At 38.9% G+C, this 144,179-nt stretch overlaps 2 protein-coding genes across 7 annotated transcripts; both read left to right on the forward strand.

Moving 5' to 3' along the window:
* Positions 1 to 3,775: 3,775 nt before the first annotated feature.
* On the forward strand, positions 3,776 to 121,315 carry LOC126262369 (peptidylprolyl isomerase domain and WD repeat-containing protein 1). Of its 6 annotated transcripts, none has more exons than XM_049958955.1 (16): positions 3,776 to 3,960; positions 9,636 to 9,762; positions 20,934 to 21,059; positions 22,905 to 23,007; positions 23,456 to 23,652; positions 35,339 to 35,426; positions 71,252 to 71,357; positions 71,467 to 71,685; positions 71,820 to 71,938; positions 75,767 to 75,959; positions 98,886 to 99,022; positions 108,396 to 108,493; positions 112,702 to 112,890; positions 114,839 to 114,990; positions 115,851 to 116,009; positions 121,052 to 121,313. In XM_049958955.1, the coding sequence occupies exons 2-15, from the start codon at positions 9,639 to 9,641 to the stop codon at positions 115,992 to 115,994; spliced, it is 1,995 nt and encodes a 664-aa protein (XP_049814912.1). In that variant the 5' UTR covers positions 3,776 to 3,960; positions 9,636 to 9,638; the 3' UTR covers positions 115,995 to 116,009; positions 121,052 to 121,313. The 6 variants fall into 6 exon arrangements, with proteins under 6 accessions (XP_049814912.1, XP_049814917.1, XP_049814914.1 ...); XM_049958956.1 differs by lacking the exon at positions 3,776 to 3,960 and adding an exon at positions 4,061 to 4,087; XM_049958960.1 differs by lacking the exon at positions 112,702 to 112,890 and having other exon boundaries at positions 121,052 to 121,315.
* A 9,400-nt stretch (positions 121,316 to 130,715) lies between these two features.
* On the forward strand, positions 130,716 to 132,855 carry LOC126262862 (transcription factor Jun). The gene has a single exon (XM_049959727.1). The coding sequence runs from the start codon at positions 130,898 to 130,900 to the stop codon at positions 131,774 to 131,776; it is 879 nt and encodes a 292-aa protein (XP_049815684.1). The 5' UTR covers positions 130,716 to 130,897; the 3' UTR covers positions 131,777 to 132,855.
* The last annotated feature ends 11,324 nt before the right edge of the window (positions 132,856 to 144,179 follow it).

Here is a 144,179-nt window from a genome sequence, read left to right on the forward strand (position 1 = left end):
GTTCATACAACTACTTGTCACTGTCCTGTCTCACGCAATCCATGGGCTAATTGTGCCACGATGACAATAACATCTGTACATGCCCTGCAATAAAATGTGTGCCCAGCAGCGTTGCCACTATCAGACAATGCTTCAATGTACAGGTAAGTGATTCAAGAAAAATTACATATAAATTCACTGAGAGCAGGCAACTCTGATTGACTGATTGCGAATTTGACAGGGAGCCCACTACGCATCCATTAACCAGCACTTTTGGTGCTGCACCATAGAGAAGTCGCAGAACGACACCGATGAAGTCCAGGGGGAAAGCCATCCAGGCCATCACCGCTGCAAGAAAATCGTAGCCCACCCTGTCAATAGCATGGTCAAAGTCCACCATGATTGTGACATCTCGAAGATGACCAGCCACTGCGAGGGTATTTACATCCTGATATTCGCTAAGAACCATCTGCATATTATTAGTTCCTCCCATGGACATTTGTTATGTAGAAAGTGTTTGGGGCAAGATGCTCTTGAGGCATACCTCCAGAAGCCTTGTGAAGATCTTAAAGTCACTGTCGAACAACGACGCTGGGCGGTAATGCTCAACCATTTGGTGATCGAAACAAACAGGCCTTCAGCAAAGGACAGAGGCAGTGGGACAGTAGGTGTCATCAATATGTGATACATCAACGTCCATCTAAGAATTATCAAATCTTGAAACGCCTGGTAAAACTCCAAGGGAATACTGTCAGAACCAGAGGACATGTTGCTTGCACCTTTTACTATGGCTTCCTTGACATCTGCGCAGGTAATTGGCATCATAAGAGATTCTCCTGCTAGGCCGTTTAGCATACCTGAGGTCAACTGTGCCACTTCAGCAAAACCTGCAACATCATAATGCTCCTCATGGTAAAACAGTCAGTAGTGGTCAGTGAATGCATTCACAATGTCTGCTTGTGCAGTCAAACAGTGGTCTCTTGCATGTCAGAAACGTGGATCACTATTCATAATTTCTGTTGGCATTTGTGAAAAATGGGGTTCAACCCGATCTTGACACTATGCTCGCACCATGACATCTTCAAGATGATGCTGTGTATGTGAGATGATCTTTGCCTTGGTGCAACGAATCTATGCCTGTTGATCAGGGAATGTGGGCTTGCGATGAGTTCTAAGAGTAATGGAAGATATTATTCTGTCGTTTGGCGATATCAAACGGACTGTTCTTTACCGTGCTGCATCATCACACTCTTAAGTGCCAATTTGGCGCACTCGAGCCACAATTTCAGCAAGGAGGGATATCTCAACAGTCGATCTTCACAGGCAGTCCATGTGTCTATTGTGAGTTGACAACATTTCGGCACGTAAAGGTGCACTACATTTCTTTTCCAGCATCCACTTCCCCTTCATACCTTCTGATGATGGAGGGAGACAGTGAAAATGTATGCACTACGATCAGAAAATTCTAACAGCCATCTTTCTGCATCCAACATTGCTGCCACTGGATCAGGGGAGACGATGTGACTGAGATGACATGCTGACTGACTGGTGACGTAAGTGTAACTTGGGCAGACACCATGCAGCCTTTTCTAAGCGTCTAGAAGACTTGGTTCCTGCACCAAAGGACCAGGGCACATGGTGTAATTGGGGTGCTTATAGCTCGGATAACGGATATTTTTGCAGTCCCAACCAAGGATGCAGTCGTCATAGTGTTCCAAGAAGAGAGGTGTGATCGTCTCTGAATAGAAACACAACCAATTTTGTCTCTTATCAATGCGTCAATCTTTGTACCTTGTGTGATTATCGCCGACCCTCTGACCAACAGCAAATGGATTAGCTCATCAACCTCTGCACAATCTCACATCAATATGTCTCTGCCGCTACTGGTACCATCAGTCAGCAAGCACCATGCACGAAGCACAACTGTAGAAGTCTGGGAAGGTCTGCAACAAACTTCTTGCATGAGTAAAATGTCCACATCTGACATTTGCGTCATATCGTGCAGCAACCGAAGCATCACTTTCGAAATGATCGTGTTGAGATTGATGGAACCAGTCCAGTAGGCTGTCACATGTCATTGTAACAGTTGGATGCAGTGGTTCAACATCTTCTTCACTGTCCATGAGTGTATCTTCCTCCACTTCACCAGAAATTTATTGATCATAGGCCACAAAGGCCTCTGGCACCAGCATAACTTTTCACAAGATCTCTGTTGTCATAATTTGCCCACAGAGATGGGTGGGAGGTGGCATCAGCCACTAGCACTTCTGAAGGGCTCTATGTCGGCGTTAGTGCTTCAGCAGCAGGGGAGCATTGTTTATTTTGGGGATCATCATCAGATTCAACCACTTTTGACAAGGGTGCATCAGTGAATGGTCCAATGTGTGGGTTTAGGTTGCATGTTTCTGTAGCTTCTATTAGTGTGTTATCACCTTGGCAAAATGAAGCATAATCTGTCTGTGTCACATGTTCATCAGATGGTGTCCTCTGTATCCTCTTGTGCTTTTCCAGTGATTGTTGTTTATGTTAGTGGGCTTCCGCATTGGATGATGCCAAAGAATCCTGACAGTCTCACATGAATGGCACCATGGGCACTACCATGGCATCAAAATTTATGCCTACATCATCACTTTCATCATCTGTCAAGATAGCTATCAAGATAGGAGCAGGGGCTGCAATGGACATGGAGTCTCTTCTTTCGTCTGTAGTGCCTCAGCCATCTGCAGAGTGTTGCTAGGGCCCCATCAGAGGCGTCAATGTGCCAACATCGTTCTCGAGTGCTGCCACATCTGTCACAGGTAGGGATGTTGGCAATGGGAGAGAGATTGGGTCTATAGGTGACAGTCGTGCTATACTCCTCTGCATACATTCGAACCAGGCATGACCCTCTTTGCCACATCCTGAGTATGTCTTTGGTTATCTGTCGCAATTTATAATGGCTCTGCATCCTCGAGTTTATAAATAGGATAGGACTTGTTTATTCAAAGTAGTACAAACTTTATGTACTCCGTTAAGGGGGGAGAGGGTATGTGCTAAATTGAGCCTATTTCTATACAACATGTCCGTGCACCATGCTGTAAATGCAAAGGGCAGACACCATCTCATCCACATACATGTTGAAAGGGAGTTTGGAGATCCTGATCCTCCACAATCTCAATGCAGCATGATCGATCTCCACAACACTCATATTATCACCTGAGTGTCAGAATTTGAGTGCAATTCTAGTCTCTCGAAGGATACTGTCGCAGATTTAGTCGTTAAGAAGCTTGGGAAGGTGTATTCCCAATTACTTCATCACTCGGGATCTTTATTTCGTCTCAGATAAATGTTCTACTTCCAGAGCTTTTGGCCGAGGAAATTCACTCCTGAAACTGAATTTCAACGTCAATTTTCTATAAGAGTCGGCCATTTTAATCGTTGAAAACACTAGGACACGAAAAGCAGACAAGACACAGCACATCCACACCGCATGGCTCCTCGAGCGAAGTTGACTGCACCGGCTATCTGAGCACGCTTTCCATCCAACCGAAATTCTCAACTTACTGCACACTACGAAGTAGCGTCCCCGTCCATGTACCTCACCCGTAAATCCGGGTCGAGGCCCTGTTCAACACAAATTTTCAGCTTTTGACATTGAATTATCTCAATGCCCGGTTGCGGTTGACTTCGGTAGCTCCCCCGAAATATAGATGATATATACTTGAAATTGGTTTGTTTAAACAAAACACGTTTTGCAGCTGGTATACTGGTTCAGAGTATAATTTTTATCTTTGACTATAATTTGTATGTAAACAACTGTGATGTTTAGGTTTGAGCAAAGCATGATGTTGACATTAATAGAAATTTTTTTACATCCATAATATCGTATAGTTTTGTTTTGTTGGATTGGATTGTGTTGTGTTCCCGGAAAGTCATTATTTTAATACGCTAATTCGCAGAAATACTGTTATGAAAGAAATTAAAGACTTGAACGTATTGTAGGTTAGTTCATATTTCATTATATATTCTTGTAACGGAATTGTTTCCAGTGTAGCGGATTGAGCAGACACGTAGCGGTTCATCTCATTAAATTTACTGCTTAAGAACGATCCAGAAGAAAAAATAAAGAGTAGGTAATTTATACGTATTTTAAGTCTTGATATCTTGACATCTCAAAGTGTTTCACCATCCGATTTACCATATTGAAGATGTTTTTGTTATTTTCCAAAGAGTAAACGTGGTGTTCGAAGGTACAGAGTTCATTATTCATTAGATAATCACGTTACAGAGGTGGTTGTTGTGTTCTTCAGTCCAGAGACTGGTTTGATGTAGTTCTCCACGCTACTCTATCTTGTGCAAACTTCTTCATGTCTCAGTACCTACAGCAACCTACATCCTTCTGAATCTGCGTAGTGTATTCATCTGTTGGTCTCCCACTACCATTTTACCATTTACTGCATCTTTATATTTTCTCCTTTCATCAATTAAATTCAATATTTCTTCTGTTACCTAAGGATTTCTACCAGCACTCATCTTTTTACCTACTTTATCTTCTGCTGCCTTTACTATTTCATCTCTAAAAGCTACTGTATTTCTTTCCCCCATTCTTGGCAATCGTACCCTAATGCTCTTTCTGAAACTCTCTACAACCTCTCGTTCTGTCAGTTTATCAAAGTCCCATCTCCTAAAATTGCCACCTTTATTCAATCTCTTCAGTTTTAATCTACAGTTCATAACCAATAGATTGTGGTCAGAGTCCACATGTGCCCCTGGGTCATTCCATGTCAAGTCACCCAGGTCTTGACACCAACCATGTCAGATTTTGATGAAACTTGGTACAATTACTTCTTTTATCATCCTGAAAGCACTTGTAAAATTTTTTTGCTCTATCTCTTATAGTTTTTTTTTTTATAAATTTTTAAAGTTTTTAGATTTGGCGTTGTTTCAGCAGTCGGAAATTGTAACTTAACGTGTCCTCACAACTAAAAAAATTTGTATATTAAAGAATACTCAAGATATCAGTATGAAATTTTGGAATAAGTTTGTGTATTATATCTAAATGTTAAAAAAAATTACCATAAAGATATATTAAAATCTTCCAAATGAAAAAAAATTTACAAGTTTTTTATTTTTTTTTTAGCTAACGGATGTTTAGTTTTACAAAAACTGCAATATCTAGAGTCTCAGACCTGATAGAAAGCTCAAATTTGTTTTAAAATACTCTTAATTGTATAGGCTATTAGATAAAAGAAAAATTATGTTGGCTTTTTAACCTGTTTAATAGTTATCTAATTTTTAAAATAATATTAATTATATTTTAAAAACAAAAAATACCAAGTGACTTAGACACCAAAAATAAGTTTTTGTCTTCTTGGAGTAGCAATGTACACTTGGATTTTGTTTTGTTACTCCTGTGTTTTGAAGTAAAAAATTATTACAGTGTTAAATAGTGCTTGGATAGTATTTTATTAAGTTTATTCGAACTCTCAGTAAGTACTGTTACTTAGTTTACAGAGATTCTTTTCCAATATCCTATAAAAGTAACCAGAACAGTAATCAGACCAAAAGTGAAATCAGTATGTCAGATATTCAAACCTGTAGTGTAGGGTTATTTAAAAAATCTGACTGTTTCCAAACAACCTACACACCTTCAAAAAAGTTACAACCGGTATCAGAGGAGGAGGAGGAGGAGATTAGTGTTTAACGTCCCGTCGACAACGAGGTCATTAGAGACGGAGCACAAGCTCGGATTAGGGAAGGATGGGGAAGGTAATCGGCCGTGCCCTTTCGAAGGAACCATCCCGGCATTAGCCTGAAGTGATCTAGGGAAATCACGGAAAACCTAAATCAGGATGGCCGGGCGCGGGATTGAACCGTCGTCCTCCCGAATGCGAGTCCAGTGCGCTAACCACTGCGCCACCTCGCTCGGTCCGGTATCAGAATTGAGTGAGGAAGAAAAAGATTTGATCCACTTACGATCTGGAATTAATCTGTGTGAATTTAAGAATATATGTTCACACCACAGCTACTACTTTTTAAATGTTTTTGAAAAGTATCAAACAACATGTGTAGACCCACTAAAAAAACACAAAAAGCCCATCAAAAAATCGTTGAGAAGTGTAGGCTTGGATCTTTCTAAACAATTACTGACAAAAAATATTAGCATAAAACCCGGACAAAAGCTTTGCTCAACATGCCGTAACTTTTGTGAGGAAAAATTAAGAGTTGAAGTCAATGAAAGTGAAACAGCTGATGAAGTCATGGTTGAATTAGAATCATTGGAATCCAGAAATGAATCCCTCGTACAAACAAACATTGCTCTTGATTATTTAGGTTTAACACCGATAAAGCTTCATGGCTTGTCAGAACAAAGTAAAGGGTCTTATTTTAAAATGAAGGTTAGCAGTATTGAAAAGACTGCAAAAAAGGCGATTTCAAAAGCATTAAAATATGATGCACCAAGTTCTGATGATGATGAAGAAGATAAAAGTGTGGTTGAGAAAGCAAAGGATTTTGATGTAATGATTTCTCTTATGAAAGAGAAGATTTCATCTGTTGGGAGGTCTAGAAAAATCCAGATTCTGACCTTGGCTCCAGATTCTTGGAGTCGAAATAAAGTGATGAAAGAATTTAATGTAAGTGAGTACATGGTGCGACAATCTAGAAAGCTAAAATCTGAAAAGGGTATTTTGGAAACTCCTGGTCCAAAAAAAGGTAAAACTCTTTCTGAAAATACAGTAAGACTTGTAACAGATTTTTATGAAAAGGATGAAAGTTCCAGAGTGCTACCTGGAACGAAAGACTCATTTTTGTGTAACTTGAGAGAACTCTATTATTATTTCAAATAGGAGAATCCCGAGGTAGAAGTAGGATTTTCAAAATTTTGTTTGTTGAGACCTAAAAGGTGTATCCTTGCTGGTGCTGCAGGCACACACACTGTATGTGTATGCAGTATCCACCAGAATGTTAAACTATTACTGGATGCTGTGAAAATTGAAGAATCTTATAAAGACCTAATTAAGATGCTTGTGTGCAACACAGAAAACCAAAACTGCATGCAACAGCTGTCCTGCAAATACTGCACTAACAGAGTGCTTAACTGAAAAACTAAGTGAATATTATGATTTAGAAGAAGAAATTGTAATCAGTCAGTGGGTTAACACAGACAGGGCAGAAATGATCAAACAGTCTATCAGTGTTTAAGACTACATTTCTTTATTGGTTAGGTCATTGGAAAAGCTCACCCCGAACTCGTTTATAGCAAAATCCCAATCAGCAGCCTTTAAAAGATTGAAAGAAGACCCACCACCCAAAACAGCAATTATTGTGATGGATTTCAGTGAAAATTATTCCTTTGTTATACAAAATGAGATCCAAAGTTACCACTGGAATAGAGGTAGTTGTACTCTACACCCAGTTGGAGTTTTTCTAAGAAATGAGGAAAGCAATGTTTTTGTTTCCAACCACTGTTTTATTAGTGATGACGAAGAACATGACACTGGTTTTGTTAACTTTGTACAAAAAGAAATTACGAAGTCGCTGTCATTACATCATACTGACATTGACTCAGTTCACTACTTTACAGATGGTTGTGCTGGGCAGTACAAAAATAGAAACAGTTTTAAAAATTTGACTGAACACTTGAGAGACTAATTTGAAGGCCCAACACTCTTTTTTTGCAACAAGTCATGGGAAGTCAATTAGTGATGGCCTAGGAGGAACTATTAAAAGAATTTTAAGGAAAGCCAGTCTACAGCTTTCAGACAAAGAACAAATAATAACAGCAATCGATGTGTATAAGTTTTGTGAAAAAAATATTGAAAACATTCATTTTCACTTTATTGACAAAAAAGAAGCTGATTTGCTACGGTTAAAACTAGAAAAACGTTTTTCAGCAACCCGAACCATTCCTGGAACAAGAAGTTTTCATAACTTCAAACCACTTCCAACAAACAACCTTGAAATTAGAAGGACTACAGATAGTGTAAAACCCTCCTTAGTCTTTTCTTTCCATTCTTCTTCTGATTGGGTTCGTGTTGAACCATCCATAAATAGCTATGTGGCTGCAAATTATGATGGTAACTGGTACTTTGGACTGGTAAAAACAATATTCAATGATGAAGAAGATGCAGAAATTCTATTTCTACATCCTTCAGGACCTGCTGCATCATTTTATTGGCCTGAAAGAGAAGATTCCTGCATAGTGCCTTTGGAGCACATAGTCTGTGTAGTAGACGCACCCAATCAAGCGGCACTGGGAGAATGTATTACTTCAAAAAAGACTGTATCAAAAGAACTGAAAACTCTTGGATGAAGTGGAAAAACAGTTTGAATCAGCATTAATGTTTATTAAAAAGACAAAATTACTCAAAAAATTCAATGTTTCAAGCAATCAGTTGGGTTATACATAAGTGTCGTAAGTATCTTTGTACATAATTCTAATGTAATCTACTATAATTAATAAACATGTTAAAAAGCCATCATTATTTTTGTTTTATCAAGTAGCCTATATGTTTAAGAGTAAATTAAAACAAATTTGAGCATTCTATCAGGTCTGAGACTCTAGATATTGCAATTCTTATAAAACAAAACACCCGTTTAAAAAAAAAAAAAACATATATATTTTTTTTCCATAGAAAATATTAATATATTTTAATAGCATCATTTTTATCTTCAAATATGTATAATAAATAAACTTGCTGCAAAAATTCATGATGTTATCTAAAAGAGTTTTTAAGATAAGCAAATTTAAAGTTTTGAATACAAATTAAATTGACCATTTCCGAAGGTTCAGAAAACGCAAAACATAAAAACTTTAAAAATTTATAAAAAAAACTGTAAGAGATACAGCAAAAAAAAATTGCAGGTGTTGTCAGGAGGGTATTAGAACCATTTGAGCCAAATTTCATGAAAATCTCAGGAGGTGGGTGTAAAATTTATTTTTTATTGGGTGATTTGATATGGAATGACCCCCCTGCAAATGTCTTACGATTTAAAACATGGTTCCTAATTCTCTGTCTTACCATTATATAATCTATCTGAAACAATCCAGTTTCTCCAGGCGTCTTCCATGTATACAATCTTCTTTCATGATCCTTAAACCAAGTGTTAGCTGTGATTAAGCTATGCTCTGTGCAAAATTCTACCAGGCGGGTTCCTCTTTCATTTGTTACCCCCTTTCCATATTCACCTACTATGTTTCCTTCTCTTCCTTTTCCTACTCTCGAATTCCAGTCACTCATGAATATTAAATTTTTGTCTCCCTTCACTATCTGAATAATTTGTTTTATCTCATCACACATTTCATCAATCTTTTCATCGTCTGCGGAGCTATTTGGCATATAAACTTGTACTACTGTGGTAGGCGTGGGCTTCATGTTTATCTTGGCCACAATAATGCGTTCACTATGCTGTTTGTAGTAGCTTACCTGCACTCCTATTTTTTTTATTCATTATTAAACCTACTCCTACATTACCCCTATTTGATTTTGTATTCACAACCCTGTAGTCACCTGACCAGAAATCTTGTTCCTCCTGCCACCGAACTTCACTAATTGCTAACTGTATCTAACTTTAACCTATTTATTTCCCTTTTTAAATTTTCTAACCTACCTGCCCGATTAAGTGATCTGACATTCCATGCTCCAATCCTTAGAACACCAGTTTTCTTTCTCCAGATAATGACATCCCTGCGCGGAGATCCGAATGAGGGACTATTTTACCTCCAGAATATTTTACTCAAGAGGATGCCATCATCATTTTACTTCAGTGACAGATGCTGCAAGAAAGATATTCAGCATAACGGTATGGACTGCTGTTAAAGTTCCAGTAGTGTACGTTCCTAGAAGAGTCAACCAATATTTTGCTTCCTTTTATGTATATCTCGCAAAAAGACCATGAACAAAAAATTAAAGAGATTCGAACCCACATGGAGGCTTACCAGCAGTTGCTCTTTCCGTGAACCTTACAACACTGGAACAGAAAAAGGTGGAAGTGACAGTGGTACACAAAGTACTCTCTACCACACACTGTAAGGTGGCTTGTGGAGTGTAGATGTATAGTGCAACAGTTTAACAGAAGAAAAACAGTGAGATAAGCAAACACAGTAGCTATGCGCACAACAGAAAATACAAAGAAGATACAGAAGGAGTTGTCTCCACAGAATATTTAAATTTAAGCAGGAACTGATTATGTGCCAAAGTTTTGTGTTAACAGTTGTCTTCTGCGTAGGATATGAACTAGTCAACGGTTGGTTCGTATGTATGAAGAAATTAATCTTTGTAATGTGTTTGAAAGTAAGAAAGAACTGTTGAAGTATGGCATTGTTACCTCAGGATCTGGGCCTACATGAGGCTATTCTTCATTATATGCTTACAGATGGAGAGAAAACGAATAAAATACCACAAAAATGTTAGCTTTCAGGGCCAGATGTGTCCTTCATATGACAAAGGAGGAAATGTGGTTGTTCAGCAGTTTGCTGAGAGAGCCACCCAGCAATCAATGATGAGATTGCTCACTTATATCATTAGTACATATATACTTGAATTCTGCTTATTTTCTTATGGCAATATGATCTGGTATGTGATATTTGCAGAAGTGATTGCAGCATTGCTCTGTTTCTGTCTGTAAGTCTCTCCAATGGTATTGGCATACTGGATAACTCAGGTGACCCAGTGTTTCCCACTGCCTCAGAATTAGAGGTATTTTCAACAACAACTCACAATGTAAGTGACAGTGAGTATGGTTGCTTTGACAGCTTCTAATGGTATTCTCTATTGTTCTTCATCTGTTGATGTTCTGCTTTATGGCAGTGACTCATCATTTAACTGTTAAGTGTATAGTCTCTTAGTATGATATATGAGTAATTCAACTAAATGTTCTTGACCATGTAACAATTTCCTTACAGTGTAGTAGTTTGAGCTGCGCATTTGCTGCAGAAGCGATTCCACACAATTCCACTACACAAAAGTCACTATGTAAAGAGGGATACTAGTAAGGTTTGTTATACGAGCTCATTCACTTTACCTTCCCTAATTTTTTCCACTTTGCTCAGCGAATGTGTTTATCATTCAAAAATTATCCCCAAACCATTGACTATGTAGGTTTTCATGGCTTAATAATTATAGTAATCTCAGATTTGCTGCCAGATCCTAAAATCAAATTGAGATAATAATATAACAATAACAAGGAACTATCTTTTGATAGGCAATCATTACATGCATGAATACTTGCCTTACCTTGTAGAAAATATCCATTGTATCTTCTTGGCACATATGATTTTTCAGTCTTGCAAGTGCACCTTCAGCTTCAGAAATATACTTTTTGTTTTATGGCTTGTGCAGAAAATCATTGAAAGCCGTCAAAGCAACCATACTTACTTTCACTTATATTGTGTGGTGTTGTTGAAAATATCTCCAATTTCTAGGCAGTGGGAAATGCTGGGTCACATGTAATATCCAGTATGTCAATACCAGACCTGCTATGATATACTAGTTCAGAGTGCTGGATGAAACCAAGGAGAAAATGTTAAGTGAACATGGCCTCTGAAGCACATACTTTAAGAGCTATGAGCACTTATTCATCTGTGCTACTGTTAAACACATCTCTCCTACTGAGCAAGAGCTCATAGCTTTTAAGGTATGCAGTTTAGAGTCCTTGTTTACTAGACAATTTTTTTCTTGTTTTGGTCCATACCATATCCTCCCAAAATATGGAAAGCAAAGAGCTTTCAGGAGATTTGTTTCACAGTATCAAGTACTAAGAAGTGCTCGTTGCTATTAAGGTATGCATTTAAGAGTGCATGTTTACTAGATTTTTTGACTTTGAATGATTGTTCCTGTCATATTCCTGTATATATACAATTTCTCATGGGACACACTGTATACATATGCTTTCTATTGTTGTTGTATATACAAACTTCTTAGTTTCATTTGTAATCTTGTTGCTCCAAAGCACCAAGTTTGTAGAATAACATGCAATCCTCATAGAATAGAGCTAGAGTCCTCACTGTTTTTGACAGTTATCACCTGGTCATCAGCAGACTGGAGTAAGTATAATTTATAATCTCCCACTGTCCGCGGCTCGTGGTCTTGCTAGCGTTCTTGCTTCCCGCGCACGGGGTCCCGGGTTCTATTCCCGGCGGGGTCAGGGATTTTCTCTGCCTCGAGATGACTGGGTGTTGTGTGTCTTTCATCATCATTTCATCCTCATTCACTCGCAAGTCGCCGTAGTGGCGTTAAAGAATTTGTGGAGCGGCGGGCAAACCGCCCCGCAAGGGGTCTCCCGGCCACCAATGCCATATGCTTATTATTATTATAATCTCCCACTGACATTTCCACTGGGCTACATTTTCTTTTCCTTCTCCTTAATACTTCTTGTAGATAAATTTTAAACACAAGAGGAGACAGTGGGCAACCCAGTTGTAGTTGTCCATTGTTAATTTGGATTCTTCTGATCACTCATTACCCACTTTCACTGAAATGGTCAATCAACAGCATAAAACTAAATTAATTAATGTAGGTTATTGAAGACTCCATTGTTCCTTATGCTTGGCCACAACTTATTTAATTGCAGTATGTGTACACCTTTGGTATGTTTCTGAATGTGAAATGGACTGTTTATCCTCTTTCAGTGCAGCTTTCTGTTTATGTACGAAAATACCATTGACATATGACCAACCAGCTCCAAACCCATTTTGATAATTTTTTGCTGTAAAATATTTCACAAAATAATAGTAGTAGCGGTGGTAATAATAATAATAATAATAATAATAATAATGGTTCAACAATAACTTAATATTAACAAGCAAAATGTAACTAATAGAAGAAGTTATAAAATTAATTGGAATGCAAGTTATCAAGGCAAAAACTAATTAGTGCATAACTGCAGCGCTGATGGGCTGAAAGTCTGAATCATGAACAGTTTTATGACATTAAGGAATAAGTATATTTTCATGGAGTGAAGTGAACTGGTGATAGAACTTTCAGCAGTTCTGATTTTTGAATGGATTGGAATACATTATTAGGTTGCAGTCAGACTTACAGCAAGCTGGAGCATGTATTGGTTGACAAAACAAACTTAGATAGCTTACCTTTGGATTCGGTGATAAGCAATCTGTCATATTTCATTGTTGTGATTTCATTGCAACTTTCCATTGCTTGTTCAATTTATGTGCTTGTTAACTATTAGAGACTTATTTTTCTAACATATGGGCATCATGCAATAAATCAGTAAGGAGGTTAATGGGGGACTGCTAATGGCGTATAATTTTAGTTCCAATGGCTATATCTGGAGTTCCCTTTGTGCTTTAGAATAGCCACAGGATTTACATAAGTTGTGTAGAAGTCGTGCCAAATTAACCTTGCTTCGCAGATACAATGAGAGGCTGGCAACACGTTTCAAAACAATTGCTTAAGTATACAACAAAATTGCTTGTAGTGTATATTGTCTGAACAGCCTTGGTGATGGTAGCGGACATCCTTTTGATTGCACTGGAAGAGAAGAGGACATTATCACTCTGCCAGCTTTACATATACTGGTACAGAAACACTTTTTTAGATGAGTGGAATCATCTTTACCACTGTGTGAAGTAATATGAATCAATTGTGCTTCAGAATGCAACAGAGACAACATTTTTGGGTTATATTAACTGATCTCCTGATTATTTTGATTAGTGTATTAACAAAGCCAGATTTTATAATCAGAAATAATGTGATAACTTTAGATGTGTATGTTGGAACAACAGTGATTGTTTGTAATAAGACGTTCATTAAAAACAGTCCAAATAGATACAGCTATTTGAATAACTGTTTTTTTTTATTATAGAGATAATATGCTTCACATAGTAAAAAATACCAAATTTTTATTTTGAGATCATTTCTGTGCACATCATAACATAACTTGCTATATGCGCCTCCTGTGAAATTGGCTGAGGTGATGTAGAGATTAAAGGCTGAAATCTGGAATCTCATTCAGGAGCAGCTGGGTTGAAATCCCAATATGGCCATTCAGATATAAATATAGTGTCCATTTATCACCTCACATGGATACAAGGACACTTTCTTTTGAAAAGGTTACAGCCAGTGTCTTGCCCTGACACTGTCCAATCCATTGTTGCATTCTGTCTGTGATTTTTTAGTCTTTCTTCCTTGTAACATGTCTCACATGTGTTTGGTAATATACGTCCTCTAGGAGCTTCTTTATGACAGAGAGACTCTCTTTTATGATTTCTAAAGATCCACCATGGACCTTGCTGTTGGTGGGGAGGCTTGTGTGCCGCAGCAATACACATAGCTGTACCATAGGTGCAACCACAACGGAGGGGTATCTGTTGAAAGGCGAGACAAACACGTGATTCCTGAAATGGAGCAGCAGCCTTTTCAGTAGTTGCAAGGGAAACAGTGTGGGTGATTGACTAATCTGACCGTGTAACGTCAAGCAAAACGACCTAGCTGTGCTGGTACTGCGAGCAGCTGAAAGCAAGGCAAAACTACAGCCGTAATTTTTCCCGAGGTCATGCAGCTTTACTGTATGGGTAAATGATGATGGCATCCTTTTGGGTAAAATATTCTGGAGGTAAAATAGTCCCCCATTTGGATCTCCAGGTAGGGACTACTCAGGAGGACGTCGTCATCAGGAGAAACAAAACTGACATTCTGCAGATCGGAGTTTGGAATGTTATATCCATTAATCGGGCGGGTAGGGCAGAAAATTTAAAAAGGGAAATGGTTAGTTTAAAGTTAAATATAGTGGGAGTTAGTGAAGTTCGGTGGCAGAAGGAACAAGACTTGAATACAGGCTTATAAATACAAAATCAATAACTGTAAATCAATACCTGTAATGAAGGAGTGGGTTTAATCATGAATAAAAAATTTGGAACGTTGATAAGCTAGTACGAACAGCATAGTGAACGCATTATTGTAGCCAAAATAGGCACAAAGCCCACACCTACCACAGTAGTACAAGTTTATATGCCAACTAGTTCCACAGATGATGAAAAGATTGAAGAAATGTATGACATTATAAAAGAAGTTATTTAGAGAGTTAAGAGAGACGAAAAATTAGTAGTCATGGGGAATGGAATGTGATTGTAGGAAAAGGATGAGAAGGAAAAGTAATAGGTGAATATGGACTGTGGGTAAGGAATGAAAGGGAAAGCCACCTGGTAGAATTTTGCACAGAGCATAACTTAATCATAGCTAACACTTTGTTTAAGAGTCATGAAAGAAGATTGTATGCATGGAAGAGGTCTGGAGACCCTGGAAGGTTTCAGATAGATTATGTAATGGTAAGACAGGGATTTAGGAACCAGGGTTTAAATTGCAAGACACTTCCAGGGCCAGATGTGGACTCTGACCACAGTTAATTGATTATGAACTGTAGACGAAAACTGAAATTTAATGAGATGGAACCTGGATAAACTGAAAGAACCAGAGATTATAGAGAGTTTCAGACAGAGTATTAGCGAACGATTGACAAAAACAGAGGAAAGAAATACAGTAGAGAAGAAATAGTGAAGCCAGGACAGGTTCAAGTAGGTAAAAAGAAGAGGGCCAGCAAAATTCCTGGGTAACTGAAGAGATGTTGAATTTCTTTGATGAAGGGAGAAAATATAAAAATGCAGTAAATGTAGCAACTGAAAAGGAATACAAGCGCCTCAAAAATGAGATCAACAGGAAGTGCAAAATGGCAAAGCAGGGATAGCTAGAGGACAAATGTAAGAATGTAGAAGTATGTATCACTAGGGGTAAGACAGATACTGCCAACAGGAAAATTAAAGAGACCTTTGGAGAAAGTAGAACCACCTGTACAAATATCAAGAACTCAGATAGAAAACCAGTCCTGAGCAAAGAAGAGAAAGCAGAAATCTGGAAGGAGTATATAGAGGGTCTACTATATAAGGGCGATGTTTTTGAGGGCAAATTATGGAAATGGAAGAGCACGTAGATGAAGATGAAATGGGAGATATGATACTGCATGACAAATTTGACAGAGCAGTGAAAGACATAAGTCGAAACAAGGCCAAGTAGATAGCATTCCATTAGAACTACTGATAGCCTTGGGAGAGCCAGTCATGACAAAACTCTTCTATCTGGTGAGCAAGATGTATGAGACAGGCAAAATACCCTCAGACTTCAGGAAGAATATAATAATTCCAATCCCAAAGAAAGCAAGTGTTGACAGGTGTGATAATTACCGAACTATCAGTTTAATAAGTCATGAGTGCAAAATACTAACACAAATTCTTTACAGACGAATGGAAAAATTGGTAGAAGATTAGTTTGTGTTCCGTAGAAATTTTGGAACACGCGAGGCAATACTGACCCTATGACTTACCTTAGAAGATAGGTTAAGGAAAGGCAAACCTATGTTTCCAGCATTTGTAGACTTAGAGAAAGCTTTTGACAATGTTGACTGGAATACTCTATTTTAAATTCTGAAGGTGGCAGGTGCAAAATACAGGTAGCAAAAGGCTATTTACAATTTGTACAGAAACCAGATGGCAGTCAAAAAAATTGAGAAGCAGTGGTTGAGCAGGGAGTGAGACATGGTTGTAGCCTGAACCTGAAGTTATTCAATCTGTATATTGAGCAAGGAGTAAAGGAGAAAAAAGAAAAATTGGAGTAGGAATTAAAATTCATAAAGAAGAAATAAAAACTTTGAGCTTTGCTGACAACATTGTTACTCTATCAGAAACTGCAAAGGACCTGAAAGAGCAGCTGACTGGAATGGACGGTCATGAATGGAGGATGTAAGATGAACATCAACAAAACCAAAAGGAGGATAATGGAATGTAGTCGAATTAAATCAGATGATGCTGAGGGTACTGAATTAAGAAATGAGACACTTAAAGTAGTAAATGAGTTTTGTTATTTGGGGACAAAATAACTAATGATGGTCGAAGTAGAGAGGATATAAAATGTAGACTGGCTATGGCAAGGAAAGCGTTTCTGAAGAAGAGAATTTTTTTAACATCGAGTGTAGAGTTAAGTGTCAGGAAGTCTTTTCTGAAAGTATATGTATGGAGTGTAGCCATGTATGGAACTGAAATATGGATGATAAACAGTGTAGACAAGAAGGTAATAGAAGCTTTTGAAATGTGGTGCTACAGAATAATGCTGCAGATTAGATGGGTAGATCATGTAACTAATGAGGAGGTACTGAATAGAATTGGGGAGAAGATGAATTTGTAGCACAACTTGACAAGAAGAAGGGATTGGTTGGTAGGACATGTTTTGAGGCATCAGGGGATCCCCAATTTAATACCGTAGGGAAGCTTGGAGGGTAAAAATCGTAGAGGGAGACCAATAGATGAATAAGCTAAATAGATTTAGAAGGATGTATGTGGGAGTAGTTATTCGGAGATGAAGAGGCTTGCACAGGATAAAGTGGCATGGAGAGCTGCATCAAACCAGTCTCTGGACTGAAGACATCAACAACAAAGATGATTGATATGAACTGGAAACGTTCTCAAGACACAATGTCCTAAACAATGTAGACGTAAATATGATAGAGGTATGTGAAAATCTCACACCAAACATTGGATATTTTTCTTTGAAACATTGATTTACAATCACTATTATTAGCTACACAGAACAAAATGCACATCTTTGGTTCCTCACAGTACTTCTCTGTAACCTGGAATCATCGAGGACTATTTTGAGAATGTTTCTGAAATAATTTGTCAAATGTAATATACTCTTCAGCGTAACAGTATGTTGAAAAGTATGATTGCTACATACCGTAGACCAGAGATGCTGAGCTACAGATAGGTACAGCAAAAAGACTGTCAGAAAGTGAGCTTTTATCCAACAAGGCCTTTGTCAGAAGTAAACAACATACACATGCATTCATGCAAATGCAACTCACACAGACATGGCCATAATCTGCAGCTGCTGAGGTTAGACTACGAGGAGCAGTGCATGATGGGAGAAGCAAGTGGATGGTGGAGGTGAGGAGGAGGCTTGGGTTGGGAGGGGGAGGAATAGCAGGGCAGGGGAAGTAGAGTATCCAGTGTGATCAGTAAGGCGATCAGTAAGGCGACAAGAGAAAGGATGGGCACTGAGTGTAGTAATGCATTAGAAAATAGTAACAAAGGAAACAGCACTGGGTTGTGGGAAGGAAGAAAAGCTGTCAGGAAAAATCAAATAGTGGAAACTCCTATATGAAATACAACAGTATTATGGAAAGAATAGTTGCTACCCAGCATATAGCAGAGATGCTGAGTCACAGACAGGCGCAACAAAAAGATTGTCAGAAAGTGAGCTTTTGACCAACAAGGCCTTCGTCAGAAATAGACAAAACACACACACACACACACACACACACACACACACACACACACACACACACACACACATGCAATTCACACAGACATGACCACAATCTCTGGCTGCTGAGGGCAGACTGCAAGCAGCAGTGCATGATGGAAGACACATCCAGATGGTGTACGAGGTGCTATCCAAAATTTTTGGGATTGGTGCTGCCGTCTGTTGATATCCTTACCTTTGGGCTAATGATCGCCATCACCCTCGAAGTAATTCTCATCCGCATGTACACACCAGTCCCAGCACTTCTGCCACTGGTCAAACATTTTCTGGAAGTCCTGTTCTTTGAGGGTGTTTATTACCACGAGTGATGCTTTTTGAATCCTCTCTTAGAGTGTTGAACTAATGGCCATTCAGCTTGAGTTTCAGTTTTGGGAATAGCGTGAAGTCCCGAGTTGCCAAATCTGGCGAGTATGGTGGGTGGGGTACAACCGCCATGTTGTGTTTTGCCAAAAAGGTCCTGGTGAGCAAGGACGTGTAACAGGGCGCATTGTTGTGGTGCAACAGCCAGTTCCCTTGACACCAAAGTTTGGGCCATCGTCGCCGCATGTTTTGATGGACCCATCGCAAAACGTCACAGTAGTATGCGGGATTCATTGTTTGGTTGGGTGGGATGAAACCTTTGTGCACAATTCCCTTGGTATCAAAGAAAACGAGGATCATGCTCTTCACTTTGCTCTTCACCTGTCTCGCTTTTTTGGGTCTTGAAGAGCCCGGGCTCTTCCATGTTGCTTTGTCTCTGGGTCATAACCGTAAATCCAGCTCTCGTCGCCGGTGATAACCCATGACAAGACGGTTGGATCATCAGATGCGGTCTGACGAAGATCCATGCACAGTTCAACACGCAGTGCCTTCTGATCGGCAGTCAAGATCCTTGGCACAAATTTTGTGGTGATATGATGCATGCCCAATTCATCAGTCAACATTTGTTGACATGTCCCATAACCAGTACCCACTTCATCCGCAAGGTCTTGAATGGTTTGACATTGATCCGTGCGAACCAATTGTTGAAGTTTGGCGACAATGTCTGGCATTGTGTGGCTAACAGGTCTTCCAGTGTGAGCATCATCTTCAACATATGTACGGCCGGCCCTAAACTAAGTATGCCACTCAAACACACGCTTATGGCTCATGCTCTGTCCCCCAAACACTTGTTGAACCATTGCAAGGGTCTCTGTAGCACTTTTCCCGAGATTCGCACAGAATTTGATACATATGCGCTGTTCTGTTCGCAGATTCATCTTAAAATCGACACACCAAACACAGAGTATTATGGAAATCATTGTGGGCACGCAACACGTCTTCCCAGCTGAATGCCACTCCGCACGTTGACTCACCAGATATGCAGCTCTTGCCACCTAGCGGTGCAAAGATCTACTACCCCTATTTTCCAGATGGCAGCACCATTCCCGAAAATTTTGGATTCCACCTTGTATGTAAGGAGGAGGTTGTGGTGGGGAGGGGGAGGGATAGTAGGGTTTACTGTTCAGTGTGTTTTTTTACACATGTATATTATTGTGGTTGTTATATAATCAGCCTGCAATATTACTCTCTCTTTTCCATTGCATATGCTTCTAAAGTTATACCAGATGGCACCCACTAATATGTTAGCGTCCAGTGACAATATTATAAAAGGTATAGTTTCTACTCATTGTATAGCGGAGATGCCGAGTTGCAGATAGGCACAACGGCATCTCTGCTATATGTTGAGTAGCAACTATCCTTTTTGTAATATTGTTAAATTCCATCCTAGATTTTCATTGTTTGATTAATATTCAACAAGATAAGTGAAATGATGCAATTTTAATATTCTGACAATTTTCTTATATCATTAAAGTGACATGTCAGTGGCTGGTAATTAATAAATATTTAAGTTGTTGCGCTGAAACCACTTGAAAGCATTACCTTACCATAGAAAATTTCATTTACCCTCCAAAAGACAATACTTTCGGAATCAGTAAGATGTAGTAAGCCAAAAACAGGGTGAAAATATTAATCTTGACAGTACATGAATCACTCAACTGCAATTTATGACTCCCTAATTATTACCCATTAATACACCTTACTGAAACAAAAGGGCAATGCAATTTTAAATATTAAGAACTGAAATAGAAGAAAGGACCAAAGCTAAACTTGTCTTACACATTTGGTAATAAAAATGTTGTTTGAGATATTTGGCTTTGGTCTTAGAAGAGAGTCTTTGACCACACTTAGGGGTTAAATACACCGTTCATTATGTCTATTAGTATGACATTTTTGCATGAGCACTGTCACTGTATTCAGTTCCAGAGCGATGTAGTTGCGGCTTGATACAAGGCAACTAACTGCTACCGGCAGTTACAGTTGCCAGCTTATGGTAATTGCAGCTATGGTCCACATCTGCCATCGGTTTGGAAGGTCAAGTTTTTTGTGGTTTTTGTAATAATACTCCTAAATGATGCTCCAGTTACTTCACAGTCTCTGTGGTTTTGAAATGTAGTTTGAGTGTGACAGTAATCTCCATAATAAGCTCATTGTATTTCAGGATGACGTCTCATCTTCTACCTACACTATGCTCTCAGTCTGACCTAAGCCATTTTCAAAAATGAAACAAATACTTCCAATACTTATTAATAACCTGAAACTTTTATAGAAATTTCTCTTTTCAAGGTGCCGTAAGGATGTCTAGTTCAAAGAAGCGGTCATTTGAAACTGACAGCAGCTCGGATGATGATGGCTGGGTTGGGCCACTTCCTTCTGAAGCTGCAGAATCATCAAAACCAAAGAAGGTCAAAGGTATCATTTGATTTTAGTCTCCGTATAGTTTTACGTCCATTTCTAACTTGAGAGTAGATGTATCAGAAAGTTTAAGGAAAAAAATCCAGTTCATCAAACATATATGTTGTAGCCTGATCTTTCTAGATTATGTACTATCAACCAAATTGAAATTAGTCCTGCTAGATAACTTTGTTCCACTCTGGATGATTTTAAATAGAATTATTTTCTGACAAAATCGGCAAGGACATTTTGATTTTTTGATTTCTCATGTGTTTTAGAACAAATGTAGATCATTTTGCAAAAAGAGTTTGAATTTCGTGATGATTAAATCAGTCACAGGTGCTGTATAATTCTTATTCTTAGTGCAAAGAGTAATGCTTACATATGTTAGTATGAAATATAAAGGGTGCCTTGAGATGTCACTTTTCTCCACACTGGAAAATGTACTGTCTATGCATAAAAAGTCCTCGATTTACTTGCCCCATCAGATTCATATAAAATCCCAAGGTTTTGGTGACTGCCTCCATCACCATCATCGTCAGGAGCTAAGACTGACTGTTGTGAACTGACGTAATGGATGGTTCTGCAAGCAACTCTGGATAGGGAACACAAACAAAATGTATGGACATAGAGGGGGCCACCTTAGTATGCAACAGTTACATGTTGTCAACATGAAGTAATCCAGACAATCAGATCCCATCCTCTGGGTATAAAAGTGCAAGCCACGCCAGTTCATGACAGTCAATCTTAGCCATTAATGACGGTAATGGACGTACTCATGAAAAGCTTGGAATTTTATCCGAATTTGACATGGTAAGTAAACCATACACCTTTTATGCAAGGAGTCCATCGCAAAAGATTTCATAGTCAGTGTAGTGTTAATGATTTGGGAACTGAGAATGTGCTCCTGACGCATCCTTTTCTTCTTTTTCAGCATTCAGTTACTATCTACATGTATCTTATCTAAGTTGATGTCCTAGTTTTTCTGGGAGCTACATTGCTAATATTTCTTCAGTGGTTCAGTGTGGCTCTTTGGCATTTAGGTGTAGCATCATATAGGACTAACTTTATTCATATTGCGGAAGGACTTCTGTTGAGGAATTGCCTTTTTGGTGCTCCTTTAACACACTGAGTTAGTTTGCAGTAATCAGATTTCTCTAATTGAGGAAGGATCTATTTTAGACTATCAGTTGTTGTTCTATTCATCTTTTTTTGTGGTGGATGGCTCAAGAATGAGTCTTCCACTAAACCTAGAAAAGTTATAGAAATTGGTAGGTAATCAACTCCGCCCCCCCCCCCCCCCCCGCCCCAAAAAAAAAATACTTTTATATCCCAAGTAAATATAAATGATGGTAATGGAAGTGCAAAGCATATCTCTGTTGCTGATCTTGTCTGTGACTTGGGGCTATGCCTGTAGGGGAGTCCCCATTCACTAGCACTTTAAAGACTGATTGCTATTAACAGGTCACCATTGTGATATTTGAAATGGAATTCCCAGGATGTGTGATGGACATCAAAGTCCCACTACAGGCAGTGGATGGCAAATGAATTAGAGACATTATATCTGCACTTGATAGAGGCATTTTAAGTGGGCAGTAGGTAGCCAATATGTTCAGGCCACATTTGTATACCCAGACTGTGGCCTGGTAGATACTGGTACAGCTAGTGTATGTGGGTTATGGCAATTCAGTTCAAGAATATCGCAAGAAACCTCTTTTACATAACTGTTGTTCCAGTTGCTCCTAAGTTGGGATTTTTTTTTTTTTTTTCCAACATGTTCAGCTGTGAGTTAAGTGTGTCTTTTGTAACTCTTTCTTATTTTGACATGAGACTGGTAACTAATTATACTCATTTTTCTTTCAGTTCTGAAATATGAGCAGCTGTATTTAGATAATTTACCTTGTTCAGAATCCTATGAGAGAAGCTACATGCATCGTGATGTTGTTACACATGTTGTTGTTACTAAGTATGTATATACAATTTTGGATATTTATAGTAGTATGTTGTAAGTTTACTTTAACATAATGTTCCTATACTTGATATATTATTCTTTATTGCTTAAGAAGACATACTGCATTAAATGAACATAATCAGCTAATTGTAGCACAGTATGGGTGTGTCCTGCTTTAATCTGAAAATCATTTATTTTTATAATGTCAGCTTTTGTGTGGTGCAACTAGGCCATTAATACAAGTTTGATGGTTACTATCAATGGACATGATATTATTTTAAATTATATAAAATTTTTTCACAACTGAAAGTTGTTTCTTTGACTAGATTGCATGATGGCTGAAATAGTGATGCGGACTATAACATATATATAATTTTCAGTTTGTTTATCTGTAGTGTTTCATGTTGTTTGCAAATGTGCCTTTGTTTGACTGCTTCTTGCTATAAATTTGCTCAATTTTCAGGACAGATTTCATCGTTACTGCAAGCTGTGATGGTCACATAAAGTTCTGGAAAAAGATTGAGGAACTTATAGAATTTGTTAAACATTTTCGTAGTCATCTAGGTCCTGTGCAGGATCTGGCGACCAATTGTAGTGGTTCCCTTCTGTGTTCAATTTCAACAGATAAATCATTGAAGGTGTTTGATGTTGTCAATTTTGGTAACTATATTTAATATTTGACCATTTTAGCTTTAATTTCATGCACTTACTCAAGAAAAGTTCCAAGTGAATTGACTTATCTGTACACATACACATATCTGTAATAGCCAATATTCATTTCTATATTAACCATGTCAAGAAATAAGTTTCAGCATCTATTCCACTTTTCGTGTGATGTTTCATTATGCATTGCCGTGGGCTTCCTTTTTTGTTGTGTTGATTACTGAACTTTTGCTAAAATGATTTAATTTACTGAGTGCTAAAGCTATAGTTTGTAATGTAATGATAGCCTTTGATAGCTCCTTGGATTCTGATTATTTGCAGTAGAATGAAAGTCAGTTCCACATTGCTTAGTTTAGGACGATAATTTAGGAACCAGCAACTCAGTCAAATAAGTGAGATAAAAATGTGGTGATGTATTTAAATTAATAGCGTGTGGATCCCAACATTATCAACACCATTAATGGCTGACAACTGCACAGAATCAACAGAAATATTAACGTGCGAAAATTGTGACAGTGCAGCCATTTTAATTCTTTATTTTGGTGAAATATTAAACTCAGTTATTGTCAGATGGTGTTCTCCGTCATAAACTGAAAAAAAGTTGGTCAGCACTAGATGAACAAATTCTTCATAGTATGACTTCATTCACTGTGTTTGCTTCTGTGATTAATCATCAATTTGGACCAGATGAGGTGTAATCCCATAGATTATAAGAGTAACAAGTGGAGATGCTGAGTCACAGATAGGCACAACAAAAAGACTGTCAGAAAGTGAGCTTTTGGCCAACAAGGCTTTCATCAAAAATAGAAAACACACACACACACACGTGTAAACACATCTCACACACACAACCACAGTCTCTTCTCTGGTTGCTGAGGACAGACTTCAAGCGACAATGCATGATGGGACAGGCAACCAGGTTAAGGGGGAGGCTGGGCTGGGAAAAGGGAGGGACAGCAGGTTAGGGGTGGAGACATTAAAGTGCAGCTTGTGGGAGTGTACAGGGACGAGGCGGAGAGAGGGTAGGGCAGCTAGGTGCAGTTGGGAGGTTTTATGGAGGGCAGGCAGGCGAGAGGCGAGGGGGAGGGAGGGTTAGCGGAAAAGGAGAGAAGTAAAAAGATTGAGGGTGTACTGGTGAAATAGAGTGCTGAGAAGGGCTGGAATGGGGACAGGGAAGGGGCTAGATGGGTAAGGACAATGAATAACGAAGGTTGAGGCCAGGAAGGTTACGGGAACGTAGGATATCATGCAGGGAGAATTCCTGCCTGTGCAGTTCAGATAAGCTGGTGTTCATGGGAAGGATCCAGATGGCAAAGACTGTGAAGCAGTCATTGAAATGAAGAACACTGTGTTGGGCGGCATGCTCAGTAACGGGGTGGACCAGCTGTTTCATGACCACAGTTTGTCAGTGGCCATTCATTCAGACAGATAGCTTGGTGGTTGTCACACCTATGTAAAGTGCAGCACGTGGCTGCAGCTTAGCTTGTAGATCACATGACCGGTTTCACAGGTAGCCCTGCCTTTGATGGGGTTGGTGATGCTTGTGACTGGACTGGGGTAGGTGGTGGTGGGAGGATGTTTGGGATATGTCTTGCATCTTGCTATAAGGCAAGGGGTTGTGCAAGGATGGACAAGGATACTGTGTAGGTTCAGTGAGCAGCAGAATACCACAGTGGGAGGGGAGGGAAGGATAGTGGGTATGACATTCCTCATTTCAAGGCCCAACGAGAGATGGTCAAAATCTAGGTGCAGAATGTGATTCAGTTGTATCAGTCCTACTTGCTACTGAGTCACGGGAATGCTCCTCTGTGGCCGAACAGTGAGACTTTGGAAGGTGGTGGGTGACTGGAGAGATAAGACATGGAAGATCTGTTTTCATACAAGCTGAGGGGGTAATTACAGCCCAGTCTGTGAAGGCCACAGTGAGACCCTCTGTACGTATTACAAGAGTAGATATTTGATGATAATTGCCTGGATCTGCCAGGGTAAGAGTTTACAGGGAATTAATATCAATGTCACCTTTTGACCACTGGCGCTATTGGGATGTGACAAGACAGTTGTTTTAAAATTTGTCACTTGTTATTATTATGGCTGGAACAACTCAGAGGTTTTCGAGTAGTTTGTTTACATTGAGTGTTTGAAGAAACTGCTGTTAACCCTTTGAGTGATGCACCGGCGCGTGCGGCTGGCCGTGTCAAGCTGCCCTTGGAGCTGCCTAATCCATGTACCTATGTACCTGCACTGGCAGCCACTTCTGCAGACTGTTTTGTGTGCCTGAGCTCTCTGCTCAGGCATCCTCGCCCTGGCCTGAGTATTTCTGGAACCACAGCGGTCGTGACAGTCTCGCAGTTAGTGTGATTGCCGATGTTACAAATAAACACAGGATATCTGCATACTTATTCCATAGCTTTGAATCTGGAGATGAATTGCTCTATAGACCTAATGTACACTGAAACTGCTTACGCTGCTAACATGTAACTCGTCATCAAAGGCTTTCTTTCATTTGCAATTAGTTCTCGAGAATCGTCATAAGGTCTCAGTATGCATCTGTGTTTTATTTGGTATTCTGATACTTAATTATCAGATTTTTGTATGCAACTTACGATGTAAATGCTGTAGAATCCGTAACGACCTAACGTTGATGTTCTTCTGTACTAGCACAGTAATTCGCCCACAAACAACCGTCTGGATGCCGAGATGCACTTTTGAAGCTAATCGCTATATTTTGAGAGCGTTAACCCAATAAATTATCCCCAAGGAAACTTCAAAATCAAAAATTGAACATTTCTGAATTCTTTTTATATGGGACACAATTGTTATTGTACAGTAGAAATAAACAAATTTGTTTAAGAATTAGATAAGGAGACACTCAAGTTTCTAAACTACCTACCTAAATGTCACCTTTAATTCCTAATTACCTTATGTGCTTCAGAAACGGGCGAGTGGTGCAACTGACCAACGTGTGCCGAGACGCCCTTTCCAAGTGTTGGCCTTGATTTTTCTCACAAATCCAGTGTCCTGGAAAAGATAGGACAGCAATCTGTTACTGAATATTAGTAGAAAATTGTAGCACGGGTTGCGGTAAAAGATATTTATTTAAGCGGCGACTAGTTTCGGGCAAAGCCCATTTTCAAACAACCATGTCACAAAGGAATGTGACACACACATTATAGATGTTAATAAAACCATAGAATATCAATAGTGATCCATCTGCTATGGTTTTATTAACAGCTATAATGTGGTTGTCACAATCTTTGTTTTACATGGTGGTTTGAAAACGGGCTTCGCATGAAACTAGTCGCCGCTTAAATAAATATCTTTTACTGCAACCCAGGCTACAATTTTGTAGTAATAATAATGCTAGAATTTTTTGTTTAATTAATGATATTTCCACTAAGTTTAAGGTTTAACTTCTACCAAGAAGTTATGGAAGAATACATAAATTTGTACTAAGTTTTTATTTTTGCACCTTATGTACGAACTTTTGAAGCATCCAGTCTGTGTTTGTCAGCACAGACTGGATGTTTAACATGTTCATACATAAGGTGTTTGTCAGCAAAATAATTCATCTGGAGAGGCTCTTCAAGTTCAGATAATTCGGTGAATTTTTCGCAGTTGTATTTCCCATCCTTTTTTCTCATCCAGGCTTTGGACTGTCAGTGGCGAAGTTAAAAATTTTTTTTTTTAATTTTTGTAATTATTTTTTTAAATTTTTAAGTAATTTTTTTCAGATGTAAGGACTTTATTTCATCTTCCAGCTGTAGCAACTTGGCTAAAAGTTCTTCTTTGTGTGGTATGTTTCAAAACGTGTCGACGCACAAAGGTACATTGTTCATATTTCATTTCTCAATGCACATTCTGTTTCGAGCAGACTGCACATCTATGCCATAGTCCGTGTTTCTTGGGCTGGTCACTTGGAATGGCATGTGGAAAGTGCCTCCCAGTAAAGCGAAGAGGATTCTCATCATCAGGGTGTCATCCTTTCCTATCTCTTCTCTGTTCTGTAGCAGATTTTTCCACAAGTTCTTGTACCAGACATAAATGAAAATCTGCTAATGATATTTTGCTCCCTGTCACCAATCTGTGAAGAGTGAGAGCATTTATATAAAAAAAAAAAAAATAAAAAAAACACTTTTTGTACCATTTAACAGATTTACTCACAGATGCAACAGAGCTTAACAGCATATCAGAGTGGTCTACTGCTCCCATATTTGTATTGTAATCAACAACACATTGCAGCTTCATTACTTTTTCGACAGTCATCCTGTTTGACGTTTGCATGTCACGCATTTCGTAAGTGTTGCAGGTAGTCAGTATGAACACTTATCTCTTGTTGCACCACTTGATGGCAAGCAGTGCGTCAGTTGACATAAACTCAACTTCTCCTTGTTTCAGTTTCTTTTGTAACTTTGGAAAGTTGCGCCTGTTCCTATGTACAGTACCGCATGCTGCTGTTCTCTGGTTGTGAAGCCAGAGGAACAAGGCTGGACTGGTATACCAATTGTCGACATACATGGTATGTCCACTTTCAAGGGATGGCTTCATTAATGTTGCCACAATATCACCAGATTTCCCCAAATTATGGACTTCAATTTCTGTTGTTGTGCATGTGTATACAATGAAATCCAAGACGTATCTAGTTTTACTCACAAAACATGAATGTTTTCATTCCAAATCTACTTCATTTCGAAGGAATGTATTGTTTAAAAGATAAGCGACCTTTGAACAATAATAGGCTTTCATCAACACAGAGTCTTCTGTATGGATTAAACGCACTGCGGAACGCTGCACGAACTGTATCAGTTATTTTCCTAATTTTAAACAAACTGTCATCTCCACGATTGGCAGAGTTGTCACTAAAATGCAGCATTCTCAAAAGTAACATAAAATGGTCACAGGACATAACTTCGCCAAAAATTGGAGTAATCAGAAGTACATCTCTGGACCAATATTCCTTTATTGTCAACTTTGTAACACGAGCTATGAGAAGTCAAATACCAATGAAGCTATACATTTCCTCAAAACCTGTACCTTTCCAGGTGGATAGTCTAGAACGAACTGATTCCGATGTATTTGCCATGGTGAAAGTGAAAAATTGGTTCGTTTCAAGTGCTATAAATTTCAACAGATCTTCTGACCGAAATAGCATGAAAAAGGATAGAACACTTGAATCAGGTGCTAGTTGGCAATTATGTCCTGAAGATGAGTAATCAAATGCATGAAGTGCTGGACTGAAATCACATTTTTGCTGATCAAATTTCTCATTCTCATTAAGGCGTGGCATTTTACAGATTGATGCGTCTTCACCTTCAGAATCTGAAGAAGAACTGTCCTGGCGAGCTCTACTAGGTGAAGTACGTGGAGGTGTATTACTATGAGATTCTTCTGATGAATCTTCATCATCACCACTACATTCTTTGAAGATGCCACACTCACTGTCACTGTCACTCCTTGTCAGTATCTCAAGTATCCCTTCGTCAGTGCAATGACTCCGTTGTGCCATGAAACGGCAGGTGGCTAAACTACGCCACAAAAGCAGAATGCAGAAGATCACATGAACCAGCTAGCACAAATGTCGAACAGAAACTGCGAAATCCGTAGCAGAGTGTTTCCCAGATAACAGGGACAGCAACACACGGCAATAAGTAGGTTACATCCATCCCAGGGAGTGCATGGCACAAAAGAATTTGCGACGGGGCCGGAATGCAGTGCTAAGCAGCTATTGACGTTCGCAGGCCCACATGAAGTAGAACTGGCTGCGTTAAAAGCCGTCATTAGGACTCAGGTACCAGCTAGGCTGCGCGACAAATGCCATCTGCAGGGCCCATGGGAAAGCCCACTTCATCGGCAAACAATGTCCACAGGCCCCGCGGCAAGTACTCAAAGGGTTAAAAATATCAAATGTTATGTGTAAGTTTATGTTGGATGTTCTTTTGTAAAAGACTAACTTGACGACAAGCTTAAAATTGTTTCATTAAATATTTGGTTATCATCATCTTCAGAAAAATTACTACTCACCATATAGCAGAGATGATGAGTCATAAATAGGCACAACAAAAAGACTGCCAAACAAAGCTTCCAGCAAAATAGGCCTTCATCAGAATAGACTTGTATCATGTGTCAATATTTTGAGAAGGAAATGTGTGTCGTGTGTGTGTGTGTGTGTGTGTGTGTGTGTGTGTGTGTTTTCTGATGAAGGCTGAAAACTTTGTTTCACAGTCTTTTTGTTGTGCCTAGCTGTGTAGCTGTGTCTCGGCATCTTCACTGTATATCCTTTTCATAATATTGTTATTATTTGATACTGGATTTGCCATTGTTTGATTTCATCTTCAGAAAAGACTATGTCAGAATTCCATTGTTGGCTTTCCATCAGCATTGGTTTCTTTTAAGTTCAACCAGCAGTTACCAAAAACTCTCTTAAATGGGCTATGTAGGGGAGATCTTAGAGCAAGTGATCAACTGCCACTCCTACTATGGCTTCATGAAGCATCAGTCTACCACCAGCAACCTAACCCTGCTCAAGGTGGTTTACAACAGCCTTTCCTACAAAAACAGTGTTTAATAGGCATATTTTTGCTGCCTAATTTTCTTTTTGAGTGAGTGGCATCATTCTGAGTTTTAAACATCCTGTGAGATATGTGGGCCCTGAAAGGTGATCCGTACTTTTCTTACACTTGATGCAAAGTGTTAACTTAATACAGCCTCTTCAGCTTATAAATTCTTTTGACCAGCATGTTTTTGTTTGTTCCCTTCCACTGTTAGTAAGGCACGAACACAGAAAAAAGCTGCACCTTTGCTTATCATGTGCAATACAGCTGCTTTTCCCCTTGCATAAGCTCACGACTACCCCTGCACAGGAAAGGCTTATGTTATAAAGTGTATCAAAATGTATTGATAATTTAAAATTTCAAGGAGGTATAGTGGCTGACCAGGAGGTGAAATGCCATCACTGGGGAAAAAACACTTAAAACAGATAAAAACCCATTCCTGGCTGTTGGAACTGTTAGTTCCTTTCTCAGGGAAGAAAGTGGAATAGACTGGGAAAATCCGACATGGAAGGGTAGCCGACTAAAACTAGTAGAACGAGAAGTACCCTCCAGTTTTGAGGACAAGGTGAGACAACCTTCAAATGCTAAGTCACCTATCTTGTAGAGAAGCCTAATGATGACATATTTTAGTCTGTCTACAAATGCACCTGTACTCTACAAATCACTGTCAAGTGCACGGGTGAAGGTGCTTCTCAACAAACCCCATGTTAGGGTTTCTTAACGTTCCTGTCACATATGAGGTGTGTGATGAATAGTTGCTTTAAATACCTCTGTGTGCACTTGTAATCTTGTTTTCGCAGCCCATATAGAAATGATATGTAGGTAGCTGAAGTATATTGCAGATTCTTCACGTAATATTGGTTCTTGAAACTTTGTAAGAATGCTTTCAAGTTGTAATTCGTGTTGTAGTATATATCCCTGTTTATTGGGCCACCACACTTGCAGTTATGCTTCGCAGGTCAGGTATAGCCCCTGCATTAACTCGGGCCTTTTTTGTCTATAGAAGAGTCACTGAGCTGTTTGCTGCCCTGCCTCCTGCAGCTGCCACAGCATCTGGAGGTGCAAGCCATATCAATTTGTGGCCTGCAGGTTGCCATAATCAACACTGCAGTCACAGGCACCTATTTGCACATGCTCGGGGCTCGTGTCCTTGTGACACCGTACTCGTATTCCTCCACTGGTGTACACTTAGGTTCTGACGGCATTTCGACCCCAGGCTTCAGACTTATCACCAGCTGCCTCGAGCCTATGCTTTACCACAATGCCTACTGGTGCTGTTACCCATCACACAGTGTTTTTCATGCCTTTGGCAGGAACGCAGCCACTGGATGCATGTCAGCCACTCTGAGTGGCCTTGCTTCACTGGATCTGCTCCTTGACTGCCCACAAGTTCGTGGCCTTGTGGGACAGTATCACTATGCCTCCTTAACACCTCCGTGCTTACTGCCACTACTGACAGTCAAGGATTTTGTCATAGTTGGCACTCACTACACATCATCTCCTGTTGTTCCAATGCGTGCATATCAGTCACAGCCTCGGTACGCCACTTGGTTGACATTACTTCTGGTGTCTGTCTTCAAGTGACTGCCAATTCATATTTTTGAGCCTTTCCATCGTGTTAAGTTAAAACGATTGTGTGAACATTCATGATATCCTTCTTTCTTCATGTTCAGTATCCCCTGTTAGTCCTATTTGGTATGGATCACACACTTAGCAAAATTCTAATATAAGATGCTCAAATTCAGTTTCACTTCTGAACTTGTTGCATACCAGTTTTCTCAACTACTTGAGATATCTCACATAACTGGTCTCGAATTGCGAGAAACACCAAGAAGGTAGCTAAGAAGACATTCTTTTCTGAAGGATTACAAGAGGAAGGGAGATCCTTTCTGACAGCTCCCTCACCAGTTCTGGGACTGAAGAAGAAGAAATCAGTGGTTTGAGAATAGCTTCAAATTGAACAAGAACAGGTGACCATTATGAATGAAAGGAAGTGCAGCTGAACAAATAATGTTGGAGCCGGAATGAGGAATGAATGACCACCCATAGAAGAATTAGAGTGAGGCTGGGATAAAGAATGAGAGCATATGGGGAAACAGATACAGCAGAAATGGAACAAGGACGAAACTGACCAAATGAAACTGCGGTAGGAATGAGACCGACCTGATGGAAATGGTGAATGGCCGTTCTTTAGAAGTCTTTCCAGAAGCTTTCAGAACACTTTAGGGAACTGTTCCTTTGGACCCATTCCTTTCTGAATGACTGACTTCTGCTGTCTGAGATTGATGAGAATATCCTCCATACAATATTAATTTTACATACATAATACCACGTATCCTTTACCAGATTTGCATAATGCTACTCTTAATTTGAAAATATGTGTCTTGACAGTCATTTCAATATGGAGAACACATTATGCTGAAGGTGTCTTTCTCCCTCATTTACTTGGCATATGTAGATCCCCGACATTGATTTCATAAGAGTGATATTGATTTTTCTCGCCTCTCTTGCCTTTTGTGATACAGACATGCAGCCAAATGTCTGATGATTGAAATATTGTATATCTTCATGAGGAAAAGTTTGTCTGAAATTAAACTGAAACTAAAATCAAATCCACTGGTGGAAAAGAATTTTAACACCAAGAAAGAGTTGTATGACGTAAATGAAAGCTGGTAGGCGTGTTTGTAAGTCTGAAAGATGATTATTAAAATTTTGCACCAATTGCATAAGAGTGCGCAAGTAGTACCACGAGGATTCAAATCATGTATGCTTTAAATACAGTCTGTAACAATTGTGAGCATTAGTTACCTTTTGAGATTGGACATGGTGAATTGATGTTCGTCAAGAATGCTTTTAAGCTGACAAAGATATCATTAGCAACAACCCACTGAGTTTGAACGAGGTCAGGGCCATGAGAAGCTGGATGTTCTTCCTTCCATGATATTGCAGAAAGTATTTGTGGGAATGTAACCACTGTACGTAACTGAAGGCAGCAGGGGTCATGAGAATGTATGGTCACAAGAAGACCGGGCTTCGGGCGGCCATGTGGCACTCAGCGTATCGTACCACATCTGCAGCAGCAATGTGAGCAGCAGTTGGCACCACAGTGACCCAAAAGACTGTTACAAATCAGTTATTTCAAGGACAGCTCTGAGCCAGATTCCCTGTAGCATGCATTGCACTGACCTTAAATTACCACCATTTGTGACTTCAGTGGTGTCAAGCAAGGGCAGTGTGGAGGTCTGTCGTGTTTTATGATGAAATCTGGTTCTCCCTTGATGCCAGTGATGGCCGTGTACTGGTTAGATGGAGGCCAATTGAGGGCCTGCAACCAGCCTGTCTGCATGCCTGACACACTGGATGTTCACTTGGAGTTACAGTCTGGGTGTGATTTTGTATGACAACAGGAGCACTCTTGTGGTTATCCAGTATACCTTGACTGAAAATTTGTACAACCGTCAGGTGGTTTGACCTGTTGCGGTGCCACTCACAAACAGCATTCCAGGGAGTGTTCGCCAACAGAGTAACGGCTGCCTGGATACTGCTATTGTAACCCAATGTGCTCTACTACAGAGTGTCAACATGTTGCCTTGGCCTGCTTGATCACCAGATCTGTCTACAGTGGAGCTCATACGGGACATTATCAGACAACAACTCCAGTCTCATCCTCAAACAGCATTAATCGTCTCTGTGTTGACCGACCAGTTGCAACAGGCATGGAACTCCGTCCCCCAAACTGACATCCGGCATCTGTACAAGCATGCACGTTTATATGCTTGCATTCAACATTCTGATGGTTACACCAGTTATTAATGTACCAGCATTTCACATTTGCAGTGGCCTATTTTGTGCTTACATTAACCAGTGATCTTGCAATGCTAATCTCTTACATATGTATTTATTTTTGCCCATAATGGCTAAATTTGTGAACCATGACTCTGTGGGATAATTATTTATTTGTAAAAGTAAATAAATAAAAAAGTGACTGGTAGCAGAAATTACAAATAAGTAATTATTCCTCACAGTCACTGTTCACAAACGTAGCTATTATGGGTGAAAATAATTATGATTCAACCATCCAAGTTGTAAAAATATTTCATACATATAGAAAAACAAAAAGTGACTGGTAGCAGAAATTACAAATAAATAAAGATTTTACATATGTTATCTAGACAAATGTATTCCCAAAATTTCATTACTTTGTGTTAATTATTTTTTGGTGTTGTGATTTTTTTTCCCATCAATGTAGACTGCAATTTATCATGTGACAGCAGCAGACTTTTAGGCCATAAAGGTGACATAAATGTTAAAATTTGGAACAAGAGCAGTCTGTTAACTTAGTGGAATGTGTTGTAAGAAACAAAACTATTTAGGTGCCTCTGTCTTTGCCTGCCCATCTACCTTTTTATAGTCTCATTCCCCACAATCTAATGTAAAAATCATTGCAACTGAAATATAAATTTTTGACATGTCTCCTGTACGCAAACCAAATGAATTGCAAATGTATGTCATGAGATGAATAAAACACAATTCACAATTATCATTTGCTAGCTGAAGGAACCAGAGTTTTAACGGATTAAGCATCTGTCTTTTTATTATTTGAACCATTGTTTTCTGTCAGTTTCTGAATATTTGTGTTATGTCTACATATAATTTTGTTTTTATTTTCAAGAGAAATTTCATCACTGTTTTGGTAATGCCCCTCAATAGACTTGTAAATCAGCAAGACTGGTCATTTTGACAAAGTATTATTGAGAGCATAGTTAAACCACCATTATATTTCCACTCATTAAGTGTGACTGTAAAAGGAGTTAAATTAGTGCTCTTTTTTTATTAGATTTGCAGTCAGCCTATAGCAGATTCGAGTTCTGCATTAGATTACTCTTATTAGGCATAGACATCATTTGTGTGAAAAAACTGCATCAAAGTTCAGTAATGTGCCATCTTTTTAAGGATAAATTAGATGATAAGCTGAATATTACAAAGGGGTCACTATCATGCAGTTTTTAGATTTCTGTCCACATTAAGACTTCTCTGTTTAGATTTTTCACTGTCTGTATACTGTACTCTCATAAGGCTTATTTCTGTCTTTGAAATGCAATATGTAGTATAACTGGTCATTCTTGTTGTTTTAGATATGATAAACATGATGCGTCTTGACTACACTCCACTGTGCTGTGAATGGATCCATTGCCCAGGTGATGCAATTTCAGCTCTTGCTGTGTGAGTGAATTCGTTTTTCTTCTTTTTTCTCATTTAGGACATGATGGTGTCTAGAAATGTTGAACTTTTATTGTTTCCTACTAGGTTAGTGATAATTTAGCCTGAAACAGGCAGTTTAGTATTTAGAGAATAACTGCATGACCTGTCATGTAGTCATCAGGAATTCATGCAATGCCTCTAGGTGCAACAAGTCAGAGAACACCAGAAACACACACACACACACACACACACACACACACACACACACACACAGAAACGAACAAACAAACAAATTGTATTGTATTCCATAAGTCACAAAGCTTTTAGGGACTTGGAATGAGTCAAGTTGTACATTAACAGAAGCAACCACTGCAAGCTATTTCATAAAGTACACTAACAACACATAACTAATGCTAATGCACCTCACATTTCTCTTTGTTTTTTGCTACTCAGCTACTGTTTTTCTCTAAGACATCAAACAAAACATTCATGTAACATCACACAGAATTCTGTTAGTTATCTATATAATTACATAGCCAAAATCTGTTTGGTACAAATGTTAAGAATTAATCAAAATTTACATTTGTGAGTCCATAGCAGGAAACATTTCTCCAACAAGCTTGTCGCCAGTTTGCAGTGGGCTACTTATTAACAGCAAGCCGTGTAATACACAGGTAGTCTCTGCCCTAAGAGCCAGTTATTTTGTATTTTAAATGTTTTTAATAGATGGCACATCAGGATACCCCACAATTTTTGATGAGATGACCATTTGCTATATGTGCCTGCATATTATATGCTGAATTTACCTTCTTGGTTAATTTACCTGTGTGTAGGCTTCATGTTAATCTGTTGTCCAGTTGGCTCCAAGGTATTTTATTACACAGGGTGTTTCATTTAGTGTATGGCCAATAATGTCTACTGTTGATAGCAGGCCATTTATTCTTGTTGCTTGTTTAAAATTGCATTGTATGAGTCTTTGTGAGGTCAAGACTTAAACTGTTAGCTGTGTACCAGTTGCAGGCCTGTTCAGCTGCCTCTTAGCTGTGTTTGGCAATACTGAGTGTTGACTCTTGGCTAGTATGCTTGTGTCGTCAGCAAACATTATAGCTTTTGAACCATCATTTGAAGTCATTGCAAGATCATTTATGTAGGTTAAGGACAAGAGTAGTCTGACCTTCCCCATTCTCTTATTGCTCAAAGTTGATGTATTAATTTTCAGAGTAAGTTAGTAATGTGGGTGGCTGGTCACATTTTCACAGCACTTGCCATGCTGAGATAGTGACACACTGCAGTGAGTGACAGGGGCAGTCAAATTGAAATAACCAGTTCTGTTACTAATAAAAGTATTCAAATTTTTTGTTGCTCTTTTTTGTTGTGTGTTGAAGGCTCATTAAACATTTGCTTTCTGTGGGTTATCTTTCTATAATCATCTAGAAGATGATCGCGTTGCTGTTTCAATAATAATGAGAAATCTGGTGGACTATTACACATAAATTTTCAGTCATTTCACTTCACACACAAATCAGTAAAACACACGTGACACGTTCTCTGTCCTCGCACTTCAAACTTGTCCAACCGACTGCACAAAAGAACAAAGATTTACTGCTAACAACATGTAGCAAAGAAATTACTACCACATATTGATCTGTTTATGCAAAACAATCTTTGGAACATACATTTTATAAATAACATACAATTAACTGTCTATCTTCTTTGAAAAGACCATAATCATCATTGTAATTACATTAAGTATTTATAAACATTGACATTTAAACATTTTCACATAGCTATGTAGCAGTGGGTATTTGGTTTCTATGTCTTCGGTGCGGTATCAGAATTAACATGGAGATGACACAGGTACTAATCCATTATATACCACAAAGAAAGTTATATTAAGAACTGAATAAATGCTCAAAAACTCTAAACATTGAAAAATAACAGTGTAAAAAAAATAAAGTAAGTACTTCTCACAAAAGAACATAATAAAATACAAATCATGATTTATTTTCAACCAATAGAGAAGTAACACAGCACAAGCAAAAATAAGAATTCACCACATTAAAAAAAGAAAAAAATGTCAAGAAGAACTGTAACTACAAAGTTCTTTACTTAAGGTAGAAATAATTTTGTTTCTACAATATTCCAGTAAGAATCCTTTTCATTAGCTATCTTTACTTTTTTGTTTGTGTGGTTTCAGTAGGTAACATTTCTTATCCCAAGAAGCTTATTAGATTTAGGATAAATCAATCAATAGGCATTGGGATGTGGGTTCTCAGTGACCTCAAATGGACCAATATAGATATCAAAAAACTTTTTTAAATCAGATATTAAAATTTTAGATTTCTCATGTGATTTAACAAGAACATAATCTCTGATGTTGAACTTAGCAATTTTGACCCTATTATCATGTCTTTTATTTTTTATCCCTCCCTGCTTTTTCATGGTTTCTCTCACATCTTCTTCACATTCTTGAGCAAACATGACAGTACATGGTGGATAATCTACTAATTCAGTGATAAGATTTGCTGGTTTACTGTGAAACATAATGTTGAAAGGTGAAAACCCTGTGGAGCTGTGTTGTAAACTATTCATTACATCTTCAAAATCACTGATTTATTCACACCAAGTAGAGTGTATGTGCAATGTAAATGATTAATTTCGTGCATATATCTCTCTCTGCTGGATTGGATGAAGGATTATAAACTGAAATTGAAATGTGTCTAATTCCATATATTACTGTGAATGACTTCCAACACTTTGATACAAACTGTGATCGATTGCCTGACATGATACTGTAGGTTTTCCTGCGTTTCTAAAGTAGTTTTTCTGTTTTTGCAATAATCTCTGTATTTGCAGCTTTTCTGACAAGATGTAATTTATATACTTGGAGAAAACATCAGCCATAACAAAAATACAACAATAACAATTTTTGCTTTTTGGTAAACTTCCATAAAAATCCACAGCAGGTAAGTGCATAGGTTTCTCAGGTGTTTTATTTTGCATCTCACCTTGATAAGTTCTGTTACTTACCTTGACTCTCTGGCACCTGTCACAAGTAGATAGTTCTTTCCTAACCTTTTTGAGCCATATTATAGAAATAAACATTTTCTTGTAGCTTTTGTATACATTTGAATCCCACTGTCCGTAACTCTCATATATATACCGGGTGATCAAAAAGTCAGCATAAATTTGAAAACTGAATAAATCACGGAATAATGTAGATAGAGAGGTAAAAATTGACACACATGCTTGGAATGACATGGGGTTTTATTAGAACCAAAAACATACAAACGTTCAAAAAATGTCCGACAGATGGCGCTTCATCTGATCAGAATAGCAATAATTAGCATAACACAGTAAGACAAAGCAAAGATGATGTTCTTTACAGGAAGTGCTCAATATGTCCACCATCATCCCTCAACAATAGCTGTAATCAAGGAATAATGTTGTGAACAGCACTGTAAAGCATGTCCGGAGTTATGGTGAGGCATTGGCATCGGATGTTGTCTTTCAGCATCTCTAGAGATGTCGATCGATCGCAATACACTTGCGACTTCAGGTAACCCCAAAGCCAATAATCACACGGACTGAGGTCTGGGGACCTGGGAGGCCAAGCATGATGAAAGTGGCGGCTGAGCACACGATCATCACCAAACGACGCGTGCAAGAGATCTTTCACACGTCTAGCAATACTTCGTTTTTTTTCGGTTCTAATAAAACCCCATGTCATTTCAAGCATGTGTGTCAATTTTTACCTCTCTATCTACATTACTCCATGGTTTATTAAGTTTTCAAATTTATACTGACTTTTTGATCACCCGGTACTTAACCAACTTTCCAGCTTCTTCCTCTGGCCAACATAACTCCCACTCATCAGAAGCCACATGAATTCTCCTGAAAAGTGTTCCTTTGTTATAATACCTGTCCAAGTTTTCATAACCTCTTTTGCCTAAACAACTCTTTACTAACCTCCAGTTTGAATCATGGTTTTGGTTCCTTCTAATTTTGTTACACATTGCCCTAATAATATTCTCATCATGTATACCCTTCATATATCTGATTTAAAACTCTTTTTCCTCATTTTGATCAACATTTTCATTACTGCCACCCAATGGCATCCTTGACAAGGCATCTGCAACATAATTGTCTGCACCTTTAATATATACAGGGTGAAGCAAAGTTTGCGCATTCGGGCTTCGCAGCGCGACTTCCCACATGCCAGTGATAAAAAATTTCTCTCCCAAAATTTCGTCTGGTGAGTACATTCGGCAGAAAAGGACGTTAAAGAGAGACAATCTGGCAACACTGTAACAACATGTATGGTGACTACCCCTATCAGCACATATTGGTTGTACTGTGCAGTTGGTCCAGTGTATAAAGTTTTGGGTTAGTATGCAGGAGGTCGAGGGTTCGATCCTGGGTTGGGGCGCATTTTTTTTTATTTGCTAATTGCATTCTGACGTTTTATTCTTTAATATACAACATTTCTTAGGTCACACGTTTCCTAAATTTACAGCATTTTTTAATGCTGAACATAACAAATACGTGGTTAGACAAATAAGAAATAGACAGTTGAAACAAATGACCTGTCATAGGAGAGAATAACTATAAAAACAATATCAGTTTTGAAATGCTAGAGATGCCAGCACAGTACAATAACACAGCTTCTACTTATCATTTATACTACATGTAATATGAGCACTCAGATGTCGCACATTAGCAACCAGTGACAACAATAATGTCCATGTTAATGACTGCATGACCTTCACAACAGAATAAGTTGTCCTCAGAACAACATATGTTCAAAGCGACCTCCCTCCATGTCCAAACATTGTGCAATTCGCTGGTTCATACAGCTGTGTGCCCTTCGCACCAAAGGTGCATCCACAGTAACAAGAGCAGCATGAATCCAGGGGTTTAGGTCAGCTGAAAGTGAGGGCCATACAACTGGACCTCCATGTCCGAGCCATTTCCCTGGAAATGTTCTGTCCAAATACTGTTGCACATTAATTCCAGAGTGTGGAGGTGCACCATCACGTTGGAACCATATCCTCTGCTGAACATGCAGTGGAAAATCTTCCAGCACATCAGGCAAATAGTTCGAGAGGAATGCGTGATACTTTCCTGCAGTCAACCTGTCAGGCAATATAGAGGGCCCAACCACCTGTCAAGATAGACTTGGACTTCCCAACTGTCCAGTCCAGAAGAAATGGGGCCGTACCCAATATTCTGGCCCAGACATTGATACCAAAGCGAACTCTGTACCCCGGTTGTGGGTGATGTGTGAGTTAACCTCACACCAATGGTGGGCATTGTGCATATTGAAGACACCCACACGAGTGAATCTTGATTCATCTGACCAAATTACGGTGTTCACAGAGTCATCGTTGGCTCCCTGTTGTTCTTGGAACCATTCACAGAATTTGCATTCTCTTATGACCATGTGCAGGATGCAGGTGTTGCGTGAAAGCATGATGATAGGCGTGCAGCCCATGCTCGTGCAGTATGTTAACGACGAAACACATTTTTTCTGGATGGCGTCGACGACGATATCTAGCAGCATATTTAAGAGCGGCAACACCAGCCCGGGTATCAGATGCACCAAGGACCAGAAGCATATCCACATATACATCGTTTGTCTATGCCATATGTCTGCCACACTGATTTAGAGCTTTACAATTAGAAAATACGATATGTGTACGCATGTACATTAGAGTCTGTCACGGGTGCGTTACTCCTCTCACAACTAGTCCCTGTCTGGTGGACAGCACATACAGATAAACATGCTGTCAATCCTGTGCACTGTTCCACCTAATGCACATTAATGTTCTGACAGATATTGTTCTGCATGATTCATCCCGACACCGGTAATTGTGAAATGTTGGGTTTCGAATTACACTGTTTCCCTAATGATAATAGACACAATGTTTCCATAATCCTATTGATAGAAAATAATAATAATAATAATGCATTGAGATATGTACTAAACAGCATGTGGTTACCAGACTTAATGTTGAAAGGCATAATTAGTGGGACCATGGTGATAACACATACAAATAGTATCCGAGTTTGGACATTATTCGCAAATCAAGTTGCTAGTCCTACTGGTAATGTAAGGCCCTAACAAAATGTAATGGACCTGAACGAGGCAAGAATAATAGTTGCTACTAGTCTATGAGACTATTGGAGGAAGGCACAAAGAAAACAGGTGTAGATGAAGTGGTGCAAATAAATTCATGCCCACGACGTGATTGTAGTATGTAAGTGCAAATGTTTTCTAGAGGACCAGCTGCAATCATTATTGACAATTAAGGTGCCAGATACCGTACCACCTGGACTACATTTACCTAACAAAAAACTTATGCTTAAACCCAGAATCGGACCCTCGACTTCCTGCATGCTAACCTGAAACTTTATACACTGCACCAACTTCACGGTACAACAAATATGTGCTGACAGAGGTAGTCACCATACATGTGGTTACAGTGTTCCAGATTGTCACTCTTTAACGTCCTTGTTCTGCCGGATGTCCTCGCCAGACAAAATTTTGGGACAGACATTTTTATATCGCTGGCATGTGAGGTGTCACACTGCAAAGCCCGAGTGCATGGATTTTGCTTCACCCTGTATAATTTCATAATCAAATTGTTGCAAATACATTTCCCATCTGGTAAGCCTCCTTTGATATAGTCTACATTCTTGTAGGTAGCTTAGTGCTTTCTGGTCTGAATATACAATTACTTTATGTCCTAACAAATAGGTTCTGAATTTAGTAAATGTCCATTGAAAAGCAAATAATTCCTTTTCTGTAACTGTGTAAGATTTCTCATGTTTTAACAGCATTCTACTTGCAGAGCCAATTGTGTCGTATGTTTTTCCCGTTAACTTCTTTTTCTTGAAATAGCTCTGCTCCCAAACCATAATCACTACTGTCTGTGTGTAAACAAAATGGTAGGCTAAAATATGGTCTGTTTAACAAATTTTGATTATTCAATTCTTTCTTAATGTTTTCAAATGCTTGCTTACGTTCTTGAGTCCAAACCAAATTAGAGTTCTTTTTAAGTAAATTGCTTACACAGGATGCTATCAAACTTTATCCAGTCACAAATTGTCAATAAAATCTATATAAACTGTAAAAAGACATAAATTGTTTCCTACTATGTGGTACTGGAAAATCTGAGATTGCTTTAATTTTAGCATGATCTGCCAATATTCCTTCCCCAGTAATCACATGACCTAAGAATTTTAGTTCAGGGACAGCAAATTTACAATTTTTGAGTTTCAGAACCATACCTCCTTGCCAAAATTTTTCACATGCCTGCTTCAACAACTCCAAACGCTCTTCCCAACTTTGTCAAGTTTTCCAAAATGTCATCCACATAAACAATAAGTTTTCCTACCAGATCTTGGCCAAGTACATAATCAAATGCTCTTATAAAGTCAGCTACAGGTGAGCTCAAGCCAAAAGGTGCTACACAGTATTGGTAACATCTGCTACTGTAAAGAAAGGCAATATATTTGCGAGATTCAGGAGCTAAAGGTACCTGATGAAATCCAGATGCTAAATTCGAACTCGTAATCTGAATATTTGTAAATTTGTGTAAAAGTTCATCATTGTTTTTAGGTTGATCTGCTTCTCTGTACAAACACTTGTTTAAATGCCTTGAATTGAGAACCAATCTCACTCTTCCATCTCTTTTGGAAACAATGACTAATGGGTTGTTACATGGGCTAACACTTCCCTCGATATCACACGTTTCCATCTTATGGAACTCTTTCTCAACTGCCGTTCTCTTAGTTATTGGTACACAATATGGCTTTATAAAAAATGGTTGATGTGGTTTTAGCTGCAAAGTACACTGATAACCTCTCACTCTACGTGGAATATTACTAAACACATTGCTATACTCCCATAACAAAGATTCCAATGCCTGTTTCTGATTATCAGTTAACCCTTTTGCTTCTGAAATCTTAGTTCTTTAAATTCTGGCATATCTTTGAGTACAAATCCACTGTATTTTAAACATTGTATACTATTCACTTTATTCTCCTCAAAAGATATAGTTCTTTCTTGGCTCTACAGCTCATGATGAGCCTTGGCCTCTTCTACAATTTCCTTCCATTTCTCTCGGTCCTTTGCCAATACTTTGCAGTTTCTATAGCCCATCTTCCTAAGATCTTCGATTACTCCATCTTCCCATCTAGCTCTTGGTCGACCACGTCCTCTTTGCCCTCCTGGCATTCCTTGTAATATTCTTTTCGGTACTTCTATATAATTCATGTGAGCCATATGACCTGCCCACCTCAGTCTGGATGATTTCACTATCCTTCTGATGGGTTGGTCTTTATATATTATATACAACTCATGGTTGTATCTCCTCCTCCATCTTCCTCTTTCACAGATTGGGCCTATAATTCATCTAAGTACCTTTCTTTCAAATACATTCGGTATTTCCATATCTTTAGTTGTTAATGTCCAGCTTTCAGAGGCATATGTAAGCACTCGTCATGTAAGTGATTTATACATAGTTAATTTAGTGGTACGGGTCAGGAGTGTTGAGGATAGAAATCTTGTTAGGGCGAAATAGGCTCTATTGGCTAGTATTAATCTCTGCTTAATTTCATAGGAGGTATCATTTAGATGGGTAACTGTCAAGACCAGGTAATTATAATGTTCAACTCTCTCAACTGTATAATTGCCCATTGTTAATACAATTGGCATATTTTCTCTAAGTGCTTTTCCAGTTGCCAAATATTTTGTTTTTTGTTCATTAATAATTAACCCTAGGTTCCTACTAGCCTGTTAGAGAGCCGTAAATGTCTTCCATTGCTTTTTGGGTTCTTGCTACGATATCTATGTCATCCACATAGGCCAGTATTTGCACTGATCTATAGAAGATCATTCCCCCATTCAGAAGGTTTGCATCCGCATCACCCTTTCCAAGGCGGCATTAAAGAGAAGACATGCCAGTGCATCCCCTTGTTGCACTCCATTTTTAATCCTCAATGTATATGACATCATTCCTCCTATTCTTATACTACCTTGTGTTTCGCTCATTGTCATTCTCACCAGCCTTACCAACTTTCTCGAGATTCCCAGTTCATCTAGAGCTTTATATAACTATCATAAGCTGCTTTGAAATCTATAAAGAGGTGATGCGTGCCAACTCCGTATTAGTTTTTTTTTTTTTTCCCAGGATTAGTCTTAAGGTGAATATTTGATCTATAGTTGACTTCCCGGGGAGAAATCCGCATTGGTACAGTCCCATCTCCCTATGTAAGATTGGGAGGATTCTGTCGAATAGTATATTAGAGAATATTTTACATCCCATATTAAGTAGTGTGATCCCTCTGTAATTGCCGCACTCCATCTGATCTCCTTTCTTATATATGGGACATATGATAACCTCTTTCCATTGTTGGGGCATTTTCTCCTCTTCTATTCTGGTGACCATTTTCAGAAGGCTTCGTTCCAGCTCTCTGCCTCCTTGCTTAAACAGTTCTGCTGGAATACCATCTGTCTCTGCTGCCTTGTTGTTTTTCAATTTCTTCGTGGCAGATTTTATTTCTTCTATATTTGGTGGGGGCAGTGTTGTCTGGGTCCTCTTCCCCATTAGTTTCTATTGGATTCCCTGGTATAGTTATTCTAGGGTTGAGGAGACTATCAAAATACCTGCACCATCTTTCACATATTCCCTTCTCTTCACTTATTATATTCCCTATCTCATCCTTTATTAAGCTTGTTTTACTACCAAAAGGCTTCCGTGCCGCATTCACCTCTCTATAGAATTTTCTTATTTCATTTTTGCTTCTCATGAGCTCCATTTCTTTGCCACTTGCTTTCATCCATTCTCTCTTTTTTCTTTGGCGAGTCCTCTTTTCAGTCCTCCATTTTTATTTGTATGATTCTACTATTCTCCTCGCACAGTGTGATCGCAGTCTCCTTCTGTATGCTTCGTTCTTTTCTTCAGTTGCTATTTCGCATTCAGTATAAATAAATAAATTAATTAAATAAATATCAAACCATGATGGTCGTACTTGTCTTGTCTCAATTCCAAGTATCTCTCTTGCCAATGTCTCCACCGTCTTTTTTATCGCTTCCCACTGATCTTTGATTATGTTATATTCTCCAATGTTTTCCAGAATCCGAGTTATCTTCTCCAGATACTGTTCTCTAACTTCCACTGATTCTAAAGTTGATATGTTATGTTTCTGTGCCCTGGGTTGGACTCCTTTCGTTGCATTAGATATCCTTGCCCTCACCCGTGCCCATACCAGAAAATGATCTGTATCTATGTTTGGGGCTCTGAGACTCCTCACATTCAAAAGGTCCAATTTGTGCGTCACATCTATCAACACATGCTCGATCTAGTTTACTGTGTTTCCATCCAGTGAGGTCCATGTTTCCTTATGTATTTCTTTATGTGGGAACAGTGTTGATCCTATTACCATATTTCTAGATGCTGTAAACAGTATAAGCCTTGTTCCGTTCTCATTACTTGTTGCATGTTTGCTTTGGGGGCCAATTATCAGTCTATAAATCTGTTCTTTCCCCACCTGAGTGTTTAGGTTTCCAGCTATTATTTTAATATCGTGCCCTTGGCACTCATCGTATGCTCTTTCCAAAGTTTCATTGAATACTTCATTCTCTTCTTCTTTGGATTCTTCTGGTGGTGCATGGGCATTAATTATGGAACAGTTAAAGAATTTCCCCTTTTTCCTGAGTGTTGATAATCTTGGACTAATGGGTGTAAACCCTATTACCAGATGCTTTAATTGACGATGTGCAACAAATCCTGTCCCCAGCTCATGATTTCTTTCACTGCAGCTATAGAATATATTTATTTTCTAAAACTCCATTTCCCATCCATCTAATTTCTTATAGTACTAGTATACTTTGCTTCAAATTCATTATTTGATCCATCATTTCTTTCAGTGCTCCTGGGCTATATATCTACATCTACATGGATACTCTGCAAATCACATTTAAGTGCCTGGCAGAGGGTTCATCGAACCACCTTCACAATTCTCTATTATTCCAATCCTGTATAGCGCAGGGAAAGAATGAACACCTATATCTTTCCGTACGAGCTCTGATTTCCCTTATTTTATCGTGGTGATCATTCCGCCCTATGTAGGTCGGTGTCAACAAAATATTTTCGCATTCGGAGGAGAAAGTTGGTGATTGGAATTTCGTGAGAAGATTCCGTCACAACGAAAAACGCCTTTCTTTTAATGATTTCCAGCTCAAATCCTGTATCATTTCTGTGACACTCTCTCCCATATTTTACGATAATACAAAACGTGCTGCCTTTCTTTGAACTTTTTCGATGTACCGTGTCAGTCCTACCTGGTAAGGTTACCACACCACGCAGCAGTGTTCTAAAAGAGGACGGACAAGTGTAATGTAGGCAGTCTCCTTAGTAGGTCTGTTACATTTTCTAAGTGCCTGCCAATAAAACACAGCCTTTGATTAGCCTTCCCCACAACATTTTCTATGTGTTCTTTCCAATTTAAGTTGTTTGTAATTGTAATATCTAGGTATTTAGTTGAATTTATGGCTTTTAGATTAGACTGATTTATCGTGTAACCGAAGTTTAACGAGTTCCTTTTAGTACTCATGTGGATGACCACACTTTTCGTTATTTAGTGTCAACTGCCACTTTTCGCACCATTCAGATATTTTTTCTAAATCGTTTTGCAGTTTGTTTTGATCTTCTGATGACTTTATTAGTCGATAAATGACAGCGTCATCTGCAAACAACCAAAGACGGCTGCTCAGATTGTCTCCCAAATCGTTTATATAGACAAGGAACAGCAAAGGGCCTATAACACTGCCTTGGGGAATGCCAGAAATCACTTCTGTTTTACTTGATGACTTTCCGTCAATTACTATGAACTGTGACCCCTCTGAGAGGAAATCGCAAATCCAGTCACATAACTGAGACGATATTCCATACGCACGCAGGTTTTACTATGAGCCGCTTGTGTGGTACAGTGTCAAAAGCCTTCTGGAAATCCAGGAATATGGAATTGATCTGAAATCCCTTGTCAATAGCACCCAGCACTTCATCTGAATAAAGAGCTAGTTGTGTTTCACAGGAACGATGTTTTCTAAACCCATGTTGACTGTGTGTCAATAGACCGTTTCCTTCGAGGTAATTCATAATGTTCGAACACAATATATGTTCTAAAATCCTGCCTGTAATTTAGTGGATTACTCCTACTACCTTCCTTGAATATCAGTGTGACCTGTGCAAATTTCCAGTCTTTGGGTACGGATCTTTCGTCGAGCAAACGGTTGTATATGATTGTTAAGTATGGAGCTAATGCATCAGCATACTCCGAATGGAACCTAATTGATATACAGTCTGGACCAGAAGACTTGCTTTTATTAAGTGATTTGAGTTGCTTCATTACGCCGAGGATATTTACTTCTACATTACTCATGTTAGCAGCTATTCTCAATTCAAATTCTATATAGGGATCTCACATTCTAGTACCAATATATAGATCTGGTCTACGCCCTATATTTCTCTTCTTCCTTATTTTCCTTTCTTCATTTACTTGTATTCCCTCCTCATTGTCCTTTTCCATGCCAGGTCCATCTTCCTTCATCTATCCGGCTTTACTTTGTAGAAGTTTCGCAACAATTGTTTTTTTTTTTTACAGAGCGGGCTGTCAACCCTGCATCCTATCCCTACTGGGGGATGGGTGATTTTTAATCAGGGTTTTCTCCCCTTAGCCTTTGGAAACCCAACTCCCAACTGCAATGCACCAGTTGTTGTTTTGCTAGTTTTGGTCCGCCCCGGGTATTTTATTTCCCCGGTGTCCACCATATCTGGTGAACATTCGTCAATCTGCTACCTGGGGAGGTGCCTGATGGGAGACTAGAAACTCCACACAAGATTTAACTACATGTCATATAAAAAAGATTCAATCTCATTCACAACATCAAGCAGCTTACTGTCACTGTCATAACTGGTAACTGAATTAGTATCACCTTCTTGATACTGTCATTAACGTCCCTAATCCTTTACATTAGTGCCACAAAATTTTATTTTGTGTGAATGAAAATTTGTAACAGGGCTGGGATTTGAGCTTGGGTCTCCTGCTCACTAAGCAGATGCACTAACCCCTGTGGTGTCCTGGCACAGGGGCTTTTCACAGCTGCACAGACTGCCTCAGCATGCCTCCCTCCTGTATCCAAATTCTCACTCATGCCTCAGCCCACTTGGTATTCCCCCTGCTCAAACAGCATTGCAGAAGTTCTCCAATTGTTTTGGGTAGCACCTCAGCATTGAACGGAAGGGGAATCCTGCCTGAAACCTGGGCACAGGTGCTTTAATCAAGTGAAACTGCAAAGCCACTGTGGCATAATGGTTAGTCCATCTACCTAGTGAGCAGGAGACCTGAGTTTTTAATGCTGGCCTCGGTACAAATTTTCGTTCATCTCTTCAGTCTGCTTATATACATCATAGATGTTATGGACTTGAAAAAATCTCTAAAACCATATAGTTTCATTTGATTATCACATTTTAGTTTGTAAAATAGAATTTTGTGATACGCACAATCACTTTGTCAGGATCACAAAATAGATCAACGGAATAATTTTTCTTCTTTAGCTTTTGTAGGACTTCATTTTTAGTGACCTGTGAATTTTAATGTCCTTGGGGTTTCCATTTTTGGAACTAATGTGTGTTGCTTGTGAATACAGTGTCCGCAGCAGTAAATCTAATCCATCTGTATTTGGTTGTTTGTGAATGCATTGTTTACAGTGACAGTGAGTATATTTTACGAGGTTAACATTTGACTGTCATGGCCAAATAAACTGTTGACTACTTATTTTACATCTAAATCATTGAAAATTGGTTGGACTACAAATATAAGTGACCACTGCATTACGTCCATTAATCATCATAGAAAATTTTATTGTGGAAAATAATTCAAAGCCGGACATCAAGAAATCTAGATGCCCTCAGTCAGTATTATGTGACAGAAAATAAACATTAAAATCTCCACAGACAATGATTCTTCATGCTGGTGACCTTGTAAACTGTAAGTACCACAATGTTGTGCATTTTCTGGTCCACTGTTGTGGCACAGTATTCAAAGAGCTGTTCAACATAGTATTCATTAACTTGAAGGGCCTGGGACTGAACTACATTTTTTTTGTATATAACCATTCTCCCTTTCTTCATACTGGTTCTACCAGAAAATGATATTAGTTTGTTGCCATGAAGATGAATCTGTTCAATTTTGCTGACTTCCACTTGAGTGATATGCTTACACATAACAATCCAGATGTACTGAATAGAAGTATGGTGGCAAATCCATTTGCAGGTCAATACCATGAGAGAGATTTCTGAGTGCAAAGCAGTCAGAAATGAGTTTTTTGTTAACTTATCCATATACTGGTGCCACCTGGCTAGAGAAACAAATAATTTTTGTGGGACAGAGTTGTGAAGATAGTTTTTCTAAACAGACATTGATTGCTTTTGTTCTTTGGGGTCCACATTGCAAAATGTGCCCTCCAGTGTCAAGGTAATTGTGAATCCCAGCCAGCTACACTGCTCTTTAAATGATTTTTATTTTATAATTTTCTGAAATGGACTCATCATGATTGACTTGTAAAATAAAAATCATTTAAAGAGCAGTGTACCTAGCTGATATTCATAATACGACATTGTTTGATCAATGCTCCCCATCCTCTTTATAACAGATGTTTTTCTCATTAGGGTGCCTACTGATCACAAAGGTCATGAAAAAGAAAAATGGTCATGAAAGAAACGAAATGAAAAGAGTGATCAGGAATTTTGTTTTGGGTCTCAGTCAGGCGAGGTTCTAGAAGGGATTGGCAACTTACTGCTACAGCCAGAAATGTTGTATCTAGAAGTCTGTTTAAAATATATATATATATATATATATATATATATATATATATATATATATATATATATATATATATATATGAATATAACAGAGGGAAACATTCCACGTGGAAAAAATATATCAAAAAAGAAAGATGATGAAACTTACCAAACAAAAGCGCTGGCAGGTCGATAGACACACAAACAAACACAAATATACACACAAAATTCAAGCTTTCGCAACAAACTGTTGCCTCATCAGGAAAGAGGGAAGGAGAGGGAAAGACGAAAGGATGTGGGTTTTAAGGGAGAGGGTAAGGAGTCATTCCAATCCCGGGAGCGGAAAGACTTACCTTAGGGGGAAAAAAGGACAGGTATACACTCGCACACACACACATATCCATCCACACATACAGACACAAGCAGACATCTTTAAATATGTCTGCTTGTGTCTGTATGTGTGGATGGATATGTGTGTGTGTGTGTGCGAGTGTATACCTGTCCTTTTTTCCCCCGAAGGTAAGTCTTTCCGCTCCCGGGATTGGAATGACTCCTTACCCTCTCCCTTAAAACCCACATCCTTTCGTCTTTCCCTCTCCTTCCCTCTTTCCTGATGAGGCAACAGTTTGTTGCGAAAGCTTGAATTTTGTGTGTATATTTGTGTTTGTTTGTGTGTCTATCGACCTGCTAGCGCTTTTGTTTGGTAAGTTTCATCATCTTTCTTTTTTGATATATATATATATATATATATATATATATATATATATATATATATATATATATATATATATATATATATATATAGAGGGAAACATTCCACGTGGGAAAAATATATCTAAAAACAAAGATGATGTGACTTACCAAACGAAAGCGCTGGCACGTCGATAGACACACAAACAAACACAAACATACACACAAAATTCAAGCTTTCGCAACAAACTGTTGCCTCATCAGGAAAGAGGGAAGGAGAGGGAAAGACGAAAGGATGTGGGTTTTAAGGGAGAGGGTAAGGAGTCATTCCAATCCCGGGAGCAGAAAGACTTACCTTAGGGGGAAAAAAGGACGGGTATACACTCGCACTCACACACATATCCATCCACACATATACAGACACAAGCAGACATCTGTATATGTGTGGATGGATATGTGTGTGTGTGCGAGTGTATACCTGTCCCTTTTTCCCCCTAAGGTAAGTCTTTCCGCTCCCGGGATTGGAATGACTCCTTACCCTCTCCCTTAAAACCCACATCCTTCCGTATTTCCCTCTCCTTCCCCTCTTTCCTGATGAGGCAACAGTTTGTTGCGAAAGCTTGAATTTTGTGTGTGTGTTTGTGTTTGTTTTTGTGTCTATCGACCTGCCGGCGCTTTCGTTCGGTAAGTCACATCATCTTTGTTTTATATATATATATCATAAAGATTCACCAGAACTCTTAAATACACTACTGGCCATTAAAATTGCTACACCACGAAGATGACGTGCTACAGACGCGGAATTTAACCTACAGGAAGAAGATGCTGTGATGTGCAAATGATTAGCTTTTCAGAGCATTCACACAAGGTTGGCGCCGGTGGCGACACCTACAACGTGCTGACATGAGGAAAGTTTCCAACTGATTTCTCATACACAAACAGCAGTTGACCGGCGTTGCCTGGTGAAACGTTGTTGTGAAGCCTCATGTAAGGAGGAGAAATGCGTACCATCATGTTTCCGACTTTGGTCGGATTGTGGCCTATCGCGATTGCGGTTTATCGTATCATGACATTGCTGCTCGCGTTGGTCGAGATCCAGTGACTGTTAGCAGAATATGGAATCGGTGGGTTCAGGAGGGTAATACGGAATGCCGTGCTGGATCCCAACGGCCTCGTATCACTAGCAGTCGAGATGACAGGCATCTTATCCTCATAGCTGTAACGTATCGTGCAGCCACGTCTCGATCCCTGAGTCAACAGATGGGGATGTTTGCAAGACAACAAGCATATGCACGAAGAGTTTGATGAAGTTGCAGCAGCATGGACTATCAGCTCGGAGACCATGGCTGCGGTTACCCTTGACGCTGCATCACAGACAGTAGCGCCTGCGATGGTGCACTCAACGACGAACCTGGGTGCACGAATGGCAAAACGTCATTTTTTCGGATGAATCCAGTTTCTGTTTACAGCATCATGATGGTCACATCAGTGTTCGGCGACATCGTGGTGAATGCACATTGGAAGCGTGTATTCGTCATTGCCATACTGGCGTATCACCTGGCGTGATAGTATGGGGTGCCATTGGTTACATGTCTCGGTCACCTCTTATTCGCATTGACGGCACTTTGAACAGTGGATGTTAGCACAACCTCTGGTACTGCAGCTGGGAACTTAAAGGGCAGGAACGGAGGTAGAAATTTAGAGGTGTGGTTTAACACAGAGCTGTGTAAGATTATACACCTAGTTCAAACGACATGTGAAGTGTGGTTCTGCCCAGACATGTTGCTGGAGAGAGGCAGAGGAGCGGGAGGAAAGGAGCAGAAGGTGGAGATGAGGAGGGAGAGAGGGAAGGGAGAGACTGAGGGTGGGCACCACCTCTCTCCTCCCTTCTCTCCCCTCTTTTTCCACCCCTCCCCTCTTTCCCTCCAACTCCCCCTTCCTTTATCCATCTCTCTGCCTTTCTCTCTTACCTCCCTGTCTCCCACCTCATCTCCACTTTCCTTTCATTTTGTTGTACAGCTGCTGAGTCATCTGTCAAAAAACCTGCCTCATGCTATCCCGCTGCTCCCCTCCTCACCTTGTGCATCCCCTCCTCGTCTCCACCTGCCCAGGCAACGGCTATCGATAATCAACAGTCAGTCTTGCTGTGGCTACCTGCTTGTGTGTTTGGGTGTCTGTTGGTTGTGCATGTGAATGTGTGTACTTTTATTAAAGATAGTACAAGAACTTGAAAGGTAGTAAAATATGTTACTTTTGCGTGTTTCTACGCACCACACCTCAGCGAGCTATAGGTGAGTTTTGCCTCTCCTTTATTTTACATAATGTAAAAGCATTGTAATTTTAATCTCATTTTAAAGGCATTAGGGTCAATCAGAGTAAAATCAGTGTCTCGCTAACCAAAAAATTTCTCATACTGTATTGGTACATGGTAGCTCATAGTTGTAGTCATTGTTAGTGTTTTTTTTTTTTTTTTTTTTTAAGTTTGAGTTATTCATGCCACAAGAGATTTTCATGTATTACACAAAACAAGCAGCATAATGATATTAATTTACTGTGAGTGAAATGAATGCTATAAGTAGTTTGATTCATAAGTGCCCCTGTAGCTTCATTAAAGAATGTTTTTGTCGTCGTACCATGTGCATTTTTGAGAGGTCATGAATATAACTAAAGAGGTTATGGAAAAGCCATGAATTGGAACCTCTGAAAAATCAGTATAAACCCTGTTCATATAGTTTGTTTGGGGAGTCCTTCCGCCCCCCTCCCCCTCCCCCCCCCCCCCCCCCCCACCACCACCACCACAAAAAAACTTTGGATGGTTCTGAAGGCAGTACTGCAGTACTGGGGTTTTGTCTTTCTGTCTCTTTGGCAATAAAACCGTTTTCTGGATTGAATTTGCTCTTTTAAACTACCATTGATTAAATCAGGCATGATAAGTTAGTTCATACATCAGTCATTCAATCTAGTTCAAAACAGAGGTCTAATAGAGTGATGATGAATCTAAAATTGACAGAAAGTGCTGGTACTGTAGCTAAAGATTGGCAACTGTTTGTAATATTCCTTGAAACTGAATAATTTGATGTATTCCATTTTTACGCACAAGAAAACTTGTTTATGTCAGCTGGGTAGGGGAGTAGGCTTTGGTTTAACCGGCAACCAGACCTGCGGACATTTGCATTTAACTTCGTGCCTCCCAAGCCACCATACGATATATATGTATCAATAGTGTTGTCTCATTTATATTCTGTTCAGAGACACTAAATAGAAAAATCATCTCATGTATATGATGTCACATTTTCGTCACTGCTGTCCTTATACAGAGTATGTTCGGAGGAAATAATATTTTCTTAGGTTTCTGTATCTTTAATGTTATGTTTTTTGCATACCAAATGATTTTTTTCTGAAAGCAGGTTGGTTTTATTCAGGATTCCAATACACCATATTATTCCCCACCCTTTTGGCTACAAAACCCTATTTTTGAACATAATCTCCATTCAGTGTGTTGGCCCTCTGCCATCTTATTGGGAGTGCCTGTACGCTTGCATGGTACCACTGTACTGGTTGATGTCAGAGCCAGTGTCTTCCCACATCAATAACTTCCCCATCATCCACATATAGCTTCCTGTGAAGTGCATACTTGATTTGGTCAAACCAATGGAAGTTGGAAGGTGCAAGAGCTGAGCTGTAGGTTGGATGAGGAAGAACTGTCCACTGAAGTTTTATGAGCTCCTCTTGTGTGCACAGACTTGTGTGAGGCCTTGCATTGTCATGAAGGAGGAGTTTTGTGGTGATGAACATGCTGAAAAAGTTGTTTCTTCAATTTCCTGTGGATAGCAGAATACACTTCTTAGTTGGTTGTTGCACCAAGAGGTAAGACATCGAACAGAATAACCATTCAGAATGCAGTTGTGCAGTGATGTGTTTGAATGTGATGACTCACTGTGCTTTTGTTCATAATCGGGTCCCTGTAGACATTTTGCAAGCGCCTATGAATGTCTATGCTCTGCTTTTCTGGCAAAAGAAACAGTGACTGCTCTCTGCTTGGAATGCACCTTCATTACAGATGCCATTTTGAAGGGTATGTGTAGTGCCATCACCTGTGGGAACTTCATGAAATTTTGGGGCTAAAATGGGAATGTTCCATGATATCCCACAACAAATTCTGCATTCTTTTCAAACAAATTTGACCAAGAAAGAAAAAAGTGTTGTGTCAGTTATTGAACGCCCCTCGTGGTAAGGCTCTCGTATATGTGAAAAATACTCCAGAGTGGATTGTGTAGTTATATTTTAACCTTATATAAACTACACGTACTCAGAACCCTTTTGTATGCACCTCTGTGGGGGAAAAAAAAAAGATATTCCGTTCTGCATTATCAGGGTTGCCACAATTTCTGTAAATCAGGGAATTTCAAACATGTCAGGGAAATCAGGGAAATTTGAATAAACACTGGAAAAATCTAGTTCCTGTCTCAGTATATGAAATGGTTTGTTTACTGAGATGTCAGGCATAGTCGCTGGCTGGGCGCAGCTGAGTATGTGAGCCGCTTCCCTACTCCCTCATTCTTATTGCTTCTTCCCTTTCTGCCACTCCCCTCAGCTTTCAGTCAGTGCTGCGACCACTTCTTGCTGCTAGCCTAGCAGCTGTCGACCAGAGGCAGGGAGGTATGAAGAGAGGTTTGTTAGGATCTGATTCCCAGAGACTCTTGTTGCAGCAGCCAAAGACAGTGATCATGTGTGCATGTGTTGTGTCTGAATGATAGTGTGAATGTGTGTGTGCTCTCATGTTCTGACAGAGGCTATGGCCAAAAATTTAGTTGTGAGAGTGTGATTGTCTTTTCTATGTGCCTGTCTGCAGCTCAGTGATCATTGGTACGCTGAGTTGCTACCTGTCCTCATTAGTATTGATTTTCTGAGTATTCACGCAAGTTATCTGTTGCATGAGTTGGTCACTGTGGTCCTGTGGTCTCATTTCACCGACATGGTGTCTATGACACGTAAATAGGTGGCCACACCACTGGACTTACATGGCGGACCAAAACTGCAGGCCATTTCTGTGGGTATCTCTAACAGATTGGGGCAGCCAATCTGAAGCCCATCATTTCTCACTAACGTGCAGGCCCTACCCGTCAGATCTAGTCTCACCGATCTGCCTGCAGGCCAGGTCTGTTTGTGTGTGGTGTAATGCGGCAGATTTTCATGGTTTATCCACAGACTCAGGACTGTGATGCTCCTCGGCAGGCCAGAGGCCACAGGCAATGGATTTTAGGAATTGTGACTGTCTCACCACCAGAACATTGTACAGTGTGGCATTTTATAGATGTTTTATTTATTCTGATACATTTTGACACTTTGAAAGTATTTAATATATTAGAAATCATGGTTGATAAGAGGAAGAAAATAGTGGCAGTCACTGGCAGTTTCTGCACTATGTATTGACATATTTCATGAAAGAAAAACCACACAATACCTTTAAAATAATATACAAAACACAGTGGGCAATAATTGACAATAACAACCATGATAGACCAACATTTTATTGGCAGTCACCTAAAGTGTTGGTTTACACACTTTTCCGTGCATTATACACTTCTTTCAAGATGCCTACTTTTTTCTGAGGTTATTTCTGAAATCAGTGAAGATATTTTATCTGTCTTGCGATTCCAATGAAATACGTATTTTTGTCACCAAATGTGTTTCACTTTATTGAAATAAAATATCATCTGTGGTCTTAATGAAACATATATAACATTTGACTTGCTTTCTCCATCTAAAAACAGTTCATTGCAAAAGAGGTTGATGTTAGTACTTAAGATTTTTGCTCCCATGTTTAGAAACGCAGAAGTCCTTGCATTTTTCATCAACTTAAGTCTTTACTTACCCTTGAGATCTCAAAATTTGTCCCCGCAGGAGCCAACGGCATACGTCTGTGGCACGCATGGGTCCCTGAGCTATTGCAGACTTTATTCTTCTCTGGGCTGCTTCCCCTTCCCCCTTCCTTCTCCTTCTCTGTCCTTCTTCCTTTCCCTTTGCCCCTTTCATTCCTTCTCTTGGGTTTCTTCTTTATGTCAGTCTGGGTATCATCATGACTTTGCTTCGTCTTGCAGTTTTGATTGGTTGCTTTTCCTCCTCCTTTTTGGCTTTTCTGTTTTCGTCCCCCCTCAGGCGTTTGACCTTCATCTATAAATCTTAAGTCTGTAGTGCGAGCCAGATGAGGGAGAACTCCTTCCCTAGCATCTTAGGTATGGATTCCTCTCCTCCTCCTCCTCCTCCTCCTCCTCCTCCTCCTCCTCTCCCTCACCCTTGTTCCCTTGTCCCCCTTCCCCTCCCTCGCTGCCAAAGCCCTTTCGCCTCCTTGCTAGGTCTCCAGCTCGGTAGGCCGGTAGGCAATTCATGTGGTGGGGCTTTTATGTACCCATCTGGCTAAGGCCCCCCCCCCCCCCCCCCGATACCACAGGGATCACAGTGCTGGTACCTCTCCTGTGAATGCCTTATGCAAGCCTAGGTATGGTTGCCGATCTTTTTGGGGCATCGGAACTCCCGGCAGTGACCATCCTGCCAGGTGGCCATTGCTGTGGCTGGGTGGTGCCCATGAGGCGAGCCCCTGTTCGGAGTGGGTGGTACCAAGGCGTACGTTTGGCACATGAAATGTGTTAAACTCTCTGGCTGCTCTACTGTGGCTGCATCTCTTCCTTAACATACTTCTGTATCAGTTCCTGTTTCTGCCTTTCCAGCCTTACCGTCCTTGGATACATGCTGGGAGGAGGGCCAGACCCTCCTTGGGGTGAGACCCTTTTCACAGTTCCTAGTGTGTACCAGGACCAACAGGGAGACCTTTGCCTCCACCAAACCCCTTTTCTTTGTGGAACATACTGAGGACAAGTTCGGCGAAGTCATTAAGCGAGATGATCTCTGGCTCTCTCCTTATAAAGACAACTTCTGCTAGTGAGCCAACCTCCCTCTGTGCATGTGACCATTTAGGAAACAATCCTGTGGCTATTGCTCCTCACAGGTCACTCAGTATGACACAGGAGTAATTTTCCATAGAGACCTTCTCCTCGAGTTTGATGAACTTATGGCTAATCTGGAACGGCATTGCGTTCATTTCATCTGGCATGTCCAGAAAGGCTCTAAGGACCATTGTGTAGACACCAGTGCTTTAATCATGGCATTTGAAGGGGATACCCTGCCCAAGAAGGTCAAGGTATGGCGTATGGATGTGATGTGAAACCGTACATTCCACATCCCATGCGTTGCTTCCATTGCCTCAAGTTTGGCCCCATGTCCTCACGATACTGGTTGAACTGGTTCTCAGTTCCCTCTGTGAAAGTAGTTATTGCCAGATATAAGGTTTTGCTTTACTTTTGGAGCAGAGGCTGGGTGGTTGTGGTTGGGACCTCTCTTCACGTTTTCTCAGCCTGGGACCCCATGACCACTCCCCCATCAAAAGATCACTCTTTTTTTTCCCCATTTTTAGATTTGGTCTAACCTTTTATGCCTTTTACTGTGTGTGTTTTAACTTCCTTGTTTTATTGTTTGACTCCCCTGACTGGATCCATCCACTTTTAGCTGACCTGCTTTCTTCTAAGAGTAACTTTGGGATCGCGAGACTGATGATCTCGCCGTTTGACCCCATTAACCCTTTCAATTATTCAATCAATAAATCTCAAAATTTTTCGGGGAAAAATGCTAAATGTGTCTGGAAATCAGGGAAAGATCAGGGAATTTGACTTGGGAAACTTGTGGCAACCCTGATTATTCTTAGTATCTTTATTTGCTCTCCCCATCTCTGTTTATGTGCCAAAACACTGACTCTGAATAAAATTACAGCCACCAGGATTATCTCAAGGTACTGTCTCCCTTGGGAATATATCTTGTGCTGGACTGTGGAAATTCTGTCAATCTCATGTAGAATTTTTGTAGCTCATTTGGAGACTGCTTTTATGTAGTCTTAGAAAAGTTGGATCAGCATTGAGACATCAACCAGGGTACAAACAGACCTGTTGTGTATTGAGTGACGTGTTTTCTATACTGAAGACTGTATTCCTTGTCCTAGACAATTTACTTTTCAGGAATATGTAAGTTGTGTTGTTTACTGTCAGCTTGTTGCCCAACATCAACTTTGCACCAAGGCTAACATTTCTTTACATTTCTTGTCTGTCTGTGGTCTGGAGTCCTCTGGAACAATAGCCAGCAAGTCATTTGCATATAGCACAAATCTTGCAGTTCCTTGACTTGCTTCCAGTAGTTCAAGGAGAGTCTGTGTTGCTATTTCCCAAAAAGTATACCCACAGACGGGTTCTTATGATTACCCCATTGTGGTGTTTCTTCATGCTGCTGCAGGACATTTACATTGTGCGTTGTAGTTTTACGTAATGATCTTGCAGGCTCAGATAAAGTCAATTTTGAACTTGCGGCTGAGCGTGGTGAAAGAGGAATGCCACTATAAATGAGCAAAAGCTCCCTGGACATTAATCATCATTATTATGGCAAAGCAAAACCTCAGTTGGATGATAAATTCTAGCATAAGCAAAACCTCAGTTGGATGATAAATTCTAGCATCTGATATATTGCATCTATGACAAATCTGGAAGCCATGTTGATTACAATGTAGTCCTGTATGTCCCCTGTGGTATCCACGAGTAAATAAGCCTTTCGTGGACTTTTCCCAGAGTATTCAAAAGACATATTGGTCAGTAAGATTTCACAAAAGTAGCATCTATGTCTTAACCTTTTTGAAAACTGCTGCATTAGTTGCCGTCAACCTGTTAGGCATCCTTGCCTTCATTAGATAATTGCTCAAAAGTACTGTCATATAAGGCTCTAACTGACGTGTCCTTTTGCAGAACTTCTGTACAGATCCTTTCTGGGTGGGAGCTTTGCCTCTCATTAAAGACAGTATAGTATACTGTGCAAATGGCACTACCGCTGATGGCAAATTGTATGCTACATTCATCAAGCTCCTACGTTGCTGCTGTTGTTTGCTGTCCTGTTCCATCATTATCTGGTGGTAAAAGGTGTCCCAAAACTAACGAAAGAAGTAATTTTGATAGAAGATGCTTGTTTATTATTAAACATGGTAAATTTTCTATTGATTTATAAAATATATAGTGTAGGGCTATGCATTGAATAGAATACCAGTTAAATGGTTTCCATAGCTTTGCTAGCATATACACACACTTTTGTTGGAATTCTCCATGACCTTTTTGCGTGAATGTGGCTGAATTTTATCAACATTTCCTCCTTCACAGCATTGGTGGTCATGGGCTCATTGCCATAAATCTTGTTCAAAGATCCCTAAGAGAAAAATCCAATGGCTTTAAATCACATGATCTGGATAGCCAATTCTGATCATCAGAGCAGGGAAGTTCAGACTAGGAAATGACTTGTACACTAATTAGAGTTGTTTCTCTGGCTGAATGGCATATAGCACCATCTTGTTGAAACTACTTGTCATCCACATCCATATCTTGTAATTTAGGCACAAAAAACTGGATTATCATCTAGTAATAGCAAGCATCTGTTGTTGCCCGACCAACTGCATGTTTGAATAAGAGTCATCCTATGGTGTTTCCAGCCCAAAATCCACATCAAAACAGTGATAGATTATGGATGTATTGTTTCTCAACAATCATTTGCAGATTTTCTGAACCCCAAATGCAACAATTTTGTCAGTTAACCAAACCATCAAAATGAAAGTGGGTGTAATCACTGAAGATAGTTTTGTTTGCAAAATCAGCATCCACTTATTGTTGTTCTATAATCCACTCGCCAAACTTTATTCACTGTGCATAGTAAATAGGCTTGAATTCATGAGTCAGTTGAATTTTGTGTTCATGAAGTTAGAAATCTTTCATGAGACTACCCCATATAGAGTGTCTCGAAATATCCAGTTCTTGTCTACACTGCTGAATTTCACTCGCATCCAGCTCTTTGGGAGGTAGTACTAAAACCATTTCGTCCAGTTTCCATTTTATGTCACAGTTAACTTTTGAAGATTAAGCAAGATGATGATATAATTGCTTGTAGTGAACCCATTTAGTACTTGCCATTTTGAGGTGGGTTAATGGCACTCTTATTGGCCATAGTCTTATTTATGTTTGTCATGGTTTCTGATTTTCCGGAATGTGTATGTGTTGGGTTGGGACTATTCAGTTTGTAGAAGCTTAATTCTTGTATCATGCCTGCTAGTTCAGTTCCCCTTTGGTTTGTTTCCCCTCATATGCACAACACAAACTTTGCATTGTCATCGAGAGGAAAGATGTGGCATGTGTACCACTAATACCAGGAGCATTCAAAGTCACAAAAATTTCATCTATCTCTTAGTTCAGCTGAAAATAGATGCTTATCAGCAGGCAATAGAAACCTAAAACCTGTGTTTCTGTACTTGACGTAGTTTTCTGCCTGTAATGTTCCTTTTAAAAACGACAATGCCAGCCATTGATTTGGCTTTTGCCATCACTGTCCACGCTTGTGACAGCGAGACCACAAATTTACCATTTCTGATATACAGTATTTGGATACATACTACATCCAAGCCCACCATTCTTCTGCCATTTTACATATCTCATGTGTGCAGTTGTGCTTTGCGTAGCATTTATTTGCACCACCTGTGCTGACTTGATCTTTATCATGGCTACTTAGTGGTTGTATCACATTTTTGGAAGGGTGGTTTTAATCGAAGAACAGCTTGCCATAACCTTTTACTAAATATCAGTACACTTTCTCAAAGTTCACAGATTCTGGATGACATGTAAACACTCTTCTCAGCAAATTACACAGTTCTACGATAGTTGTTGGTGAATTATTGAGATAAAGATGTAAATGATTTACTGTCTCTGACTGCAGTACTCTCTTGGGCTGCACCAGTATACCAGCCTCAAGGCAATAGGCAAATGGTTGAGTTCTTCCAGTTCGGCTTATCTCATTTAGTCCTCACATTTTCTGTGTATCTCTGCAGAAACTTATTAATAGTCACTGGACCTCTTCTCATCTGGTGAGAGGTACCCATTAGTTACAGCTTTCTTTGTTACTACATACATCCAGTCAACCCATGGAATTAGCTGTGATGGGATGCCTTGTGTACCGCAGTGATACAGATATCTGTACTGTAAATGCAACTCATCAGAGGGGTACCTGTGGAGAGGCCAGACTATATATTATTCTTAGACATGGGCTGCACATTTTTCAGTAGTTGTAGGGAAAGCAGTGTGGATGATTGGCTGATGTTGTCTTGTAACATCAAACGAAATGGCCTTGCTATATTGTTGATGGGAAAGGCTAAAAACAGTGGAAAGTACCATCAGTATATTTCCTGAGGACATACAGTTGTGCTGTGTGGTTAAATGATGATGCATCCTCTTAGGTAAGATAGAATGGAGGTAATACACCCCCCCCCCCCTCCCCCATTTGCATGACCAGGTGAGAACTGCTCAGCAGAAAATTATCAACAGGAAAAACAAATTTGATGTTGTAGAGGTGAGGGTGTAGAATGTTAGACCTCTTAATCTAGTAAGTAGTTTAGAGAATGTAAAACGGGCACTGGAGAAATTGTTGTTAAATATAGAGGGAATTACTGAAGTGCAGAGGGAGGAAGAACAGGATTTCTGGTGAGATGATTACAGGATTGTTAATACAAAATCAAATAGAAGTAACTCAGGAGTTAGCCTAATAACCAATAAGAGAATATAAATGTGGGTAAACTACTATGAACAATACAGTATAGCTAATGCATTATCATAGCCAAAGTAGACACAAAGCTAATACTCACCACAGTAGTGCACATGCCTATATATGCCTACTAGCTCTGCAGATAGTGAAGACATTCAAAGACTGTAATGAAATAAGGTAAATTATTCATTTTGTTAAGAAAGATGAAAATTTAACTGTTTAAGGGAGCCAGAATTCAGTAGCAGGAAAAGGAAGATAAGGAAAAATAGTAGGAAAACATGGATTGAGGAAAAGGGATAAAAGGGGAAGATGCCTGGTAGAATTTTGCACAGAGCCATGATTAAGTCATCGCAAACACTTGGTTAAGAACCATGAAAGAGGGCTTTGTATGTGGAAGAGACCTTGGAGAGACAACAAGATTTCAGAAGTATTATATAGTGGTAAGACAGAGAGCTCAAAACCAGATTTTAAACTACAAAATATTTCTTTGGGTACATCTAGACTTTGATCATAATTTATTGGTTATCAACTGCACATTATAACTGAATAAATTGCAGAATGATAGGAAATTAAGGAGATGGGGGTGTTGATTATTTCTCCCTTCATCCCGTTCCCCCATTCCACATTTTCCTACTATTTTTCCTTACATTTGTTTTTGTACTGTTGAATTCCAGTCCCCTAACACAGTTAAAGTTTCCTTTGTTGACAAAATGAATAATTTCTTTTGTCTCATTACACATTCTTTGAATCTCTTCTACATCAGCAGACCAGTAGATGAATGTACTTATATTACTGTGGTTGCTGAGAATTTGAAAGAGAGAAGTAGGTGATGACTGGAACAGAGGAAACAAACACAATCAAACATAATAGAAGACAAATGCATATTTTCTAGAGATGAATAGTGAATACAGTAGAGGAATAATTAGGCAAAAAGACAAGTGAAATCTTTGGATAACACACCGTGATAATTCTGTTGGATTTTCTGCTTGTTTTGTCAGTCAGCTGCAAGCACTAGATCTGCATCTAATCAATTACTTCACATGGAAGAACCTTTATTCATCACAATATAAATTTTAACAATATTATGAGAAGGAAAGTTGCTACTCACCATACAGCGGAGATGCTGAGTCGCAGATAGGCACAACAAAGAGACATTCACAATTATAGCTCTGCAACTCAGCATCTCAGGTATATGGCGAGTAGCAACTTCCTTCTCATAATATTTTTACATTCCATCCTGGATACAACTTAAATTTTCACATAATAACAATAAAAAATCATTGAATGTGTGCCATACAAGCCATCCAGAGCAAAATTTTCACAACTTTTAAGTAGTGACTACGATCTTGAAGTCAGTAGATGGAGATTGAGAAATTATACTAACCACACAGAAATTAAGTAGCATTACAGGAAATTGTGCAGCAGTATTAGTGTGATGGGTTCTAGATGACTGCACGAAAATTCTGCCTGATGGCCATCTTTCAAACAGTAGATGTAAGTTTAAAATTAATAGATCAGAGAACTTTTTGGTATGAGATTACAGAGGAGTAAATGAGCCAAAACATTATGATGATCTGCTTAATGATGTGTTGGTCTAACTTTGGAAAGCAATGTACCAGAATTCTGTGTGACATGGATTCAACAAGTCCTTGGTAAGATGCTGGAGTTGTGTGGTACTACATGTTGTCTATGCAAAGGTTGTGCGAATCCTGTCAATAACTGGGTGATGGTTTGTGGGCGTGGATCTTGTGCCTCTTAGCATCCCAGACCGCTACGGTCGCAGGTTCGAATCCGGCCTCGGGCATGGATGTATGTGATGTCCTTAGGTTAGTTAGGTTTAAGTAGTTCTAAGTTCTAGGGGACTGATGACCTCAGACGTTAAGTCCCACAGTGCTCAGAGCCATTTGAATTTTTGACGCAAATTTAGTGTCTAAGACATCAACATGAGTTAACTATCCTGTTTCTCAAACCAGTGTAGTATTATTCTGACCGTGTGACACAGATAGTTATCCTGCTGAAAGATGCTATTACTGTCAGGAATGTAGCTGGTCCACAGTAATGTCCACATAGTCCACAGCTGTTTTGTTGCCTTCAGTTACTACCACAGGTTCCCTGGCTGCCTGGAGGAATTATTCCCATAGGATAATGGCACAATTCATGTTTTGAACAGCCATTTGCCTAAATGGTGGCATATGACCAAGGTGCAACAAAACATAATTCATTCAATCAGGTGGCATGTTCATTAATGTGTACTGGATGGTGTTTTCCTAAATACTTGTTGTGCCTGCACCAGCATTGCAATCTGTCCTCAGATCTACCATTTTTGGCCAGGAAATTACTCGTATAATTATTCAAAAATATCAAGGTACAATGAGCATGAGCTGGAACAGTTGCCTTTAAGTAATGCATTTTGCAGAAACTGCATCATGTACGTAACTGAATCAATCATTAGCCAATCATCTTAAGACTAGTAAAATTGCTGAATAACACAAATCTTCATTGTTAAACCAACTTGGGAGACTAATAATCAAAGACCCATTTTCCTTAAATCAGAAAAATATTGTGTGCAAACAAATGTATGGAATCAATTACTATCTTAGCAAACCAGCTATATTTACTTATGTAATAATAGTGACATTTGGCTCTGATGCAGAATAAAATTTCAATTGGTGACTCAAAACATTACAGTCTTTTGATGAATAAATCTCTGTATACAAGGTGATTATAATTAAACTTTCAAACCACTGTAAAAATAACACCACTGGTCAGAATGACGTAAAATTGCAACAAATATTATCAGAGAATGGGGAAAACGTATGGCAGAAGAAAAATAAATAGTTAAAAAATGTAGCAATAGATGGCGCTGTAAGCATCTTAATTTAAAGAGTTGTTGACAACAAATGACAAAGGAATCATTCAACATTGCCTAAGGTGTACATTTGACATTAAACAAACTGTACTACTCAGTGTGCATGGGTATACAGGTGTGATACTATTAGTTACGGAAGCCCATCCACCACGACAAGGTCATATCACATCAGATGGGAAAAATTGGTTTTTAATTATCCTGAGGCCAAAAACTGCATGAAAACCATCAATCAAAATTTACGTGTGACTGGTGCAAAAGATGTTCAATATGCTGTCCACCGTTTTCTGCAACAAGTTGAAATCGAGAAACAGCATGTTACACAACTGATAAAATTGTTTCTGGGGTAATGTTCAGAATGTGTTGCGCAGTGCGTGCCTTCAATGCAGCCAAGTTTGCAATCAGAACACTGAACATATCTTTCAGATAGCCCCACAGCCAGAAGTCAAACGGGTTAAGATCAGGTGATCGTGACAGCCAGCTCTATGTAAATGGCGGCTGATAATTTCACCATTTCCGAAATGGCACTTCAACAGCTGCTTAACTGGGTTTGCCACGTGCGGAGGTGCGCCATCTTGCATAAAAATGATCCCATCCACACATTCATGCTGTTGGAGAGTTGAAATGATGTGGTTGTGCAAAGGACACTCATAGCGCTTACCAGTGACAGTACAGGTAACAGGACTGAAAGCACATGTCTCTTCAAAAAAATATGGCCCTGTGATAAATGATGACATAAACCCGCACCACACAGTGACCTATTCAGGATGAAGTTGTAATGGCTGATTTGCGTGTGGATTTTCTGTTGCCCATATTCGACAATTCTGTATATTGACATATCCTGTCAGATGGAAGTGGGCTTCCAGGGCCAGTCATTGTCCACATCTATGTGAGCAATAAATTCTAATGCAAAGGTCTCTCTTGCTGGCAGGTCAACAGGAAGCTACTCATGGACATGGGTAATTTTGAATGGATAGCAAAGAAGGGTGTTTCATAGGATTTTACACACTGTGCTCACAGGTATGCCCAATGTTCGGGCAATTCTCCATGCACTACACATTCGCACACCACCACTCATCTCCTTCCGCATTGCTGTGATCATTGCTTCCACTAACATTGAATCAATTCGCTTCCTCCCTCTACAAGATTGCACGCCAATAGAACCCGTCTTTTTGAATTTCTGAATCATTTTCTCCAGACCCATGGCAGTCGCCGGAACAACGCTTTTTTCAAACCCTTCAGTGTTCAGTACCTGTGCAGAGTGGCGTGTGCACAGTCATCATTCTTGTAAAACAACTTTACAAGTAGAGTGCGATCCTGCATTGAGACAGTCTTGGCGAATGTCGCAGATGCGAAAGAAAGCCCCGTACCCAATGTGTTTATACCAACTTCAGTGGTTCAGTGGGTCGTGCACATGACAGGTGTTTTCATTTACGTATTCTGACTCATACAGCATCATTTATTGATCAATTTTCACACTATTTTTTTTTTCTTCTGCCATACATTTTCCCCCTTCTTCGATAATATTCCATTGCAGTTCGATGTCAATCTGACCAGTGGTGTTATTTCTACAGTGTTTAGAAAGTTTAACTTTAATTGTAATCACCCTGTATAAAGAGCAATGTACTGACTGACTGACTGACTCATCACCACCCAACCCAAACTTCTCAAGGATAGAAACTTGTTTGGAGAAGGTGTGGGTCTTATACTGTAGACTTTTCTTCTTCTTCTTCATTTTTGACTTCTCAGTTACAAATATAAAAATACTTGTTTCAATGTTTTTGGAAATTCAACCCCTAAGGCGGTGAAATAGGGGATGAATTTTTTTTTAAATATTTTATTTATGAAAGGCCTTTTTAAAGCTAAATCTATGAAAATTTAATTTTGGCTTCTTAGTTAGAAATTAAAAAAAAAACTGTTTCACTGTTTTTGGAAATTCAATCCCTGTGGGGGTGAAACAGGGGATTAAGGTTGTTGTAGATTTATTTCATTTTACAAGCGTTTTCGAAGCTAAATCAATGAAAAATTGTATAATAATAATAATAATAATAATAATAATAATAATAATAATAAGTGTTAGAAATAAACCAAATGCATGTCACTATTTTTGGAAATTCACTCCCCCCCCCCCCCAACCCCAAGTAAGTGGTGAATTATTTTATGAAAATATTTCATTCTGAAAGCATTTTTAAAGCTAGATCTTTGAAAATTGGTGTTTGACTTCTTTGTTAGAGATGAAAAAATCTGTGTTCACTGTTTTTGGAAATTCAACCCCTAAGGGGGTGAGATAGGGTCAGACTGATTCACTGACTCATCATCAAAAAGCCCAAACTGTTAAGTATAGAAACTTGAAGTTTGGAGAGGGTGTGAATTTTATACTGTAGGCATTGTTTAAAAAGGGATTGTCTAAAACTCCAGTACTAAGGGGGTGAAATATTAGATGAAAAGCTTTTTGAAAGTGTGTCACTATTAAGGAAATTTTGAAGCTTGGTTCCTCAATCAGAAAATAAAAATAAATACGTGTTTCAGGATTTTTGGAGATTCAACCACTATGGGTGTGTAATAGTGGATGAAAGATTTTTTGAAAATAAGTAATTACTAAATAACTACTAAAGGATTTTAAGGCTACATAGATGGGAATTGGTATTTGACTTCTCAGTTAGAAATAATAATAATAATAATAATAATAAGTGTTTCAGTGCTTCTGGAAATTCAGACCACAAGATAGTGCAGTAGGGGATGAAAATTTTTGAGGAAATATTTTGTTACAGTAAAAAAAATTTTAAAGCTAAATTTATGAAAATTGGAATTTCACTTCTTGGTTAGATATAAAGAAATATTTGTTAGGGGATCAAAGTAGCTATGGAAATATCTCCACAAGAACACAAAAGCCTTGATTAATAGAAACTCGGGACTCCAGCTGCCAGAATTGCTTTTTAGTCAGAAGTACAGGGTTATTACAAATGATTGAAGCGATTTCACAGCTCTACAATAACTTTATTATTTGAGATATTTTCACAATGCTTTGCACACACATACAAAAACTCAAAAAGTTTTTTTAGGTATTCACAAATGTTCGATATGTGCCCCTTTAGTGATTCGGCAGACATCAAGCCGATAATCAAGTTCCTCCCACACTCGGCGCAGCATGTCCCCATCAATGAGTTCGAAAGCATCGTTGATGCGAGCTCGCAGTTCTGGCACGTTTCTTGGTAGAGGTGGTTTAAACACTGAATCTTTCACATAACCCCACAGAAAGAAATCGCATGGGGTTAAGTCGGGAGAGCGTGGAGGCCATGACATGAATTGTTGATCATGATCTCCACCATGACCGATCCATCGGTTTTCCAATCTCCTGTTTAAGAAATGCTTCTGCTTTAGCCTTTTCCGTAAGATTTTCCAAACCGTCAGCTGTGGTACGTTTAGCTCCCTGCTTGCTTTATTCGTCGACTATCTAGTGGGCCAACCATAGCGCCATCTGGTTTCCCCCTTGAAGCTAGACAAGTTTCATTCTTTGTAGTTTTTTCGTTTGACGCTTATTTCGTGAGATATTTGGCCTGGTCATTATCAATGTATAATGTTTCTGTGTCACATTAATATTCAACTCTAAACTATGTTTGTTCTGTAGAAATACAGATTCCTCTTTGTGAAAAATGAACAAAATAAATTGGTACGTCAGTATTTTAGTTGCAATATGTTCCACAGCCATAACAATTGTCCTGAATGACAATAACTTGTCTCACTGACTGCTGTACTTGGATTAAAACCTCCTCTCATTTTTTTTGCTTCACTACTGTATGTTTTCAGCTTTTTCTAGTTTATAGGACCAGTGTTTATTGAAGTTGTGACATAATTCTATTCAACTCGCCACACTTTTGATAAATCCAAGACAATTTGTTACCAGTGGATCTATACCCAATCAATTACTTCAGATGGAAACTATTTTGTTCATCTTCAGATTATCTGTCCCTTTCCATATCAAGCTTTTTACTTATATTTACTTTATCAACTTTCTTCATGTTTTTCCAAGTTTTCATATTTGGTTTGTCTTTTAGAAATTATGCCAGCTTTACTAACATGTATTACAAGTCAGAACAACCTCTTATTCACAGTGACGTAATATGGTTTGTGGGTTCCATCAGCTAATCCTGCAAAACCTGGTGATATGAGAACGCCACTCATCTTAATTTGGTTGCTTATTTAGAAAGGCTTTTTAAGCAATTTTCGTATTTCAATCAAAGCAAGAGGTCAAAATGCCTCACTTGGGACAGCTAGTTTGATGTAATAGGTGATGTTTTAGTTACTGTTAATTAATTAAAGCATCAAAAAGATATATCAACAGCGTTCATAATACTTTGCCTAGATGAAGTCTAGCTACAGTTTAGCAATTCTTTGATCAAACATATTAGTTTGATACACACCGTGATAACATTTTATTTAATTTTTAGTTTAGTAGTTTTCCAGAGATTTTTCATTTTTATGCGTTTTTAGCCTTTTTAGTCCTTTCAGTGCCTTTCAGCCTGGTCCAATCAAAATGCTATAAACACAGCTGGCATGCAACCAGAACCAGCAGTTTCTGAGGGGCTCCTAGTGCCATTTGTATGCACTGAACTATCTCTATCATTAGTGAGCAACATGAAGTAAGTTTACACAATACTTATTTTGAATCATTAGACATGCTGTGATCCTGATGAAAGGCTTGTCGGATGCCATGGGAATGAACGCACCAGCCACTAGAATAAAAACAGCAGCCTCGGCAACTTTTGACAGTAACACTTGTGTGGGTGGTTGTTGTAGTGAGAGTCTTTGCAGATGCTTTAGCAGAAGATAGATGTGCTTTGTTTCCAAGATGATGCTGCATTATTTTTCCCTAAGGTGAAGGTGGCAACACTGATTCACTGAAGCAGCAAGTTACCTAAGTTGTTCAGAGCTTTGACCTCATGTTGTTTATGTACAGCACAATAATAAACTGAGATTATTCAAAATGTTTGTTTTGCATTTACAAAGTTAAAGATCACTGCAAACATAAATATGAAGCTGTGGACCCACAACCCATGACAAAAACAACTGCAAGATAAGTATATTCATGAAATTTGTGGATGTGTGAATCTACATTAATTAATTTCTCAAATTAATACCAATTAAATTATGCAATAAGTAGATGTCAAAGTTGCCACATTCTGAGTCCATGTTGCTACAGAAGTTGTGATACTTGTTAGACGTTTCTAATAAGTTACATACTATGTTGCATCATAACCTCTTTGGCACTTACACCATTGAGCAATAAACATATTGAGCTAATCAATTTTTAACTTGGACAGTCAGTTTCCACTATATGGTAGAGGAATCTTTTGCCTTGTCCACCTGCTTGTATGTTTGTGCAGATGTTATACAGTATCAGTGCCAGCACTGATCCCAGAGAGAGACCATTTCCTTAATTCTGCTGTGTAGCAAGACATTGACTGTGAAATGTAATGACTTCAATAAACAGTGACCTTATGCCTTTGAAAATAGATACACAGGTGAAAATGTACAGTAGTGAAGAATACAAAATAAAAGGACATTTTAACCCGTAAGATAAAAGCCAGTGTGACAGAGTATTAATATTCAGACAATAAATTATTACCACCATTTGTCTTTGATATTTAGTAGGATTATGGTTGTTTTTTCGTTCATAATATTTGTGATGAACTTCATATTATAAAATATTCCACTTTTCCACCTTTTTTATGGTAACTTTGAAACATTTCTTCCAGGTCTGATGCAGCCACAAATAAAGTATATATATATGATGGACAGGGAACTAATGTACCTTTGCATGTGTTTGAGAAACTTCACACAAAACCTGTAGTCACAATAAAGGTAACTTTCGTGGGTTATTTTCCTTATTGCATGTAATAGTACTGCAGTTCTCGCAGTATTATCATAATAATAGCAACACTTATTTTTCTTGTTACTATGTGTATTTCAGTATAATCCAGCGTATGAAGTTGTAGTTTCTGTAGATCAGTCTGGCATTTTGGAGTATTGGACAGGTCCAAAAACTGAATACAAATTTCCTAAATGTGTTTCATTTGATTCCAAACTAGACACTGATCTGTATGAATTTGCAAAGCATAAAACATTTCCGACAGGACTCTGCTTTTCACCAGACGGAAAGAAGTTTGCCACACTATCATCTGACAGGAAGGTAAGAGGTATGATGTAAAACACTTCTCTGATAACCATTTTTGTATACAAGCTCTCTATCACTGCTGTAAAGAAGTTCTGTGTCTAATCTGATATTTTACTGAAAATTGACTTTTGCCTCATTCTTCTCCTTAGGTTAGGGTATTCAACTTCTTATCTGGTAAACTGAGTCGTGTTTTTGATGAGTCATTGCAGAGATTTACAGAACTCCAACAGATGCGTCAGCAGCTTCCCAACATGGAGTTTGGTCGAAGGTAAGTGCTACTGTAGGAGACAGAAGGCCTTATATGAGGCAGTTACATTCTTAAAACTAGTTTGAAAATAAAACTGAGTTAAATGTGGACAATTTTCATTATTTCATCAGTGAGCAGCTTCAGCAGCTTTGCACCATTTATTAATTGTTTGCAAAAACCTCTTTTCTCAAATGAGCATGCAGGTCTCTAATTGTTAATTATTTAGATTTTACCAGTTTGTCATCTACCATACATTATACTTGCAGACCTCAGGTCTGTGGAGGAGGATATGTCATGTGCCATTATCATTATTATCATTTACCCCTCATCTTTTCTGTTCCATCTGAGAATGTTGCATGGGGTAGTGACTATCAGAAAGCCTCTGAATGAGCTCCAGTTTCTTCTAAATGTACATTCATTGTCATTTCATGAAATGTATGTGAGATGAAGTAATAGGTTGCTTGACTCAACCTGGAATATATGTTACAGAAAACCACTCCATGACACATGACGCCTCTCATGTAGTGTCTGTCACTGGAGTAAAATGAGCATGTCTGTGATGCTCTTGCGCTTGATAAATAAAGTTACAATGGAATGTCCATTTTCTCTGTGGACCTTCTCCATTTCCTTTATTAAGCCTCCCTGGTAAAGTAATGCCGAAGAGTCGGTCAAAGAATGATTTTGCACTTGCTTTGTGGATGAAATAAATTCCCTTGCAGTTCTTTGATAGAGTCTTATCTGGAATCGTCCTTTCCTACAACTGTTTTTATGTGAATGTTCCATGTATGAAGGATCTGAAGGAAGATTCATGAAGATATTAAATATCATATACGAGGGTTGGAACTTTAACCCTTTAACTGCTTTGTATGTGTTAACGTGCACACCTTTTTACCTGTCCCTGTGTGCTCTGAATGTGTTTACACTTGCCACCAGTCCTTCTACCTGGTACTCTGAACGTGTCTACCTGTAGACAAGTTGTAGCAGTTCTGAAGTGAATGCCGTGAAGTGTATCCTTCAGTTTAGAAACTGAGTTGAACTTATAAGGGCTTAAGGCAGGGGAGTGCAGGAGGTGGTATATCACTTAACAGCCCCATTAGTCAAACAAATCAGTAACAGCTTGCACTGTACGTACTTGAGCATTGTCCTGCAAAATGATGGTCAGGTCTTGCAGAAAATGTCATCACTTCTGTCTCTATGCTGTTTATTTTTGGAACACAACATATGACCAGCTTAGAGACGGAAGTGATGACACTTTCTGCAGGACTTGACCATCATTTTGCAGGACAATGCTCAAGCATGTACAGTGCAAGTTGTTACTGATTTGTTTGACTAATGCGGCTGCTAAGTGCTATACCACCTACTGCACTCCCCTGTCTTAAGCCCTCGTAAGTTCAACTCAATTTCTAAACTGAAGGAAACACTTCACTGCATTCGCAGAACTTCTACAAATTCGTCAGGCAATAGACCGCACCACTTGAACTGTCAACACAACTGGCACTGCTAAGAGTATCCTACAACTTCTACATCATTGGCAACAGGCTATACACAATGCTGGTGACTACTTTGAAGGTCAGTAAAACTTTGAAACACGTATCTATTTTGTGCAAGCTGTAAATAAATAGTTGCCACTATTAAAGTTCCAACCCTCGTAGTTCCATGGCTCATGACTCCAGTGCTATCACATGGTATTATCTTCATTTCTACAAAGCTTTTGTGTGATTCCAAGTTTATTATGGATACACACAGCACGGCTTAGCAAAACAACATTCATGATAATCATGCACAAACATTGGACTCTCATTACAGATTCCGGTAGACCTTCATGCTGATGCATTTGAACTAGCAGACTCTGTGCAATGGCAAACTTTTTACAGTGCACCAGCCGTATAATCTCATTTGTTCCACTACAAACAGTACCCCACACTATTGATCACATGTTGCTATAGAATACATTTTCAAATTTTCTAATGAATACTAGAAACACTGAACTGTTGAATACGTTATTAAACTAGCTGTTGTACTGCACTTTACACGGCAACTTGCCTGTGTGGCAGTATTCACTTGTGGGTGGGTTGCTTTTACTTGACATTTTATCAATTTTACTGCGCAGTTGAATTCACTATTTTTGAACCAAAGTTATATATATATATAGAAAGATGATGAGACTTACCAAACAAAAGCGCTGGCAGGTCGATAGACACACAAACAAACACAAATATACACACAAAATTCAAGCTTTCGCAACAAACTGTTGCCTCATCAGGAAAGAGGGAAGGAGAGGGAAAGACGAAAGGATGTGGGTTTTAAGGGAGAGGGTAAGGAGTCATTCCAATCCCGGGAGCGGAAAGACTTACCTTCGGGGGAAAAAAGGACAGGTATACACTCGCACACACACACATATCCATCCACACATACAGACACAAGCAGGCATGACTCCTTACCCTCTCCCTTAAAACCCACATCCTTTCGTCTTTCCCTCTCCTTCCCTATTTCCTGATGAGGCAACAGTTTGTTGCGAAAGCTTGAATTTTGTGTGTATATTTGTGTTTGTTTGTGTGTCTATCGACCTGCCAGCGCTTTTGTTTGGTAAGTCTCATCATCTTTCTTTTTAGATATATTTTTTCCACGTGGAATGTTTCCCTCTGTTATATATATATATATATGTGTGTGTGTGTGTGTGTGTGTGTGTGCTGTAATTTATTTATGGCATTTTGCCCAATCAGTGTATCTCACCGTTGGAAATATCACCCTTTCCTTTTTCTCCTATGACTATATTAACAGTGTGTGGTGGTGAAGGGATCTGAGCAGCAGGAAAGTAAGACCTTCGTTGGACAACACACCATTGTACACAACATATTTAGAAATTTTAAGACCGTATTTGATTTCTGTGCTCCACGCTAAACTGCAGAAATGGAGAGGCTGTGAATGATGATAATGTTTGTTAAATAATTCTAAAAATGGCTCTTTACATCTTAAAAAGAAATCCATGAATATTTCATATACTTCTTCTGATATTATACTCCTTCTCAGCGCCAAAAACTACTTAAATCTGTATTTCATTGAAAGCCTCATGTTGTCATTTGTTGATACAAACAGATAGAAACACATGTTGGCATATGTTCATAGAAACACTATGTACCTACTTTGCATTTTTATCTATTTTGGATGTGGGTTACATAGTACTGCACACATTCTGCAGATCTTGTCAAAATTATGTAACCTTTTTAGTTTTGTCAAAATTATATAACTTTTCTAATTCATTAAACATGAAAAGTCCAGGATGGAGTAACAACAATTGCAATTCATATATGTAGATTTGACATTGTGTTCAGGCACTTGTTCTGAGTGAGTTAAGTCAATAGTGGCATTCACTGGCCTTTTTTTTTTTTTTTTTTTTTTTTTTTTTTTTTTTTTTTTTTTTTTTTTGCAGTAGTTCTGACAATAGTTATATCAGTATTGGGTAAATTTTATTGTACAGGTAGGCTGTAATCTTTTTTGCTAAAAATGGAACATTTATTGAACATTACTTTTTTCACCATTCTTTACCTTTTTGACCATATCACCCTTCTTGTATTTGTAATTTACTTGTCTGTCCAGACATTCAATTTTCTCAAAATGATTTCCCTCCACTTTATTTCATTTGTTGTCTGCATGTCTGCCTTTAAATTTGTTTTTCTCTTTCTGGACTTTCAGAATATTCCGTAATTGCAGATTTATACGTACATAAACCAAAGTTAAAAAAAAAAAAAGCATTTTTTTTTTTTAGAACTGCGGAGTTTTAGGGCCTGCATTTCAGTAAAATTGTGTGACGGTAGTGAGAAATTAGATGAGAATTTTGTTTCTTTGCAGAATGGCTGCCGAACGTGACCTCGAGAAATCTGACGCAATCAATCTTGCTAACATTGTATTTGATGAAAGTGGATACTTTATAATGTATGCAACAATGCTGGGGGTAAAAGTTGTTAATTTATTTACTAACAGATGTGTCCGCATGATTGGTAAACCAGAAAACTTGAGACTCCTGAAGTTGGCATTGTTTCAGGTGTGTATTTACTTAAGTAATATATATATTGTTTAAATGTCATGTCTTCTGAAACTCCCACAGCTTGGCTGCCCCACTAATGCTTAATCTTTGGTAATGCCTTCATCAAAAAATCGGCTTGCTACTTGTTAATGATAAAATTGACATTGAATTTCTTAATTTCATGACTCAGTGCAACAACACCGCTATTATCACAGAACATACCTACTGGTTTTTCACTATGTTTTAACAGACCATCCATGGAGTACTCGTTGAACATATATTGCTTCTTGTGATGCATTTGATAAGGTGATATATTCTGCTTCTTTAGTTGACAGAACTACTGTTGGTAGCCATTTTGAATTATTCAAAATTGCTGCTCCCTGCTAACTTAAAAATTTTGCCCATTGTTGATTGAGATCTAGTGCATAATTGCCATCATTGAAGTCTTCAGTTTTGGAAAGTTGGCCCTATATTCACTGTGCCTATGATGGATTCATTGATAATGTTCAATGTCCGGTCTTGTACCTTGAACCATACAGACTTACTTATTTATCACATGGCGTTTTTAATTGCAGTATTAAATAAAATACAAACAATAACACATGTAATTTACAAACAGGCATTTAAATTTTTAATGTAATCAGTTGCATCATTCGTTGCCATCATCAAATTGTTGAAAGTTCCATGATATGCCCTACTGGGACATTCTGTATCAGTGTGGCAAACTGTTTGCCTGGCTGCTCCCCAATCACCTTTTGGAAAAGGGGCCTCTCCTGTGTATGAAGAGAGTTGGCACTGCTGCTATGATTGGTGTGTATTCTGTTAATTTCCACATTCTGTGTGACTGGTCTAAGACAAAGGGTTTCTTTCAGGGCGATGTACAGGTAAATTGCAGTGTTAATGGCGCAGTCCTCTCTCTTATCAATATCAATCTTGTCTTTTGAATGATTGTTTGGCTGAGGAATTTTATTACTCTATTTTGTTCTTGTGTATAAAGAATTTTCATCTCATGTTGAATTCCATTTGTCTTTAGGAATGCCTTCATATGCTGACTGACAAATCTTTTTCATTATCTGTACAAATTATTTTAATTTTTCAGCCAGTTTCATTTTCTACTTTTGCTTCGAAATCAATGAAAGTATCACAGAGTTTTTTCACGAATTACAGTATTTACCTGAGTATCAGGCAACCCTGAATGTAAGATGACCCCCCCCCCCCCCTGTTTTTTAAGAGGCTCTTTGAGGAAAATCTACTTTTTAACATATTCTGACTAATCAAAATCACATATTTTTATTGATGTAAGGTATCTGCCTAAGAAGTTGCCTTTACACCTATTCTGAACTTACGTAATTTATTCATTGTTTGCGTTTTGATAATACAAGGAGAAACAAAATAAACAAAAAATTGTTTACATTAATTTTTGCTTTCATTGCCTGTTTTGTTTAGCCTGTCATCTGTGGTACCACTTTTTTTAATCATCATTGTCATCCTCCTAACAGGGCAGTTGTGAAACTTATATCTTCGTTGTTACAAATATTTGATTGTTTCTTCCAAATATGTTGTGATTTATTTATTTATTTATTTGTAGGGTCACACACCGGATTTCGCTTCTATACTGATGTGAGAATGTTACAATGTCTTTTTTTGCTACAAAAACATATCATCTGCCCATCACTTTCTCGTTGGCTGTGTAGAACTAGCAGTTGACACACCCTCTATCGTCTGTGTCATACCTCATGGTGAACATCGACAACATTGCTGTACAAAACATGTAAATATGCCACTGGCCCCAGCCTAGACTTTTAGCGTCTTCTGCAGAAATGAATGCTGTTGTTGATTACTTGGTCGGGCGTAAAGTCAGTTCAATTCCAAGTACAAACACTCAGGTATTCTGCAGTTTAAACATGGTAGATTTTCATAAAAAACCAAAGTACACAGTATATATTGTCAAGGTTGGCAGCAAGATGGAAATTTGGTGCCTGCTCACCACTACTCACCTCACACTCACAGTCCTCAGGTAAGCTTGAGTCACTATGCCCCCTCCAAGCCTTCTGTAGTGCTGTGCTTGAGCAACAATGCACCTTGGATGGCTACATCTTCTAGGGTGTAAGTCATGTGTAACAACAGTAACTAATGCATAAAAAAGAGTATCAGAATCACGATTCAGTCCAATTCTAGAACTTTCTCTTGTCCCGTGATATAGTGTCATCTGTTGGTACTATCTCCATGAGTCTTTCTGCTATACTTTATTCTTGCGATGACAACTGCAGTCTGTTTAATGTGATTTGTCTCTTGTTCCATCTGAATATTTCATCACGTTCTAAAGCTGATTAGTAGCTGGTAATGTACAGGAACAGAATTTTCATTTGCAATGCACTTCATAAATCAATAGTTTCTCATAACCAAATAGAACACTTGGGTTCAGAATCATGTAATGGTTTTTGAAGGACAAGATATTTGGCTTTGAATGGTACCTTTACTTAAAATTAGCATAAATGTATGTGTACTATATACATACATGTATGAGAACTTCTGATGCAAATCTATTGAAATACAAAAAAAGTTTGTGAGTTGATAGAATTTAATGTTATCTCCTCCTGTGTTTCACAAAACTGTCAATTTTTAACTGGAGTATTAGATCATAGTTTCTCATGTATCTGTCCATTGCATTAATGCTGTGAGTCAAACGTTATGTGACTGATCAAACAAGATTACTACTGCATCAAGCACTTCTGTATATTGGGGAATCTTGAGCCTATTCGAACAAAAGTATTGTTTGCCAACTCATCAAAATGAATATTTACGAAACCTCAATAGCCAAAGCTTCACCTATAAATGTAAGACAACTCCTATATTAATCTATTAAAAACTGCAAAAATGTTTACCTCAGCAGCAATAGTTTAATCTGCAAATATAAGGTGACCACATAGTTTTTGAATGATGAATTTTGGAAAAAATGTCTTACAATTGGGGTAAATATGGTATCACTTACTTTTCTCCATGAAGCCATGCTCATTGGTCCACAAACTTCAGAATGCACTATTTAACAAGACATTTTGCATATCTGCTTGATGTTTGTAGAGCAGGCTTGTAGTGTTTTCAGAATTTCCACGTAAATTCTAGAACCACTCGGCCTTCGACCATCTCGAACACACAATATATTAAATATAAGTGTGAGAGAGCCTATCTACTGCACGTTGCCTGTCTGTGTGTGCAGGCCCGAAGTGTGTAGTAAGAAGACTGTAGATACGGCAGTCGAACAGTACCGACAAGTGTTAGTCGGTCACGCCATGGAATTTAAATGAAAGAACACAGCATACTCAAGGAACTTCTGTGTTATTCCATGCTGTTTTATAACTTTGACTATTGTAGTGAAAAAAAGAAGAACAGTTGAAATATTATTAATTAATGCTCGTCTTGGACTTGGAGAGGATAAGACAAGTATTCAGATTCAGGATGAGAATGGACTTGCTTTTTAAGCCAATTTTCTCTTATGTGTAAATGAACTTTATTTCTAACCTTTGGATATGCAAGGAGACTTACTTGACAGTGTTTGTTTATGTGGAGAATGAGATTTGTAAAAGTTTGATGTTTAAATATTGCTAGGAATATAATATATTCCTAGCAAATATACTTCGGAGAAGAAGAGAAAAGGAGGTTGCAGCAGCAAGCTAACCAGCAAGGAAAGTCAGGTGACAATCTCAAGTAAGTCGTATCATTAAAGAAGTGGGAGTTTACACACATACTTCACCACTTTAAGTCGTCCAAAGCATTAGAATGTGGTGACCTGTGTGAAAGGACAGAAGAGAATAGGAATTTTTAGATGATAAGAAGATATTATGTGTTGCCATAGCAACCGAGTATAACAAAGCGAGAGAGCCATTACGAGAAACTGGACTAAGCCTAAAAATCAAATGGAGAGAATTTGTAAAGGCAAATAAGGGAGAAGACATAAGAAAGCCACAACATGAAACACTGGAGAGTAGATCTCGATGTATTAGACTAAGAAGGGATGTGCCTAGAACGATTTGACCAAGAAGATCCAGTGTGGGGAGTATACAGCTCTCACATGCATCGCAGGGATGCTGACGCAGTAACCAACCTACACCCACCACCGCCGGCACCAGCCTCTGTTCACCAGTTCTGACCTGCCGCCACATCCGCTCACCTATGCAGCGAGAATTCTATGCCGGGTGAGCGTGAAATAAAAACTTTATTACTCTAGTAAGAAGTGTTACAAAATACTGTGAGGTGAACTTTTACTGCATAACTGGTATAATTGAAATTAGTATTAAATGCTCACAAGAGCTAAAGCCTATAGAAGCATGGACAGTAAACAACAAATTGGAGAGACGTCAGAACCAGCCATGGCTATGAGGATTACTAAAGAAGGACCTGACTGGTTTGAGTTAGTAAATCTAATCAAAACTCAAAATGCTGCTCTAAGTAAGGAACTAAATGCAACTCTAAGTAAAGAACTAAGCTTCGTACATTCTAGTTTAAATGCTCAGAATGAAACTTTAGGATTTTTAAATGCCAATGTCAACTCACAGAGCAAAGAATTTGGTAATCTATGTGAAGGCATGGATGCTTTAAAAACTGAATTTGACACCTTGAATAGTAAAGTAGAGGATTTGAAATTAGACTTAAAGAAAAAATTAACCAATTCATTGGACATTCATGTAAATCAACTGTTCATTGACTTTAGTCAGAAACAGAATGATCACTTACAAGATGTAGCAAAAATGTTAGAATTTGATATTGAGGAAAAGTTAGGATCATTTGAAAATGTATGCAATGTTAAGTTTGATGCTGTAAAGCAGGGGTTGCATACTTTAAAAGAGAGTGTTGAAAAGCAAGATAAGTTAATACCAATAATCCAGTCGCAAATTACAGGTGTAAATATGTGAGTGCATAGTGAAGAAAGAACTTTCTTAGAGAGGATAGCTAACTCTGATACAGTAACTATAAGTAGTTTGGAGGAACAATGTGAAAGGATTATAGATCGAAAAGTCACCGAGAGAATAACATCCGAGAACGTGTCGCCTATTGTTTCTTCTGAACTTTTAGGTACCCGAAAGGTTATAGATGACTTGTGGAAAGAATTCAAACTTATCCAGGACAAAGTGGAAAAATGGACAACTTCACCCAATGTTGTGTTAACTAGTGAAGTAGTTACTGGTTTACAATCGAGAGCAAATTCGAGGTTATTGAGACAATTCCTTAAGTTTAAGCTGGATGGGGATGTACCTCTGACTCATTTTTTGAAAAGATTCAACCAAGCTTTGCCAAAGAACTGGGAGGATTTTAAACAGATTGAATTTGCTGTGGGTTACCTTCTAGGAGAAGCTTCCGAATGGGGAACAGTAAATATTGAGAACTATTCCTCTTGGGAAGATTTTCAAAAGAAATTTAAGGAGAAGTATTGGTTTGCAAGTGCCCAGGAGAAGTTAATATCAGGTTTGTGGGACCCAAAATACTACAATAATACTTTGGGTACCATGAGAAAATATTTCAACTGGCATCTAACACAGGCAAAGTATTTAGATAAGCCGATATAGGAAGAGGGGTTGGTTTGAATTTTGATTAGGTGATTACCCATCTATGCAAGAAAAGACGTCTTGTGTAGTGGCTGGAAAATGATTGAAGAATTGTTGTCCTTCATCAGTCCCTAGATGCCCTAAATAATGACCGTAATAAAACTTTATATCAAGGGGAAAATTCGAATTTCAAAAGGAATAGTGGGAATAATTTCGAAAAGCGTGAAGTTAACCTAGCTAGATTACACCAGTGCAATAGAAAAAAAGGTAACGACAACTATCAGAAGAAGCATCCACCTTCGAATTTAGGTCCAGTAACTTTGCAGGAATTTGAACCAAGTAATAATAGAGCATCTCGATTCGGTAACCAACCTGTGATTACTAATAATGAGGAAAACGTGGTGCGATCTGGATCCAGGGCCAGGGCCCAGGTTGTAGAAATACACTAGGAGGCCTGGTTAATGATAAGTATATTAATTTCACGCACAGAATACCTAAAAGAGTATGGTTACTACTAGAAGAACCAAACCTGGTTATCAACAATCCAGAACCTATAAAAGCGGGGACCGTGGAAACTTCAGAAGTTAACACATTAATAGACTCAGGGAGTGAAGTATCCCTCTTATCTAGCGCATTCTATAATTTATTATAGACCAAACAGCACTTACCGCTATTGCCAGTAACTGGAGTTTACATAGTCGGTATAACAGGAATGAAAAGTAAAGTTGTGGAACATGAAACCCAATGACTGCAGTGTTGTAAATTTCTTATTTTGTCATACACTTTTAATAGCAGAAAATATTAATGGAGATGTATTATTTGGTTTAGATTGGTTATTAGAATTTAAAATCATCTTAAATTTTGAGGAAAATCTTCTTTGTTCTGGTAAAAGGAGCGGTAGATGCTGGATACCATTTGTGACAGACAGCTACATTGGAAAACAAACAGTGGAATGTCAGTGTCTGTGATTAACAGCTCCAGCACAATTGTCACCAGAGGTCGATAACGTAGTTCCAGGAACACAATGAACTGACATACGTGTCAAAGTTAATGAGTCACTAATATTAACCAAACAAAATCGAGATTTATATAAAATTTTAGTGGAGTATGTAGTGTTCTCCGATTGTCTCAGTAACATCAGCGACTATATTTGTAAATTCAAAATCAAAGATGACACTCCATTCTTCTGTAAGCTGTATCCAATACGGGTAAGTTTGAAAGAAGCAGTGAGGGAGGAAGTCAACAAAATGATTGATAAAAATATAATAGAACGTAGCTCCAGCATCATGAATAACCCTTTGGTCTTGGTGAAAAAAGCTACAGGTGGGGTACGATTAGTGTTAGACGCATGGACATTGAATAAGTATATAGAGGCAGAAAGAGACAGACCAGTTAACATTGATGAATTGTTATCTAAATTTGAGAAGCAAGATTTTTTATCACGATGAACGTGACTGCGTGATACATTCAGAGTCAAAAAAGTATACAGCATTTTTGTTTGATGGTAAATTGTATCATGTCAATGTATTGCCATTCGGACTTAATATTTCTGTACCCGTATTTATAAGTGCGCTGGATGAAGCATTATGGAGAGATTTATTGAATGATTTAATAATATATGTAGACGATGTCCTAATAATATCAGCTACTGGGGAAGAATATTGTCTAACCTTGAGTAAGACCCCGAAGAAATTTAAAGAGAAAGGTATTATTTAACAGTGAAATTGTGATTCTTGAGTTTCTCCCGGCGTATTTGATAATCAAAATATCCACGGGTGTGCTGCCGGTCTTTTGTGTCCAACGGGCACAATATTTCGGCGATCATACATGTCGCCATCATCAGGTGAACTGACGGACTGAGCTCCTGTGAACGTGCCGGCACGGAGATCCGTACGCTAAGGCTGCTCAGAGGGAACTGAGCAGCCTTAGCGTACGGATCTCCGTGCCGGCACGTTCACAGGAGCTCAGTCCGTCAGTTCGCCTGATGATGGCGACATGTATGATCGCCGAAATATTGTGCCCGTTGGACACTATAGACCGGCAGCACACCCGTGGATATTTTGATTAACAGTGAAATTGTCTAAATCATATTTTGCGTGCCAGGAGCTTAAGTTTTTAGGGCATATTATAGGGGTGTAGGGAATTAGACTGGACCCGGAATGCATCAAAGCTATTATAGCACATCCACACCCAAGAAAAGGAAGACAATTGAAGGGATTTGGAGGAATGACTGGATACTGTAGGTGGTACATACAAGGTCACGAACTAAATTACTCGAATATTTTACGTTTATTAAGCAAGTTAATACCGTGGGTTTGGGATCAAGAGGCAAATGAAGCATTTGAAAACATCAAAAGAGCACTTGTTGAATCACCCATATTACACCATCTTGTTATGGGTGAACCATTAAATTGTCAACATATGCATCTGATTATGGTATTGTTGCAGTACTAGTCCAAGGAGAGTGGGATCTAACTAATGTAGATCGCTGAACCATAGCTTTTGCTAGCCACAGTCAAAATAAATATGAATTAAACTACTCGGCTACTGAAAAGGAACTATTAGCGATTGTAGGGAGTATCCAAAAATTTCAACTGCTAGTATGGGGGTCAGAAATACATGTTTATACAATTCATCAAGCTCTATCCTTTCTAATGAGCAGTCGATTGTTACACAGTAGATTAATGTGATGGCTGATTTTCCTGCAGGAATATGATATTAGGATACAATATGTAAAAGGTTCCGAGAATATTGTATCAGATGCTTTGTTTGGGTTACCCATAGGAATGGAAGAATTAAAACATATGGAAGGACCTGGCATTATTTTTGCAATTAATTTTATGTCAATAGGATATCCAGACATCAGGGTACAAGAGATGGCTCAAAGACTAACGGAAAAGATCCATCATGATCTCTATTTTACAGAAATGTTCTGTATGTGTATCCGAAATTCCTTACCTCCTAATCAAGTGGGAAATGGAAAATTACAGGTCATAATTTGTTTTGGAGAGACAGCGTAACATCGCTTATGCATTCCAACAGTAATGGAAAACGCACTTGTGTGGTATGTTCATACAGGATATGGACACTTTGGAATAAAAAAGTGTATAGCCCATATTAATAAGTTTTATTATTTTAAGAAACTTGGGTGCAAAGTAGCATCTTTGATAAGAACTTGTGAAATTTGACAGAAAGTGAAAGAGAATAATACTCATATTAAGTACAAAATGTATCTGATTATTCCTAAGTCTTTGCATGATCTCACAGCAGCAGATTTTTTTGGATCAGTTCCCAAAGGAAAAGGAGAAGTGTCATACATTTTGGTCATCATAGAGTGTTGGTCAAAATATGTTAAACTATATCCAATCAAAAGAGCCAATACGCAGACTGTTATACACTGTTTACAACAATACTTTCTGGAAGTAGGTAAACCAAAATGGCTTCTTACGGACAATGGCCCACAATTCGTGAATAACGATTTAAAGAATTTCTAGCGAGGGAAGGTATTCGTCAAGTGCTAATATCCAACTATAACCTGTCCTCGAATCTGTGTGAATGAGTAATGAAAGAAATTGGAAAACTATACCGTACCTACTGCCATGAAAAACATACTTTATGGGCAATGAAAATTAAAGACTTTGAACTTATTCTAAATGAATTGCCACTTTTGTTGACAGGGTTGACATCTTTAGAAGTAATAGGCAAACCTTTTGTAGGAGAACCTCTACTTAAATGTTTTAATTGGCCTGAACAACCTACTGTCGATTACAAACTGAATCAGGAAATAGTTTCTAAGAATTAAGTTGAAAAAGCATAACAAAGAGTGAGTAAACATAATGAAAAAGCTATTCAACTATCTTCAAAGCTCTGCCCTGAAGAACGAGACACACAAGTTTTTCCAGAAATATGAAGGACCATACTGAGTGCAAGCAGTAGTCCATCCCAAGACATTATTTTTAGTGGATCCTACAACTGGATCAGAAAAGATGTAAAGTTGTACATGTCCCCCAGCAATGTTAACATCCTGAGTTAATGGGCAGAGTGACGACAGTCAGGTCCCAAGTTGTTTTTGGTGTTTCTTCTGTAATAATTTTCCTGCACTGAATTCCCTCAAATTCTTAAACTATTCTATCATCCCCTACTTAGAGGTAATGGAAAAAACGATACCAGTGAGAATTTGTGATTATGTAATCCAAAATTGCTCTTGGTAAGAGATTTCCTTGTTCCAGTCAGTTAGACTTCTAACAACCTCTACCTCCATATATAATCTCTTGTGGTACTAAAGAAGTGTCTGCATAAGTGCTTCTGGTACTGCTCTTATGTCCCTGCAAGAGCATGCAGGAGGTAGGATTTTGCAAAGTGCATTCGCACCTACCTGTCTCCAATCCAGACTTGTCCCGACTTTGCTCAGGTGGAAATTAGCACACATGTTGTCTCCGATCTCCGTTATTTGGCACAGCCTTGGGACAAGATATATTAGGTGCACCTGGTCAGCTCTTATCTCCCTCGGTTTCGATCGGCGTGGTCTCCACGTATAATTAGGTCATATTTTTGCTTGGAATGATCCTAGTATGTAATCTCTTCACCAGTTTCTTTGCAAACCTGTGTGTAGAGGTCTGGGTGAAACCAACATTATCAGTTTTATATATCATGATGATACGAGGTGACATTACGATAACCTCAACACTGGTTTTCGTGAAGGCTGCCTGGTGATCCCTTTCTTTTTCAAATAATTTCTGAAGTCATGGGAATAGTATTCTCATACTGAATGTATATAATGAAGCCAGCTTTTGCTCTTTTGCTCTACATGAGGTTTCTGTCCTTGCTGAGCTGGCCTTAGGACACCTGCATTATTCTTTGACAAATGTACCGCCATAATCGGGCCAGAGTTACAGTTTATATTTCTTGATGCATATTTTTCTTAGTGAATTGAAAGAAATATTAAGTTAGCAGAACATATAATGTTTAATGACTAATTAAACAAATGTGATAACATAGTATGTAGAATATTTTATACCTTTTATGAGGTGTGATGTAGGTGGGAGGGTTAGTATCAGTTTTGAAAAGGGTGGGTATTGTGGATAAAAGCATGTTTTACGAAAACATATAAATCATGACTAACACAAAACACACACCACACCTTTCAGACGATCCTCACAAACTAGTGTGTGTGATTCTCCATCACTTGCCGTTTCCATAAGGTTGCTATGCTTTCCTTCAGGGACCTCAAGGGTGAAGGTGGGAATGTCCATTCTGTAGGAGACAATTTAACACCAAACTTCCTCCGGCATCTCACTCAAGTACCTGCGAGGTAGGGATCCTGGGGAAGGGGGGGTGGGAAGAGTTTCCTGTCTTTGGGCTTATTCTCTTATGTCTAAATGAACTTTGTTTCTAACCTTTGGATACACGAGGAGACTTACTTGACAGTGTTTGTTTATGTGGAGAATGAGATTTGTAAAAGTTTGATGTTTAAATATAGATTGTTAAGTGAAGCAAAAGAAACTGCATACGTCTGTTTATTTTTATAAGTAGAACGAGTCTTGAGAAATTCGTGTTCCTAGCACATATACTTCAGAGAAGAAGAGAAAAAGAGGTTGCACCACCAAGCTAACCAACTAGGAATATGGGCTGACAATCTCAGGTAAGTCGTATTGTTGAAGAAGTTGGAGTTTACACACATACTTCACCACTTTAAGTCGTCCAAAGCATTAGAGGCCGCCAGGACTGCTTTCCTATTATGGAAGAAATACATGCTTCTTATTTTATGTTCATTGGGTTCAGTCCCTCTGTAATTTTTGTCTTTTAGTAAATGTATGCTTACATGATTCAAACACATGTAGATGTCAATCTTTAATGCCCCAATTTGTAATGTTTACAATATTTGCACGATGATGAACTAATCAATAAGTGACACCTACTTGAGATGCAGCCTCAGTTGGTATTCCAGAAATGACTACGTAATTCTTATATTATTTTACCATGGAACACTAAACTTACGCCACATCTAATTGTTTGACTAACCTACAGTTAATTTTATTCAAGACCTGGAACATTTGCAGCTTTGTTAATTGTTATTTGTTTATTCTTGTCATAAGTGGTAACTTAAAGAAGAATGCACCTTGTATGATCACCCCAAGGCCTGCTGCTCTAACTTCTGCAATTGTGTACTGAACAAGTTGGCTCAGTGATGAGTACACTGCACTTACATTTAGGATGATGACAGTTCAAATCCCCATCTGGCCACCCAGATTTAGGTTTTTCATGATTTCTCTAAACCAGTTAAGCCAAATGCCATGTTGGTCCCTTTGATTGGGCAATGCCAATTTTCCTCCCTATCCTTCTATAACACAAGCTTGTACTCTGTGTGTAATGATTTTGTTGTCAATGGGATATTAACCTCTAATATTCCTTCCTTTTTGTTGTCAATGGGACATTAACCTCTAATCTTCCTTCCTTCCTTCATAACTGTAGTTGATTCTAAATCATCAAGAGAGTATTATTTGTCATGTGTTCATGTCATCCAGAATCTACATACCTGCAATCACCATAATATGAAGAGGCAGTAAGAGCCATCTATGCATTTTTATTTTCAGTTTTCATAGTACTTGCAACATTTGGTTTATTCTCAGTTTTACACTCATTCACTGTATGACCAATTTTCTGACATTTATAGCATTTTATCAACTTGAAATTTCATGCCTCGTGATTATTCTTCAAATTTTGGTAGTTTTTGATTTGCACAGGCCCTGTCATTATTAAAATCAATTGTGCTTTTTCAATGATCATGACTGAATGAATATCAAATAAGATACATGTGCTTCTTCCATAAATGGAAAACAGTGCTGACAACCTGTCCTGTACTCATCAAGCTAAAGTGCAAACTGAACAGCTTTGAAGCTGCCAATGCCAAAATTAAAGCTCCATTTGTAGAAGGACTCTCACATTCTGTTGATTCTTGAAACAATCACTGATATAATAAATCACTGGCAATATTGTCACCTGCCTTCTCAATTGCCATAATCAGGATATGAAAATCTGATGGAAGTCCACTTAGCAAGGTTGCTACTACTAAATCATTATATTTTTTCTTATCACTGTTTGAAGTTGTGGAGTAAGTCTCAGTTTTTGACAAATACTCTTCAATATTTTTCTCAGAAGTCAATGGTATATACATCTAACTTTGTAGCAAGAAAATATAACTAGATAAACACTTATCTTTAAATGCTGCATATAACTTGTGTCGTGCCCCTCTTGCAGTTTTGAAAATGCAGATGAATTTAAAGTTAAGCATAATTTCTATCATGCTTCCTGTACATTCTTCAGATCATTATCAGTTGCAGCAAGTGTGTCCCATGTCTCTCTGTTTCAGGTATATTTCAGTGGTAAATTTCCAGTTGTTGTAGTTAACCATACCCATCAACTTTTCAGCATTAAAGAGTGGTTGTCCACGGAAAGTCACCTTAGTTACATTCAGTTAGTTCACACACACACACACACCATTATTCTCGACTAATAATAACAACGATATATGATGCAGACAGAAGCGGTCTTGATTTTTTTCAGTTTCTGAGCACATGGTATCTCGTGAATGCGGAAACTTCATTATTCTCTCTTTGTAATTTCTTCTGGATACGTGACCTATTTGATATTGACTCTATAGTATCCCATTGTGAGAGGTGCACCCACAAGTAGAGAAGGGTGTTCAAGAAGCCACAACAGTAGAACTTTATTACTACAGAGAAAATATAAAATAACAGTTAGCAACTGAAACAGCTTCCAAGTAAAAGCAATATCTAGACTGTCGTGATCTAATGAAGTTTTGTAACAAACATGAGAGCAGTTCCTGAATGTACAAACAGAGTACACTGTCAGTCAGCGTTGAGAAACGCTGCCATAGGTATTGACTGTATACGTGGCACTGGCGATATTTCTGATGAGCGCTGCACTCTGTCAAGTAGACTGGCTTCACTTCTGATATAGCATCGAGATATTGAGGTTGGGACTGGAATTTGCACTGACTGGCAAGCTGACGGTGGTGTCCTATGAAAGTGCCTGGCAGAAGAATACCAGGAAGTTGTCTAGTGTGACACGGCTCGCGGACACAAGCTAGTGCTGGATGTATCCAGTGGATGTTGCAGCTTTGTATACTGGAGTGGCTGTCGCAGGCAAGGTGAGCTGCGATCAAGGTGCAGGGCATCTTCACAGGTCAGAAAAGCACTCTGTTGTGTAGAATGTGGCTGGACTGTACGGTGCCAGCTATATGCCACAACTCCTGTCAGTCTTTTTAAGAGAATAAAGTCATTTTATTAATTAATAAAATGCACATACACCTTATTGTTGGGAGCACAGATCAGTCTATTCCAAGATAATTACATAGAAAAATTAGGGACTTTAAACAACAAATTACAACAGCGTACCAACACAAAAATACAATTATTACCAACATGTAGCAGTCACTTTTTAGTGCTATGATGATTTTGAAAGGGAAGAATCCTCTCTAATTTTATCTGTATCCATCAGTAAGTTTAATTTGTCTTGTGTTCTTGTGTTTCACAAGTAATTATCATAAGAAGTCTGTAAACTGTCATAACACTAGATATACTCTAGAGGATAATCCTAATATATTTGTAACTATTGTTAGTGATACACCAACAATATAGACACTGGCAATTTCTCCTTGCCGATAGTCTGCCATGACAGCATCACCTTAACATCACATTAATCACAGTCATTGTGACAGCTCATAACACTTCCATAGCCTGTAAAGTTCTAGAAAAGGCCATTCCATTTTGAAGCCGGCGTGCAGGCAGCTAGGTATCGATGGACAGGGTTGGCAAACGGCTGATGCCTTGGCAGTTAGGGAGTTGGACTGTATCATACGTGATCGTATGCTTTGGCTATGTGCTCAATGGCAGGGGTACAAGAAACCAGGCAGGAATGCAGTGAGTATGACCACCTGGCAAGCGACCTGAACACTTGCGGCTGCCCCTGAGTGAGATGATGGGTGCTTGCAGGTGACTATGCCCCATGGGCAGAGTTCAAACAAACTGTTCTAGGGAAAAAAAATAGACATTTTTATAGTAGATCAGACTAAGAGCTCCAGAAATAATTTGTTTACTACAGGTGTATGTAATGTTTTTTCTATCAGTAGTGCATAAAACTGTCAAATTGGCATTAAGTTTCAGAAAATCATTAGGCAAACGAGAGATTGAATGGATTACCTTTGATTTTGTAGTCAACAAATAACATTTTTCAACATACATTATGTGATGAGAAGTATCTGCACACTTATAAGTTTGTGGTGGTAATGCTGGAATTCAATATGGTGTTGGCCCACGCTTAGCCTTGATGACAGCTTCCACTCTTGCAAACATACATTCAATCAGGTGCTGGAAGGTTTCTTGGGGAATGGCAGCCCATTCTTCATGGAGTGCTGCATTGAGGAGAGGTATCGATGTCGGTCGGTGAGGCCTAACATGATGTCGGCATTCCAAAACATCCCAAAGGTGTTCCATAGGGTTCAGGTCAGGACTCTGTACAGGCTAATCCATTATAGGGATGTTATTGCTGTGTAACCTCTCTGCCACAGGCTGTGCATTATGAACAGGTGCTCGATCGTGTTGAAGGACGCAATTGCCATCCCTGAATTGCTCTTAAACAGTGGGAAGCAAGAAGGTGCGCAAAACATCAATGTAGGCCTATGCTGTGATAGTTCCATGCAAAACAACAAAGGGTGCAAGCCCCCTCCATGAAAAACACGACCACGTCATAACACCACTGCCTCCGAATTTTACTGTTGACGCTACACACGTTGGGAGATGACGTTCACCGGGCATTTGCCATACCCATACCCTGCCATCGGATCACCACATTGTGTATCATGATTCGTCACTCCACGCAACGTTTTTTTCAGTCATCCAATGTTTACGCTCCTTACACCAAGTGAAGCATTGTTTGGCATTTACCAGTGTGATGTGTGGCTTATGAGCAGCCACTTGACCATGAAATCCAAGTTTTCTCACCTCCCACCTAACTGTCATAGTACTTGCAATGGACCCTGATGCAGCTTGGAATTCCTGTGTGATGGTCTGGATAGATGTCTGCCTGTTACGCATCATGACCCTCTTCAACTGTCCGCAGTCTCTGTTAGTCAACAGACGAGGTCAGCATGTATGCTTTTGTGCTGTACAAGTCCCGTCACGTTTTCCACTTCACTATCATATCAAAAACAGTGGACCTAGGGATGTTTAGGAGTGTAGAAATCTAGCATCTATGACAGAAGTGACACCCAATCACCTAATCACGTTCAAAGTCCATGAGTTCCACAGAGTGCCCCATTCTGCTCTCTCATGATGTCTAATGACTACTGAGGTCGCTGATATGGAGTAACTGCCAGTAGGTGGCAGCACAATGCACCTAATATGAAAAACATGTATGTTTGGGGGTTGGCCAGATACTTTTGATCACATAGTGTAGTGCAGAGTTTTTACTTACAAAACCATTTTCACAATTTATGGCAAACAAAATAAGTTAATGGAAAGTCTATGATAAAATATAAATAAATGGCTTTAAAAAGTTTTGCACTAGCCTAATACTTGTGTAGTTTGTGCTTTTATGGTTGGAAACCTCCTTCCCTATACTCTTTCGACACAAAGATATTGTTAATTACAGCCATGTGATGTAGAGAAGGTAAAACTAAACTTACAATCATAATTAAGTTCAGAAGAACATGCTGTGCCTCTAATTGTGAATGGAACATTGCTGCTTATGTACCCTGCTGTCATCCTACCTTAAAGGGTCATTTAAATCTTAAATCACGCAAGCAGTGTCATATTTTGGCTAGAGGGGTTATCAGCACAAGAAATTTCCCATCGAACAGCAGCAACATTTGTCCCCTATTGTGCAACATAGGGGACAACCGTTGGTTGCGAAAGCTTGAATTTTGTGTGTATGTTTGTGTTTGTTTGTGTGTCTATCGACCTGCCAGCGCTTTCGTTTCGTAAGTCACACCATCTTTGTTTTTAGATATATTTTTCCCACGTGGAATGTTTCCCTCGATATGTGCGGATGGATATGTGTGTGTTTGCGAGTGTATACCTGTCCTTTTTTCCCCCAAGGTAAGTCTTTCCGCTCCCGGGATTGGAATGACTCCTTACCCTCTCCCTTAAAACCTACATCCTTTCGTCTTTCCCTCTCCTGCCCTCTTTCCTGATGAGGCAACAGTTTGTTGCGAAAGCTTGAATTTTGTGTGTATGTTTGTGTTTGTTTGTGTGTATATCGACCTGCCAGCGCTTTCGTTTGGTAAGTCACATCATCTTTGTTTTTAGATATATTTTTCCTCACGCCTGAACCATGGACCTTGCCGTTGGTGGGGAGGCTTGCGTGCCTCAGCGATACAGATGGCCGTACCGTAGGTGCAACCACAACGGAGGGGTATCTGTTGAGAGGCCAGACAAACATGTGGTTCCTGAAGAGGGGCAGCAGCCTTTTCAGTAGTTGCAGGGGCAACAGTCTGGATGATGGACTGATCTGGCCTTGTAACATTAACCAAAACGGCCTTGCTGTGCTGGTACTGCGAAAGGCTGAAAGCAAGGGGAAACTACAGCCGTAATTTTTCCCGAGGAAATGCAGCTTTACTGTATGATTAAATGATGATGGCGTCCTTTTGGGTAAAATATTCCGGAGGTAAAATAGTCCCCCATTCGGATCTCCGGGCGGGGACTACTCAAGAGGACGTCGTTATCAGGAGAAAGAAAACTGGCATTCTACGGATCGGAGCGTGGAATGTCAGATCCCTTAATCGAGCAGGTAGGTTAGAAAATTTAAAAAGGGAATGGATAGGTTAAAGTTAGATATAGTGGGAATTAGTGAAGTTCGGTGGCAGGAGGAACAAGACCTTTGGTCAGGTGAATACAGGGTTATAAATACAAAATCAAATAGGGGTAATGCAGGAGTAGGTTTAATAATGAATAAAAAAATAGGAGTGCGGCTTAGCTACTACAAACAGCATAGTGAACGCATTATTGTGGCCAAGATAGACACAAAGCCCATGCCTACTACAGTAGTACAAGTTTATATGCCAACTAGCTCTGCAGATGATGAAGAAATAGATGAAATGTATGACGAGATAAAAGAAATTATTCAGGTAGTGAAGGGGGACGAAAATTTAATAGTCATGGGTGACTGGAATTCGTCAGTAGGAAAAGAGAGAGAAGGAAACATAGTAGGAGAATATGGATTGGGGGGAAGAAATGAAAGAGGAAGCCGCCTTGTAGAATTTTGCACAGAGCATGACTTAATCATAGCTAACACTTGGTTCAAGAATCATAAAAGAAGGTTGTATCCTGGAGATACTAAAAGGTATCAGATAGATTATATAATGGTAAGACAGAGATTTAGGAACCAGGTTTTAAATTGTAAGACATTTCCAGGGGCAGATGTGGATTCTGACCACAATCTATTGGTTATGAACTGCAGATTGAAACTGAAGAAACTGCAAAAAGGTGGGAATTTAAGGAGTTGGGACCTGGATAAACTGAAAGAACCAGAGGTTGTAGAGAGTATCAGGGAGAGCATAAGGGAACAATTGACAGGAATGGGGGAAAGAAATACAGTAGAAGAAGAATGGGTAGCTCTGAGGGATGAAGTAGTGAAGGCAGCAGACGATCAAGTAGGTAAAAAGACGAGGGCTAATAGAAATCCTTGGGTAACAGAAGAAATATTGAATTTAATTGATGAAAGGAGAAAATATAAAAATGCAGTAAATGAAGCAGGCAAAAAGGAATTGAAACGTCTCAAAAATGAGATCGACAGGAAGTGCAAAATGGCTAAGCAGGGATGGCTAGAGGACAAATGTAGGGATGTAGAGGCTTGTCTCACTAGGGGTAAGATAGATACTGCCTACAGGAAGATTAAAGAGACCTTTGGAGAGAAGAGAACCACTTGTATCAATATCAAGAACTCAGATGGCAACCCAGTTCTAAGCAAAGAAGGGAAGGCAGAAAGGTGGAAGGAGTATATAGAGGGTTTATACAATGGCGATGTGCTTGAGGACAATATTATGGAAATGGAAGAGGATGTAGATGAAGACGAAATGGGAGATAAGATACTGCGTGAAGAGTTTGACAGAGCACTGAAAGACCTGAGTCGAAACAAGGCCCCGGGAGTAGACAACATTCCATTAGAACTACTGATGGCCTTGGGAGAGCCAGTCATGACAAAACTCTACCATCTGGTGAGCAAGATGTATGAGACAGGCAAAACACCCTCAGACTTCAAGAAGAATATAATAATTCCAATCCCAAAGAAAGCAGGTGTTGACAGATGTGAAAATTACCGAACTATCAGTTTAATAAGTCACAGCTGCAAAATACTAACGCGAATTCTCTACAGACGAATGGAAAAACTGGTAGAAGCGGACCTCGGGGAAGATCAGTTTGGATTCCGTAGAAATGTTGGAACACGTGAGGCAATACTAACCTTACGACTTATCTTAGAAAAAAGATTAAGAAAAGGCAAACCTACGTTTCTAGCATTTGTAGACTTAGAGAAAGCTTTTGACAATGTTAACTGGAATACTCTCTTTCAAATTCTGGAGGTGGCAGGGGTAAAATACAGGGAGCGAAAGGCTATTTACAATTTGTACAGAAACCAGATGGCAGTTATAAGAGTCAGGGGGCATGAAAGGGAAGCAGTGGTTGGGAAAGGAGTGAGACAGGGTTGTAGCCTCTCCCCGATGTTATTCAATCTGTATATTGAGCAAGCAGTAAAGGAAGCAAAAGAAAAATTCGGAGTAGGTATTAAAATTCATGGAGAAGAAGTAAAAACTTTGAGGTTCGCCGATGACATTGTAATTCTGTCAGAGACAGCAAAGGACTTGGAAGAGCAGTTGAACGGAATGGACAGTGTCTTGAAAGGAGGATATAAGATGAACATCAACAAAAGCAAAACGAGGATAATGGAATGTAGTCAAATTAAATCGGGTGATGCTGAGGGAATTAGATTAGGAAATGAGACACTTAAAGTAGTAAAGGAGTTTTGCTATTTAGGGAGTAAAATAACTAATGATGGTCGAAGTAGAGAGGATATAAAATGTAGACTGGCAATGGCAAGGAAAGTGTTTCTGAAGAAGAGAAATTTGTTAACATCGAGTATAGACTTAAGTGTCAGGAAGTCGTTTCTGAAAGTATTTGTATGGAGTGTAGCCATGTACGGAAGTGAAATATGGACGATAAATAGTTTGGACAAGAAGAGAATAGAAGCTTTCGAAATGTGGTGCTACAGAAGAATGCTGAAGATTAGATGGGTAGATCACATAACTAATGAGGAGGTGTTGAATAGGATTGGGGAGAAGAGAAGTTTGTGGTACAACTTGACTAGAAGAAGGGATCGGTTGGTAGGACATGTTTTGAGGTATCAAGGGATCACAAATTTAGCATTGGAGGGCAGCGTGGAGGGTAAAAATTGTAGAGGGAGACCAAGAGATGAATACACTAAGCAGATTCAGAAGGATGTAGGTTGCAGTAGGTACTGAGAGGTGAAGAAGCTTGCACAGGATAGAGTAGCATGGAGAGCTGCATCAAACCAGTCTCAGGACTGAAGACCACTATATATATGTTTCCCTCTATATATATGGAAACATTCCACATGGGAAAAAAATATCTAAAAACAAAGATGATGTGACTTACCAAACGAAAGCGCTGGCATGTCGATAGACACACAAACAAACACAAACACACACACAAAATTCAAGCTTTCGCAACAAACTGTTGCCTCATCAGGAAAGAGGGAAGGAGAGGGAAAGACGAAAGGATGTGGGTTTTAAGGGAGTGGGTAAGGAGTCATTCCAATCCTGGGAGCGGAAAGACTTACCTTACGGGGAAAAAAGTATGGGTATACACTCGCATACACACACATATTCATCCACACATATACACACACAAGCAGACATCTCACAAGCAGACATATTTAAAGGTCTGCTGCCAATCCCCCTCCCCCTGCCCCTACACGCGGCCGCGTTGGGCAGCGCGGTGGACGTGGCGCACGGCGTGCGGCGGCCGCCGAGCGTCGGTACGACGTCAATGCAGCGTCTGAGATTCAGAAGCTGTAACCTCCTAAGGTAAGTCTTTCCGCTCCCGGGATTGGAATGACTCCTTACCCTCTCCCTTAAAACCCACATCCTTTCGTCTTTCCCTCTCCTTCCCTCTTTCCTGATGAGGCAACAGTTTGTTGCGAAAGCTTGAATTTTGTGTGTATGTTTGTGTTTGTTTGTGTGTCTGTCGACCTGCCAGCACTTTCATTTGGTATGTCACATCATCTTTGTTTTTAGATATATTTTTCCTACGTGAAATGTTTCCCTCTATATATATATATATATATATATATATATATATATATATATATATATATATATATATATATATATATATATATATATTTGTTTTCAAGTTGCCGCCGTTCATACCTCACCTGTCTTTCAACAACATCTTTGCCTCTGTACTTCCGTCTCGACTGACATCTCTGCCCAAACTCTTTGCCTTTACAAATGTCTGCTTGTGTCTGTGTATATGCGGATGGATATGTGTGTGTTTGCGAGTGTATACCCGTCCTTTTTTCCCCCAAGTAAAAGTCTTTCCGCTCCCGGGATTGGAATGACTCCTTACCCTCTCCCTTAAAACCCACATCCTTTCCTCTTTCCCTCTTTCCTGATGAAGCAACCGTTGGTTGCGAAAGCTTGAATTTTGTGTGTATATATATATCAAGAAGGCAAAACAATACTGTATGCTCCCCTTGGAAGAGAAGCAACTGTGAGAGCTGTGTTGGCCCCACAATGTGTGCAGCCAACTCCGCACAATCAACTTGGCCTCCAGGTATTCCTTTCAAATGACAGTAAAAACCATGTGAAGAAGATGGAGAGGGGAATGCCTGCATTGGCACTTTGACCATGTTGTTCACCAAATAATGAAATTGCTTGACATTTGATGAATGTTCTAAAACAGTGTGGAGGCTGCCAGGTACCTATACCTATCTCAAGCATGCAGTCCATGTGGTCAGAGAGGTGGTTTCAGTCATGTTTGGACCAGTATCATGTATGGATGTCAGGTGCTTCAAGACGCCATTATAATTTGAGGGCTGTGCAATACTGGGGCATGATCTTCACACCTATGGTAAAGTCTTATGTCAACATTTCAGCAATGATTTCATCTTTCAAATGCACAAACACGCAAGCTCTACTCTGTGAACACCTTTCGCAGGAGGTATGATTCAACTGAGTGGAATTAGTTCAACTGAAATTCACAGCATGTCATCACAGGAACCCTCCTCGTAAATTGGAAGACCTCAGGAGGGTGACTGTCAAAGAGTGGGAAAAGTTTAAGCAGTAATGTCTTGACTTCCTTGTGTACAGCATGCCATGGAGGATCCAAGCATGTTAGAGTGCACAGGATGGTGCAGTGTGGTATTCCATGTTATCGATTAGCGGATTTTTACTTGAAAAATATGCAAAGATGTGCTCTTTTGAATTGACAGTGTTTATTATGGTTATTGTTTCGTTTTTATTCACAGTGAAGCTGTTTAGTGAGGCATTCTTTCATTCTGTGCTCCCCTTGAATCTAAGCACACACATGTTCACAGATATGCAGGTGGTGTAAAACTTTTTCTAAACAGATTACCTATGAGACTGAGTCATTGAATAAAGAAGATACTTTGTAGTAGACAATGATGTAGAAAAATTTGATTAGCAGCTGAGATTTCCTTCAGGGTGCAGCCCATTTAAGTGATTAACCAGATGAACCCTTCACCAAGAAGCTATCTTCAGAGGACAGAGTCATCATTCTGCAATGGAAAGGAACATGAGACAAAAGACAAGGGAGTAGACATTTCATCACTTGTCCCTTCATATTTATATGTGAGCTATATTGAAATATGTGTCATCACAGATGAAGCTATAAATTGTGCTTGCAAAGTCAACAGTAGGAAGACATCCTACCGTGAAAAGGTTTGTTTAAAAATTTGTTTATGTGAGGAATGTAATAGCAGAAAAGTGTGGTTCAGAAAAATACTCTAGAATACAAACAGATGATTTGAAGAAGAAAGCTGAAAGAGAGACCACTACTTTTCATTTTTCAATCACAGAATTTCCAAATGGCCTATTTCCTTAAGTGCAGCATGTGTATTCTGATTGTAACTGTTGATTTTTCATCATGATTTTTTAACTATTGTCTTTTGTATCAGATTAACTAGAAGCTGTGACAAAACTTTTTATTTTCAAGAACTTATCAGATGCTAGATATGAAAATAGTATAAGACAATTATATTTTGTATTTGCTATGTTGGTAAAATATTCTGATTAGTAATGCACTTACTCACAGAATATTTATCTTATAAACATCTTTGCCATTTTCAGGGAAGAGGAAGAAAGTCTAAAGCTGCTGTTACAGTGGAAATGGAAGCATCAGAAAATCCAACCCTGGATTCCATACGAGCTGACCCGATACTCTTCTGCACTGCATTGAAGAAAAACCGATTTTATATGTTTACAAGGTACCCATTTATCACATGAATTATTTGATTTCTATTGGTGTAAGATGAGGCAGTAGTGGGTTAGTCTGGAGCAGGCCTGTTCACTGAACTGCTTGTAAGCTGGTTCGCACTTACACGATAGCAGTGAGCAACCAGCCGACTCACAGTGACTGATGGTGATGGACGGAGTGATGAGAGGAGGGATGAGTCAGAACAATGTAGCTTCAGAAAAGAAACTTTTATTAACCGGTCTAATTCTATGGCCATTAATGTAATGTTCAGTGGAGATGTATTGCTTCATAGTGACGCATTAATGTATTTAATAGCACATTTATTTCCTGAGACTCTTGTATTAATGAGAAATGGCAGTGAAATAAAACTTGCATCTCTTTTACTACTCTAATGAAATGAAGGCCAAGGGGCAGCTAAATACAACACATGATATTTCTTGCAATTGATGCTGCCTAATGATGAATGCCATTTTAGGAAGAAATGTAAATTAACTTCAACTTACATTATGTGGCCATTTTATTCAAACATTAAACATAAGCAGATTCAGAAAGAAGTAGGTGTGTAGTTATTCAGAGATGAGGAGACTTTCTCAGGACAGAGTAACTTGGAGACGGGAATCAAACCAGTCTTTGGAATGAAGACCACAATTTAAAGGGATGATAGTTGCTACTCACCATATAGTGGAGATGCTGAGTCACAGAAAGGCACAACAAAAAGACTGTTGGAAAGATGGCTTTTGGCCAACAAGGCCTTTGTTAAAAATAGACAACATACACACATGTGCACGCGCGCATGCGCGCACACACACACACACACACACACACAGATGCAAATGCAACTCACATACAAATAACCATAGAGACTGTGGTCATATGTGTGTGTGAGTTGCGTGCGCATCTATGTATGTTGTCTACTTTTGACGAAGGCCTTGTTGGCCAAAAGCTAACTTTCCGACACTTTTTTTGTTGTGCCTTTTTGCAACTCAGCAGCTCCGCTGTATAGTGAGTAGCAACTATCCTTTTCATCATATAGTTACATTCCGTTGTGGATTTTCCATTGTTTAAGTACTGGAATGAGTATTACTAATTTTGCTTTTCGCTTTAGCATCAATGTCTGATACCACTTTATGAGAGCTTTTGCTATAAATACAAGTTTTTAAGCTGAAGTGTGGCAGTGAACATCAGTAGGTAGATTTTGTTCTCTTCATTGCAGAAAAAAATTGTTCACACATCAGCGTAGTTGAAGCTGCAGACTTGTGAAGTCATGGAAATTTATGTTGTGGAAAATTCTTAAAAAAGTTTATGAGAATAATTTTGTTGTGAAGCTTATTATGCAACTGCCAGTCACAATTATAGGTCTATAAGTTCTAACTGTTGCTCAGTTTAGACATTGTCAACATCAACTATATCTATTAAACTTTTCATGTAACTTTTCAAAATTCTGGAAAGAAGTCTCAGATTCCTGGAGAAGAGCAATGAGTATTATTTGATATTGTTCAAAATTCTATTCTATTCCCATCATTAAAGCTAACAGCTGTGGAGAAATCAGCAGTGTTCCCATTCCCTGGCTGTCTATTCCACAAAGAGTGTTTCAGCTTGAACCCCTGAATGCAGTCATACATCTCTGAAAGTAACATGTTTATACCCTGAACACATTGATGTGGTGTGTAATGTCACAGAGGAAGGCTAAATCTTCTATCCACCATTCATTTTTCATTTCTACAATAGGCTTACCACTCATGACCATAAACATGAAGTTCAAAAAATCTCTCAAGGATTTTACTTTCACTCATCCAGCATATTTTACTGTAATACAGCACACCATCATAACTGCTTTCCATGCCTTCTTAAAAGTCTTGGAACTGGCGGTGTTTGAGAGTACGACTGCAGATGAAATTTGTTGTACGAGTCAGTACAGTCGTCACTTCCCTCATGTTCACACTCTTACCACATAAATGCTCTTGACAGAGAGTGTAGTGTATTGCAAAATCTCATGTGAAACAGGTAAATATTTTAGCATCTCATAAAAGTACCATGAAACTGATATTTCGGTTAACTTTAGTTGTTGTGCCATCTATAGCCATAGAAGCAAGATACTTCCATCACAGACAAATCGTCAACATGCTTTGCATGCACACAAGAATTTCTGTCCCCATTTCGTATCTTTCATCAGAACCAAGTGTGAGGGTTTCTGCCTTATTGAAGTATGGTTTTACTTTATAACAGACAGAATCTCCAGAATCTTCCAACTGTTCTTCCCATAAAACTGCTTTTACCATGAAGAAGAAGAGACATATACTCTGGACACAATCTGGTTTCTTGACCAGGCTATAATTCAGCTTCACAAGTACATTGCATCTGACAAATTTGTCATTAGATTCTTCTCTTTTCTTCATTCTACATTCTGTGTCGACAAAAAAACATGGAACTTTGCCAGGGAGGAGTTCCATGGCAAAGTGGTGCAGACCCTGAGTGACTACTTGCGACAACTGAAACTTGTCAAAAGTGCGTCTTTTGCCACTGCATGACACCCCAGGAGCACCTCAGACATAAACATCCAACTCTAAAAATCCCAGATTCATCTCAATACCTTGTTGTTGTTGTGATATTCAGATAGACTTGTTTGACGCAGCTCTCCAGGCTACTCTATCCTGTGCAAGCCTCTTCATCTCCGAATAACTACTGCAACCTACATCCTCCTGAATCTGCTTAGTGTACTCATCTCTTGGTCTCCCGCTAAGATTTTTATCCTTCATCCTTCCCTCCAGTACTACATTGGCAATCCCTTGATATCTCAGAATGTGTCCTGCCAACTGATCCCTTCTTCTTGTCAAGTTGTGCCACAAATTCCTCATCTCCTTAATTCTGTTCAGTACCTCCTCATTAGTTACATGATCTTCCCATCTGATCTTAAGCATTCTTCTTTAGCACCAAATTTCGAAAGTTTCTTCTATTCTCTTCTTGTCTAAACTATTTATCATCCATGTTTCACTTTGATAGATGGCTACATTCCATACAAATACTTTCAGAAAAGACTTCCTGACACTTAACTCTATACTCAATGTTAAAAAATTTCTTCTCTTCAGAAACACTTTCCTTGCGATTGACAGTCTACATTTTATATCCTCTCTACTTCAACCATCATTAGTTATTTTGCTCCCCAATTAGCAAAACTCATTTACTACTTTAAGTGTCTCATTGCCTAATATAACTCCCTCAGCATCATCGGATTTAATTCAGCTACATTCCATTATCCTCATTTTGCTTTTCTTGATGCTCATCTTATATCCTCCTTTCAAGACATTGTCCATTCCATTCAGCTGCTCTTCCTGTTCCTTTGCTGTCTCTGACAGAATTTCATTGTCGTCGGCAAAAATAAGTTTTTATTTCTTCTCTATGGATTTTAATTCCTACTCCTAATTTTTTTGTTTTTCTCCTTTACTGCTTGCTCAATATAAAGACTGAATAACTTTGGGGGTAGGCTACAACCCTGTCTCACTCCCTTCATACCACTGCTTCCCTTTTGTGCCCCTCAATTCTTGCGACTGCCATCTGTTTTCTGTAAAAATTGTAAATAGCTTTTCGCTCCCTGTATTTTACCCCTGCCATCTTCAGAATTTGAAAGAGAGTATTCCAGTCAACATTGTCAAAAGCTTCCTCTAAGTCCACAAATGCTAGAAACATAGCTTTGTCTTTTCTTAACCTATCTTCTGAGATAAGTCATAGGGTCAGTAGTGCTTCGCGTGTTCCAACATTTCTATGGAATACAAACTGATCTTCCCTGAGGTCGGCTTCTACCAGTTTTTCCATTCGTCTGTAAATAATTTGTGTTAGTATTTTGCACCCATGATTTATTAAACTGATAGTTCAGTAATTTTAACACCTGTCAACACTTGCTTACTTTGGGATTGGAATTATTATATTCTTCTTGAAGTCTGAGGGTATTTTGCCTGTCTCATACATCTTGCTCTCCAGATAGAAGAGTTTTGTCATGACTGGCTCTCCCAAAGCTATCAGTAGTTGTATAGAATGTTGACTATTCCTGGAGCCTTGTTTCGACTTTGGTCTTTTAGTGCTCTGTCATATTCTTCATGCAGTATCGTATCTCCCATTTCATCTTAATCTGTGCCCTCTTCTATATCCATAATACCACCCTCAAGTACATCACCCTTGTATAGACCGTCTATGTACTCCTTCCATCTTTCTGCTTTCTCTTCTTTGCTTAGAACTGGTTTTCTTGATATTCATACAAGTGGCTCTCTTTTCTCCAAAGGTATCTTTAATTTTCCTGTAAGCAGTATCTATCTTACTCCTAGTGATATATGCCTCTACCTCCTTGCATTTGTCCTCTAGCCATCCCTGCTTAGCCATTTTGTAGTTGCTGTCGATCTAAATTTTGAGAGTGCTTCACTTACCGCATTTTTATATTTTCTCCTTTCATCAATTAAGTTCAGTATCTCTTCCGTTACTCAAGGATTTCTACTAGCCCTTGTCTTTTTACCTGCTTGACCCTCTACAGCCTTCACTATTTCTTTTCTCAAAGCTACCCATTCTTCTTCTACTGTGTTTCTTTCCCATGTTCTTGCCGATCATTCCCTAATATTCTCTCTGAAACTCTCTACAACCTCTGGTTTAGTCAGTTTATCCAGGTCCCGTCTCCTTAAAATCCCACCTTTTTGCAGTTTCTTCATTTTTAATCTACAGTTCATAACCAATAAACTGTAGTCAGAGTCCACATCTGCCCCTGGAAATCTCTTACACATTAAAATTTGGTTCCTAAATATCTGTCTTACAATTACATAATCTATCTGAAACCTTCCATTGTCTCCAGGTCTCCTCCACGTATACAACCTTCTTTCATGATTATTAAACCAAGTGTTAGCTATGATTAAGTTGTGCTCTGTGCAAAATTCTACCAGGTGGCTTCCTCTTTCATTCCTTGCCCCCGGCCCATAATCACCTACTACTTTTCCTTCTCTTCCTTTTCCTACTATCAAATTCCAGTCCCCCATGACTATTAAATTTTTGTCTCTTTTAACTATCTAAATAATTTATTTTATTGCGTCATACATTTCTTCAATCTCTTCATCATCGGTGGAACTAGTTGGCATATAAACTTGTACTACTGTGTTGGAATGGGCTTCGTGTGTATCTTTGCTACAATAATGTGTTCACAATGCTGTTCATAGTAGTTATCTGCGTTCCTGGTTTTTCATTCATTGTTAAGCCTGCTTTTGCATTACTCTTATCTGATTTTGTATTTATATCTTTGTATTCACTTGACCAGAAGTTTTGTTCCTCCTGCCACTGGACTTCGCTAATTTCCATTATATCTAACTTCAAACTATTCATTTGCCTTTCTAAATATTCTAACCTACATGCCCTACTAATGGATCTGACATTCCACTCTCCGATCAGTAGAACACCAGTTTTGTTTCTCCTGATAACAATGTCCTGAGTAGTCCCTGCCCAGAGATCCAAATGGGGGACTATTTTACCTCCAGAATATTTTACCCAAGAGGATACGATCATCATTTAACCATACAGTAAAGCTGCATGCCCTTGGGAAAAATTATGGCTGTAGTTTCCCTTTGCTATCAGCTGTTCGCAGGAACAGCACAGCAAGGCCGTTTTGATTGATGTTAGAAAGCCAGATCAGTCAGTCATCCATAGTGTCGCTCCTACAGCTACTGAAGGAACCACACATTTGTCTGGCCTCTCAACAGATACCTCCCTGTTGTAGTTGAACTTACGCCACGGCTATCTGTATAGCTGAGGCACGCAAGCCTCCCCACCAATGGCAAGGTCCATGGTTCCTGGGGGTGCTCACTACCTTAATTAACAATAAGCAAAGCATTTAAAAGGAGAGAGGGAGAGGGAGAGAGAGAGAGAGAGAGAGAGAGAGAGAGAGAGAGAGAGAGATTAGTTAGTTAACATCAAAATACATTTAAGTATTAGGAATTCCTCTCTGAAAGTGTTTGTCTGGAGAAGCCTTGTATGGAAGTGAAAAGAGTAGAGAATAGTAGCTTTTGAACTACGATACTGCAGAAGAATGCTGAAGATTAGATGGATAGATCAAATAACTAGTGAGGAAGTACTTAATAAAACCGGGGTAAAAAGGAAATATATTGCATAACCTGACTAAAAGAATATCAGTTGATAGGACATGTCCTGAGCCATCAAAGAATTGTCAGTTTGGTAATGGAGAGATGTTTGTAGGACAGAAACTTGCAAGTAGTAGACTTGCATGGAGAGCTGCATCAAACTGCTCTTTGAACTGAAGCACACAGCAACAACACAGACAGGGAGACTGACTATAAGTTAACTCACCTGTTGCAGTCATAAATGATCCGGTAATGAAGAGCTACAATAGTGGAGGGAACAACTGAATGAAAACAGTAAATTCAGTCTGTCCCCGGAAAACAGTTGACACATTTGGTTGTAGTTTTACACGTCAGTAGGATTATTATTCATTCATTTCTTTTGAGTGAAACCAGTTTATGGGAGCAAAAAAGTGATTCTCAAGATAAATTCAGTGCAATATCCTGTTCTGAAATGATGATTCACATTATGAAACTATATTAATTAAAGAGATTCAAAGAAAATTACTGAATGATGATGACAAATATTTCCCCAACAAGTGACATTATATGTTTAAAAAGCAAGTGATTAAGTGACCAAACGATTTAAAAAAATTATGCCATGTGTGCTTTCTATTCAGGTCACCTCGGCAATTACTGAAACAGATTCATCAGTAATTTGTATAAACAAGTAGGGGGAGGGGTGTTGGGGGTGGGGGGGGTGAGAGAGGGAGCAGTCCAGCTCCCATCCAAAAAAGTCATGCTGTGGTCGTATCCTTCATCTGATTCTGTACATAGAAGATGGACACAAAAGAGGGCAAGTTATGGGAGTGTTATTCATAGATCAATCAGCAGCATGTGATACCATCAACCACAAGAAGTTGATTAGAAAGGTACATTCAGTTACAAAAAGACTACTATTTAACACAGTTTATCCAATGTTTGCTGCAAAACAGGAGGTTTTTTTTTTTCTGTTGTCATTTAGCATGTTAAGAAGAGCCAACAGAGGATCTTGGAGAATGGTCTCCCTAAGGGCAGTGTATTGGCACCTCTGTTGTACAACATCTACACAAATGACCAACCAGTCAACTGTGGAACAAGAAAATTTATTTGTGCAAACGACACAGCAACTGCAGTTCAAGGCAAAACAATTAAGGAAGTGGAGATGAAGCTTCCAATAGCCCTTGAAGATCGCGGCAAGTATTATGATGATAACCACCTAAAGCCAAATTCCAGAAAGATGCAGGTCTATACCTTGCATCTGAGAAACTGAGGAACCAGGATGGAGTTAAATATTATCTGGGGAGGACAACAACTACACAACTACAATACTCCAAAAAAGTTGGGAATACAGTTGGATCATTGCTCACATTCAGAGATCACTGCCAAGAAACAAAGCTAAAAGTATTGGCCTGGAACAGCATTATCTGTAAACTTACTGGCACCAGTGGTACTCAGAGTCTAGTGTCCCCCATACGTCTGCCCCGGCACTATGCTTCTCTGCGACAGAATCTGCAGCTCCAATTTGGCAAAATTCCCCACATGCCTAATGGGTGAATATAACATTGAATGAGACTGGGTGCATCATGACTGTCTCCCTATGACTAACTGTTGTTACAAAAATTTATTAAATTATGGGTAATAGCACCAGTCACAGATATGGAGAAAAAGAAGCAGGAAATCAATCCCAGACACCTGCTGTTTGGGTAGAAACCATAAAAACCTAGGTTGAAGTCAAGGAGGAGCTTCATGCGCACAACACCAGCAATTCCATCAGCACCTGGAACTCGATGAACAGAGCTATGGCGAAATTCGTTAACTGAAAGAGACATACAAAAAATTTCTATTTAAGTACATAAATATGAATATAATAGAGGGAAACATTCCACATGGGAAAAATATATCTATCTATCTGATATAAGTACATAAGATATAAGTACATAAATATATATATTTTTAAGAATACTTCAGATTTATAAGTATATTTTTATTCACCTCTCCTTCAATATAAGGTATCTCATTTGTCTCTAAAAATTTTACAGCCTTAGTCTTGATTCATGCATAATCAAAGCTGAAAAAATATGTAAAGAAATTACTCAAATGCGCAGACTGCAAACATTCATGTAACTGTTGCAACTGTCAGAGACTTATGTCAGTTGGTTTTCTCATATTAAGTGAAACCACTCAGATCCAGAAAGTGAGTGAAAACATTTGTGTACCTGACATTGCTGCAGAGACTAGTTTCATTCGGTTTTTCATTCAAATGAAAAAACTATCGACTGGGCAGTTGATTGTTAAGCAGTTGGTTGTCCCATCAGTAAGTTACAGATTCTTTTGTGTTTTTACTGTTGGCAGAAACGCTCAAAGAAACTCTTGCGAGACTTCAGAATTAAATACAGGAAAACTAGTCTAACGTGTGTGTCCACCCAAAAATATTAGCCTTCATTCATACCATATAAGAATTGTCTGTCATGATCTGTGTAATTTGTAGTATTAGCCATTGAAACTTTTGGTTTTGCTTTTAACTATCATGATTTGCAGATGATGTTGTTAGTAGTTGTTGCTAATTCATTTTAATATTTTTGCTGCTAATGACATCTGAAAATGTGTGAAATATTTGGTCATCAGTCAGAGTAAAGTTTGTTCAAATGGAATAATACTAGTACAACATGTTATTTATAGCAACTTGTGGTACAGCATAGGTGATGCGCAGTGAGCAGTAATTAATATTATAAACTTGTGTTTTTGTTCACACACAAAATAATACCGCCCTGTTGTTTCAGCTCTAATGGCTGACAGGATAATGTAGCTATGTGTGTACCTAAGTGCTCTGGAGAATGAGAGTGATTTGTAAGCTGATGTGCTATGTTCCTATTCTTGTTTATGTGCCAGTCAGCTGCTCAACATATGCACTATTGAGTTATTGTCTTTGCTTGTACTGCATTTACAGCTTGCCTGTTTTTGTGTTAAGTTGATAAAAGTTGACAGGTTTCTCAATTATAAGTACAGTTCTTGTTAATCAACATCTTGGTGGATAGAGAAATTATTTTGGAGTTTTATTTACGCACCAACTCCTCGTAATTGTGCTACCATAGATTGCACAAACTCATTAAGGATTATTGCAGTATTAAATATGACATGTTTCGATGTTGAGAACCCGTCCAACTGGCTGATAGATCACACATATTCTCTAGTTATTGGTTACTTAACAACACAGCTTTGCAGCTAAATTTCATTGACTAATAAGTGGAAAGTCGGGTTTTCAAGATTGTAAACATGTTGTATTTCTCTGTGACATTTTAGGCGTGAACCAGAAGACGCAAAGAGCCCAGATGCAGACAGGGATGTATTTAATGAAAAACCATCAAAGGAAGACATTATATCTGCAACAGAAGCCTCAGGTAATGCAGTAATTTAAATTATACATTAATTGTACCTATTAAGAGTGCAGATAGTTCTTTTGATCCTGATGTTGGAATTGAATTTTAGTCAACTATTAATTGGTAGAATTCAGTTCACAGTTAATGTTCTGAAGTCTGTATCCTCCATCTAATCAACAATTATTTCACAACAAATGTAAACATGGTCCGTAGTAGACTGTAACGTGATTTTTATTTAACCAAGCGATTAGCTAATTTTGGCTAGCACTTTGTCAAGCACTTGTAAAGCCAACATGAAAAGCACTACATTGTCTGCATGCATCACATGTATAACTAACACTTTACACACCTCACATTAGGATAAGACATTACTGCACAAATTTCTTACAAACACATGGAAATTTGTTGTCACTGATTCATGTTCATCCAAAGACTTTAAGACTCTCCAGCCTACTATGTTACAGCCTACTAGGAACCATGTTTATGTTTGTTAAGCACAAATACAAAATTTTAAATTATTTTATAGTTGTTTTGGTATGCAGTATACATGAAAATAAGCTGGTGATTATGCTGACAATTCTGTAAAATTTCTTAAGAAAGTAATAAGCACCATTAATTAACTTTTGTAGAAAACTTGGCAGTAGTTGAAATGTGCCACTTTCATCAGCCATAGTTTCATAAGTGTTTCTGATGCAACAAAAAAGTGGCACAGTGCATAAAACTGTGGGATTTTCATGATTTCAAATCACCATTTGGCCATCGTATTATGCAGAAATTTTTACTGCTTCATGAATGTGAAAATGACTGAAGAAAATGTGTTTGATTGAATATATTTCACAAAACACAGTCTTCATCTTAACAAACCATTTAACCAAAGTAAATTGTAATATTAATAAAAGAATAAGAAACAAGGTGTAGTCCAAAGCAACACCCTTAGATAGACAGCTCACTACACATGAAATGAACTCACAAAATGCTTTCCATGTACACAGACTACATTAGGTAAATGATTTGCATCCCTGAATTCATCAGTAACTAGTATTTCCTTTTTTAGACAAAACACTGGAAAACATCAGCTGGAATTCTCCACCAGAATATTAGAGACTTGTGCATTGATCTAAATGAACTCTCAACCAATGTTTGTGACTAAGCCCTTGTACTGAGCTTCACTGAGTACCACGTCTGCTGTGTGTAGAAAGACTTCTAATACCTGGTTACAATCTGACAACTTCATACTGCAGAAAATAAAGGGAAAGAGGTGATGTGGCTGTTTCTATTAAGAGCTGTATCAAGAGTAGTGCAATTGGTGTAAGTGATTTTCATCTAAAACAAAATATGAAGCATTTGCCATTGAACTGCCTTTAAATAATTCTGCCTTATTAATTGCAGTGGTGTAAAGGGTACTTTCAGGGAATCGGGGCCTCTTTTTGAAGCTTCTCAACTCACTTCTACAGCACCTGATTAAATTTAAGAGAGATATCATAGAACTTGGCGATTTCAATTTAGATTTTCTATCACACAGTAATAGGTTACATACCTGGTAAATTTAAACACTGGAAAGTCCTAGATGGAATAATGATGATATTTTGAAAAGGATAGATTATTACTCACCATATAGAGGAGATGGCGGGTCACAGTGCCTGTCTGTGACTCAAAAAGTTACAGAAGCTGGCCCAAAGAAACCACGACAAGTCATGGATAAGGATATATAAGGATATATTGTAAACAAATACGAGAATTCTACAATACATGAAAAAATTTAGGCAACACTACCCAAATAAATCATTATAAAAAGTACTGTAAAATATTAACCAAAGCAATCAAACAATCAATAAGTATATATTTTAGCTCCAAAATTAACCAATCCTGTAATGAAACAGTCTGATGCATGATAAGTAGTGAGACAGGTACCAACAGTCCCTGTAAAACCAAAGACATTTTCTGAAATACTGATGATAACTAGAAATGAAGTAAGGAAATCCACTGACTCTTTAAAAAGCAGAGGATCACCAGGTGTAAGTAATATTTCCAGTAAACTTCTAAAATATTGTTTAGATCAATTGCACATTCCCAGATGGAATGAAGCTTGCTACAGTGAAGCCTCTTCACAGAGAGAGAGACATAACACAAGTCACAAACTATTGTCCTGTTTATTTCGTGACCACATTCATGAAAGTCCTCGAAGAAGTACTATATTTTAGAATTGTGAGGTATCTCCAAAATTTTGACATCTTCAGTGAAAGTTTGGTTTCTGAAAAGGTATATCCACAACTAAAGCTGTATTTTCTTTCACAAATGATGTATTGGAATCCCTAGGAGAAAAATTAAGCCAATTGGAATATTTTGTTATTCTTTCTAAGACTATGTGGATCACAAAATACTTCTCAACTAGAGGGGCAGTTGGAAACTGATTTAAATTCTATCTCCAAGACAGGAAGCAGAAGTTAGTTTTAGATGAGAATAGCAAAGCTGTTGAGAGGGAAGAGGCTGACTGGAGCACAGCACTCCATAGAGTGCCCCAGGGATCTGTCCTTGGTCCACAGTGGGTTCAAAGTAACTCACTGTCTACTGAGCGAAACTAATTACATCCAGTTCAGCTCCTATCATAAATTTCCACCAGAGATGCCTATTGTACCTGACAGTCAGCAAGTTCAAAGGGTATACTGCACCAAATTCATAGGTCTCCACATAGATAGCAGGGTTAGCTGAGAACATTGTGTCATGCAGACCATGTAAAGGTTGTCCTTGGCTACTTTTGTCGTTCGAACAACCTCATATTTGAGACATCTGTGTCACGAAGTTATGTGCTGTGGAATTATCTTCTGGGGCAATTCACCCACATCATAGACAACTTTCTATCTGTAGAAAAAGGTAATCTGAACAATGTGCCTAGTTCCCTTGTTGTAATCTCTTTAAGAAACTTGGGATATTTACTGGAAAGATCCTGTGCACTATGAAACCAATGAAATATACCATGATCACAATGCAAGAAGAAAGGCTGACTTCCATTGTGATTTTAAAAATTAACTTGGGATGCAGAAAGATGTATAGTATTTCAGTATTGAAGTATGTAATTCATTGTCAAATAATATCAAAGGTCTATGTAGTAACAGTGCAGTATTTAAAAATAAAATAAAGATGTATTTTCTTGATAAAATATTTTATTCAATTGGTGAATTTATCAACAGACACACATAGCCTTTTTATGCATACATTTTTTTTGTCTGAATTATACGAGATGTGCAAATCCTTGTAGGATGCCCTTTTTTTTTGCTTCTGTTTTATTCTAGAGTCATGTTGTTATTTTCCCTGCAACATTTTTGTAAATTGAGTGTACTTTCCCTTCTTGCACATTCTATGTGATTCACATTTATATATTCTTTAAACCAATCCACATCCTAGCATCTCACATGCATACAAGGGTCTGTAGAATATGTATATGGCTAAAATAAATAAACTGTGATTTAACTGTTTCACGGTTTTCCCTAACCAGGAACATCAATAAGGCCACAGCTATTCATTTACTACACCTGTCTTACCAACTGATTTAGTGTTCTGTCTCTGGTGACTTCTGGGTTGACAGAACAGTGAACTACAACTATCATTGCTCATTCAATTGAAAAATATTGTGGATTTATCACTTAATTTTTTGTTTTATTTCTTTGCCTTTTTTTCTTCTTTTTTATCTCCGGCGTTGACTTAGAACACTAAGTTTTCTCTCTTATCAGACACTGTCAGTTTCAGAGACTGTTTTAAAGACTAAAAGTCCTCAGGGTGTGTGTCCAAATCATGATGTAAAATGTCCTAATGTGTCAGTCACTATTTGTGTGATATCCATTGTTACAGTAATGGAGCCCACATACAGTAATAGCTGGAACGTTTTGCACTGTGACATGGTCACACACTCAAAAACCTTTTTATTGATATTAAAGTATGTACTTTTGTGTGTAAACTAAACATGACATTAGAAAAAATTGACTGGTTTCAAGTCAGTTAATTTTCAGTTTTTACCGTTATGCCTTTCTTCACAAAATACAAGCTAGGTAATTTTTATTGTTGTGTGTGAATTCCTTATGTGTTGCTTAATACTGTGAAAAAAAATTTTTTTATTATCTTTCATGAGATACTGTTTGACATTACGCAATTAGAATAACAAATAATTTGCTAGTTTTTGATGCAGTATATTGCTTGGCAGCGTAGTATAAAATTATTTTCTTTTTCTTAATCAGGTGTTCAGAGCATCTATGACAGTGCTATCATTCATACTGCAATGGGGGATAGCCATGTGAAATTATTTTCAAAAGAATGTCCACGTGCTGTTGAAAACTTTTGTGTACATAGCAAGAATGGTTACTATAATGGACACATATTTCATAGGGTAATTAAAGGCTTCATGGTGCAGACTGGTGACCCCACAGGTAGTATAAGCTCTTTGTTTGAATCACTTGTTTACCACATTTTTGCATGATGTTTTTTCAAAATACAAATTTATTGTCAATATTATGATGTCAGTCTCTCACTGGAATGAAAAAGTGGACTGAGAGAAGATTCCTAGTTGCCGTATAGTGGAGGCATTGAGCGGTAATTGAGATGAGCTCTTTCTGATGCCAAATTCCTTTCCTTTCCATTTTCATCACTCACTCTCCTCCACCCTACCCTCTTCTCTTCCTTGTTCTTCTCATCAGCTCTACCCAGAGAACATCGGTATCCACAAAGTCTTGGGGGGGGGGGGGGGGGGGTTGGATGGAATAGGGGCACTTGGCACCGCCCCATGCCCCAGTATCTGCAGTACAGACTTCTTAACCATTACATAATTGTTGCACATTTCAGAAGTTATTGCCAGTGACTATGCACTGCTGAGCACTACTGAAAACACTGTGGCTTCTGCAAGCACTAATAACTTGGGTTTGTTTGGCTCTCATCCTATCTCACAGTAAGTTTTGCTGTTTTGTTGGTGTAGTGGCAGTTGTGACACTATTTTTTAGTCATGGCTGTGAACTATACAAAAGATTTGGCAAAATAGAATCCTCAGTCCTTTCTCTGATTCTTCCTCATACAGTCCTTATTAAACTGCAGAAAGGGTTTATTCCAACACTGAGCAAAAAGTAAATATGGATGCAATATATCTGCTTGATGTCTGCCCCCAATTCCCAAAAGCATATCTTCTTCCTCTACTACCCAACTTCATCACAAAAGTATTTTACTATTTGCTCCTATACAAAGATGAACTGTGAGGGCTAGCTGACTCCATTCATTTTTAATGGCAGAGCTATTGTAGTAGACATGGCAAAACACAAGCCAGCCTGTATTGAAGGCAGTTTCATTTATGGATCCAGATGCACCAGTCGCAAAGAAAAGTACTATTTTCACTGCTAGAAGAGAGGAAAAAATATATGACATTTCAAGATTTGAATGATATACTCTTCAGGAGTTGAGACCTTCACAAAGGGTGCAACATGCAGTCATAAACTAACAAGTTCAACAGGCCAGTTGATGTGTCCGCACAGTCTTCACTTTCAGGGATTAGGCTAGCAGTAAGTTCTGTCTTCAAAGGTTTTGTTGATCCCATCTGTTTTTGGGCCTACCAGGATTTCCTCTGCCTCTCAGACTTATCTCCACTGTTGTTTCATCATTCTTTTTTGTGGCATTCTAGTCACATGCCCTGTCCACCTTATTTCTCAATTCTTTTTTTTTTATCCCTTCAGCATTTCATTCTCTAATTTATTGATTCTTTTTCCTGCCTGTATTTTACTCTTATTCCTCTTCGGGAAAACCCAAGTGTTAGTCCCATACAGCAAAAATGTTGCCGCCATAGTTTTATAAAACTTTATTTTTGTTTCATCTCTAACTCTGTTCTTAAGGTTTTGCACAGTATTATGTTTATCTTTAGGTATCACAGAAATCTATCTTCGAAAGATGGTGGATGTATGACTATCAAACATTTGTGATAAAATAAAGTTTTGTGTACTTCCTGTCAAATTTAGTTCTTGGGGCACAACACATTTTCAAACTCACTGTATTTGATATACCAAAAGTGGCAATCTTAGCAACCGCTCCCTCTTTGATATATTTCTTTGGACACCCATGCCAGAGAAAAAAAGATTTTTTTCCTTTATTTTGGTGGTGTGGGCAGGGGGTGGGAGGGAAGTGGTTCACATTATGTACTCTGGAAACCTTGGTAAGGTGATTTGTATTGTTTCAATTCTTGTTTGCTTCCCAGTCTACTGCTCAGTGTCTATATTATGTCATGAGTAGTTATCTTTACTCATGCCATTGATTGATTGTGTTATTGTGTGACTTGTTTACAGTGTATTGTCATGACCAGTGACCTGTTATTGCAACTCTGGAACCAAATATCTGTTTTAGGTACTGGAACTGGAGGGGAAAGCATATGGGGTGGTGAATTTGAAGATGAATTTCACCCTACTTTAAGACATGATCGACCGTATACTTTAAGCATGGCAAATGCAGGGCCAAATACAAATGGAAGCCAATTCTTTATAACTGTGATTCCAACTGTAAGTGCTTACATTATGTTTAAAGACCATTAGTATATTACAAGTAAATGTCTTTTAAAAGTTTATTTTTAGCTCTCATAATGTCTTATGTACATGGAAAATAATGTAAACTAAAATTATTTCTGAAAGTTATATTTTAGAGAGAATATGGCCTAACAGTATGCAGCACATGCATCATATTAAATTTTGGTATGTCTTATTTTAAGTGACTATATATTATGACAAGGTGTAAACCTATAATTTGGCATCTATTTTAGCTGATGATGAAGTGAAAGTTAGAAACCTTTTAAGATTTTCTGCCCTCCCAAAATTAAAAGGGTACTATTAGCGTGTACTCCTGGATTATTCAGTTTTTATAATTGATCATCTACCTGTATTTGTAGTTTATAATTGTAAAACTTGTCTATTTATTTTACTCAAGATTAATTTTATACACAGATTAAACAGACATTTTTTTTAGTTTTGTTTGGTTGTGTGTCTAAACACCTGAGTGACCATAGGTAAGAAAGATAGATAAAAAGTTAGTTTAACAAAGATTTTACAGTCTTTACATAATGTTTCAAAATCTCAGTCATCCCATAATATCTTAGTATGTATATTATTAATAGCCACTGGCTGCCCATTTCTCCAGTTGTCAGATTACATTAAGTACAATTGTTCTGTATTACTCTGGTGACACTAGTACAACCTTCATGGGTAATGTTCAGCCTGATTTGCCTCTATTTCTTAAAATCTATGGATGACAGAAATACTTTCTTGAACTAATATTCCTTAATACCATATTACTAAAATTATTTACTTTATTTATGAAACAATGGAAAGTCCAGGATGTTATGTTATTTACTTATTTATTTATACAGCCTTGGTTGGATAATAAACATACAATATTTGGACGTGTAGTGAAAGGTATGGAAGTGGTTCAGAACATCAGTACTGTCAAAACCAACCCCATGACTGATAAGCCATATGATGATGTTCAAATTATCAGCATAACACTGAAGTAAATTGAATTATTTGAGGTAAGTTCTTAGCTTATAGTCTCAAGAATGAAACCTTATTCTCCACAGAAAATTTGTAATTTGTCAATAAATGAAAACTTTTGCTCTAGTGTATGTTTTTTTTTTCATTTTATCTTTATTTATATAATGGATGCTTTGCTTTCGAAATCAAAAGTTATGTTTCCTACTACAGTAGAGCTGGTTTTATTTGTGAGTAAATGCACTCCCTTCAGATATCTCCAGTACTACTATAGAAGGTGATGAGAAAGTCAGAGGCAGGCGGAAGAAACTTAGGTGGTTGTCATTTGGCTGCAGTAAAGCTGGCTAGTGGATGTGGAGTTACCAGCTCCGAATGGGTAATTCTGGTACTTCAGAGGAAGATGTGAGAAAACAGCAGACGCTGTTGTCAGTTTGCTTTTTCAACAACACAGATTTTATTAAGCACAATTATTTTCAATTAAATCATAGAAAGTAATGGTTCCTAACTATTCTGGAGTTACACAAAACAAAAGACTTCTGCTTGTGGCTACTTCATGGTCAGCTCAGTTCTCTGAAGTTTGTTGAATAACTCACACATCCATGTTGCAGAACACAGTTTGTAGATTTGACTAGGAAACATTTGGATACAAACCATGCTCTCAGTGCATCCGTATACTATCAGTTCATTCGCCAAAAACACATCACTCAGTTGAACAGTGATCAAACACAGTCCCACATTAGGCAGAAAGGCTAGGCAAACACTGTTGGTAGATGACAACCAAGTCCAAATCACATTCTAGGAGGAAACCACATAATGTAGGGTCATGGCCAATAGATACACCGAAGAGCTAGCTGTGAATATTGGCTGAATGACAAGCGAGGCCATGGAGCCTGCACCAAACCCTAAATATACCGTGAGCGTTTTGCCACATGACCTGATCACAGAGCCAGCAACCTGTCTAGATACATGCATAATTATATCCAGTGATCCATCGATGAGTCTAATGGGATTGCAAAGCATTAGTTATGTATCTTTTTTTAAAAAAATTGATGTAATGGAAAGACATGTCCATTCATGTACTCTGTGGCCCTGTGATTGACAGCTGTGAAGAGGGAAGAGTACTGTAGCCAGCCAGTGTCCATTGTGAAAATATTGCCACATTCTGCTTCTTATCCATACATCATTATGGAAGAGAGAAAGCTGTGAGCACGTATTGTACTGGTATAAGCAGCTATTTTATCCATAACAGTTAGGTAGAGCTTCATAGCTGATTATAAAACACACAACAACATCAATCATTTAGTAATCATGATTATGTGTAAGTCAAAGAGATGCATGCTCAGAACAGATTAACTGCTGAAAATGATGAGTTAACTGTAAAAAAAGCGGACTTTGAATAATGGCATAGTCTAACATGTGAATCATCCAGTTGTTAATTGCAAAATTACTGTAATTTAAGAACTACTAGTTCTGTTTATGTTGATAAGTGTTTTGTTAAAAGTAAATAAACAGTAATAATAGAGGGAAACATTCCACGTAGGAAAAATATATCTAAAAACAAAGATGATGTGACTTACCAAATGAAAGTGCTGGCAGGTCGACAGACACACAAACAAACACAAACATACACACAAAATTCAAGCTTTCGCAACAAACTGTTGCCTCATCAGGAAAGAGGGAAGGAGAGGGAAAGACGAAAGGATGTGGGTTTTAAGGGAGAGGGTAAGGAGTCATTCCAATCCCGGGAGCGGAAAGACTTACCTTAGGGGGAAAAAAGGACGGGTATACACTCGCACACACACACATATCCATCCACACATATACAGACACAAGCAGACAGCAGCTTGTGTCTGTATATGTGTGGATGGATATGTGTGTGTGTGCGAGTGTATACCCGTCCTTTTTTCCCCCTAAGGTAAGTCTTTCCGCTCCCGGGATTGGAATGACTCCTTACCCTCTCCCTTAAAACCCACATCCTTTCATCTTTCCCTCTCCTTCCCTCTTTCCTGATGAGGCAACAGTTTGTTGCGAAAGCTTGAATTTTGTGTGTATGTTTGTGTTTGTTTGTGTGTCTGTCGACCTGCCAGCACTTTCATTTGGTAAGTCACATCATCTTTGTTTTTAGATATAAATAAACAGTAATATTTACAAAAATGATGAAAAATGTGCCTGTGAGATATTTGTGAGAAAAGATCATACATACTGCAAGGAAAAAAAAATAATCATTTGAATTCATTTGGCATTTTCTGACATAACACATGTTCTTCCCGAGCAAGGTGGTGCAGTGATTAGCACACTGGACTCACATTCAGTAGAATGATGGTTCAAACCCGAGTCTGGTTCAAATGGCTCTGAGCACTATGGGACTTAACATCTATGGTCATCAGTCCCCTTGAACTTAGAACTACTTAAACCTAACTAACCTAAGGACAGCACACAACACCCAGTCATCACGAGGCAGAGAAAATCCCTGACCCCGCCGGGAATCGAACCCGGGAACCCGGGCATGGGAAGCGAGAACACTACCGCACGACCATGAGCTGCAGACATAGCGAGTCTGGCCATCCAGATTTTGGTTTACCATGATTTCCCCAAATCGCTCCAGGCAAATGCCACAAGGGTTTCTTGAAAGGGCACAGCTAATTTCCTTCCCCATCCTTGACACAGTCCGAGCTTGTGCTCCATCTCTAATGATGTCAATGTTGAAGGGAAATTAAACCCAATCTTCCTTCCTTCCTTTCCCATATGCTTTAACAACCGTGTCAGTATGTAGTCTGTCAGAAAGTTCTGAGAATGTTTTTTTTTTTTTTTTTTTTTTTTTTTTTGCCCCCATGGCATGACCACTAGCACCATATCTGAGCACTTGCAGGTACTATATTCTGACGGTGTTGCTGAGCAGTTCTTAATTCACCAACAGCTTGAAGTCTGTTGTGAGGAGTGAAAAATGTTTTTCGTTGCTGTAATTTGTGTCTGTTGCTGTCAGGAAATCTCCCACTATACTGCAATCAAGTTTTACCTCAGATTTGAGAAATTATATTTAGAAAACTTTTGAAGTGGTCTGTGTGGTGGTGATTGTTGGTCACACAAGTCTGTAAGTGTATCACAAGAGCATGATTTCACTAGAGATTGAAGCTGTGGATGAGCATGTGCAAAATGTGTGGGATATTGTGTAGAATGGCCAGTTAGATGTCAAATGACATCAGAGAAGTTTCAGATGAAGAAAACTACCATGCCCATGATTTATCACAACATCTAGTGAAAACGAGTAGTGTGCATGAAATATTCCACATTATCTGGACATGCAGCCCAAGTCACAGTTAGAAATTGGACAACTGACCATAATTACTGTCTGGTCATATTGTTGATTTATTGCAACTGTTTTACAATGCTGTTGAGTAAAGAAAAAGCAGTAGCACTTGTACATTGAGGACTTGTGCATGCATACTGCCATGCAGGTTAATCTTGTAGACCATCATAATTTGTAACAGTCAGTCCTTACTTTTGAATCTCACTTTGCATTGTAAACTTATTTATTTTCTTCATTCTTTTTTTCTTCACATTACTGCTTCCTACATTTCAAAATGAATTAATTGTAGATGCTTTATCCTATCCCACACCTACTTCTAAATAGTTTTATCTTATTGTAGAATATACACCAAGGTGAACATTTATGACAAGTAAGAACTGTATGTTTAAATTTCATCCTGATGCACAGTTTTCAGTTATCATAAACATTCATCTCAGCATGTACTTGGGTTTAAAAAAGTAAATAAATACCTTCTCAAATCAGTATTGTCATTAGCCAGCTCCTCTTCAATCATTGTTCTGCACTTTACTTAGAGATATCACAATCTTTCTTCCCATTAGGAATTACAGTATTTGGCCAACAATGAGCCACACAGTTATCATATTGCAGAATAATTTACTTCCAAATTACCAGTTGGTGAATGTGTGAATGAAATTGATTCATGAACTTTCATTTACACTTTCTCCAATGAAACTTTTCTGGGTATCTAATCACACCGTCATATACCAGCATTTCTGCGACTTTTGGTGAACATGATATTGAGTTAGTGCCGCATTCAGATCTTATATAATTTTATTTCATCGGGCAGCTAGTGTCATACATTGGTGAGCACACACCTAATGTAACATGAGAGGCACATAAAGCTTGGATAATGCAGCAAGTCAGCAATGGCAGAGCATCATAATGAGAATGGAAAACCTATACAATTCCAACAAACTTGTGCACTACCAAGGTAGTGTCTTATCTTTAAAAAAAGGAACATGAGCGGACTGAGAGTGTGAAGCAGCCTGCCAACATGAATCACAAAAGTGTTTTTCTCCAGATGCCATCCTACTAGCTGACAGCCATTTGCGAGGCTAACCCATCATGCACAGCAGTATGCTGAAGGCAGTTAACACTTTTTGTTGTCTGAGCCTTCACCGGCCATTGCAGGAATAGTACTAGATCATTGTACAGGTTCTTTTGCCAGTTACAGCCAGTAGGAATTAAAATAATGACTAGCATCATTAAAGGATGTCAATCCCCACCTCCCCACTAATCAAAAAATTTGTCAGTGATGTTCATGACTGCCACTACAAGCTGAATGAAATAACTCTATGCAAGATTTAAGTATTTATTAATTCTCCTCTGCTTACATATTTTCCTGCTGCTCTGTGTTCATTCTTGTGTCATTTTGTGCCTTGTTTAACTTATCTGCTCTGTTTTAGCCCTTGTACTTTGCTTCAGACTTTTCCTATTTTATTAAACAAGATGCTCTTTCACTGTATTAGGGTAGTCATTACATCTGTAACATTTTTAGTTTTGTGTTATCACTGTGTTTATGTTTCATCATCTTATAAAAAGCTTTGATATAATAGTGTTACTGTTACTTTCATCTGTGACATTCATTGGAACATACTAATATATGAAATTCGTTCCTGAAATGAGTTTGCAATCACTGTAAGCGTCTGTAAGGATACTGTTTATGTTGCTTAACAGTCAAGCAATCTAGACAGTGTTATTTGGAGAAATTTTTCACCTTTAATTTTTGTTTAAATACTTGAATTTCTGTTGCAGGTTACTTTGATTAAAGCACGGAGGCAAATTCCATGAAATGCTAAGAAAGCAATTGAGGCCTGTCTGTTAACAAGAAAAAATTTATTAGAAAAGTGATAACTGTATTTCAGAGAAGAATGGAATCACAACATAAGTCATGTCAGAGCAAAATTACTTTGTATAATTTATATTAAGTTTTAATTTGTGATGGATTATAGACAATTCAACCCATATTATGTGCTTCATATTTTTCTAGAAATGCATTTGTTACAACAGTGAACAAATGATTGTAATTTCTATGAAATACAAAAGGTATTAAAAAAAGGAAAGCTAATTTTGTTGGTAAAATACATGTCATTTCAGTGGTTCACAGTGACAAAGTGTGTGTAAAGTGTAAAAGTAACAACTTACTTACTAGTAGAACCATTGAGTTGTCAACAGACACAAAACATGACTGAAAACTTTGATAGCTTTTTCGAGCTAGAACAAACATACACACCTGTTCAGCTACAATGTGCCCGCTGAATATCCTGTGCTGGGACTGCAGTTCTGCACCTTGCCAGGGTGAGAGGTTGTGTCAGATGGAGTGGACAGAGTGAGAAATGAGATACAGAGTAAGAGAGACAGAGGGGCAGAGAAGGATGGCTGGTGACTATGACAGACACAGCAAGTGCACAGGACGGAAGATGGGAGTGAATCATAGCAGGTGTATGGAATAACTACGTGACACAGGTGCCAGCACCAGTGAGTTCATGCAGCATGCAGTGATAAGGAGACTATGGGGAAGATGGAGTTGGTGCAAGCTGAGTTAAGTGAGGGTCGCGGGACAGGGTAGAAGGTGGATGTAGGACAGTGGGCTAGAAGAGATCCAGGCCAAGAGGATTATGGGAACAAACAATATGTTGCAAGTAAAACTCCCATCTATGTAGTTCAGGGAAGCTGGTGTTATGGGAAACGCTTCAGATGGCAGTGGTTGTGAAGGAGCCATTGAAATCAAATGTTTTAAGCTCAACAACTGGGTGACCAACTCTGCTATTGGCCACAGATTGGCAGTTGCTTTTCATTCAGGTGGATAGTTGGTTCTTAGTCATGGGAAAATAAAATGCCTTGCTGAAATTGCAGCAGCACACCATACTTCAGTCTCGTCACAGGCTTGCTTTAGTCCACCATAAGCAGGGCCACCTGTGAAAGCAGCCATACATACCATCTCTGCAGTCCCAGCACAGTGTATTCAGCTAACACAATGTAGCTGTACAGGTACGTGCACATGTACATGAACTTTAGCTCGAAAAAGGATTCATCCAATACATATAAGTTCTTTTATGGAAAGTAAAGCTAATGAAATTCATCCACACTTGAACAATACCACTCTGTGGGTTTGAATGAAGACTGATTAAAGTCTTAAATATTCCTAAGTATATAAGATGAGAAAGGGAGAATAAAGATGGCTGGAAGCCTATGTGATGAAAAGACCATTGACAGATGCAGACATAGAACCAATTAGAAGCTGTGACAAGAGAGAGGGGGGGATAAACCATTAAGTCTTGCTATCACTCAAAATAATGGTGACTCAGACTACAGCTAGAAACTCTTCAATTGGAAGGCAAGCATAAGTAACATGTAGAAAAATAAAAGGGAAACAGGCAGAATTTATAGACATAACAAAATTAAACATTCAGTTTGAGAAAGCCAATCAGAAAATAAGAAACAGGAAGAGAAGCAAGTTAAGTAAACACTCGTTCAAGGTGAGATGAAGAATAGGGACCTGAAGCTGCATAACAATGTTTATCTGTATCTGAGCAGTATGTCTGCAGTATATTTGGCAACTGAAGCACACCTTTTTATACAAGAAACAACTAACTACCACATGAACTTTCACTGTGCAGTGTAGTGTGTGCTGATATGAAACTTCTTGGCAGATTAAAACCATGTGCTGATTGGGACTTGTATCAAGGCCATTTGCCTTTTGTTAGGAAGTGCTCTACCTCTTTTGAATGCAAAAGGCAAAGGTCCCAGTTTAGAGTCCCAGTATGACATACAGTTTTAATCTGCAAACCACTCTCTGCTGCAGAGTGAAAATTCATTCTGGGAACTTCTGTATCCCTAGGCTGTGGCCAAGCCATGTCTCTGCAATATCCTCTCTTCCAGGAGTGATGGTCTTAAGTTTTTCAGGAGAACTTATGTGAAGTGTGGAAGGTAGGAAATGAGGTACTGGTGGGAGTAAAGCTGTGAATTGTGTTCGGATAGCACAGTTGGTAGAGTACTTGCCTGCGAAAGACAAATGTCCCAAATTTGAGTGCTACTCTTGAACAAAGTTTTAATCTACCAATAAGTTTCGACAACTAACTGATTATCACTGTAATAATGATAAAACCTGTGCATATTAATTATATGAGTAGAAATATCTTCTGAGCACATGGAGAATACAATGATTGACTCTCTCTCTCTCTCTCTCTCTCTCTCTCCCTCCCCCCCCCCTCCCTCCACCCCTCTGTGTGTGTGTGTGTGTGTGTGTGTGTGTGTGTGTGTGTGTGTGTGTGTGTGTGTGGGTTGGGGGGGGGGGAGGAGAAAGGAGTCTATGCGTGTGCTCGCACAGGTGGTTGTTGTTTTTAATCCTACCAAAGGTAATAACTCACCATACAATTGCCACATGGAGTGGTTGACAGCACTTAAACAAGGAACTTAGCAAAACTCGAAGTCTTCCTTTTGCACATGGTGCCTACTCAGCAGTTATTTTTTATATATATATATATATATATATATAAAAATTATGGTGAATTGTAGTAAGTGAAGTGGAATGTCTGAGTTTAAGATAGTATGGGCTACCAGCAGCTTGAATGGTATTATCGGCAATGCTCAAGTTATTTATCACTTAAGAGATTGGATGAGTGTTTAGGTTTTGTGGGTCATGCCTCACAGAAATGTGAAGTTGTAATGTAGGACACAACTTCTCTGTTAAAATTCTCCGTAATATTGCTTTATTTGGCATATATTTCTCAGTAATTGTTTGATAGTGTTAGCAGCACAGTACTGTCGTTGAAGGAGCTTGTATTAACTATTTGTAGGAGAAGTCCATAGGTTATTTGGAATCAGAAAAAGCCATGCAAGGCCATTTGATTATGCTCATTACAAGAAAATCTATTTTTTTTCTGTTGCTCTTAACCAGAAAATCTTAAGATCAGTGTTATTGGGTTTTTAAATTTTAGCTATTTTTAAAAGTGACCAGAAAAGAGCAAAAATATGCTGCTAATAATTATCCGAATGACTGTGTCATTGCTGTTGCCTTTCTAAGACACAATATGATCTTGCTCAAGGCAAACACATCAGATTTTCCAAAATGTCACCCCTCTGCAAAGCCACAGCTGTCCTTCGGGTCTTACTGCCATTCTAATAATTCTCCATTTTAAAGAGATTTCCGTGCATGACTATCTTCAAGCAATCTTTAAAAATGAAATAAAATAGCTGCACTCACCCATAATTATGATGATATATACATGAATGACATTATGATGTGCGAAATGACACTGAAACTTCCAGGTTAAAGAACTTATTCTCACATGCTCAGAGGGAAGAAGTGAGAAAAATTAAAGGTATGAGTAAGCATGTAAAGCATAGGATGATGAAAAATGTAGATGTTTCCTGTACCATTAATGTTGCACTGTTATTATGTTGTAGAAATGATATCGTAGTTTGTAATAACAGAGTGAAATATCTAGCTACTTGTAGAACGTGGATGTCAGAGTTGTTGTTACATCAGTCTAGAGTTTAATGTTCCAGAAAACTGTTCTTAGTACAAGAAGCTGGCAGTGGAAGACATGAAGGATGACATGTAATTCATTACATACAAATCACAGTAACATTCTGAGGGTAATGTGAAAATTTGTTGATTTATTATAGAAATGGCCTTGATATATTTGTACTTTGAATTTCATTATGTCAGGTGGTGATACACAAAAATGTTAGGTCTTGATTTGATCTACTGAACAGTTCTGTTTATTTAGCTTTTAAAAGTAGCTGACGTGTGAATATTTTTCAATAAAAACTTTTATGCAATCGCACTGGAAAATCTGGGATGGAATGTAACAACATTATGAAAAGGATAGTTGCTACTTACCATATTGCAGAAATGCTGAGTCGCAGATAGGCATAACAAAAAGACTGTCACAAAATAAGCTTTCAGCCAACAAGGTCTTTTTGTTGTGCCTATCTGCGACTCAGCATCTCCGCTGTATGGTGAGAAGCAACTATCCTTTTCATAATATTCTTATGCCATCACAATATTTTTCTTGTTGCTCAGTTTCTTACCAATCTTAAACTTTCATGCAAATCTGATAATAGTGAGCCTCTTGCTTCATTTCCAAAAGTAAAGGAAACAACAGCTTAATAAAGACATAATTTTACTTCTCTGCAGGGCACATGTGAATTATGTCCCAAATCTGCATCATAGATGGAAACATCGAGAAACTGCCAGTACGATACTGGGTGAATGATGATGAAAAGTATATGATATATGGCAGTGTGGGTATACGAAGAAAGAGTACAGTACATTTTACATGAAGAATTAGGCACAAGAAAGCTCTTTGAAATGTGGGTATTGCATTTGTTGAATGCGCAAGGTGGGTATTGCATTTGTTGAATTCGTAACAAAAGCATAAGGGATACAACAGTGATCAGAACATGGACGCCATTGCTACTATGAGGCAAAGTCGATTTCATCTGCTGAAAAGGATATATTGGTCTTTCTTGAATGTAAAAGTGATTCTTCTTACTAATTACCATGCAAACTGCAAAACAATGGCTGGTAATCACTGTGCAAGTATTCTACACCCACAGAGTGAAAGAAAAATATACAATAATAAATCAAGATTGGAAAAGGGGGGAAGTTATCTTTCATCAAGACAAAGAAAGTATATTATCTTGAATAATACTTTGTAGATGAAAAAAAAAAAGGATTGAATGAATTAATATAAAGGGGGACCATGTCCATAAGTAATTGATTTTTGCTCTAAAATAAAGCTTTTCGGTGCCTGGCCAAGTATTTTTCACGACACTCTCGTATTATCTCTGGCACTAAGTGTTTGGCATTTACTTTGTTTCCTGTCTTATACTGGTTTTTACCAGCATCAAAGTGCCTGACCAGTCAGCAAATCACTAGTTTTGTAGTTCACATCTGTGTAAGAGGCCAAGAATATTTTGCAATGTGTCACATCACCATAGGTTTTCGTAATGCTACCACATATTCTTTAGTTTTGCAATCTGCACAATTAACATAATAAGTTACTAGTAAACCCTTTTGAAATAAAATTAATATGAAGTGTGTGTTTCATAACAGGTGAAATTAGTTCATGTATCTAAGCCTTTGCAGATCTTTGGATTTGTCCATGTTGTTTGAGTACATTGGTCAACTCCCATTGATATTAATATTAATGCACCATTAGGTGTTTACTAATAACTGTAACGTGTTAACTGGTGTTAGCAGAAAGTTAACGAATTCTACTCTACAGAGAATTCTTTGTGAACCTGTTTAACTTATTGAATGTAAGTTAAGGTCCTGTAATATATTGAACATAAGGTCAAGCAACAGACAAGTCGGTAGGTGCGTGTAAAGCTGGTACAGCTAGAAGATAGGATTGAAATCACACTTTTCTAACATAATAAGTGATAAAGTTGAATTTAGGCAGCTAAGTGTGATTTCTTATAGTGAAAGCAAGTAGTAGATTGGATATAATTACAAACAATGGCACTAGGAATGAAATGAACATTTGTAAATTAGGAAGTAAAATCCATGAAAATAGAACAAAATGGGAAAATCATAAAAGAAAACATGAAAGGAGAAGATAAATGAGATTGAGGAAAAGGTGGGAGTAGCTGTAGGCAAATGTCTATTTCTGAGGTGTAGAAAAGAAGCAGCTGTGACAGTAAAATTCAATTAGCTGAGTCACAACAGACACACTTTTTTTACTTTCATTTCTAGTCCTGTGTTGTTTCCCAGCTGTGATAAAGCTGCTACGAGCTTTGGTCAGCTTGACATTTGCTTCTTTTGTGTGAATACGTAGGGAAAACAAAATGTGATCATCTCTCTTTCATTTTAATGGATGATGCTTTTTATACATGGTTCTTTAACAAGTCTTTCTTGGTTAGTACTTGGTATACATTTAACTGAATTGTCCGCCCCCGGTAGCTGAGTGGTCAGCGTGACAGACTGTCAATCCTAAGGGCCCGGGTTCGATTCCCGGCTGGGTCGGAGATTTTCTCCGCTCAGGGACTGGGTGTTGTGTTGTCCTAATCATCATCATTTCATCCCCATCGACGTGCAGGTCGCCGAAGTGGCGTCAACTCAAAAGACCTGCACCAGGCGAACGGTCTACCCGACGGGAGGCCCTAGCCACACGACATTTCATTTAACTGAATTGATTATAAAGACACAAAACTTTTCAGTATTCTATTCTACTTGGTTTAACATCATTTTCATTTATTATGTGGATGGGTACAGTACTGGAGGATTTATGGGTTTCAAGATATTTGAAACATTTACTGTGTGTGTGTGTGTGTGTGTGTGTGTGTGTGTGTGTGTGTGTGTGTGTGCAGTGTAACAATGGACTCGGCTTTTAATGCAGGACTACAACTAATAGTGTCTTTCAGAACACCAGCTCTGCTATGACTCACACCCAGAATAGATATATTGAAGAATACTATACAACCTGTCAGCTTTATCCAGTGATGCTATGAGCCAATATAGCAACTGTCGTCACACAGCCACGTGTATCTTAACTACGAAGGTATTTGGGCTCCAGCAGGAGAACGGAGGTTTTGTGTGAGAGTTTCTTTTATTAACTTGGAAATTTCAAACCAAAATGGGAAAATAGGATTTTTTCCCAGAATGTTGATGTGACTACAATATATTAACTTCAGTACACCCCACTGAATCTTACAAAACACACAGACATAAAATTCAACAAAAATTAATAGGCGATTGTTACTAAAATTTGTATAGTGAGTTGCTAAATATTCTCCCAACTGTTAACATAATTCTCAAGTGTGAACATTGCTCAAATAAACTAAAATGAAGCCATTGAGGAGCATGAAAAAAGACAGTACAGTCATTTCTGAATGAAGAATCAATTCGATGAGCTGTTCATGTAACTGTAGTTCGTTTATTGCTGGTTACCTTTATACATTTTCCTTCATAATCATATTAGTCATATATAAGAGCGGAGTAAAAGAAAAAAAAATCTTTATTTTTACTTGCACCTGCACGACTTTGCCAACATCATGGTTGTGTTGTCATACTGATTGAGGCAGTGCTGTGATTTGCACTAGATTCAAATTTGTGAGAAGTAGGGTTAAAATCATTATCTGGCTTCAGGTTGTCTGTAGTTTCCATAAATCACTTGTGCCAAACACCTCAATAATTCCTTTGAAAATGATGCAGCCAGTTTCCTTGTTGGTCTAGCCCAAGACATTCCATCTCTAATGATATTGTCTTTGGCAGGATGTTAAACCATAATTATTGTGTTGCAAATACAATTCTTAAACTACTACATGCAAGACCTGTGTTTCACAGGTTACTGCTTCTGTTTTAACAGTTTGTCTTGAACACTGTACATGGTCACAGCAAAATGCAATTTCAAAAATCTCAATTGGACAAAAAATATAATTAATAAAACTTATCAGAAGAGTGAAATATGAATTGGGCATTGGCTTTTGATAAGACACCCACATAAAAATGTTTCCCTCAGACAAGGTGATATGGAGACATGCACATCAGTTAGCTTTCACTGGCTCAGTTTTGCACATTGATTTCTCTTATTTGCTTGTCCTATAAGGAAAAACAAGAATTGTTCTGGTATGATTATGATATCACATTTCTGTGAGTGCATAATACTGTTCAGAGATTACTGTTTTATTAGTCCTTGGTACCATCTACTCTGTAGAGACTACTGCCAAACCAAGGAATTTCAAGAAGTGCAATCATGACATGTCCCAATTTTTCAGTTTCATTCTAGACGTTTTTTATGTGTTTCTTGATGAGAAATCATAAACTATATATATCACCATTACAATTATTTCTCCAGCTCTTGCAACAGACATGTCGAAGACTAGTAATATCTAAGTGAATTGAAATGCTGTAATTTTGCAAGGTGGACTATGTATTGAGGTGCAGGTAATAAGATTTAACCTGAAATCAAAATATTTTCACTAGATGACAGAAAATGGTGAGATGATCTACATATGAATACAAGAAATAATGAAGTTGAAACTGATGGTGCTACTACCTGTACTGTAGATAGTCTTTATGACTCCTTACACTGTACAGATTTTTCCCTACACACTCTGAGGCTGTTTGCTTCAAAGAAGTCTGTTAGGCCTGATCTTATATAAACAGTTTGACTATATGCATGAGAAGTAACTCACAAATTTAACAGGTACTTACAACTTGATAAGGGAAATAAGCAAATAATGTTTAGCAATATACTGAATCAAGTTTAAATGTTTGAATACCAATTTTCAGGCTGAAGGACACATATCAGTAATGTCCTGACAACTGAAGGAAAGAACAAATAAGCACACACACACACTTACACACAAAACACATTCATCAGTGACTTTATTCTTTTAAAAACTGCTTAAGTGACAGTGAACACTATAACATATTTTGGAGAAACAATGACAATTATCTTGTGTGTATTTATTCAGATAGTTCAGTAGAATTACACTTCATAATTTCCATGTCTACAGTTTATTGTGTTGCTGTTGTGGGCCAATTTGCGGGAGGGTGTTGAAAATACTTGTGACTGCATGACTATTTAATGTTAAGCTGTTGTTCCTGCAGCCATAGTCAGGTGACTTCTTGGATGTTTATAGCTCAAAATTTGACATAACTTATACCACAGTAGTTACGCTGATATGTACAACTAATACATTATTGGATAAAACGATTGTGGAATCATGAAGTTAGATTTTTGCAGCGACTGAGACACGAATTTTTGGTCAAAGTTAATATGACAAGCAGGGCACTATTTAGCGAATTAAGTTCCACATTGCTGTCTTGTCGAATTATGTAAAAGAGTGTACCTTTAATATACGTGTACAAAATTTGTATCACGAAAATGAAAATGTAGCAACAAATTAAATGTCGGAATGTGTAAAATTTTTTGACGTTTCGATATAAAGGCACTCATAACCTAAAGCGGAACGCTGATGCTCTTTTCTAGGCATAGAAGTCTGTAACGTGAAGAACTATCGTAGAATGGCTAATACACTTGAATCTACTCTTATATTCTAGTTCTTTTTTACATTACACAGTCACTAAAACAACGCGGCGCTTCACAATGTCAGCATCCGTAAATATAAGATTATAATATTTATTTAATTCTCACTACTTAAACAGACAGTACATTTAATTGTCTGGCGCGTGGAAGTCAAACACGTGATATACAGAATATTCCAATATTTTGTATTTGCACTGCAGATTTCAATCATTCGATTTTAACGCGAAAATCGGGTGGTACTTGCACTGGCCTCTCTGTACGCATGCGCGCAGCCAGCGGGCAGCTACTATACTGAGTGGGGACACGACCAATGAGAAAGAAGCATTCGGTCATCACTGGCCAATGGCAGACGTGGAATGACGTCATCCTAAAAATAGAACGCATGAGTCACTTTTATAAGGCCTGAGACCTGTCTGTATGGCATATGCTTGTTGGCAAGTCTGAGGAGAAGACGTGCGTTACTAGTTTCGCGTGTTGTGTAGCGGCCGTTCTCGTACGGCGCCAGTGTTGTATTGATCGTAGCGCGACGTCGGTAGTCCTGCAAGTGCGAGCGGTGAGTCACGCTCAGTTGTTGTCGTTCGGTGGAAGGCGGTAGATGGTTCGCAACTGCGCCGTTCCCAGGATGGAGACGACGTTCTATGAAGAGGCTGCGGCGTACCAGCAAAGGCTGGGCGATGTCAACCACCTGAAACGTAGCCTGACACTCGACTTGAACAGCGTGCGGTCAGCATCTAATGCAAAGAGGCCACGGTTCAACGCGTCTGTGACGAACGGGATGGTTGGTGGACCGCCAGTCCTGTCTTCGCCGGATCTGAATCTCCTGAAGATCGGGTCTCCCGAGCTGGAGAAACTGATCATCGCGCAGAGCGGCCTGGTGACGACGGCGCCCACGCCAACCCCGTCCCAGATTCTCTTCCCGCCAACGGTCACGGAGGAGCAGGAGATGTATGCGCGAGGTTTCGTCGACGCGCTAAACGAGTTGCACACCAGTGACTCGAGCCAAATGAGCGCGGGTCTCGATGTCCCTGTTACTACGAGCAATGGTGTTACTTACACTACGCTTGAAAGCCACGCGGGCGGCGGCGGAGGCCATGTGATTCAGCAGACGACGTTCCCTCGCCTGTCATCGTATGGTGTTGTTATGTCACCTCCGGAAGTAGTGGTCAAGGACGAGCCACAGACTGTACCTAGCCTAGGCTCCTCCCCGCCTCTGTCGCCTATCAACATGGAATGTCAAGAGAAGATCAAGCTGGAGAGGAAGAGGCAACGTAATAGGATAGCTGCTTCAAAGTGTCGCCGAAGAAAACTCGAACGGATCTCGAGGTTGGAAGAGAAAGTAAAGCAGCTGAAAGGAGAAAATAGCGAGCTAGGCAGTGTCGTCCATAAGTTGAAGGAGCAGGTGTGCCATCTAAAAGAACAGGTTATGGATCACGTGCACAGCGGCTGCCAAATAATGGTATCTTCGCATTTCTGAACGACGCATCCTCAATATTATTTTTTGAGTCTGCACTTCGTCATACGGGTCGACAGAAGGTACGGATGACTACGCCCGCCGCTGTTTGACAAGCTGATCCGACTTCCCACAGTCAGTGTGTCGTGCAATTTGTTTACATGTTGAGTGGGTGGGTTGCGCATGCGTGTGACCGTGATGGAGGTGGCTCGCAGTTTTAACGTGCGAATGTGGGTGTATGCGCTCGTGCGAGCGATCGGCTGTGGGATGGGTCGGCCAGCTGTTTGGCTGTGAGTGTGTATGAGTGCGGCCAGTCTCGCTTGCGCAAGAGCAACGGGAATGCGTGGCCGAGCAGCATCTGGGAGAATGCGTTAAGTTTCTTCCAAGCCAGTGTATACTCCGTGAGTGAGTAATCATATAGTATTAATAATGAACTGTGAATAGACTAAGCTGTTTGTTTACAAATAGTAAATTCGGAGTTCATAAGCATTCCTAATCTGTAATGTAAAATCGGGACGTTCATTGCTTTGCGTAACTAAAGTCCCGCTTTGATACAGACACTTTATTTCTCGAACCAAGGCAAGTTCTGCATCTAGTCACGACCGGTCAAGGTCATGAAAGTTCTTTGTATTAAGTGCTAGGTAATGTGATGTGATTTTTGTTTGTATTCAGTGTGAAGGTATGCTAAGCTTTGATGCTACCAGACAGTTTTTCAAAGTTTTCAAGAAGTCATATTTTGTATCTTGTGAATGTTTGCAAATTTTGTGCCGACATTAGCTTTCTTATGGTCGAGCTTCATATTTAGCTGAAGAGATATAAATGATAACTCAATGTCTTTCCAATAATGCAACGTGCCTTTTTAGAAGTTTATTTTGGATCTGCTATCTGAATCCTCATATTCCCAAAGTGACCTGCGGCAATTTAAGCTTTTGTAAATACAAAGATTTTTAAATACCATTTTATACTTCATTTCATCGAGCAATAAGCATATGATGAAAATGTGTGACCGAAATGTGATGTTAAAATGAAGATTATTATTGTGAAAACCTTTTTTTATGAATAATTTTATTTTTGACAAAATAAATTCATATGTATATATATATGTGCTCATATTTTATTCCTTTTCAACTCCATTCCCTACCATTCCTTTGGGTATAATGCAATCATTTTATGGATGCGTAGGAAGTTTGACTAGAATAAATTGGCAGTGCCCAGCATATTTCACAGGCAATTGTAGTACATGCATAGTGGGTAAATTCAAAATATCTGTTGCATTTGGGTATCTGGTATCTAAATTTTGTGAAGTCAAAGTTTTTTTACAAACCTACTAGCATAAACGTGTTGTGAGCGTGTCACTGTTCAGGATATCCGAAATGTTTGTGCAGGCTACGAATAATTAAACTGATATTGATTTTGATACATAAGCAAAGAAACACACACTTACGATGGCTGATTTTTAAATAACATGCTTGCACAAAGCCAATAAGATTCATTAAAAAATTTAATATGCTTGACGTTTCTTTGTATGCCAATGAGATGTCAACAAATGTTGAAAAAGCTTGATGTGCATAATTATGTATATATGTGGTACTGTGTTTGCATTTAGTATATCTATTACACAACTTAAAAAAAATCACTTAAGGTGATATGTGCTAAGTACTGCAAATGAACCTACAGAGCCTTACAGCACCGGCTTCACCCAAAGTTATTTTTTTCGTAAATTTCTTCTTGGTAATTACAAAAAAGTGAAATGTCTTATTAATGCTTCTCACTGTAAATTATTCTTTTACCCGTGAGTTATTATTTGCACTAATTTCATGACTGTGCTCTCGATATTTTGATGTTCATTAATTATAGTGTGTCCGATATCTGCAGGGCTTGTAGAAATTCAGTTTTTCAAGTAATACGCTTCATCCTTTTCATCATTGCCGATTTGACTAGGCACATTCGATAATATTTGCACAAGATAACTTTTTGTTTTCCTTGCTCCACGCTGAGTACTTTCGGCAACATTTTTTTAATCACAATACCGGTACGTCTTCCATTCACACTTTTGTATAACTCTTTATTTGCAAGAGGAAGTGCTGAATAAAATATGTGTGACTTGACTTTAGTGGATTACCTGCATTATATTTAGCTTTAAGCTAGCAGCTGCTTCTGCTGATATTTTTTCATCGAGTAAGCTGCTGTTCACAGGAATGAGGTAAGTATATTGTTTACTGCTACACTTCGGTCTCTCATACTTCTTTCTGCTGTAAAACGAGGCTACCAGCTTTGTATATGGAAGAATTAAAAATGTTCTTTACTTATTTCGCTATGTCAGATACCGATTCGTCTTCGCGTTTGTTCTTGGCACGCTTCCAGAGGACGATTATAGACGTCAGAATAGAAAATCGTCCTAAAGAAATAGTCCTTGTAGTTTTAAAGAAGGATAGCATTCACTCATCGTAAAGAGACCTGCGCGGGAAGGGGATGTGAGATTTCAGTCTGTAAGTCTTTTATCCACGGATATTAAAATTGTTGAACCACTTCAATCAGTTCGGTCATGCGCCGCCTGAGCTCAAATGGTAGGATTGCCTGGGCCTAAATTTTCGTCCTTTTGACGTCGTGCCCTGTAATTGACTAACGACACATTTTAATGCAATAATTAATACTCCTGACACGGAGCGGAAGTTAAGCTTTCTGTCGTAATTAATGGCTTGCATTGTGTGAAATTTTCGCAGATTCATTTCCTCAGCACTGGGAAATCAAATAAAGTTGTCACATGTTGCACACTGTTTTAAATTTGGTCATGTATTCCATTTAGCAAATGTACGTTGATTCGCCATAGCGTTGAATCATGTTAAGATGCTACACATCTCAGTCTAATGTTTCCAGTACACTGCGGTTTCAAGCCAGTACAGTGGCACTCCATTACACGATGATCGATGGTATGTAATGCAAATAGACGTAAATCTTAATAGTTAAATCTGACTTGATGGCAGTGAAAACACAGTGATCGAGCCCAGAAAATTTGTAGATTTTTTAAAATATAACCGGCTTCGACTGAAATTATCATCAGATTCATCTGGAAAAGGTAAAAGAGAATATGATTATTATCAGTGGGAGGATTATACTTGTTTAACATGCTATTTTATTATGTTTTAAGTCTTTTTTTGGGTACATATTGTTTACCGGTACTTTTCAATCCATCAAACTACTTTCTGCTGTACTATACTAGTATAGTATTGTCTCCAATGTCAACTTCTGCTGCTTCTCATATCATTTACATGAAGGTACGTCCAGTATTGTTGTATATGAATGTAATCCACCCGTTGAAGTAATTACCGACATGCACATACTTTTGCCTTTTCTATATGTGTGTGTTGAAGTTCATGTAGATCGAAACCGGTTATAAAATAAAACATTTTGCGATGGAGCAAGCCTACATATCGTGTACCGTAAATTCCATGGTGAAGGGGTAAACCCGTGATAATGTTACAAAATTTCGGGGATGTTGGAGAAGAGTAGGTGAATCAGTTTGAGGTAAGAAACGACCTACTCAAAAGTTAAAAGCGAAAACTGGTCTGATACCCCTGACAGTGGAATACATGTACTGGTACTGTTGTTGCTAAGACGATAGGGTAGGCAACTTTCAAACGTGGCAATACGGGCCAAAACAGGACAAGAAGTCTAGTAAACAAGGGCTGTAAAATATATACGTTAAGAATTACGAGGACTTGTTGATCTTCAGTACTGTGAAACACATCTCTTCTACTGAACAAGTGACCATAGCTCTTAAAGACATACGTTTTAGAGCCCGTATTTACCAGAAGATTTTTTCTTGTTTTGGTCCATACTACCTCTTCCAAAAATATGAAAACGAAAGAGCTTGCATTATTAGAGATGTGTTTCATAGTATCAAAAAAGAACAAGTGCTCATAGCTTTTAAGGTATGAATTTTAGAGCCCAGGTTTACAGGACATTTGTCTCGTTTCAGTCCATAGTACACTCCTGAAAGTTGCCTGCCCTGCAATAATATCAACAACAGCACTGGTACATGTATTCTTCTGTCAAGTGATATCGGAATGATTTTCCTTATAACTGCGGAATCGGTCTTATACGCACCAGGTTCGCTACCTCAAATTGATGCATTTACCCTTCTACGCCATCCCTGAAAGTTTGTAACATCTTTACAGAATCAGCCTGTATATTAACAAGTAGCCACTACAGACAGCATGTGTAAAGTATAACAACAAATTATTTCTGTTGCAAATCGACTCGCGCTAATAATCACGAGAGTTATTTCTGTATTGCTTGCTCGTGTGCACTATGTCGCGGTTCAACAAAATATAAAAAACATCTAATGGTGGAGTTTGATTTTAATAGCTGTGTCCATTTTTCTGCTAATAGACTTCGTAAAGAGAACATATTCTACTTCTCGCCCTTTATGGTTACGAATTATACTACTGACAGGGATTGACGTTTGTCCGATGACGTACTTTTTGCATTGAAAGTAAATCTCCGAAGTGTACCTCCTGGAATTCGAATATTTTCTTTGGCCTGCTGTTTTGTAGAGTGCTCCGTAGTAAATTGGCTGTAAGCATTGTTCAGTATGTTTGTCGTCTTTTCTCTTGCCTTAATGCTTCGATCAGTGCATATCAGGGCCTACGCAAGTGAAGATGCGTTGTACCATTTTGTTGTGGTTACTCTAGCGGCCTGCTACGGTAGTGTGACGAGGGGTTTCAATCATTACCAGTTCAGACATATGCCTGGTAACGAACAAAGGATTAATTTCGTCACTTACTTATTTTTCGCGGTGATGATTACAACTTTATGACTGTACCTTGTAGTAGGCCTGACGGACAGTCTGTACTGTCTCGCAGCCGTTCTTGCGGTAATTCGTATCTATTTCAGAGACATCTTCCTGGCGGGAAGCGGGCTTCGACTAACTCTGATATTAGAACATGAACTTTCGTGTGAAGCAGATTACACTGTGGAAGGGAAAATTGTCTGAAATTTCATTTATGGTTAAGTGCAATGTGGACAGAGAAGCGGGACGGCACAATTTCTCGCGCGCCTTTGCAGAGCTCGTTGGTGGCCTTGAGCGTCGCGGCGGCGCTGCGCGCACAAACAGCAGAAGGCCAGCCGTTGCGTTGCCCGCCCTGCCGCGTTACATTTGCTGTCTAGTGGGTGGGAGGCGGAGGCGGGCCCGCGCGCGCCATGACTGATGCGCTTATCGCGACGGAAACTGCCACTTGTTTTCAGCCTGAAATGCTGCATTCCGACTTTCACTCGCGTGTTCCTTTCCGCGCACTTGTAGTTCATGTAATCATTAAAGGCGACTGCTACGGTCGCAGGTTCGAATCCTGCCTAGGGCATGGATGTGTGTGATTTCCTTAGGTTAGTTAGGTTTAAGTAGTTCTCAGTTCTAGGGGACTGATGACCACAGATGTTAAGTCCCGTAGTGCTCAGAGCCATTAATCATTAAAGAAACAATCCCACGTAAGTAACAGTGTTGGATAGCAGTTCTAGAGTCAAGGCTTCAGTTGATGGAAACAGATTGAGTTTCGCCAGATATTTTAGCTGAGAAAGAAATCTTTGCTCGCTTGAAAGTAAGGTATGAAAGTGGAGATCTCTTTTTGAGGATGGTTGACAGCCACTAGCCATTGCACCAGTCCTCGAACTTCTGCAGGTCCGCCTAAATTACGCTAGTCTTCCGGTGGTGCACCGTGCTGTGGTCACAGTGATCGGTGAGTCCGCCGTCTACCGACATCGGCCTATCTTTTCAAATCGGTACTATGAGCGCGGTCACACTGTAGCGGACAGTCGGTGAAATTCAAATCAGTTTGTTATCTTCGGTTAAATCGGCCTACGTTCTCACAAGTGGGGTGTGAGAAATTTGATGATACATTGAGTTTGTGGTATTCTGAGGATAAAAATATCGTAATCGAGATACAGTTGGGAATCTTTGGACTGTAATCGCAGATTTATTGGAAACAACAAGTAGGTAAAACCTTTATCGGAAATTTTAGATGTTATCTTGTACTTAAAGTTAGTGCAGTGGATGTTTTTTTTTTTGCGTTGTGGTAGGTGGACATTAACTGTCTACAAATTATTATTACTGCTTATGACGTTTTTATGCCTATAGGGTGGTGATTTCTGTTACACAAAATGGTTTGCAAATGTGGAATAATATGTTTCCACTTTTCAGTGCTTTACGTGTCCCGAGTATCTTATTCTAAACTTTGTTTGTCTTTCACATGTGTGCTAAATGACAGTCGCTGAAGGATAATTAACACATGTTTGCACAACTTCAAACAAATTCAGCAAAACATATGTTTGTAATCATGCTTTCCAGGGTCACAACCAATCATCTCGAGTATGTAAAGCCGAAGACTCATACGTGAAATACTTAGCGGATAACGAAAGCTAATTCGGAGTACCGTACTTGTAGAGGTGTGATGCGAACTTTGTTAAAAATCCGATAGTCAAATTAAAGATGCAGCTCTGGAGACTACACTTCCCAATATTCAGGCCTACACCAAGTTTTAAAAGTTAGTATCTTGACTCTTGCACGCCAGATACTACAAAATGTTCGATTTATCTAGACCGAATTCTGGAGCTGTGCTTTTTGCTGTTGCACTAAAAAGACACTGATGTAGCTGATTTCCTTTATTAAAAGCTGCACTCACTCCTAAATAATACTGCCACTAATAACCTTGTTACTTCCGTTCTCATATCCACTGAGCAGGTGTTTAAAGAGCTTTGAAGTTTCCAGTACTAGAACTTGATTATCTGAATATATTGCCAGTATTGCACTAATTTTCACCATTTTTAGAATAAAGCGAGCTGCTACGAAACCACAAATCTACCTTCCGTTAGTTAAATATACTTGCTTACCAACACACAAATTTTATCCGTGAGTCATATAATAGAAACAGTATCTACTTTAAACAAGCAACTTAAACATTATTTGCTCATAACCTCATTGGCAAAACCTTTATAAACCGAAGTCGCACTTCCTACCACAGCAGCATAATTAGCCGTAGCGGAGCAATGTTTTTTGGGAGGGATTCTTAGGGCGGTGTACCACTGATACCACATATTTTTTTTATTTTTTATTTTTTTAAATACTTCTAACTGGTCTGATGCAGCCTGCCACGAATTCTTCTCCTGTGCCAACCTCTTCGTTTCAGAATGGCACTTGCAATCTACGCTCTCAATTATTAGCTGGATGTGTTCCAATCTCTGTCTCCCTGTACAGTTTTTGCCCTGTGCATCTCCCTCTAGTACAATGGAAGTTATTCCCTGACATCGTAACAGGTGTCCTACCATCCTGTCCCTTCTTCTTGTCAGTGTTTTGGATATAATCTTTTCCTCTCCAATTATGCCCAGAACTAGCATTCATTCCTCAAATTAAGGCCTAAGATTGATACTGGTTGGGTTCTCTTGGCTAGGAATGCCTTTTTTACCAGCTAATCCGCATTTGATGTCCTCCTTGCTCCGACCGTCATGGGTTATTTTACTTCCTAGGAAGCAGAATTTATTAACTTCGTGACCATCAGTCGTAATGTTAAAGTTTCTCGCTGTTGCAGATTCTGCTACGTCTCATTACTTTCGCCTTTCTTCGATTTACTCTCAACCCGTCTTCTATAGTCAGAAGACTGTTCATTCCATTCAGCAGACCTTGTAATTTTTCTCCACTTTGACTGAGGATAGCAATGTCACCAGCGAATCTTATCTTTGATATCCTTTCACCTTGAATTTTAATTCCACTCTTGGAAAATTTGTGTTAAGTTCCTATGGGACCAAACTGCTGAGGTCATCGGTCCCTAGACTTACACACTACTTAATCTAACTTAGACTAACTTTTAAGGACAACACACACACCCATGCCCGAGGGAAGACTCGAACCTCCGACGGAGGTAGCCACACGAACCGTGCAAGGCGCCCAAGAACGCGTGGCTACCCCGCGTGGCCTCCACTCTTGAACCTGTCTTTTATTTCCATTATTGCTTCTTCGATGTATAGATTGAACAGTAGGGGCGAAAGACTACATCCTAGTCTTACACCCTCTTTACTCTGAGCATTTCGCTTTTGATCTTCCACTCTTCTTATTCCTCCTTCGTTCTTGTATATGTTGTATGTTACCCGTCTTTCCCTATAGAGTACCCACATTTTCCACAGAATTTCGAACGTGTTGCACCATTTGACATTATCGAACGATTTCTCCAGGTCGAGAAAAACTATGAACGAGTCTCGATTTTTCTTTAGGCTTGCTTCCATTATCAGCGGTAACACCAGAAATGCCTCTATGGTGCCTTTGCCTTTCGTAAAGCCAAACTGGTCGTCATCTAACACATCCTCAATTTTCTTTTCCATTCTTCTGTATAGTATTCTTGTCGCCAACGATGCATGAGCTGTTAAGGTGATTATGCAACAATACAAGCACTCGTGAGCTCTTGCAGTCTTACGAATTGCGCGGACGATGTTTTTCCGAAAGTCTGATGGCATATCGACAGACTCAAGCATTCTACGCATCATCGGTGGATAGTTATAGTGGATGGACAGACTTATTTGAGTTGTCTTGTAGTGTTATCTACATCGAAAAGTTTAGCCATATTTCGACAAAAACATCCATTTTTGCTGTCAGTGTACACTGAAATCACTGCTATCTATTGCTTGTTTTAGAAAAAATAAAGCTAGTATGGGCTATTTCAAGTAAGTCAAACGCAGTTACAAGGGGGCGGGACACAGCAGACGAATGACTTGACTAAAGAAAACATGGCGGACAGAACTTCAATTTGCTTCAAACCTGGCGGACCTATAGCCACTCTATGAAATTTTAACTCGTTGGTCAACATACATTGCCGGCCTGGTCACGTGATCTCGGGACAACGTGTGTTTGTTCGTATAGCGCCCTGTATATTTAGAATGTCACTACATCCCTAGTACAGACGGATTCTTTTCGTATGTGTCGTGGATTATTTATATATGTTGCGAAGACATTTTAACAGTATCCATTTGATACCGGGAATAAACCAGCTACGTAACTTTTAAGGGCAAGTGATATTACATTCAGCTTCTTTGCGATAGGTGTCATAGTTCAGATGCACTCGATTTGTGGTAGTTTTTGGTATGATACCGCACTTTATAGTATTACAGAGCCTGAAGTACATTTTTGCAGTGATAGTCCTGCAAAACGACTTGACAGTACGTTAGTACTTTCGCAAGTGTCGAAAAAACACCGAATTTACCACACATTAGCGATTATATCCCTGCTAATTCGTCCTTTTTTCTTGTATTTCTGCGTATTTATTTTCTCGTTTTTGCGACCTAAAGCACAATTTTTCTTACTGGTGGCACTTTGAGGTATTTATTTAACGCATTTTAAGTACTTGCTCCCAGTTCATTAAATAAATAGTAGACTGAGTAATCTATATACATAATTGACAAGTCACTGATAAATGCATGGAGGATAGTATTTACTGAAGCAACTAACCATTCCCTTTCCTGTTCCACTAGCAAATTTACGAGAGGAAGCGATTGTTTGTAAGCTTTTGTACGAGCCGTAATATCTATTATATAGTCATAAAATCGTAGAAAAATAGGTCTACAGAATCAAGTCTTAATTATAATGCGTCTCGAAATTTTTAAACATATACAGTGTCTCTTACTAAAATGAAAACTACAATTAGAGCTATATGGAATGTACTCATGAAAAGTTACTATCCCTCCTTTCACATATTTTTCTTTCCATCCGTAGCAACAACGTAATTCACCATCGCTATTACACTATCAACAAACGGCGAAACACAACAAAAACTCTCGGTATTATACACTTCAAACGCTACAGAAAGCACACAGGCACAGCGAAGTCCCGAGATCACGTGACAATCCTGGTTTAATGTTGACAACATGCGCAGAACTCAATGCTCACTCCAGAGATATTTACTCTATGGTACTGACAGCTAAAGGGCACGTGGCAGGCAAGTTGTTCGTTTTGGAGGACTCCTGCTGACCGGTACGGGCCTAGAGAAGACGCGAGTGGTTAAATCGGTCAGAGGCAAGCTTTGCCGGCTGGATTCAGGTTTCGTAGCGGCAAAGTATGTGCATAGCAGCGGACGCCGCGTGCATCCTGGTCAGCAAGTCCCGGCCAACTCTGCAAGCTTAAATTTTACGCTATCTGGAAGATCACCAGTACGGATTGGAGGCAGTAACACTCCTGCTTGGAATCCTGGAAATCACGGTTCCTTCACACCTGAGTGTAGTTGAGTGTTGTTTTTATTGGTACGTATTATCGTAAGTCCACGTTTGTTTTAATATGAAATTAGGCCTGTCATATTGATGCACCTCCAAATGATTGTGTGTAACTGATAATAGTTTGTTGTCCCAGGCCATAAGCCATTCAAGTGCACGAGTATTCTCTGTTATGAATTGAGTTGATGAAACTGAAATTGTAACATAGTCTGTGTCACCGAGCGAGGTGGCGCAGTGGTTAGACACTGGACTCGCATTCGGAAGGACGACGGTTCAATCCCGCGTCCGGCCATCCAGATTTAGGTTTTCCGTGATTTCCCTAAATCACTCCAGGTAAATGCCGGGATGGTGCCTCTTAAAGGGCACGGCCGACTTCCTTCCCCATCCTTCCCTAATCCGATGAGACCGATGACCACGCTGTCTGGTCTCCTTCCCCAGACCAACCAACCAACCAACCATAGTCTGTGTCGAAGCTAAGGCACCCTTTGTAGACGAGTATGCCCCTAGCAAATGGATATGCAAGCGCTGATATTTTACCTTGTTAATTTTAAAGTAATTTTAAGGAGTGTTGAGCTCGTAACTTGTATGTGTAGCCACTACCAGACGAAGTTAATATTGCCTACATCCTCGACATTCTCGTCTGCAGCCTTATTTGGGCTGATTACTGTTCCCTTGTGATGTGTGTTGGCGATGTGGTTTTGGCAGCGGACGATACTTTCCTGTTTCCTGGGCCCACAGCAGAGGCGTGTTTCCTTTCTGCTGCAGCGACTCTTCCGCCTTCGCACGACGTCTAGGTTGTCCCGCAGTCTGGCTCCTCTACCAGCCGCCTCGTGGCGGCTCAAGTTCAGTAAATTTGATCGTTTGATACGTGCCACGGCGGAGTGTCGCCAGTTAATTGGGAACCCTTGATATATTCAATATTATGAATTCAGCATGCACATAAACTTTGAAGTGTGTTCTGCAAGCCAGAAGTTTCTTGTCACTATACCTGCTCTTAACTACTCGTCTAAACCTTGCACCCTTATTGCTAATTCTGGAGCATGTTAAGTTTAAAGCCCTTTACTTATTAGTATTAACTGTTGGGTTTTTCCTTTTTTATCCACAGTCATTAGCTAACTCCACTCAATGTAAAATTTGCTTGTTTGCTGCCTGCTGTAGTTGCCAGCTTATCTTATATTTTGGGGGATTGTACACTCCTGGAAATGGAAAAAAGAACACATTGACACCGGTGTGTCAGACCCACCATACTTGCTCCGGACACTGCGAGAGGGCTGTACAAGCAATGATCACACGCACGGCACAGCGGACACACCAGGAACCGCGGTGTTGGCCGTCGAATGGCGCTAGCTGCGCAGCATTTGTGCACCGCCGCCGTCAGTGTCAGCCAGTTTGCCGTGGCATACGGAGCTCCATCGCAGTTTTTAACACGGGTAGCATGCCGCGACAGCGTGGACGTGAACCGTATGTGCAGTTCACGGACTTTGAGCGAGGGCGTATAGTGGGCATGCGGGAGGCCGGGTGGACGTACCGCCGAATTGCTCAACACGTGGGGCGTGAGGTCTCCACAGTACATCGATGTTGTCGCCAGTGGTCGGCGGAAGGTGCACGTGCCCGTCGACCTGGGACCGGACCGCAGCGACGCACGGATGCACGCCAAGACCGTAGGATCCTACGCAGTGCCGTAGGGGACCGCACCGCCACTTCCCAGCACATTAGGGACACTGTTGCTCCTGGGGTATCGGCGAGGACCATTCGAAACCGTCTCCATGAAGCTGGGCTACGGTCCCGCACACCGTTAGGCCGTCTTCCGCTCACGCCCCAACATCGTGCAGCCCGCCTCCAGTGGTGTCGCGACAGGCGTGAATGGAGGGACGAATGGAGACGTGTCGTCTTCAGCGATGAGAGTCGCTTCTGCCTTGGTGCCAATGATGGTCGTATGCGTGTTTGGCGCCGTGCAGGTGAGCGCCACAATCAGGACTGCATACGACCGAGGCACACAGGGCCAACACCCGGCATCATGGTGTGGGGAGCGATCTCCTACACTGGCCGTACACCACTGGTGATCGTCGAGGGGACACTGAATAGTGCACGGTACATCCAAACCGTCATCGAACCCATCGTTCTACCATTCCTAGACCGGCAAGGGAACTTGCTGTTCTAACAGGACAATGCACGTCAGCATGTA

The sequence above is a fragment of the Schistocerca nitens genome, chromosome 6 (genome assembly GCF_023898315.1).
Source record: "Schistocerca nitens isolate TAMUIC-IGC-003100 chromosome 6, iqSchNite1.1, whole genome shotgun sequence".
Taxonomy (NCBI): domain Eukaryota; kingdom Metazoa; phylum Arthropoda; class Insecta; order Orthoptera; family Acrididae; genus Schistocerca; species Schistocerca nitens.

Excerpts from the sequence above, each read along its gene's own strand:
- LOC126262862 (XM_049959727.1), top strand. The coding sequence starts at position 130,898 with ATGGTTCGCAACTGCGCCGTTCCCAGGATGGAGACGACGTTCTATGAA.
- LOC126262369 (XM_049958955.1), top strand. The coding sequence starts at position 9,639 with ATGACATCCCTGCGCGGAGATCCGAATGAGGGACTATTTTACCTCCAG. Across the intron at positions 21,060-22,904 it reads AAAACCAAAGAAGGTCAAAG|TTCTGAAATATGAGCAGCTG; the intron begins GTATCATTTGAT and ends TTTTTCTTTCAG. Across the intron at positions 71,939-75,766 it reads AACATGGAGTTTGGTCGAAG|AATGGCTGCCGAACGTGACC; the intron begins GTAAGTGCTACT and ends GTTTCTTTGCAG.